This window comes from Camellia sinensis, chromosome 12 (genome assembly GCF_055761805.1).
Source record: "Camellia sinensis isolate YWXY chromosome 12, ASM5576180v1, whole genome shotgun sequence".
Taxonomy (NCBI): domain Eukaryota; kingdom Viridiplantae; phylum Streptophyta; class Magnoliopsida; order Ericales; family Theaceae; genus Camellia; species Camellia sinensis.
The window spans coordinates 70,256,983-70,376,831 of record NC_138972.1 but is presented as its reverse complement, the minus strand read 5'-3'; the positions used below and the strand labels follow the sequence as shown (position 1 = coordinate 70,376,831).

General features: G+C 38.0%; 3 protein-coding genes and 1 pseudogene across 7 annotated transcripts; 1 reads left to right on the top strand and 3 right to left on the bottom strand.

The window, feature by feature from the left end:
• Nucleotides 1–2,143: 2,143 nt before the first annotated feature.
• Nucleotides 2,144–26,025, bottom strand: EMB2775 (ATPase family associated with various cellular activities (AAA)). Its single transcript, XM_028246986.2, has 11 exons — nt 25,751–26,025; nt 25,533–25,643; nt 25,390–25,422; nt 24,179–24,347; nt 23,453–23,634; nt 22,957–23,093; nt 22,710–22,808; nt 5,722–5,791; nt 5,566–5,640; nt 3,426–3,471; nt 2,144–2,569 (listed from the first exon to the last, which is right to left on the bottom strand). The coding sequence occupies exons 1-11, from the start codon at nt 25,832–25,834 to the stop codon at nt 2,511–2,513; spliced, it is 1,065 nt and encodes a 354-aa protein (XP_028102787.2). The 5' UTR covers nt 25,835–26,025; the 3' UTR covers nt 2,144–2,510.
• Nucleotides 26,026–43,860: 17,835 nt separating this feature from the next.
• RIF10 (polyribonucleotide nucleotidyltransferase) lies at nt 43,861–110,364 on the bottom strand. Of its 5 annotated transcripts, none has more exons than XM_082898889.1 (25): nt 109,925–110,364; nt 105,428–105,496; nt 96,062–96,168; nt 95,922–95,964; nt 93,084–93,167; nt 73,264–73,328; nt 73,016–73,172; nt 71,161–71,217; nt 66,407–66,520; nt 63,139–63,402; nt 61,562–61,636; nt 60,928–61,041; nt 59,977–60,069; nt 58,131–58,309; nt 57,141–57,324; nt 56,918–56,965; nt 56,562–56,634; nt 54,311–54,384; nt 54,113–54,220; nt 53,930–54,024; nt 53,501–53,564; nt 47,264–47,317; nt 47,144–47,185; nt 45,278–45,760; nt 43,861–44,336 (listed from the first exon to the last, which is right to left on the bottom strand). In XM_082898889.1, the coding sequence occupies exons 1-24, from the start codon at nt 110,207–110,209 to the stop codon at nt 45,341–45,343; spliced, it is 2,868 nt and encodes a 955-aa protein (XP_082755015.1). In that variant the 5' UTR covers nt 110,210–110,364; the 3' UTR covers nt 43,861–44,336; nt 45,278–45,340. The 5 variants fall into 5 exon arrangements, with proteins under 5 accessions (XP_082755015.1, XP_082755016.1, XP_082755019.1 ...); XM_082898890.1 differs by having other exon boundaries at nt 43,861–44,332; XM_082898893.1 differs by lacking the exon at nt 45,278–45,760.
• LOC114295639 (WAT1-related protein At3g28050 pseudogene) lies at nt 76,491–77,375 on the top strand (annotated as a pseudogene).
• LOC145804552 (ethylene-responsive transcription factor RAP2-3-like) lies at nt 101,309–102,130 on the bottom strand. Its single transcript, XM_082898894.1, has one exon. It carries the CDS (start codon nt 102,113–102,115, stop codon nt 101,324–101,326), a length of 792 nt encoding a protein of 263 aa, XP_082755020.1. The 5' UTR covers nt 102,116–102,130; the 3' UTR covers nt 101,309–101,323.
• Nucleotides 110,365–119,849: the final 9,485 nt, after the last annotated feature.

Sequence of the window (119,849 nt, the reverse complement as noted above, 5' to 3'; positions counted from 1 at the left end):
TCATTTTCTTAACTCAAATAAAGTTAACCCAGAAATTAAAGTTAAGCTAGCCAAGCTCAACTCAGAAATTAAAGTTAATCACAAGATCACTTTTTCTTTTCTTTTTTTTCTCTTTTCTCTTCCACTAGCTCATAGCCAGTACCTCTTCTTTCAACTAAAAGAATAAACCCAAAAAGATTTTTCAATTTCAACACACATACCCACTGTCTCTATTTTGTAGATCATAATCAAAATATTTTTTCAAATTAAAGCCATGCACACACATACATATATATTAGTTAATATGTAAGTATATATCATATAAATGTATAATTGAAACTACCCATCAATTCTTTCTTTAGCTACATTAGCAACAGTCTCCGTTCTTTCCTTCTTTTCTTTTTCACTTCTTCTTTCTTCTTCTTCTTTTTTTACATAAAAACTATCATGGCTATCCCAGCCAAATTAGGCAAGAAAAAAACCCCACACAACTCACGAATATATAAACACATACATATATATATTCAACAACCATGGCAAAAAAGAAAGAAAAAAAATGAGAGAGAAGAGACAGTGGGTAGTGGGAAGAAGAAAGTAGGCAGTAGGTGTTGGTTGAGTGGAGGAGATGAGATGAGCTTGGTAGGTGTTTACAGTTATGTACTCTTTGTTTGGGTCTAAATTCTAAAGAGAGAGATATGAGTGTTTGTTTGGGTCTAAATTTTAGAGAGAGATGTATTTGATAATGGTATGAGAAGTGTGCAAGTTGCCATGGAATGAGAAAGAAGAAGAAGAAGAAAAGAATACAAAAAAAAAAAATTAAAGAAAAATGAGAGAGAATGTTCTGATTTGTAATGGCATTAAGAAAAAAATTAGAGAAAGAAATAAAGGTAATTTAGACTTTTTACTACTTCTGTTACGTCCGTTCGAAATTACACTTTGGTATAAAGTTCAGGGAATTAAGTAGTACAAATGCAATTACAGGGGGTTCGTAAAATATTTTCCATTGATTGCATTCTTGAATCTAGGTCTCGTTTGGGAACAAATTATTTTAATAATTTTTAATTTTATAACTAAAAAATGAAGTTTAAAAAATTAGTATATTTGAAATGATTTTTTAATTTTTACGAAAAGATGTGCAAAAAGTAGAGACAAAAGGAAATCTTTAACTGTATTTTCATCCCTTATTTTGAGAGTGTTGTTTATTTAGCGTTTTCAAAAATTAATTCTACACCTACTTTTAAAAACTCTTTCCAAGGCAGACAAATTGAACTAACCAATTGTCCTCCTAGACACCTAGCCGGTCACATCAAAAATCAATTGTAAGTTTTTGTATTAAATATCATGTCACATCAAAAAATTCCTATTCAATTTAAAACTCTTTTCAAAACTTATTCACTAAACAAATTTTTCACACTCAAATCATAATTTTAAAACTCACAAACTCAAAATACAATTCTATTCTCAAATCATATTTAGAAAATTCTACCAAACGCTACCTTTGACTTTTGATATAACTTGTTAATTTTTTTAATTTTGTAGTAACTTTTTAACTTTTAAACTAAAATATTAAATTGCTAAATGAGACATTTATGTACTTATGGTTGCATTAGTGACGGTAATAATAGTGGCGGTATGGTGGAAGTAAAAGTGAAGATGTTAGCAATGATAATAATAGTAATGGTGACAGTAACGGTGAGAATGTTGGGGGCTAGAGATGGCATTGCCTTACATAATGCACATCATATGCAAGTTCCGATGTAAATTAGTATTGATTACAAACTAAGTTATGGACCGCCATTGAGATGACAAGGGGCTATAAGTTGTCGAAACAAAGTCAGCTGCATCCCATTAAGCTATTTATGCACCTAATTTACTAAGAACACTTGAAAATCAAAATCTGGAGGAGTTAGGAAAATTTACTTATCTATTAAAAAAACAAAAAAAGAATGAACAAAAATATTGTTTGATCATATTTCAAACACACTGGAGATAATATTGAGAGACAAGGAGAAATTTTAAAATAGATGATCCCTTCAACATTCCTCAACTAGCACATACTATACCAAAGGATTCAAATCTTTCCAAATCATTCATGAAATAATCTCCGGTTTATGATCAATTGTTGCGAAAAATCCACATCAACACATCCTCATTTGAAATTAAATTTAAATCGTAAGAAAATAATTTTTAAACTTGAAATTAAAATGTTAGACAAAACCCCTTAAATTTTAAATTTCGATGATGTATTTTGCACCCTCAAATATGGTGAGGATCAAAATCCAGCTACAAAAGTATGCTCAAGAGTGACAACATGCAGAAGGACAACAATGTTAACCGGAAACATAATATAAAGACTTTTGCTCACTGCATCAATGCAGTGTCTTTACATAAACTAGCAACCACTCTACACTGCAGAATGGAAATTCATTTAAGACAAGGAATTGGCCAAGAGGACATCTTGTAAGCAGTCTAGTGCATCTGATGTGAAGCATAAGGCAACTCAGAAAGAGCAAACCCGTAGAGAATTCACTTCAACCAAATGTTGCAATCAAGAAACCCTTATAAATGCTCATGAACTTGGCTACAAATGCTGCAAAGTTGAACAGAGAAATATATACCATCATAAACTAGCCAATATAGCTCAAAAGGAAATGCCAGTTTTTGTCAGCAATCATATCAAACACAAATGGAATAATTTGCAAAGTGAGTGTACAAAGTCAAAGCAAGCAAAGAAATATGACATTATATGAGTGCAGCTAGCTATCCACTAATGATGAGTCAAATTTAAATTCGTAGTGTTGGAAATGTCGGGTGGGCCATGGGTGTACAAAGTTAAAGCAAGTGTTGAAAATGTCAAATGAGTGTCAAACACGGACACAGACACAGACATGGACATGCTGACTTCATAGAAGTGTTCATGCTTTTTAGTGCCTGACTGACCATTAATTACAGAAGCAAATACTCCGTAAGCAGATTACCAGCAAAATGTTCATTAAAAATACCCAGAAAGATATTTAACTGTTTAGGATGACAGAGTCACATGGAAACCAAGTTCTTCACAAGATAAGTGTTGATGAACTCCAGATTAACAAAAAGAAAAATCGTGATAAATGTGCTAAAAATGAAAACAATTGGCAAAACTTTTGAGTGATTCACAAGTACAAGTACAGATGAGAAGATTAAGAAGACACAGTGCAAGTCAACTGAGGTGATTTAAATTTTTTGCTCACAGATCAGCTTATATTGCAAACTCAATATAGTTTGGACAAAATCTCACTTTCTGTAAGTAACAATTTGAACAAATTCTCATGCATAATATCAATATATATTCCATAAAAAATCCGAAGAATTGCAAATCATAAAACAAACTGATCGACAAATCACTATGCACGTTTGTATGCAGGAAATTTAGTGCGACAAGATTACAGTAGGATTTTATAAGGTACCTTCAATGTGAAAGATAGCTTTCTGTCCAAGGCGCATCCTATGTTCCTGGGACAAAACAAGAAACTGCATGGTCAGACAAAATGGCTTCATCCTCAAAATTGCCAAGAATTCTTTACTTCCTGCCAATTTTAAAGAGAACTGACTAGTATAACAGACTTGTCATGCTAAATAATATCTGTATGCCTATCCTATATGGAATCAATGAGCAGTCTGTTATTCTTCCACACAAGTATAGTTACCAATTATGTAATATCAATAATAAATGAAGAAAATTAGTTTTTAACGCCTAATGACCAGAACATAAACACACATAGGATATCGACCTCATGATCTAAAAGGTCACGCCAAAAAATTTTACATGTTATGTGACCTTAGTCGGAAAGAAATATATATATATATATATATTTTCTCTTGTTTGGTTGACTTGGTAGGAGAGAAGAAAAGAAAGAGAAAAACCAATATTTTAAAAAATTACCTCATCCCGAAAAATCTTCACCACATACATGGAAGTTTGGAAAGGAAGTTTAAATTAAACTTACGTACAACAGACAGACAATGCTAAAGTACAATAAAACGCCATATTTTCCCCTTCACAACCAAACAACGGAAAATGACTAGTATAAAAGAATTGTTACTTCTCTCTTCATAAAACACCATATTTTCTCCTCTTGACATCTCTCTCTCCAACCAAACATAGCATAAAAGACTTCTTATTCATGAAAACGAAAAATTAGCTAACAGTGCTATTCAATTATTACAAAAGGCTATTTTTAAATCTTTACTATTTTATTTTTTTTTTTTTTTGGGGGGGGGAGGGGGGGGTTGGAAATATGGTTGTCATTTTTCCCATCCAAATCTAAATTTAGAAGTACCAATTTAAAAAAACTCAAGTACTAAAATTCAAAACTATTTCCAGTTACGTGCTGTTTCACTCCCATTGTTTCTGACAACATGACCCTTTGTATTACATTATCAACAAGACCAACCAAACAATTTTTTGTGTGTTCCTCTAAGCAGCGAAAGATGGCGATCTCTCCAGTCTCCACAGTACAACTGGGTATAGCTACATCTGTAAGCATTGCACCAACAAATCGGTGACCAAAGCAAGCTTATAGAAACTTAATTCAGAAGGGGCAATTTGGACAACCAATTTAGGTGACTGCAGAAGGTCTTTACCAGACATTCCATTGAGAGAAACTTCTGAAATTGAAGGTTATATTAGATGGAGATTTTTTAGAACTCCTGGGGAATTTCATAGAGTTAAAACTTACCATGACCTTCTCAAGCCAATATCAATCATTCCTTCTTGTGTTCATGTGTGTTATGGGGTTTTTTTTTTTTTTGTGTGCGTGTGTGGCTTTTCTTCCTTTTTCTTCTTTTTAACGTAAAGAATTTCATAGACCAGGTAATAGTTATCAAAATCAGATAAAACCCTAGCCACTGATACACCAGAACACACATTGAAAACCCTACACAATTTAATTCTACATCACAAAATTAACATTCGAGAGAACAACTCCTTTCTTCCATCCCTTCCCCCTTATGGAAAAGAAACAAGGAAAAAGTCATGGTGCATTAAGAGCTCATGTATAGAATACACTTAGTACTGTTGAATTTCGTGCTTTGTTCTAGTATAACAAATTTCCTCGTGAATTGGAATGTAGTGCACTTTATGATATTGTTTTCACCACGAATCATCTATAGCTAAATTCAATTCATTGCGATTGAACTGCCTATTGCATTCCAGATATGTCACAAGTACAAGACAACCTATATTGTACCACACTTTCGGAAAGTCTCAATTTCATACCACATTTTTGGGAATGTGTTGTTCCACATTCCTCTTCCAATTCTGTGCTACTACAACTGTCTCATTCAAGGTAACACTGAACAAGACAGACAAGTTTTACAATAGGATTTAATTTTAGACTAGTAAGATGAAGAGGGTTCTGCGCTGGGATCAAGGAATCCTAAATTACATGTGCTTAAACCATGCGAGCAGCACAAAGAGTTAGCAGAGATAACAGATGCCAATTTTAGATAGCTGGATCTAACCATAACGTGTACAACGCCACCACAGCATGAATAACCATTGGATGGGGACTTGGAGGCAAAATTAAAACATTGCAATGAACTTACATAATATGCAGCCCAATGACACACTTCATGCTTTAATTCAGCATCTAACTTCTTCAGTAGTTCAAAGAGCAACCTCTACAAATCAAGTACAAAGAGACACATCAAGTCCAAGCATAATTGAAATGGAAAACAAAAAAGGAAGGGTATTCTCCTGACCTTTAATACAATCTCTGGAGGAATGCAATTAATTAGTAGCTCATACAACTTCCCACGAACCTGAAAGAGCCTGCAGCATGATGGAGAGTGTTTACCATAAAGTCATCAGTGGAATGCACCTAAATTATGTATATGACTTTCAGGTTACTGGAAAAGAAATAAATGCTTAAAACATAGGCCATGAATCTATTTTACAATCAAGGCAAGCCAGAAGTACAACATCCGCTTTTTATGGGTACCGAATGTTTGACATCCATTTATCTCAAAACCTCAACAAAAAATAATAATAATAAATAAATAAATTTATTTTAGACAAGACAAATAGTAAGAACTACGGTATAATTCTTTTTGTTTAGAAAAAAAGTGAAGCATCTTCTAGTTAAAGTCTAATCGGCTCATAATATTGGGATTGGACACAAATCCCATATCCTTACCCCTCATAACAGGTGGAGCCAAGTACGGTAGGGGGAATTGAAGAGTTTAATTTTAGCATAACAGGATGAACTGATACACATGAAGTTATATCATTAGTTACATATGAAATAAACAAGACAATGGTGGTGAGATCTTTGAAACATCCATTGTTTTGTATTTGGTTAAATCCTATGAAGCAAGGGTACTTTTACAAGGGAATGTATCCGTATCAGTTATTGATACTCCTTGGATACTCGTAGATACATATCATCTATGAAGCACGGATACTTTTAAAAAGGCAATGTATCCGTATCAAATACTAATACTCCTTGAATACTAACTTATACGTATCGGATACTTCTTAATTAATTTCATTAATTTTGAAGTATCGAATACTTCAAGTCACGTATTATCTTTATGAATTTAGAATTGTATAGCATTATAATATAATATAATTGCAAGGATAAATACAAGTGACGCATTGCGCCTGCCTTCGGGTGTTTTGAAAAGTGAGCAAGGGGCGCCGCATTGACGCCTGGGCGCGTTGAAAAATGAACAAAGGTTTCCACGTTTTTCTAGACGAGTGTGGGTGAAGAAACTAGTCCAAGGCTACAGGTTTAGGGTAGCCACTTGGAATATAGGAATCCTAGCTGGTAAGACGATGGAATTGGTAGATGTTTTGATTGGGAAGAGAGTTAGTATAGCTTGCATACAGGAAACTAAGTGGACGGGTGAGAAAGCTAGGGAAATTGAGGATACCAGTTTTAAACTGTATTATAGTGGTAAGGATAGACGCAGAAATGGGATAGGAATCATAATTGCCAAGGGTCTTGTGAAGAACGTAGTGGTGGTCATTAGAAAAGGGGGTAGGATTATGTTAGTTAAACTAGTTATTAGAGGGAATATAGTGAACGTTATTAGTGCATACGCCCCTCAAGTAGGATTAAATGATCAGACTACGAGGGATTTTTGAAAGCACTTAGAAAATTTGAGGAAGAAGAACTCCGAAAATATGAGGAAGAAGGAATATATTTCTGTTATATTCAAAACTTCTTATCTTACAAGACCAAATGACACTCCTTATATAGGAGATATTACAAACATCATTATAACCCATTATATGCCACTTACATATTATATATTACCACTATCTACCACTATCATATTATATACATGCCACTATCTGCCACCAACACCACTATCATATTCTATACATGCCACTATCTGCCACTAACACCACTATCATATTATATACATGCCACTATCTTATTATATACACAAATTTCCAGCACTCCCCCTCAAGCTGGTTTGAAGATATCTTCCATAGCCAGCTTGCTAGTCAGCTTATCAAATTGCTTCTTGTGTAGTCCCTTCGTTAGCACATCAGCTAATTGTTCACCTGTTGGAAGGTAGGTCATACAGATTATGCCAACATTGATTTTCTCCTTGATGAAATGCTTATTGTTAGAATTTACCATAAACCTACCACCACTACCACCTCACCTACTCCACTAAACCTAACCCACTACACCACTACCACCTCCACTTCACCTACTCTCCACCTACTCCCAAACACACTCCTATATAATAGGAATCCTTGTAATTGTAATAGATACAACACATCAATACATCAATCAATCAATAATACAATTCTCTATTTCTCTTTATACATTAAATTTTCTACATTTATCCACTTCTATATGTTTTGTGCGATCATGTAGAACTGGATTATGAGCTATAGATATAGCTGTTTTGTTGTCACAATAGACCTTCATAGGTGTCGGGTGAGAAAGCTTTAATTCTTCAAGAATTCTTTTAATCCACATTACTTCACAGATTCCATGGGCAACAGCTCTGAACTCTGCTTCTGCACTACTTCTAGCTACCACATTCTGTTTTTTACTCCGCCATGTAACTAGGTTCCCACCTACAAAGGAGCAGTATCCGGATGTTGATCTCCTGTCTGTAACACTTCCTGCCCAGTCTGCATCTGTGTATACTTCAACTTGAAGATGTCTATGTTTCTTGAACAGTAAGCCTCTCCCTGGAGTTCCTTTCAAATATCTTAAGATCTTATAAACGGCCTCAAAGTGCTCTGCCCCTGGTGAGTGCATGAACTGACTTACCATGCTGACTGCAAAGGCAATATCAGGCCGCGTATGAGACAAGTAAATCAATTTCCCTACAAGTCGCTGATATTGTTCCCTCTCTTTGACTTCTTCAGCCTTAGCAGCTTGTAACTTCAAGTTAGGCTCGATCGGAGTCTCCACCATCTTACAACCAAGCATACATGTTTCTCCAAGGAGATCAAGAACATATTTTCTCTGATTAACGAATATACCTTCCTTGGATCTTGCAAATTCCATTCCGAGGAAATACTTGAGGGCTCCCAGATCCTTAATGTGAAATTCTTTTGCGAGTTTCTCTTTGAGGGCTGCTAACTCTGCTTCATCATTACCAGTTAAAATGATGTCATCAACATAAACAATCAAAATTGCAATTTTACTGTCTTTTGAATGTTTATAAAATATTGTGTGATCTGCTTGACTCTGCGAGAAGCCACAACTGATAACTGCCTTCCCAAAGCGTTCAAACCATGCTCTTGGTGATTGTTTGAGTCCGTATAATGACTTGTTCAATCTGCATACTCTGTCGCTTCCAAGTCTCTGCTCAAATCCCGGCGGTAGGCTCATGAACACCTCCTCTTCAAGATCACCATTGAGAAATGCATTTTTAATGTCAAGTTGATGTAGAGGCCAATCTGAATTTACTACAAAAGATAACAGTACTCTGATGGAATTTATTTTAGCAACAGGAGCAAACGTCTCCTGATAGTCGATCCCATAAGTTTGAGTGAAGCCTTTAGCCACCAGTCTCGCCTTGTATCTCTCAACGCTTCCATCTGCGTTACATTTTATCGTAAACACCCATTTACACCCAACTGTTTTCTTGTCTTTGGGTAGATCAACTATCTCCCAAGTACCACTTCTCCTTAAAGCATTCATCTCCTCCATGACTGCTAATTTCCAATTCGGATCATCCAATGCTTCCTGTATATTCCTTGGAACAAACAAGTGTGAAATCCTAGATGTGAAAGCTCTATGGTTTTTAGACAGTCTTTGATAGGAGAGGTAATTTGCAATAGGATGTTTAATGCAATTTCGGACACCTTTCCTAATTGCTATAGGAACATCAAGGTCGGAAATAGAAGGAATAGGATTACCTAAAATTTCGATGCCAGAACTTGGGTGGACATTCGGGTCATTAGGATGGACATTCGGGTCATTATTCCTCAGATGAAATCGCTTCCTAGTATAAACCTAAAGCTCAGAATTTAGATCATTTTGTAGTACTTCTCCCCCTAAACAATAATCTTCTTGACTAGGCACCATAGAACTTGGTTCTCCTAAGTGATCATTATCAGACAGATGTGATTTTTGTGTAGGATAAATGACATTGGGGAGCGGGATAGAAATATCCCAAAAATGATCTTCTACTCCACTTGTCTCCCCCTGAAGAGAAGTGTTGGGGAAATAGGATTTTGTTTCCGCAAATGACACATCCATACTCACATGAAATTTCTTGGTTTGAGGATCGAAACACTTATACCCCTTTTTGTTTGAGGAATAACCCAAAAAAACACATTTTATAGCACGGGGGTCAAGTTTTGAACGAAATTGATTGGGAACATGAACATAGGCAGTACATCCAAAAACTTTGGCGGGTAAATCAGAAAACAACCTCGTGTCAAGAAAAAAAGTTTTGAGACAATCAAAAGGTGTTTTGTATGTTAACACCTTTGTAGGCATCCTGTTTATCAAATAAGAGGCTTTTAAAATTGCTTCACCCCATAAATATTTAGGAACATGCATGTAAAACATTATAGCACGTGCTACTTCAAGTAAATGTTTATTTTTTCGTTCTGCAATGCCATTTTGTTGAGGGGTATCCCGACATGTAGATTGATGAAAAATCCCCTTTTTTCCAAAAACTCACCCAACTGCTCATTGAAATATTATGTTCCATTATCAGAATGTAAAATACCAATTTTGGTTTGAAATTGGTTTTCAATCATATTGTAAAAATTTGTGAATAAATTTTTCACGTCAGATTTTTTATTCATCAAATAAATCCAACATAAGCGGGTATGGTCATCAATAAATGTAACAAACCATCTTTTACCAGAAAGAGTAGTGATTTTAGAAGGGCCCCAAACATCACTATGAATCAAATAAAAAGGTTTGGAAGCCTGGTAAGGTTTTGACAAATAAGTAGAGCGATGAAATTTTGCAAAAATGCAACTTTCACAATGAAAAAAAGAACAATCAATCCCTTTAAATAATTCTGAAAATAAATGTTTCAGATAAAGAAAACTAGGATGTCCTAGCCTATAGTGCCATAGCATTATTTTTTCTCGAACAGAGATTGAACTAGTACTATTAAAGCTCTGAGCTTTTTTATTACTAACAGGTACTTCATCAAAGTAGTAAAGACCTTCAAGCATCCTAGCATGCCCAATCATCATCCCCGAGTTCTGGTCCTGAAATTCACAATGGGATTCAAAAAATGTAACACGACAATTAGAATCCTTAGATAGTTTACTGACAGACAAAAGGTTACAGGCTAAGTTGGGGACGTGAAGAACAGCATTGAGATTAATTTTCTCAGTTAGTTTAATAAATCATTTTCCTGCAATAGGTGAAAAACTACCATCGGCTATTATGATTTTGTCATGACCAGAACAAGGGAAATAGGTACTAAATAAATGGGAAAAACTAGTCATGTGATCGGAGGCACCGGAATCTATGATCCACGGAGAGAAGTTTAGGCAAGAGAAGGCTTTAGGATTTCTACCTGTTTGTGCCAACAAAACACTAGGAGTACCGGATGAGGAGTTGGATTTTATCAGATTTAAGAGTTGATCAATCTGCTCTTTGTTGAAGGGACCTGAATCGGCTTCATTAGCGGTAGGAAAGCCACGATTCTTCTCTCCTTGTTTGCTACTTTTCCAGTTGACAGGTTTGCCATGGATCTTCCAACACGTTTCGCGTGTATGGCGAGGCTTGTTGCAAAAATCACACCAGACCCGTGGTTTATCATCAAACCTGCGCTGGTAATTTGCAGCCTTGTTGGCCGCAGCATCGCTAATTAAAGCAGAAATTTCAATTGATTCACCAGTACCTTTTTTTTTAAGCATGACGCTCCTTCGACTCTCTTCCCTTCTGACTTCGGCAAATACTTCGCCAATGGATGGGAGAGGAGGTCTGCCAATAATTCTTCCTCGCACTTCATCGAACTCAATGTTGAGGCCGGCAAGAAACTTGTAAATACGGCTGTCTTCCACAGTTTTCTTGTGGTGGTTGCAGTCGTCAACCGATTTCCATTCGTATGTGTTGAAGATGTCAAGATCCTGCCACAACCTTTTCAACGAATTGAAATATTTGGTGACGGAATCATCTCCTTGACGAATCTCTCCCAACTTCAAAGTTAATTCGAAAACTTGAGATTGATTTCCTAGGTCAGAATACATCTGACTAACATTATCCCACAACTCTTGTGTTGTAGTATAGCACATGTAATTAGAGCTTATATCCTCCTCCATGGAATTGACCAACCATGTCATAACCATGGAGTTTTCAGCGTCCCAACTGTCGAACAGCGGATCATTAACAGCAGGAGCCTTCTTGTCACCAGTGATGTAACCGATCTTTCCTTGCCCACGGATATACATCCGAATAGATTGTGACCAGCGGAGAAAATTATCACCATTTAAGCGGATGGTGGTGATTTGGACAGAGTGAGAGTTGGACGTTTTCACCGGAATGGCAGCGGCAGGGGTTGAAGTGGTTTCGGACGTGACTTCCGACATGGCTATGACAGTTTTAGGGCTGCTGTGTTTTTTGTTGCTTTGATACCAACTTAGAAAATATGAGGAAGAAGAACTCCGAAAATATGAGGAAGAAGGAACATATTTTTGTTATATTCAAAACTTCTTATCTTACAAAACCAAATGACACTCCTTATATAGGAGATATTACAAACATCATTATAACCCATTATATGCCACTTACATATTATATATTACCACTATCTACCACTATCATATTATATACATGCCACTATCTGCCACCAACACCACTATCATATTCTATACATGCCACTATCTGCCACCAATACCACTATCATATTATATACATGCCACTATCTTATTATATACACAAATTTCCAGCAAAAGCAAATGGATGAGATCTTACAGGAGATACCCATAGGAGAGAACCTGATTATAGGTGGAGATTTTAGTGGCCATGTAGGCATAGATAAACTAGGCTATGAAAGAGTGCATGGTGGATACAGTTTTGGTGACAGAAATGACGCTGCAGAAAGTATCTTAGATTTTGCATTGGCTTTTGACCTGGTGGTGGCCAATACTATGTATAAGAAAAGGGAGGAGCATTTGATAACCTTTAAGAGTGAGTCAATTAAGAGCCAAATAGATTACTTCTTAGTGAGAAAAGTAGACCACCTAAAATGCAATGATTGTAAGGTGATTCCTGGAGAGAGCCTGGCCTCTCAGCACAGGATTTTGGTACTAGATTTATGTTTTAGAGGGCAATACCAAACTAGGAAGAACGGTGGGCGTCGTAGGACGAGATGGTGGAACCTAAACGGGGATAAACTAGAAATATTTATGAATAGAATGGATAATGAAAGCACTTGAGACTTGCAAGATGATGCTAACACTATGTAGAACTCGATAGCCAATTGTATGAGGAGAATCTCAAGGGAAGAGCTTGGAGAATCGAAAGGGACGGGACCCAGCTCTCGGGAAACTTAGTGGTGGAGGGACAAGGTTCAAGTGGTAGTTAAGGCAAAAAAAGAGTGCTTTAAAAAGTGACAGAAAGATAGAACTGAGGAAAACCTTAAGAGCTATAGATTGGCTAATAAAGAGATCAAAAAAGTAGCGAGAGAGGCTAAGTTGAAAGCTTATGATGACCTATATACTAGACTAGATAGTAAGGAGGGAGAGAAGAGAGTATACAAACTTGCTAAGATACGAGAAAGAAAAACAAGAGATTTTAATCAAGTTAAGTGCATCAAGAGTGAGAATTCTAAAGTATTGGTCAAGGAAGCACGGGTGCGGGTACGAGTACGGTACGGGTACGAGTGCGGGTACGCCGATTCGGCAAAACTCAAAAAAAGTACGATACGGGTACGGCTACGGTACGCCGATATTTTTTTATTTTTTTTAAATATAATTTTGATTAAAGGATCCAACCTACAAATTAAAATTAATTATCAAAACTAAAAAAAGAACTACTCATTTTCCTATAATTTAAAACCATTAAGCGTTAAAAATAATATTTGTGAAATCTCTCACTTTGATATGTTATGCACTGTGAATTTGTGATCATAATTTATTTTTAAAATCTTTCTTTTTGCTCATCAATTTGCTATTTTTATAGGGTGAGACCAAAGAAATAACAGGAGACCAAAGAAAGATTTAAAGTTAATTACCAACAATAAAGGAAAAAAAATTCTCAATTGGTGCAGGTTGTCAATTGCAATTTGCATAATACATAAAATTGCATCATTCCCAACAACTACTAATCAACTAATACAGTATCAATTTTTAATGTTTTGTGCATAAACTTTAAAAGTTTGTTATGATTAAAGATTTTATAAAGAAATTATAGGAGGATCTAAAGCAAAAGCATAATGCATAGTCATACACAGAACTACCCTTTATAGGCCTTGTTATTTTTTTTGGTTCAAATTGCTTTTTAAAAACATTAAAATCATTTGTTGATATGCTTCTACAATTTATACAGACAAACAGGACAACAGAGAAACATCAAAATTACTGATCTGCAAGGGCACCAAAAAAAATAAAATAAAAAAATAATAATTGCTAATTTGCAAGGGCAGAAAAAATAAATAAATAAATAAATAAATAAAAATAAAAAAAATTGGCCTTGGCGTACCCACGCCGTACCCATGGCGTACCCGTGGCGTACCCATGCCGTACCCGAATAAGCCAAACATACCGGACCCTCTTTTGCCGTACCCGGTACGCGTACCGCCGTACCGGTACGCGTACCCGCACCCGGTAAGTACCCGGTACTCGTACGGCACTATTTTTGGAGTACCCGTGCTTCATAGGTATTGGTGAAGAATGAAGAGATTAAGAAAAGATGGAAGAACTATTTTGAAAAACTATTAAATGAAGAACATGGAAGTACGGCAATAGGGAAAGAAATAGCCAATAATATGATAAACCAAGACTATAAGTTCTATCGCATGATTAATAACTTTGAAGTGGAGATTGCACTTAAGAAGATTAAATCAAATAAAGCTTTAGGACCCGATGATATCCCTATTGAAGCTTGGAAGTGTTTGGGTAAAAAAAAGGTTGCTTGGTTGACTAGGTTGTTTAGCAAAATTTTGTTGACTAGAAACATGCCAGATGAGTGGAGGAAGAGTATTTTAGTGCCAATTTATAAGAATAAAGGAGATATCCAAAAATGCAACAACTATAGAGGAATCAAGCTAATGTGTCATATAATGAAAGTGTGGGAGAGGGTGATGGAACGCCGATTGCGAGATAAAACAGAGGTGTCAGAGAATCAATTTGGGTTTATGCCTAGCAGGTCAACAATGCAAGCTACTTATCTTTTAAGGAGAGTAATAGAAAAATATAGAGAAAAGAAAAGAAAAGAAACATTCATATGGTGTTTATCAACCTTCAGAAAGCATATGATAGAATGCCCCGGAATATAATATGGTGGGTGTTAGAGAAGAAATGGGTGACAAAATGTTACATTGATGTGATTAGGGACATGTATGAAAGGGTAGTAACCACTATTAGATCGCCTACTGTAGAGACAAATGAATTTCCTATCACTGTAGGGTTACACCAAGGATCTACCTTAAGTCCTTATCTTTTTACTTTAGTTATGAATGAGTTGACGAGAAATATTCAAGATAACGTGCTATAGTGTATGCTTTTTGTAGACGATATTGTGTTAGTGGATGAGACTAAGAAGAAGTTAACACAAAGTCGGAGATTTTGAGAAAAACTCTTGAATCTAAAGGATTTCGAATAAACATAACTAAAACAGAGTACATGGAGTGTAAATTTAGTAACAGTAACAATGAAAACAGAAGAGAAATGAAGATTGAGAACCAAGAATTGCTTAAAAGTGAACATTTTCGTTATTTAAGGTTAACTGTCACAACAAAGGGGGAGATTGATGTGGATGTGGCCCATAGGATTAAGGCGGGATGGTGTAAGTGGAGAAGTACATCTGGGGTATTGTGCGATAAATGAATACCCACTAGACTAAAATGTAAGTTCTATAGAACGACTATTAGACCAGTGATGTTATATGGGACGGAATGTTGGACAACCAAGAAACAACATGTAGATAAGATGAATGTGGCTGAGATGAGGATGCTAAGGTAGATGTGTGGCAAAACTAGACAAGACAGAATTAGCATTGAGTGTATTTGAGAATGAGTAAGAGTAGCACCGATAGAAGATAAGTTGAGAGAGAATCGATTGAGATGGTTTGGTCACATTCAATAGAGACCAACAGAGACAATAATGAAGAGATGCGATGCTGTAACGGTAGACGAGAGTGTTAGGAGACAGGGTAGGCCTAGATTAACGTTAGTTAGCGTTGTAAATAGAGATATAGATTTACTTAATTTGATTAACGAAATGGCCTTTGATAGGGCCGTGTGGAGAAGAAGAATTCATGTAACCGACCTCATTTAATGGGACTTAAGACTTGGTTTGGTTTGGTTTGGTTAGCTTGGTTCTTTGATAAGAAGAACATAGTGAATTAAAGTAATATAATTTGCCAAATGGACTTATTCTTATTGTATCATGCACGTCTCTTATAACTACATAGAAAGTAAGAATTATAAAGTAAAATTAAATTAAATATCGTTGTTCTACTATTGTAATATAAACATATTAAGCTTGATATTAAAATGAAATATTTGTAAGACCTTGCTGGAAATTGTGTTCATGCATATAATATGATAGTGGTGTTGGTGGTAGATAGTGGCATGTATAGAATATGATAGTGGTGTTGGTGGTAGATAGTGGTATGTATAGAATATGATAGTGGTATTGGTTGTAGATAGTGGCATGTATAGAATATGATAGTGGTGTTGGTGGTAGATAGTGGCATGTATATAATATGATAGTGGTAGATAGTGGTAATATATAATATGTAAGTGGCATATAATGGGTTATGATGATGTTTGTAATATCTCCTATATAAGGAGTGTCATTTGGTCTTGTAAGATAAGAAGTTTTGAATATAACTGAAATATATTCCTTCTTCCTCATATTTTCGGAGTTCTTCTTCTTCATATTTTCTAAGTTGGTATCAGAGCAACAAAAAACACAGCAGCCCTAAAACCGTCATAGCCATGTCGGAAGTCACGTCCGGAACCACTTCAACCCCTGCCGCTGCCATTCCGGTGAAAACGTCCAACTCTCACTCTGTCCAAATCACCACCATCCGCCTAAATGGTGATAATTTTCTCCGCTGGTCACAATCTGTCCGGATGTATATCCGTGGGCAAGGAAAGATCGGTTACATCACTGGTGACAAGAAGGCTCCTGCTGTTAATGATCCGTTGTTCGACAATTGGGACGCTGAAAACTCCATGGTTATGACATGGTTGGTCAATTCCATGGAGGAGGATATAAGCTCTAATTACATGTGCTATACTACTGCACAAGAATTGTGGGATAATGTTAGTCAGATGTATTCTGACCTAGGAAATCAATCTCAAGTTTTCGAATTAACTTTGAAGTTGGGAGAGATTCGTCAAGGAGATGATTCCGTCACCAAATATTTCAATTCGTTGAAAAGGTTGTGGCAGGATCTTGACATCTTCAACACATACGAATGGAAATCGGTTGACGACTGCAACCACCACAAGAAAACTGTGGAAGACAGCCGTATTTACAAGTTTCTTGCCGGCCTCAACATTGAGTTCGATGAAGTGCGAGGAAGAATTATTGGCAGACCTCCTCTCCCATCCATTGGCGAAGTATTTGCTGAAGTCAGAAGGGAAGAGAGCCGAAGGAGCGTCATGCTTAAGAAAAAAGGTAATGGTGAATCAATTGAAATTTCTGCTTTAATTAGCGATGCTGCGGCCAACAAGGCTGCAAATTACCAGCGCAGGTTTGATGATAAGCCACGGGTCTGGTGTGATTTTTGCAACAAGCCTCGCCATACACGCGAAACGTGTTGGAAGATTCATGGCAAACCTGTCAACTGGAAAAGCAGCAAACAAGGAGAGAAGAATCGTGGCTTTCCTACCGCTAATGAAGCCGATTCAGGTCCCTTCAACAAAGAGCAGATTGATCAACTCTTAAAGCTGATAAAATCCAACTCCTCAACCGGTACTCCTAGTGTTTTGTTGGCACAAACAGGTAGAAATTCTAAAGCCTTCTCTTGCCTAAACTTCTCTCCGTGGATCATAGATTCCGGTGCCTCCGATCACATGACTAGTTTTTCCCATTTATTTAGTACCTATTTCCCTTGTTCTGGTCATGACAAAATCAGAATAGCCGATGGTAGTTTTTCACCTATTGCAGGAAAAGGATTTATTAAACTAACTGAGAAAATTAATCTCAATGCTGTTCTTCACGTCCCCAACTTAGCCTGTAACCTTTTGTCTGTCAGTAAACTATCTAAGGATTCTAATTGTCGTGTTACATTTTTTGAATCCCATTGTGAATTTCAGGACCAGAACTCGGGGATGATGATTGGGCGTGCTAGGATGCTTGAAGGTCTTTACTACTTTGATGAAGTACCTGTTAGTAATAAAAAAGCTCAGAGCTTTAATAGTACCAGTTCAATCTCTGTTCGAGAAAAAATAATGCTATGGCACTATAGGCTAGGACATCCTAGTTTTCTTTATCTGAAACATTTATTTCCAGAATTATTTAAAGGGATTGATTGTTCTTCTTTTCATTGTGAAAGTTGCATTTTTGCAAAATTTCATCGCTCTACTTATTTGCCAAAACCTTACCAGGCTTCAAAACCTTTTTATTTGATTCATAGTGATGTTTGGGGCCCTTCTAAAATCACTACTCTTTCTGGTAAAAGATGGTTTGTTACATTTATTGATGACCATACCCGCTTATGTTGGATTTATTTGATGAATAAAAAATCTGACGTGAAAAATTTATTCACAAATTTTTACAATATGATTGAAAACCAATTTCAAACCAAAATTGGTATTTTACATTCTGATAATGGAACAGAATATTTCAATGAGCAGTTGGGTGAGTTTTTGGAAAAAAATGGGATTTTTCATCAATCTACATGTCGGGATACCCCTCAACAAAATGGCATTGCAGAACGAAAAAATAAACATCTACTTGAAGTAGCACGTGCTATAATGTTTTACATGCATGTTCCTAAATATTTATGGGGTGAAGCAATTTTAACAGCCTCTTATTTGATAAACAGGATGCCTACAAAGGTGTTAACATACAAAACACCTTTTGATTGTCTCAAAACTTTTTTTCCTGACACGAGGTTGTTTTCTGATTTACCCGCCAAAGTTTTTGGATGTACTGCCTATGTTCATGTTCCCAGTCAATTTCGTTCAAAACTTGACCCCCGTGCTATAAAATGTGTTTTTTTGGGTTATTCCTCAAACAAAAAGGGGTATAAGTGCTTCGATCCTCAAAACAAGAAATTTCATGTGAGTATGGATGTGTCATTTGTGGAAACAAAATCCTATTTCCCCAACACTTCTCTTCAGGGGGAGACAAGTGGAGTAGAAGACCGTTTTTGGGATATTTCTATCCCACTCCCCAATGTCATTTATCCTACACAAAAATCACATCTGTCTGATAATGATCACTTAGGAGAACCAAGTTCTATGGTGCCTAGTCAAGAAGATTCTTGTTTAGGGGGAGAAGTACTACAAAATGATCTAAATCCTGAGCTTCAGGTTTATACTAGGAAGCGATTTCATCTGAGGAATAATGACCCGAATGTCCATCCTAATGACCCGAATGTCCACCCGAGTTCTGGCATCGAAATTTTAGGTAATCCTATTCCTTCTATTTCCGACCTTGATGTACCTATAGCAATTAGGAAAGGTGTCCGAAATTGCATTAAACATCCTATTGCAAATTACCTCTCCTATCAAAGACTGTCTAAAAACCATAGAGCTTTCACATCTAGGATTTCACACTTGTTTGTTCCAAGGAATATACAGGAAGCATTGGATGATCCGAATTGGAAATTAGCAGTCATGGAGGAGATGAATGCTTTAAGAAGAAGTGGTACTTGGGAGATAGTTGATCTACCCAAAGACAAGAAAACAGTTGGGTGTAAATGGGTGTTTACGATAAAATGTAACGCAGATGGAAGCGTTGAGAGATACAAGGCGAGACTGGTAGCTAAAGGCTTCACTCAAACTTATGGGATCGACTATCAGGAGACGTTTGCTCCTGTTGCTAAAATAAATTCCATCAGAGTACTGTTATCTCTTGCAGTAAATTCAGATTGGCCTCTACATCAACTTGACATTAAAAATGCATTTCTCAATGGTGATCTTGAAGAGGAGGTGTTCATGAGCCTACCGCCGGGATTTGAGCAGAGACTTGGAAGTGACAGAGTATGCAGATTGAACAAGTCATTATACGGACTCAAACAATCACCAAGAGCGTGGTTTGAACGCTTTGGGAAGGCAGTTATCAGTTGTGGCTTCTCGCAGAGTCAAGCAGATCACACAATATTTTATAAACATTCAAAAAACAGTAAAATTGCAATTTTGATTGTTTATGTTGATGACATCATTTTAACTGGTAATGATGAAGCAGAGTTAGCAGCCCTCAAAGAGAAACTCGCAAAAGAATTTCACATTAAGGATCTGGGAGCCCTCAAGTATTTCCTCGGAATGGAATTTGCAAGATCCAAGGAAGGTATATTCGTTAATCAGAGAAAATATGTTCTTGATCTCCTTGGAGAAACAGGTATGCTTGGTTGTAAGATGGCGGAGACTCCGATCGAGCCTAACTTGAAGTTACAAGCTGCTAAGGCTGAAGAAGTCAAAGAGAGAGAACAATATCAGCGACTTGTAGGGAAATTGATTTACTTGTCTCATACGCGGCCTGATATTGCCTTTGCAGTCAGCATGGTAAGTCAGTTCATGCACTCACCAGGGGCAGAGCACTTTGAGGCCGTTTATAAGATCTTAAGATATTTGAAAGGAACTCCAGGGAGAGGCTTACTATTCAAGAAACATGGACATCTTCAAGTTGAAATATACACAGATGCAGACTGGGCAGGAAGTGTTACAGACAGGAGATCAACATCCGGATACTGCTCCTTTGTAGGTGGGAACCTAGTTACTTGGCGGAGTAAAAAACAGAATGTGGTAGCTAGAAGTAGTGCAGAAGCAGAGTTCAGAGCTGTTGCCCATGGAATCTGTGAAGTAATGTGGATTAAAAGAATTCTTGAAGAATTAAAGCTTTCTCACCCGACACCTATGAAGGTCTATTGTGACAACAAAGCAGCTATATCTATAGCTCATAATCCAGTTCTACATGATCGCACCAAACATATAGAAGTGGATAAACATTTCATCAAGGAGAAAATCAATGCTGGCATAATCTGTATGACCTACCTTCCAACAGGTGAACAATTAGCTGATGTGCTAACGAAGGGACTACACAAGAAGCAATTTGATAAGCTGACTAGCAAGCTGGCTATGGAAGATATCTTCAAACCAGCTTGAGGGGGAGTGCTGGAAATTGTGTTCATGCATATAATATGATAGTGGTGTTGGTGGTAGATAGTGGCATGTATAGAATATGATAGTGGTGTTGGTGGTAGATAGTGGTATGTATAGAATATGATAGTGGTATTGGTTGTAGATAGTGGCATGTATAGAATATGATAGTGGTGTTGGTGGTAGATAGTGGCATGTATATAATATGATAGTGGTAGATAGTGGTAATATATAATATGTAAGTGGCATATAATGGGTTATGATGATGTTTGTAATATCTCCTATATAAGGAGTGTCATTTGGTCTTGTAAGATAAGAAGTTTTGAATATAACTGAAATATATTCCTTCTTCCTCATATTTTCGGAGTTCTTCTTCTTCATATTTTCTAAGTGACCTAATAAAAATTAAAAGAAGTAAACTAGTCACCGACTTAAATTAATACCAAATTCTTAAAGATTAGTTTTTTGCATTATAAAATTATAGTATAGTTTCTTAACATTCTTAAGCTCAAATGCAACTGACTAGTAATATTTTTTTTTTAAATATTTTTTTATAATGTATTCTAGCCGTACCCGTATCCTATTTTTTTAGATTTTGCCGTATCGCCATATCTGTATCGTATCATATCCATGCTTCCTAGCATATCATATAGTTCTTAAAAGTATCGGATATTTTTTAATTAATTTTTTATTAATTTTGAAGTATCGAATACTTAATTTGATGTATCAGATACTCCAAATCACATATTTTACAAAATTAAAATTGTATCATTTCTTGCATAGCATTATAATAATTGTGAGGATGAATACAAAAATATTTTTTTCAATACTTTGCTTAGTGCTTTGACAAGAACACAACGAATTAAAGTAATAGAATCTGTCAAATAGACATATAGACTTATTGTATCATGCATATCTTCTTTTCTTTTTTTTTCGATATATCTTATAATTGTAAATGTAAATATCAATAAATAAACAAATAAACTTACATACAATATTTTTTACTAGTGCAAAAGGGAAAAACATATGGAGAAGTTGTGAATTGTTTTAATATTGTAATATAAACATAGTAGACTTGATATTAAAATGAAATATTTGCAAAACATATTAAAAATTAAATTAAACTAGGTATTGGCTCAAAATAATTCCTAATTCTCATAGATTAGTATTTTACATTATGAAATTACAGTGTGATTTCTCAACATTCTTGAGCTTATGTGTAACTTACTGCTAATAATTTTTAAAAAAATATTTTTTTACAAATGTATCCTAGCCGTACACGTATCTTATTTTTTTAGGTTTTGTCGTATTGTTGTATCTCTATTGTATCATATACGTATCTTGTATCCGTATTCATGCTTCCCAAGTTAAATGTCAATTAAATAATGGTGGGGCTATATCCACAGTGTTCTTTCACAAGAGTGGGCCCCACCATGCGGAAGGAAAGGTTGTAGACATAGTCCCTAAAATAATTAGTGCCAATACTTTCCAATGGTTTGAATCGTTTGATAGACATTATCATTGCTTCTGATCCATGCTACTTTGTAAGTCTATTATTAGTTTCGAACCATCGAATGGCTCACATCCATTCAAATTTTACAACTAGAATGCCAGAATTTCTTCAAATTAAAATAAAACATATTTTATGCTTTCAAAGAATCATTCAACAGGAGTAAAAATAAGGGCTAGTTTAGAACTTAAATTCTGTATAAACATCCAATTCAAAGGGTTATAAAGGTAGAATGTTTCAACAAATTTTAAAGCATTTTCATGAAAATGCACTGGTAACAAACCTTTTAGGGCTCTGCTCTTTCATTATGTCTGATGCTATCTCAGAAACATATTCCTCCCAATCCATTGGAGGTATGGCTTGGTTACTTGTAAAAGGATACCTATAGCCACATTAACATTGTTAGAGAAGAGCACAGATATCAGGAACAATTTATGTGACCGAAATTACCTCAAACTAGAGAGAAGAATAAGAAGCCATAAATTTGATGAAACTACTAGACATCAATCAGAGTTATAATGGAGCTTAACTGTTGAACACGGCAAGTCTCAAATGCCAAAATAGCTCTCCTTAAACTCCGATTTGACTTTTCTGCTATACGGGCAGCAAATCCAGTTGGAACTTGCAGCCCTTCTTTCTTGCCAACAAACTCCAACACTTTTACAATCTGGCATGAATAATTTCCAGATAATTACTTGGATGGGGCATGAAAGAAAATGATATAGAATCACAATTAGCAGTTAAAACCCCTAAAGATGGTGCTTTGAAAGAATTTTGTTTTGCGTCTATGATTGATACATGCATACACTGCCCTGATATTTTTTTTTTTGGAATTTTAGCACTACCCTTAAGCAATGCAGTGGCAGCTTTCATGAGGAAAGAACAAGAAGTGTCAAAGTGTATCTGACAAATGTTATATGATAATCTATTAATGCTTCTTTTTTTTTTTTGGTTATGTATGGTGCTTTCATCTATACTAAGCTGATCAAGAGACAATCACTACTCAATTTATATAGATTTACAAACCTGTTCCTCTGTTGGTGCATTTATCCGCACATTCAGACAACGAGAACGGACTGCTTCAGTAACCTTTGAAGAACTATTACAACACAGAATCAGCCTGCATGAAGAACTGTATTTCTCCATTGTTCGTCGAAGAGAATGTTGAGCTTCTCTCGAGAGTTTATCAACCTCATTCAGCACCAATACTAAATAGCAGAGCACAACATATCATTAGCACAGAAAAGTTACGCGCATGCACAATAGCACATGCTCTAAAATGCGAAATGATAGGGACAGAAGCATATAGATTACACTATCATAATTTAGAGTACTTCTAGAGTAATTTTCTTCCAACAATTTGACATTCAAATAAAATTTAAGTTTTTGTTTTTTTCTTTTCAAATTAATTATATAATAACAACACATTTCTATGAACATTATGACCATTTTTTATGTTTTTATACTGCCAAAACCGCACTCTCCTCAGATTTTAGTCTATTATATTTTATTTTTTTCATTTTAAGGAAATATATTGGGAAAAAAAATTTGGGATCACTTTGGATCGCTTAAATTTACCATTTTGGGCACAAAAGTATACCATGTTTTGGAACATGCATTCCAAAACATAAATCACTACGTATTAGTATTTCTGATAACACTGATCTGTCCATATACTGATACCAATTAGATGAGTACAAAAACAAGAGCACACGACATAAGTTAGATGTAAAGAGCAATTGACAGAGTTACCTTTGAACCCTTTCTTCCCTTTCGTGTCTATTGGTCTGTTCTTTGCCATTTCTTTAATTATCTCTTGAACAATATATCTATCCTGAAACCCTGCATCACTGGGATTGAGTTCCACATGGTATGTGCTTGCTAATGTTGTAAGCTCTAAATCAATAGTTCTACTTCCAGCCTGAAAAGGAATTATAAAAGACAGCCATCAAGACGAACCCAAGTACTTGAGACAAGACTTTGTCAAGATGACTTGAGCCAATGAAGACGACAATAATATCAAACAGTCCAAGAATCCAGATACTGCTAATGCTAGATACAAGAAGAATCAAGACAATTGCGGTAACAGTTTTATTTTTTTCCCATACATAAACTTGATTAAAATGATGCACCAAAAAAACCTCTGAAGCATCTGGGTCCAAAAAAAGGGGTGGAAAAAAGTAACATTTGGTGTTCAAGTAACTCTACTCATATAAGAAATGATGGTAGCCTATTAATTAAAACATGAAAGCTTGTCATTCTTTTAATGACCCGTTTGGTTGCCAAGGAAATGCGGGTGAAGAAAATCAATTGGACTAATGGATCTTCAAAGAAAATACAGGCCTTCAGCCAACCAACCCTACTACAACAGTTAATGTTGGCAACAATTCAATAAAATGCAGAACAAACAACATTAACCAAAAGATACAATGTCATTATTTTTTCTTCCTTTCCTCATTTTCCTCAGACACCACATAAAAACAAAAGAAGGGGAAAATTAGATTTTTCAATTAACGTACATGCAAACACCCTATATTAAAAAAATTTAGACCTACAAATCCTAACAAAGAAGACTTCTTTTTGTTTTTTTCCCCTTAAACGGTCTCCAACTCTTACTCTTTTCTTTTATCAAATTTAAATTCGATGAAAAAAGTCCAATTTTGGCGCTCCAATGTTAACATCAAACCAGTGTCAAATTGAGGATGTCTTAAACTTTTCCTCAAATTGAGGATGTCAGGAGCACCAGCCAACCGGCCGGTTGTCCACTTCCTTGCAATTTACTGTAGAAAGTCTGTTTCAGAATTTGGGCAATTTACACTGGCTGGCCAACCAGCCAGATATCGCCGGTGGACCAATGCTTTGATGAAAATTCAAAATTCTCCATTGGAACACTCGATATCTTTTACTCAAAAAAAAAAAAAAAAAATTAGACACATGTACACAAAACGAAAAAAAAAACTTACATCGACTTTCCAGGTCTTATTCTCTACCTTAACCTGCACATAATGCAGTCAATAAAATCAATAAAAATAATATAAATATTCACAAAATTCCAAATTGATGATAAAATACAGAGAACAATAATAAACAAAAAACAATGAAGGACCTTCTCGGCACCGGGTCCGAACATCTGTCTGAGTAGGGCCATGATTAGGGTTTTCTTGCCTGAACCAGGAGGACCATAGAACAACAAATGGGGACAATCTTGCTCTGCTACCTACACAAGAACAATTCAACTGAAATCAAAACCGATATCCAAAAAAATTTAGCAACAAATCACCATATACATATACATGAGAAAAGGGTAAGAAGAAAAAAGTGTACCAATTTCTTGAGATTTTGGGCAACATCTTCGTGTACCAAGACCTTGTCTAGGGTTTTTGGGCGGTACTTGTCGACCCACAACATCTTGAAGCTTTGCAGAGGAGAGAGAGAGAGAGAGAGAGAGAGGAGAGTGAGAAAGTGGCGGGAAAGTAGCAGAGCGATGAGAGAGAGTGAGGACTGGTGGTTATTATGTAGGGAGAAAGGCTCGAGGGTGAGAGGCTAAAAGTTAAATTGCAGTATGCTACCTTGATTTTTTTGTGAAAATAACACTAGGTGCTTGATAATAGGTTTTTTTTTTTTTTTTTTTAATAAACTTTTTATGAAAAAATATGTAAAAAATTAGGTAAATTATCAATAGATCTATAGTTAAATTTAAGGGATTTTTTTTAAGGCCCCTAGTATTAAGATTTTATAGCATAAAGGATACTTAATATTTTCATAATATCTAAGGTCCCTCAACATCGATCCAGAGAAAATTCGATCTAGAGAATTTCTCTGAACAAATCACAGAGAAAATTTCAAATTTCTTTGGACACATCACAGAGAAAATTCCAAATTTCTCTGAACAACAATGAGGATTAATGCTCTGCTTTAGAGAAAATTGGATTGGTCCAGAGAAATTCTATGGTCTAGAGAAATTCTTTGGTTTTGAACTGGACCAGTGCTCTGCTTCAGAGAAAATTGGCCAGAGAAATTCTCTGGTTTTGGACTGGACTAGTGCTCTACTTCAAAGAAAATTGGGTTGGTCCAAAGAAATTCTCTAATTTGGATTCAATTTTATCTGGGTTGAACTCAATTTTCTCTGGATAGTAGTTTTGGTCATATTGATCGTTTTTTAGTTCTCAAATTATAATCAGGACACTTCATAATAAAATGTAGCATATTAAATAGGGGTTAAATATGATGATAGTGTTATTCATCGAACTTCCTATAATTGCTTAGTGGGATCTTTATGAAGTTAAATGGAGTAGGAAAAAACTAAAATACCGATTAACTGTTATACTGAGAAATGGAATACAATTAGTGGGTGAAAAATGAATACTTTTATATGATGTCAAACCTTTCTCACTTTATTATCTGCATTGTCAAAGTTGTATATGAACACATGTACAGACATTGTAATTAGAAATAATGCATTGCTATAAGGTTGAAGTTGTATCAGATGAGGGAATGAGTTTTTATTTATTTATTTCTGATGAGCAATATTCTAATTAAAGCCCAGGATATGAGGGGAAGGGAAAGAAGAGCAGAAATTATTTCTTTTATTTTTTAGATTCAAATCTAACAGTTCACACCTTTAAAATTCTATGCCATCATTAATTGCCATTGTGTTATGATGGTTGTGGTGTAAATTATGCATAGCTAACCATGGTAATAAGTAGATAGATGTATGTCATGTGTGCACAAATATACTTGTTTGTGATACTTACAGTAAATGAATTAAAAATTTTATTTTAGGCTTGGTAACTAAATTTGGGAAAGAAATGTAGTAACTTGAACATGGAATGTGGAATCACACTTCATTATGCACTTTTTTTTCTCCATACTAGGTGACCGCAGACTGTTGTTCCTAAATTCAAAATTATCACTTCTGAATGTTTGCAAAAGGTCCGAATTGGTGAACATATATCATTAGTGAGGTATGTTATACTTTATAATATTTTGCTTATCCAGAGAAAATTAGTTCCAGAGAATTTATCTGGACAAATCACAGAGAAAATTCCAAATTTCTCTAGACAACATTAAGGACTAGTGCTTTGCTTCAAAGAAAATTGGATTGGTCCAGAGAAATTCTCTGGTTTGGACTGAATTTTCTCTTGGTTGAATTTAATTTTCTCTAAGTTGGTCCAGAGAAATTCTTTGGTTTTGGAATGGACTAGTGCTCTGCTTCAGAGAAAATTGGGTTGGTCCAGATAAATTCTCTGGTTTGGATTGAATTTTCTGTGTTGAACTCAATTTTCTCTGGGTTGGTTCAGAGAAATTTTTTGGTTTGGTCTAGAGAAATTTTCTGATTTAGATTGAAACTTATCTGGATTAATTTGAGGAACCTTAGACATTCTCTCCTTGGCATTTCATTAAACACCTTCTTTGCTAAATCTATGTCCCAACTCTGTGCATATTTTGTATATTTTCAAAACAAGCTCGTGCAGAATCAGAATAAAGTATTTTCTTTGATGAAATATGATTATTTGTTCAAATTTGGAAAATAATATAACAAAATTATTTTGAGGGACCACAAGGACTGAGAGATTTGGAATTATTCATAAAGTGGTAAGAAAGCCCAAACCCTAGCTGGTTCTCGCTCCTCTTCGCGCTCTTCTTCTCTCACTATCGCTGTTGTCTCCTCTTTTCCTCCTCATCTTCTTTTGACGGCACCGGGAAAGAAGGTGAGAATAGTTTCAGATACTATCACAAAGTTTGGTTCTTTCATTTATGTGGTCTCTATTCTGGATTTGTTTGTATATTTTGTTGAAGATCAGAAAGAGAGAAAGAGAGAGAGTCAAATTTCACTGATCTGATATATGGGTATGTGTTTAAGGACCTTAGACATCAAAAAATAATATTGTGGACCCTTTCTATTACTAAAAATAGAATAAGGACATTAGACTAATTTTCCCTAAATTTAATTTTTATCAAATCCTATTAAAAATAAATCTTAGTAAAATTGTTACTAAAAATAATTTTTGTAACCATTTTTTGTATATGTTGCTAAAAATTAACAATAAGTAGTTTTTTGTCACAATTTTTATAAATTGTCATTAAAACTTACAATTAGTGATGTTTTTCTGTGACAAGAATTTTAAACTATTGATGAAAGTTAAAAATTAGTAGCTTTTTTGTAACGATTCTTTTAAAGTGACGTTAAAACTTATAATTAGTAATAGTTTTTGTGATAATTTTCAAACTATTACTGAAAATTAATAATTAGTGACATTTTTTAATAGTATTTGATGAAAAAAAACATTAATTATTGTAGACCTTATTGAACTTATGGTCCACTTATTAGGACTTGCACGTAAATCTCCCCAAAAAATTAGAGAGAGGGAAAAGAGTCTTATATTTGCACCTTAAAAAGTAAGTTGGGCATTGTACGAGCATAGAATAATCTTCTCGTATAATCCTGTTGACCAAGTTTGCACTCCTCCAAACGTCGTCGCTTTACTACCTGAAAACACAAACGTGAGCTAGCCGACGGGGGTGTGCCGGAAACCTCTCCGATGCCTAAGTCAGTGATTAGACAATAGACACAAAAAGCTCTGTGTAATTGAGAGTAAGAATTGCAATACATGTGCATAAGTCCCATCATGAGCTTTTATAGGTTATGCCTGACACAATCTTAATAAGACTCTAACTCTTCTTAGCAGAGTCCTCCTAAGAATCACACTCCCAAGGATAATGCCTATTCTGATAACACCTTACTCACTAAGCCAAGTGAGATGGCTTAGACCTTTTACCTCGGCTGATACTACATTCAACGGAGCTTCCTTGGCCCCACGCTACTCTGGGTAGAGTCGTGGTAATCATCACTGCAAGTGGGCCCAATGTCGAGCTATACTCATCTCGACCCTTTTACTTGTTATCACCTTGGTCTGCCTTGGGACTCAGCTCTAGATAGCGCGGTCAAGGCTCTGGAGACACTTCTAAGTGGCTTGGTGCCTGGATAGCCCAGGACGGGGCTATTGTAGCTCCTACCCCAGTCAATAGCTCGGCCCAAATGCTTAAGAATGGACTTAGATCGGCCCAATTTACTCACGTAAATTACCCTCTCAAACACCATATTACTTTGAGCGCCCCAATAATAAATTTTAAATTTTATTTATTTGTTTGAATACCCCAAATAATATCTACCATAATCCTAATAACCTTAAAACCTTGTACAAATCTCCTTTGTACACCCCATTACCTATAAACAGAGGAACAAAATTAAACCACATTTGGGGTCTCTGAAATTTCAATCGACGAAAAGAGATTCTAAGTTCATCCAAGACGAAGATCTTCCACTCAAGGAATCAAAATATATTTGTCTAGATATTTAATTCTAAACCTATGAAGTTTGTTTGGATACTCAGTGTTGAACGCAAGAAAATTGGTTCCAGTTGTTTCATATGGATACTTAGTGCCGAACAAAATATATTTTTCTAAATACTTAATTCCGAACTTATAAAGTTTGTTCGGATACTCAATGTTGAACATAAGAAAATTGGTTTCAACTGTTTCGTATGGATACTTAGTACCGAACAAAATATATTTGTCTGAATACTTAATTCCGAACCTATGAAGTTTGTTCAAATACTCAGTTTTGAATCAATTCGGAAAATCAACCTACAAAAAACAATGAACAACAATTAAAAACTTACTTTCTCTATAGAAAATTGCTTGAAAACATCTTATTTATTGTCCATTGTTGATTTCAGTATGAAATATAATGCAATAATGATGTATTAAAGTAAATAATGTTGGGTTAGGGTTGGGTATGAAGATGCAAAATAGAAGAGAAAAGAAAAAATGACGGGCTGATGATAAGTGGGGTGTTCAAAACACTTTTATGTACGCTTTTTCCAAAGTCAAGTACTTTTTAGTCATTTTAAATAAGGACTAAATACTAATAAAAAATATCATTAAATTGGGTGCCCAACCTACTTTTTAGAGTACAAATAGGAGGAATGTGATTAGGTGTTTTAGCTTGTTGACTATTTTAACCCCAACCTAACTTGCCAAACGGGACCTTCGAGGTAACAGCCATGTTTGGCAACTCCTCAATTTGAATGACAGGAAATGAGGGATAGTGAACTGAATAGAAAAATTGAATAAATCGCAAACAAAATCAAACTGTATAATTTGATTTTATTTTTTAACACACAGATCAATTTTGATTTTTAAAAATAGGTGAATCATACTTCATGATTATGTTCGTGATTCATAGTTATGGTTATGATTTGAAATTGAACTGGACTATTTAAATATATATATATATATATGTGTGTGTGTGTAATTTGTTATTTGTTGAAAACATTCGAATATCATAAGTTAAAAGACCTTTTTTTCTTACATATGTGTTACTGTATAATAACAAAATTAGTTTTAAATAATTATTGTTTGTAAAAAGGTGACATATTGAACTCAGGAAAAAAATCGAATAAATTGCAAATAGGACCTAATTGTATAATTTGTTTTGATTTTTTAATACATGATTCAATTTTGATTTTTAAAATAAGTGAACTGTACTTCACGATTCAGTTCGTGATTTATAGTTATTGTTATAATTAGAAACCGAACTGGACCTGATTATTTATATATATATATATATATATATAATTTGTTATTTATTGTAAACATTCGAATGTCCAATTACTATCTTAAATATTCATAAGTTGCTTAACCCCGTTTTTTTTTTTATATTTTTTACGTGCTTGTGCAATAACAGAATTAGTTTTAACTAATTATTGTTTGTAAAATGATGACATATTGTGATTATATTGTAAACAAAGACAAAGTTAATAAGGGTTCGTTTGGGAAGTGAGTTGGTTTTTTGGCTATTTTAGTCTGGGGCTAAAAAGTCTCGTTTGGGAAGGATTTTTTTGGTTTTTTTTACTTTTTATGAAATAAAGAATGTAATGATTATGAGTTGGATGTGATGTTTTGTCTTATTGAACTAAAAATATTATTTTGTTTTTATATGACTAAAATAGCTCCAATCCTTCTTCCCAAACGAAGCCTAAGAACTGTGGTTTTAAAGCCAGCTGTACTACATTTTCATGGTTCAATTTGATTTAATTCTAAGATTATTATGGTTTGATTTCAAATTCGAATCCAAATAGAATCTCATTCAAGTTTTTGATGAGAGTACTCGCTCCATAAATTTAATTTCAAATTTTGTTTGACTAGAAGTCTAGCTGCTCAAACACTTAAGTTTAGATAAAATGACCAATCTATGCTATATACAAACCAAACCTGGCCAGCAGCCCACAAACCGTCTCTCTCTCTTTTCTCCCTATTTTTCTGTCAACTCTCCGTCGATCGCCGCCGTCCACCTTTCACCCTCTGCCTCACCTGCGCCTCCATCTTCCCCACCGCCCCATCCTCCGCTGTGGTCAGTTGGCTCTCTTTCTCTTTCTCTCTCATCTTTCTCCGATCCCCAAAAGCTCAACTCTGCCACCATTGACGATGTCTTTCGGTTGATTGAGCGATACTTCAAGGAGCATCACCACCGTCTCGAAGCTCAGAGGGTTGCCATAAATCGAGCAATACTTCTTCCCTCTGATGTGTTAAAGTCGAACAACGAAGGTTTGGTGTGTTAGGATCAAGGCACTCTAGAAATCAATTACACATAAAAAAAAACACAAGAGATTTATGTGGTTCGATAATAGCCTACATCCACGAGAAAGATATCCATTATAGAATTTTTTCCCGAAAGGAGTTGTACAACACTTACATCTTACTCTTTCTATAGAACTCTCACCTCACAGATACATACACTCTGTGTTTTCTTTTTTTTTTTTTGTGTTATTCTTCTCTTCCTTTCAGCCTCTATTTATACATAGAAAAGAGGGAACAAAGTGAAGTGAAAGGAGTTATTGGGTTGCCAACTGCCAACTTCCTCTTCCTTCTTGACTTGGAGACCCAACCTCCAACCTCCAACTACTCTATGTGGGTTGGAGTTAACAATTCTCCCCCTCTACGCCCATATGGATAACTGACTTCTTACTTGAAGTCCATCCCGGTCAGATTCTTGTAAACTTCCAATTTGTCTTCGGTGACAACCTTGGTCATCATGTCAGAAGGATTCTTGTCCGTGTGAATCTTCACCAGCTTCATTAGTTGGTTTTCCATCACTTCTCATATCCACTGATACCGGACATCAATGTGTTTTGTACGAGAATGGTACATGGAATTCTTGCTCAGATCAATTGCACTTTGACTATCACAATGTACCTTGTACTCTTCCTGTTGTAGACCCAATTATTGGAGAAATCGCTTTAACTATAACATTTCCTTTCCAGTATCTACGGCAACAATGTACTATACATCCATTGTAGATAAAGTAACACACTTTTATAGTTTGGACTGTTATGAAACAGCTCCCCCTACAAAGGTAAATAAAAATCCTGATGTAAACTTTCTACCATCAAGATCACCCGCTATATCGGCATCTGTAAAACCCTCCAAAATTGGTTCAGCTCCGCCAAAACATAGACACATCTTTGAAGTTCCCTTCAAGTATCGAAGAATCCATTTGACAACCTCTCAATGCTCCTTTCCTGGATTGGTGAGGAATCTACTCACAATGCCAACTGCGTGAGCTATATCTGGCCGGGTATACACTATTGCATACATCAAACTCCCTATTATGGAAGAATAAGGGATTGCCTCCATTTCTTTCCTTTCAAAACTGGTCGTGGACACGAACGCTTTGTCACATTAAAATGGTTGGCCAGTGGTGTGCTGACTGGCTTGGCATCTTTCATGTTAAACCTTTCAATCACCCGTTTAACATATTTCTCATGTGACAGCCATATCTTCTTGGCTTTCTTGTCACGAACAATCTTCATGCCCAAAATCTGCTGTGCTGGGCCTAAATTCTTTATGTCAAAATACTGCGACAAGTTCTTTTTCAACTTGTTGATCATAACAATATCCTGTCCGATGATCAACATATTATTGACATACAATAGTAGGATGATGAAGTTTCTATCTGAAAAACTTCAGGAATATACACACTGGTCTGCTACCATTCTTGTGTACTCGTGATCTACCATGAATGAATCAAACTTCTTGTACCATTGTCTCAGTGCCTGTTTCAGGCTATAGAGACTCTTCTTCAGTTTGCAGACTAGATTCTGTTTCCCTTTAACTTCAAATCCTTCTGGTTGCTCCATATAGATCTCTTTCTCTAAATCACCATGGAGAAAGGCAGTCTTGACATCCATCTGTTCTACCTCCAGATTCAAGCGTGCTGCTAATCCTAAAGCTACTCAAATGGAAGTCATCTTCATAATTAGGGAGAAGATCTCATCAAAGTCAATTCCCTTCTTCGCCCAAAACCTTTGACCACCAAGCGAGCTTCATGCTGTAGTATTTTATCATTGCTATCTTTCTTCAATTTGTACATCTATTTGTTTTTCAATGCCTTCATGCCCTTTGGAAGTGAAACAAGCTTATAAGTGTGATTCTTCTGCAAAGAACTCATCTCCTCTTTCATGGCTTGCATCCAACAATCTTTCCTTGTATGACTCTTTACTTCCGAAAAACTCTCAGGCTCCCTTTCATCAGTAATCAGAATATACTGAGAAGCGGGATATTGGTTAATAGCATGACAGCTCTTCTAGATCTCCGCAATTGAGGCCCAGTTGCCTCTGGTTGAGGGAGTTGCTCACTCTGCTCAATACCCTCTTCATTCGGGTCTTCATTTCTTTCCTCTTGATCCTCAATTTCTGGTATAGGATCCTGTAACTCTGGCACTTCTTATTGCACATCATCACATCTAGCACTTTGTGATGGCTCGGGAAATGGGAACAAATCTGGAGTGATGACCTCTTTAGACTTTGCAGACTTCTCAAAATCTGCTACTGTCTGGTCTTCTTGAAACATAACGTCTTTACTCTTGAACATGTTCTTATTCACTAGGTCTCACAACTTGTACCCAAATGTTGCATCTGAATAGCCCACAAATATGCATGGAGTGGACTTGTTATCAAGCTTCTGTTTGTTTTCCTTAGAGATGTGTGTGAACGCCTTACACCCAAAGATTCTCAAGTGAGAATATGATACCTTTCTTCTGGACTAGACTTCCCCAGGTATTGCAAAATTCAATGGGACTGAAGGTGACTTGTTGATGAGATAACAAGTTGTACGAGCGGCTTCAGCCCAAAATGACTTTGGTAACTTTGCCATTCTGAGCATATATCTAACTCTTTCAACAATAGTGCGGTTCATCGTTTCTGCCACACTATTGTGTTGTGGGGTACCGGGAACTGTTGTCTCGTGTCGGATACCTCTGCTAGCATAATGTGCTTCAAAAGCATTGGAAGTGTACTTGCCACCATTGTTTGTGTGAAGACACTTCAACTTCTTCCTAGTCTTTCTTTCCACCATTGCATGGAACTCCTGAAAGTACTAGAATACCTCATCCTTCGTCTTCAGGAAATACACCCACAATTTCCTTGATGCATCATCAATGAAGGTCAGAAAATAATTGCAGCCGCCAAGTGACTCCACTTCGATTGGGCCACAAACATCCGAGTACACCATATTGAGCACTTCTATTTTTCTCTTGCTTGTTGAACTAAATGATACTCGATGCAGCTTGCCATAAAGACAATGATCACATGACTTCAAGGCACTCCCTTTGGATAAGGGTATCTTGGATTGCTTTGCTAATAGATACAATCCCTTCTCGCTCATGTGAGCTAGTCTTCTGTGCCATAAGTCTGGTGACTCCTTGTCTTCTACTGCATTAAGACTTCCTAGACAAATCTTCGTTTGAGTCTTGTACAGTGTTGAAGACATCTCTCCTCTGGCGATTGTCAAAACTCCTCCTGTCAGCTTCCAATGGCCATTTCCGAATGTACTTGTATAGCCCTGTCGGTCCAGGGCACTTCCGGAGATAAGATTGAGGCACAAATCTAGAACATGCCTCACATCTTTGAGAACCAACTTGTGTCTGACACTAGTCTGAATACTAATGTCTCTAATACCCACAATCTTCGAATAGCTAGAATCTCTCATTCGAACAGTGCCAAAATCTCTAGCGTTGTACAAGCTGAAAAGTTCTCTGTGGGAAGTGGTGTGATAGGATGCAACTATGTCTATCACCCACTCTGTACAGCTGTGGTCAACCACGTGAAGGCATTCCTCATCTTCACCAACTGCAAGAAGTATTTCATCAGTTGTTGTGGCTGTCATGTTCTCATCTCCTTTTGACTTACTGCTTTGGTCTTTATCTTTCTGGCTTGGGCAGTTCCTCTTTATGTGACCCTCATAGCCACAGTGAAAGCAAGTGAAGCTAGAGTTACCTTGACTTTTACTGTCTCTGGATTTACTCCTGCTGTTTCATCTGCTTCTACTCTTGTTTCTTCCTCTGCCTCTGTCTCTTCATTTGCCTTTGTCTCTACCTCTATCTTCTGTGACAAGAGCATGAGACTGATTACCTCCCATGTCTTTCCTCCTTGTCTTTTCATTGTACATGGCGTCTGTGACAATGCTCATGGTCAGCTTCCCCTCTAGTGCAAAGTTGCTGAGAGAAACCACCAATGTCTCCTAGCTATCCGGTAAAAAACTAAGCAGTAGTACGGCTTGCATTTCTTCATCCAAGGGCATCTTGATGGTTGCAAGCTGATTCACCAGATTCCTGAATTCACTGGTGTGCTCAGGAACAGACACACTATTCTTCAACTTTAGATTTACAAGCCTTCTCATTACCAAGTCTTTGTTCCGGGCGATTTTTGACTGGTACATTCCTTCTAACACTGTCTAGAGGACATATGCATCTGTTTCCTGGGCTTCATCTTTATCCAGTCTTCATCCTTCACTTCTTCCGGTTTAACCCCTTTTAGAGCAATATGGTCAAACAGGTCTTTATAATATAGGATGTCTTCCATTCGCGACTTCTAGATTGCATAATTGGAATGATTCAACTTGATAGAAACCACTATTAAATCGTCAAAATCAGACTTCAAATGGCTCAGATCTACCCAAAATATGTTTAACGGTTCAAATCTGGAGATGTACTGCAGCCGTGTAACACTAGATAACTCCTTCGCTTTTGGGTCGGGTCAACCCGTTAGGCAGAATCGACCAATTAGTGTTGTCGTGGTTGACACGTGGCGCTTACCTAGCGATGACGTGTCGATGACGTGGCTGACAGGTGTCTACCATGGCGTTGACTTGGCAAACACATGGCGTGCGTCTACTGGTTGTCTTCTGACACGTGGCGTGTCCTGGGTGCGACACCATGGCGTTGACTTGGCAAACACATGGCGTGCGTCTACTGGTTGTCTTCTGACAGGTGGCGTGTCCTGGGTGCGACACGTGGCGGATGACTTCACTTGATCTTGCAAAAATAAATTTGCTAATTTGTTGCTAGAGAGTTTCGAACTCTCAACTAGGGTTGGGCATAGGGTTATCCGACCCGCACAATCTTCCATACCCGACCCAAATCGAATCGCACATGTATGGGCGATTTCGTAAATTGAATAGGATAGGGTGCGGTTTGAAATATATAAGATTTTCGGGTTACAAGCGGGTTGCGGTTTTGAACCGCACCTATCACGACCTGTCCGTACTTAGCCAAATATAATTTATTTATTTATTTTATTGTTTAAAACATGGATCGTTCGTTCATCATCTAGATCTATCCATTTTATCATATCTATTTCTGTTTTGCCCAAACAAACAAAACAAAACCCTAATCCCACAGCTCACCTTTTATTCTTCCATCTCTCTCTCTCACTCTCTCTCCCCCCGATCGACCAGAACCAGCGCCGATCGACCAGAATTTGCGCCGAACCAGCGCCGATCGACTAGAACCAGTTCCGATCTGTCTCTATCTTCGTCTCCAATCCCCCTCTTGATTTATTCATTCTCTCTGTTTATTTTGGATCTTTTTTTTACAGACCCATGAGAAAATCCCTTGTTTTTCTCACTTTCTTGCCTCTGTTTGTCATTTATGTTCTTCAATTCCATGCTCATGCTACACCTGCAGGTGACAATTCTCTCTCTCTCTTTCTCTCTTTCGCTCTGTATATGTATTTGTTGTTTTATATACATTGATTCTAATTTTTCAGGACCCTTGATCAAACACTTGTCTTCTATTCTCAAATGGACTAGGTCAAGTCCAATAGCATTGACAAATTTATTAGATGGGTCAACATCCTTTTAGATGAGGGCTCACAATTTTGGACCTGGGTGCTCCCAATGTTTCGAAAATCCCATTAAGATTATTTTTGAATTATATAAATTCACCTCTTAAGATTTTTTTTAAGGAAATTTAATACTGTATCCTTTAGATTTTTTAATTTATTTATATAAATATTAAGTGGTATGGTAGGCTTTACTGTACTCAGTTTTTTTGTTTTTGTTTTTGTTTTTGTTTATGCATTTGCCCCCAGAAGATAGAATCATGCATCTATCCCTGCTTGTATATACAATTCTCTCATGTTTTGATGGTACATAGATGGAAATGTCCTTTAATTTGAGAATGGGTACCTAGTTAAAACTGTTGTGGACGAAAATGAGCTTGGAGTTGTGCCATACAAAATCCGTGTCCCAGAGGACAGTGAGCTCTACGCTGTCAATGAAGTTAATAACAACATTGTTCAGATTACTCCCCCATTGTTTCAATGTAAGCTTGTTCCTATCTCTTGCTATGTTCACCAATTGATAATTAGATGTTTCCACTATTGTCATAATACACCCAGTTTGATTGCCTAGAAAATTGAAAGAAAGGGTAAAGGTTCAAAAATGGGATTTTGTTGTTTTTAATTTTATAAGTTTTAATTCATTAATTATTAATGTTAGAGCATTTTAGAAAATTGAAAGAAAATGACTCGAAATAAATATTTACAAAATGGGAAAAAAACCTCAAAAGTTAATTTTTAAAGAAAAAAAAAATCTAAACCGCAAACCGCTCGCACATCCGCAAACCCTATCCGCACAAACCGCAAACCGCACTGCGGGCGGTTGCGGTTTGACTTTTCCCCAAACCGCATAGGTGTGGGCGGGTCAAAATCGAACCGCAAACACACAAACCGATCCGTGAGCACCCCTACTCTTAACTTCCAAAGGGAAAGCTTGAACTTTAACCACTCCACCACCTGAGTACTTGTGATATAATCTTTCACAAGTGAGTATTTATTACATCAGTCAGAGAATCACCTTCAACCTCTAACTTCGCCCGCCGGACTGAACTTCCTGGCAACCCTCCGACTAGTCTCCGGCTACGCATGTGAGGGCGCGTGGATAATCGTTTTGGCTTGATTTGTCTGGGTCTGGAATGCTCTCATCGAGACGGTCCTTCTAGTGTACTCAAAAGGTGATTTCAAGCAACTCGAAAATTTCAGTTTTGAAGAAAAACACTCTATTTTTTTGAAACTTGCTCACTTCGGCTCTGATACCACTTGTTAGGATCAAGGCACTCCAGAAATCAATCACACACAAAAAAACACAAGAGACAAGAGATTTACGTGGTTTGGTAATAGCCTACGTCCACGGGAGAGATATCCACTATAGAATTTTTTTTCCGGAGGGAGTTGTACAACACTCACACCTCACACTCTCTCTATAGCACTCTTACCTCACAGATACATACACTATGTGTTTTCTTATTTTTCTGTGTTATTCTTCTCTTCCTCGTAGCCTTTATTTATATATAGAAGAGAGGGAACAAAGTCAAGTAGAGGGAGTTATTGGGTTGCCAAACTGCTAACTGCCAACTTCCTTTTTCCTTCTTGACTTGGAAACCCAACCTCTAACTACTCCATGTGGGCTGGAGTTAACATGGTGGTCAAGAGGTCCGCGTCGGTGTCGCGGTGGTCAAGAGGTCACTGCTACCGTGGTGGTTTCACGGTGATTTTGACGCTTGTGAGCTCGTCGGGCTGGAGATTGGAGTTAGAAGATTGTGAGATCTGAGTTCTAAGTTCGTTGCCGCTGCCACATTTTCCACTACCATCCCTCCGACTTCGTCTTTGACCACTGAAGCCCAAAAACCTCTTGCAGATTTGAAAATCCTACCCCTAACATTTGTTTGGTGATAGAGAGGGGGTGTTTGGCAAAAACACTATAGTCTGGGAAACCAACACAACCTTTATTTCACTGTGAGATTGTTCTTTGTTGTATTTCTCTGAGATTCGAGAAATTGTTAATTTTTTTATTATTTTTTGTTATTCTTGTTGATGAAGATAATAAAGAAGCAGATTGCAACATATAAGGGGATCGGAGAGAGATTTGAACATATGTTTGAATTTTTTATATTTTTTTATTATTTGTTGCTGTTGTTGTTGATGATGATGAAAAAGAAACAAATTGCAACAAATAGGGAGAGAGAGGAGAGATCTAAACATATAGAGGAAAAAAAAATTTGAACAGCTAGGGTTTGGTTGAGCTTGGTATTGCAACATGTAGGGTTGGTTTGGCTTAACTGATATGCTTTTGTTTAGCTTCATATTTCAGCAGATAAAAAATATATATATAAAAAAATTGAATAGATAAAATTTAGGCAAATGAATTCAGATAAAAAATTAAACAGATAATAAAATTTAAACAAAATAAAAAATTAAACAGATAATAAAATTTAAACAAAATATTTCAACAGATATAGGGAAAAAAATTCAATAATAGTAAAAAAAATTAACAAATAGTTAAGAAATTTGAACAGACAAATGAAAATTTGAATAGATAGTTAAAAATTTGAACAAATAGATGAAAAATTTAAACAAATATAAAATAATTTGAACAGATAATAAAAAAAAGTCAACAGATAAAAAAAATCAACAGATAAATTAAGGGATAAAATTGAAAACAAAATACCTTTAAAAAAAATAAAAGGGCTTATCACAAAACTATTTCACAAATGGTGGACCTCACACTAATAAAAAAAATATCCATTAGACCTGATGCCTTATACCCTCTTTAACTTGAACTTTTTAACATATTTTTTTTAACAATTCAAAAATCTTATGGAGAAAAAAAAAAAATTATTACATTGCAGGGCCCTTTGATCTTTTTGAACATATGAATAAAAGGACTTCTAATTTACATTTTTTTTTTAAAATTTTAAAAAACACCCTTTTAACATATTTTTAATTTGCTTGTTGATTTTTAATTTTTATTTTTGATTTTTTTGATTTTTTTTTTTTTAATTTCTTAGTCCAGTGCGTGCTTAAAAATAATCAAGTGCACCCTAGAAAACACCACTTACATTAGTGTCTTTGTTAAGTTGTCTAGTTATGTCAAAATTTCACCTTTTAAAATATCATAATTTTTATTATATGTACCTTTTTTTATTTTTTATTTTTATAGAATTTATAATATTTTTGTTAAAAATTATCAAACAAGATCTATTGGAGATTAATTGATATTAACAAAAATTAAAATTTTCGTAATTTCTAAAACAAAGATACTACAAAAATTTGCGATTTCATCCCCAATTAGTTGTTCATCATTCTTTCTTGAACTTCATCTCCTCTTAATCAATGTTGCAACAGCTTAGAGCATGTAACTTTCTTGACTTCTCTTTTTAGATCTTTGACAGGGTGTTTGGGAAGTGAGTTTTTATGTTGGTTATTTTAGTTGTAGGATATTATTGGATAAAAAATTTTTAGTATTTGGGAAGATAGTTGGGTTTTTTTTGTGATTGGATGTGATGTTTGTGATTGAAAAAGTGAAATGATTATGAGGTTGGATGTGATATTTTGTTTGTATTTGTTTTTTTGGTTTTGCAAACCTTTTGTCTTTTAGTAGAAAAAATGAGAAAAAAATTTGGGAACCAAGTTCCCAAACACCACCTCGTCTAAAATATGCCAATGCTACAAGCTTTGATGTTATCATAATTCTTACGAGGGGCTTTTCCCAAACTAAGCTTCTTTTGCATCCTATTTCCCAAATTAGACCTAGTTTGAACGGATTTCCCAAACTAGGCTAAAGCGCTATTACAAATTGCACTTTCACTATTTGGAGCCTAAAATTTGATGAATAGTGAAAGCGTTATTCGAAATCGCGATTTTAATTAAGAAAACGCTATTTGAAATTGCACTTTTAACATAAATTTTTTTTCTGAAAAAAATGTGGTTACAATTTTTTTTTTTTTCCAAAAAACGCGATTACAAATCGCGCTTCTACTATTCAAATGCAAAATCGCGTTTCCAAATGGCGTTTTCAAATCACACCAAACCAACGCACACACTCTGACACACACCCCCCACAGCACTCATGCACACTCTGACGCACACACCCCCCATCACACAATATAATTGAAATAATTAAATATATATAATAATTTATAATAGTAAATAGTAATCAACTATATAATTTTTGTAAATATAAATTATTTTTATATAATTTTTATCTTTTGAGTGGTTAGAAATAATTTTTTACAAATTAAATTGAAATAACCCTACGTATGTATATAACCTGCCCAAAAATTAAAATGATAATTATTTTTTACCCTTAAATGATAATTATTTTTTGTTTTTTATTTCTCAATAAAAAAAATTTGTAACCACGTTTTTTTCAGAAAAAAATTTATGTTAAAAGCGCGATTTCAAATAGCGTTTTCTTAATTAAAATCGCGATTTCGAATAACGCTTTCACTATTCATCAAATTTTAGGCTCCAAACAGTGAAAGCGCGATTTATAATAGCGCTTTAGCCTAGTGTAAGAGGAGCTAATTTAAGCCCACTAAATTTTTTAGGCCCAATAGCCCAAGATTAGTGGGCCCGAATTTATCGCAAGTCCAAGATTGTTGGGCTTGGATTTATCGCCGTCAAACGGGTTGAATGGCTCGAAAGGGTTCGGATCCACGAACCTAGAGACTTACTCAAGCCCGGACTCGAAAGGGTATTAAGCAAGCCTAGAGATCCGAGGCACTCGGACTCGAAAGGGTTCGGATCCACGAACCTAGAGATCCGAAGCATCTGGCTTCGAACGGATTCAAACGCAATCTAGAAGTCGCTCCGTTACTGAGTCCCAGAACACTTGCGGGCTCGGAGCTTTCCGGGATTTACGCACCAGAACCATGGGCGTAATGGAGTTCGAACAAAGGACCCGATCCCGAGGACGGTGAGTGGAGACAAATTCACTCTTCGGTTAAACTAGCCTATACCCGGGTCGAGGTGGCACGACCCCGGGGGGTCCATGAGACTCGGCAATATTTTGCGGCAGGACGTCCTCTGGGACTACCCCTGACCCTTTGGGATGATTGGGGATCATTGGTTAGGTGTGGCTAAGAAAAAGGGTTCGCCGAGGGAGTGATCTCCTCTTCGGGGTTTTCTCATCCTCGGAGAAGTCACCTCCTCGGAGAGGTCACCTCCTCGGACAAGGTGGTTAGAGAGAATATCCCCCATGTGCCTTGCACATGGGCTCCATCCTACATCATGAGGTGCCTATAAATAGCACCCACCCATAGCTTTACAAGGGATGAATTTTGGAGATTTTTCAACTCTTGGGAAAGAACTAATTTCCCATCTCCATTATCAACCTTGAGAGTGAAAGTGGGAGATCCCTGGGAGAGCCTTGCCATTATTCTATTCTCTAGCCATTTTGCCTTCTTCTTCACCCAATCTCTTATCTCCATCATCTCATTTGTTGTTGTGTTCCTAAGTTGAGATTATTGAAGAATCTAAGCCTCTCACATTTCTTCTAGAGAATTCGAAGTTGTTCTTCAAGGATCTTCGAAGATCTTCGAATTTTCTAACTCTTTTCTTGAACCCTCTCCTATACCTAGTTTGAAAAATCCTTCCAAACTAGGCCTAATTTGAAAAATAAAATGCAAAAGAGGCTTAGTTTGGGAAAAGCCCCTTCTTACGAGTCTGTTGATAGGGATGGAAAAACAAAAGAGTCATTGCTTGAGTCATGTTTCCCAACTTGCTTTAGTGCAGAGCTTTTACTTTTCTAGTTAGAGACTAGCGTTTTGAGGCTAACGTAGGATCCGCTCAAGGACCTACCAATTTAGGTAAATATCTAACGTGTTTCCCGACTACAAAGTCAGTTCTGGAGTACAAGCTATGCATTTTTTGGGATTTGCATGCACTATGGTTGAAACCTCTAAGGGGTCTAAATAGGTTGGACTTGAGTAGGCTGGGAAAAAAAAAAAACAATTGCAATTGTCTGATTGTTTCATCTCAGTGGTTCAGGCAAGGAATTTAGAAAGGCTTGCATTAGGTTAACGTCATCGATTCCATTTCTGATTCCATAACCATGATGGACAGTACAGAGGAAATCTGTGTGTTTATGTATTGAGTTCATGTATTGAATTAGATCAACATGGAACAATCTACTCAGGGCTTCCCCTAACCACCAAGGAGAGTAGGAATTTTACTAGAGGGAAAGAGGCAATGAATTTGAACAAGTGTTAAATGATTTGATTACTGTGACTGACTTAGCTTGTAAATTAGATAGGAACAGAAAAACCTAGAAATGGATTAAGTTCATATCATATGCAACATGAATTTTGGGGTTAACCAATAGGTACAGTAATGTATGCTATTGTGCTTTCAAGTAAAGTAGCATACAATTGAGTGGGGAAAATATTAAAGAAAAATAAAAACCTCAAAAATTCTTAAGACTGTCAAAATAACCTATGAAACTACAATTTAAAAAACAAAAATCCTTGACAAAACAAAAGAAATTGTTACAGTTGCAGCAGTGGAGATAAGGCCTCAAACTCCCAAGTAATCTCAGGCAATATCGCTTATCTATCAAAGATGGAGGTTTCTGAATTCACACTACTCCGGCTGCCTGTGAATGTGATCCTCTTTCTCCACAAAAATAATCCTCAGGGGGACGACGTCTCGTTAGGTTCCTTCTGCTACTTGTGACTATTTAACACTTCATTACATGTGCAAGCTCTAAGGTGGATGTGCTGAAGAACTTCCTGCCCAATGCAGACACAATTATCAGCCATTATTGTAAACTTAGTCCATAGGTAATTAAAGAAATAAGATTTTTCATGTTCCTGTGCACTGGGGAAAAGAAAAAGAAAAGAAACATATATAAGAGTGAACCCATTAACTGAGGTTGTGGTCCATGCAGTTCCAAAAAAAGAAACAGAGGTCTGTGGTCTATTGGAAAAAATGAACTTTGAACAATGAGCAATCAGCATAAGCAAAGAATGCAAGGGATCATTATGGACACTCATGTTAGACTATTAAGTGTAAGATTGTACGGCAGTGCCTAGAGTGTCATAGAAACAAAAAATAAAAAAAATTAGTAGACAAGAATTTTCTTGAGAGCTATGAAGAAAGTATTATCATACATATACACTCAACACTCCTGGGAGATCTTCATTAATAAATAGAATTACTTTGATCTTAAATTACTCCATTATTTTCAGTGATGAAAAATTTGCTTGAAAATTTATAAAGTTTTCAGTGAAAATAAAACATTTCCACAAGAAAAAAACTCTTACAATGTAATTTAAGTAATAGGAAATATTCAAATCTTCTGTAACTAATAATTCATTAATATTATTAATTACTCCAAGAAAACATGTATGGTGGGCCATTTGGTCAAACACTTTATTGTATTTTATTTTTTAAATTTAAAAAATTGGGAAATTCATAATTATATCTCATGGAACAAAATTGGTTCCACAAATAATTATTAATCATTAAGGATTATGAAATTATAGACTATTAATTACTAGAGGGCCAACTATAAATAGATATTGCTTTCATGGTCAACAAATAGTGCCTAGTAACTGAGAATTTCAATGCTTCAACCAACTAAAGACCACCATCAGTAAAGAGTATAAATTTATTGTCTGTAATATAAAATTAGTATCGGCTTCAAAAACTGGAAGCAGGTGACTCGTACCTTTGCTCCTTTTTTATGCAGAGGATCGTCTATCTAAGAAGATGAAAACCAATCTAACTCTTACTATCCGACTTTGGCCTCTCCATTCACTAAGGTACTTTTGTTTTCACTGGAAACACTGCCAATAGCTTTACTGCTGCTCCTTTTTGGCGTCTCTTTGATGGTAGAGGCACCATCTTTGGCAGAACTATCTAATCTTTTGACAACCTTCTCTTTTGGTAGATTGTCCTCTTGTGAATGACTTCTAAGGGAGCCTGTGTGTTTCACAGTGCTACTTTTATCTGCAGACTGTTCAGTTTTCCCTCCTATTAAACCATCTTTGTGCATGTTCACAACTTTCTTGGGTGTACCCTTATCGGAAGCTTTCTGGGAAGCTGCATTTTCCTTGGTAAGGTCACCCGTACGGTGCTTCAAACTGGGTTTCTCTGGAGCATCTGGAAGTAGAGCACGGCGGCTTAGGCGAAGTTGTCCCTTTTCATTTATCTGTATTTCAAGCTCACAGTTATTAGAGATTGTTAACATTATTATTTTTTCTGCAAAAGTAGTTCCAATAGAAGAATATGCCAACTGAAAGAGTGAAACTTGGCAAAAAGGGTGGGTTAAGGAGATCAGAAGTATCAGCAATTACCAGCATTATTATTAATTTAATCTGTAAAAATTTGTCACAGAAAAACTTATGTTCATCACATCGACATTTTTTCATATTCTAATAAGATTTCAGAGGACATGCACATCTAAAAAAGTAATAATGATGCGAAATTATAGTATATAAGAGTCTAGGGGTGAATATCTGGTCAAAAAACAAGGTGTACAAATAAACATCACATCATTAGCCCCAGACCATGTAACATGGTATTAGAGCTTATGTTGGGGGATGTCTCTCTTTCTTTGCATTTTGCTGCTCTCTCTATATATGTTTGTTTGCATCTCCATTTTAAAAAGGGGTTGCACGTGAGGGAGGGTGTTGAATAATTTCATATACATTGTGGGGTCTATTTCCTAACAATTTATACTTTTGGAATAATTAGTGACTTGATGTGGTATCAGAGCTGAAATACCCAAGGATGGCAGGTTGTGTATCCCTGACTTGCACGAGGCAAATGCTACTGAGTGAGCATGCTGCATGTCAGAAAGGGTGTCAAGCCAAGTCTCACAGTGCCTAGGTATGAAATTAATATATAAATGTGAGGACCCCCTCACCTCAAAAGCTATCTTTTAAGGTTGAGTTCCACCTCAAAAGCCATCTCAAATGATTCTTGTTTGGGCTTAGGCATATATAGAATTAAACTGGAAACTTATTTCAGCCACCGAAGTTTCAATTTGTTTATAAATTATGTCATGCAATTTTAAAATTCTTGAAGTAAGCTAGTATTTTGGTTCTAGTAACAATTCTTTTGAAGTCATATTCTCTGAAGAAGAGCACAAGTTTATGAATATGACAGTTCAAATTCCATTTTAGGAAGACATGAAGACATGTAAAAGATGATTTGGACCAAGGGAATAATAAGATTGAAAGTGGGTTTAGCACCATCAAATCCAAGCCTAAGAATTCGAATGAAACCCACTTAGACAGACTTCAAACCCAAATCCAAGGCTCAAATTCCATGCTGACAAACACAGAATCAGTTCTATTACCTCATCTAGCAATTCTTCACACTGCTAATCACTTATGCGTGTCATATTAGGGAAACTTTTCATTCAGCGGTTGGAGAAAAAAAAAAGTTAAAAAAACAAGGAAGAAACAAAAAAGTAAGGTAAAGGACCTTTCAAGTTTCATGTTCAACACAGAAAAGGAAGGAAGCTATTTGTCATTTAAGCAAAAGCCTTGTTATAAGAAACAAATAGAAGGCATACGAAGTTCCTGACCTCAATAAGCTTGACATCAACACGATCTCCAATTTTGAATGCCTACAAGGACATAATTATGAAGAAGTTATTCTATCATCATTTCTATGCATTTATTTCAATAGCAAATAGTGTGCTTACATCTTCCGTCTTTTCCAGCCAATTTGCACTCAACTCGCTAATATGGCAAAGTCCCTGCAGCGAATTTGAAATATTGTGATTAATATGAAATTGTTTCTTTGTCCTTTCTTTACCAGCCTCTATGAGAGAACACTTCTGAAGATTAAAATTTTACATATAGATTTGAAGTACAATATGAGAATCATACATAGATAGAGGAAAGCAAAACCACCTTTTAAAAGTGTAGAGGTCTCCTATAGGAAGTATGAATATACATCCCAGAGTGGTGTATTTGCTTACCAACATGCATTGGACACACACTGACGTGTTGTACATGCATCTACTAGTCTCTATATCGTGCAACTTTTTATTTTTCAACTTTTTAAAAGAATTTTATATTCATTTATTTTTAAAATGGTCACACTTGGGACACAAGGGACATAGTGTCGATAACTTCAATATGGGTGAGACCTACGAAGCATGGACACTTCAAAATAATTGCCGTAACAGTGTTGGACGAGCATAGGACACAAACACGGCAGGGACGTGTGTCTGACATGCTACGTGGCGTGTCCATTTTTTTAATAATTTGAACTAGACAACGGCAAGTTACCACAAGGTTTTATTTATATTTTCCAAAGCTAATTTCGAAGGTCATGTTACAATATTTGGAAACATGATGGTTGAATTTAAAAAATATATATATATATATATAGAATTCATATCAAACCATTGACAACGTAACACAGATCTAACCATAGTTATGAAATTGAGAAATTGGCTTCTAATGATTCCTTGGGCCTTCACGCTGTAAGATTCCTGAAAGCTTTTCTGTATATTCAATTGCATCAATTACAATCAGACCTTAGAATATATATAGCCCTAACTCCTAAACCAAAAAAGAAATACAAATACAATACTATCATGACTCTAATACAATCATGTCTCTAATAGGACTCTAAGTTTCATTTGTAAGACCCACAATATATTCTCACACCCCCGCTCAAACTCAAGGTGTTTTAGCAGAAAACACGGAGAGTTTGCTAAGAAGAAACTGAAACCGAGTAGTAGTGTAAGTCTTGGTGAAGAAGTCTGCAAGTTGCAAAGCTGAAGGGATGAAAGGAAGCGAGATAGAGGCAGACTGCAGATGTTGGCGAACAAAGTGACAGTCAATCTCAATGTGTTTTGTCCGCTCATGGAAGACAGTATTGTGGGCAATCTGAACAGCACTGCGGTTGTCACAATAGAGAGAGGTAAGAGAAGACTGAGAAACACCCAAATCAGACAAAAGACAACAAAGCCAAACAATCTCAGCAGTGGCATGAGCCATAGCACGATACTCAGCTTCGGCAGTAGAGCGGGCAACGACTGATTATTTCTTACTTTTTCAAGAGATCAAGGAATCACCAAGAAACATACAGAAACCAGACGTAGACTTGCGATCAGTAACATCACCAGCCTAATCAGAGTCAACATAAGCCACCAGGTCCAAAGAGGAAGTAGAGGACAATAGTAAGCCTTGAAATACGGTACCCCTGAGATAACGAAGAATGCGAACCAAAGCAGCCCAATAGGTAGAGCGAGGAGCAGAAACGAACTAACTAACCACATGAACAGCATAAGCAAGATCAGGGCGAGTGACTGTCGGATAAACTAAATAACCCACAAGCTCGCGAAATAAAGTAGGATCATCCAGAGGGACACCATTAGTAGAATTAAGCTTCACATTAAGTTCAATAGGTGTATCAGAAATTTTAGCATCGGTAAGACCAGTACGGTGAATGACTTCATTAGCATACTTAGCCTGAGACAAAAAATAACCCTTTGGAGAAGAAGCAACCTCAATACCAAGAAAATACCGTAATGGACCCAGATCTTTCATTTCGAAGGTGCGGAAGAGATGCTGCTTGACCTCAGAGATAGCAGAAGAGTCAGAGCCAGTGATGATCATATCATCCACATAGAGTAAGAGAGCAACAAAACCAGCCGATGTATGTCTCAGAAATAAAGCAGAGTCGGAAGCTGAACAATAAAACCCAAGCTCGGTAACAGCAGTCTGAAAGCGATCATACCAGGCAGGAGGAGGCTGCTTCAGACCATACAGAGCACGCCGAAGACGACAAACTTGGCCAAAGGAATGGGAAAGACCAGGAGGAGGACGCATGTAAACCTCCTCAATGAGATGGCCATTAAGAAAAGCATTCTTAACATCCATCTGATAAAGAGGCCAAGAACGAATAGCAGCGATAGAGATCAAAGTACGAACAGTAGTCATCTTGGCAACAGGAGCAAATGTTTCCTCATAATCAATACCATACTCCTGAGAGAAACCTTTGGCAACTAGACGAGCTTTGTAGCGCTCAAGAGACCCATCAGAATGAGTCTTGACTTTGTAGACCCATTTGCAACCAACCAAGTTTTTATCAGCAGGCAAAGGAACCAGCTCCCAAGTACTAGTTTTCTGTAGAGCAGACAACTCATCGTCCACAGCGTGAACCCAATGAGGGTCCTGACATGCCTCTTTGTAAGACTGAGGTTCTAAAAAAGAGTGAATAGCAGACAAAAAAGTACGATAGGAAGCAGAAAAACATGTATTAGACTAACCTAACCTGTTTGGAGGATGACGCGCTCGAGTAGGATATCGGTGTGCAGCAGCATCAGAGTCGGCAGCAGCAAGAGGATCAGCAGTAGGGTAAGAGACAACAGGTGGGGGAGGAGCCTTGCGACGAGAATAAACTAACAACGGAAGAGGAAAACAAACTGAAAGATGAGAAGTAGCCAGAGGTGAAGCAGGAAGAGAAGATGAAACAAGCTCATAAGGAATTGTGGAGATGTACTCATCAGACGGTACCTCAGAAGGAAATGGGTCAATGTGAACCAAATCCTCTTTGAAAACTGGAGCAGTGACAGGAGGAAGCTGAAAGTAAGGCAGACGTTCGAGAAAAGAAACATGACGGGAAACATGGTCGTAACATCGATAGTCTTTCTGAGTAGGACTATAACCTAAAAAGACACAGAGGACAGACCGGACACTAAGTTTGGTCCTATCTTTGCGGGGAAGAAGGACAAAACAGGCAGACCCAAACACACGAAGGAGGGAGTAGTTAGGAAGTTGGGAGAACAAAGCCTCATAAGGAGACCGACCAGAAAGAATGGGAGTAGGCATGCGATTGAGAAGAAAAGCAGTAGTAAGAACTGCCTCCACCCCAGAATGGAGCCGGAACTGAGGCAGAGAGAAGAAGAGGCCTAGCTGTCTCAAGAAGATGATGGTGTTACGCTCAGCGCGACCATTTTGGGCAGGTGTATTTGTACAAGAAGTTTGGTGAATGGTACCCAAATTGGCCAAATACTCACAAAACTCAGTTTTAAAATATTCCCCACCCAAGTCAGACCGTAACACTTTAATAGTAGACCCAAACTGTGTAGTAATCATAGACTGAAAGGTACGGTATATCTGATAGAAATCGGACTTATGAGTCATAAGATAAACCCAAGTGTAACGGGTGTAGTCATCAACAAATGACACATAGTATGCAGAACCCCCTTTGGTGAGAACAGGAGAAGGGCCCCAAACATCAGTATGAACTAAAGAAAATGGTATATCGGATATAGAAGTGCTTTTACGAAAAGGTAAGGCTGTCATCTTGGCGAGTTTACACCCCCGACATTCAGTAAGTTCACTAGAAGAAACTTTTCCCAAGATACCTGATTGAGCCAAAGACCGTAAGCGGTCAGCAGACAAATGCCCTAATCTAGAATGCCACAAGTAGAAAGGACTGGACAGAGAATCTAACTGAAAAGAGGAAAAGGCAGTCGGAGAGGTTGTTAAAGGTAGATGCAAGCTCTCTACCATATAGAGGTCCCCAACTCTACGACCAATCCCAATCTGCTGTTTAGACATCCGATCCTGCACAGAACAGATAGAAGAGGAAAAGATAACATTAAAACCAGAGGCGTCAAGTTGACTGATAGATAATAAACTGACAGATGATTGAGGAACATAAAGAACAGATGGAATAGAGACAGCAGACATAGCAGATGGTAGGACAGACCTAACAGATATAACAGGCATACCAGACATACCAAACCCATTAGCAGCATTGACAGTAATAGGAAAAGGAGGAGGAGTGCAATTTTGAAGTAAGGAGAGATGTAGAGTCATATGATGAGAGGCACCAGAGTCAAAAAGCTAGACAGACGAAGAAATATCTGAAGAAGACCCAAGCAAGCCTGAATGAAGAGGGGAAACAATGGAGGCAGACATAGATGGCTAGGAGGTACACAATGTATGTTGAAACTGACTAATCTGAGCAGTCAAGGAAGCTAAGTCAGGATCAGGAGCCGGAGCAGATATAGTAGAATCGGTGGAAGGCCGAACGGTACTCAGAGGAGGAGCGCAGAACTTAATCGGCAATTGCTGAGAAGACGAGACAAATACAGACAAAGCAGACAAACATCCCTGCTTGGGACAATGATACTTCCAATGACCTCTTTGATGGTAGTAGGCACATTCATCCGAAGCCAGAGACATCATAATAACTAGAAAACTAAGGGGTTCAAGTGTAATAAACCCTATATTTAACAAAATAGCCAAACCAGGGGTTGAAGGGTAATACACAGAAATCTGATGAGGGTAAAGCCAATAAATCCAAAATCATAGTGTAATAATCAGAAGAGTGTTAGGTCTGAATGTAAGATACAATTTTTTTTTTTTTTTACCCTGACCCACAAATATTAACTAGAGTTTTGAAGCCGAAAGAACTAGTCTGAAGCCGAGAGAACCAAATCAGAGAAGAGAGAGAGAGATTGAAGCCGAAGTCAAGGAGGAGGGAGGTCGCGTCAACGAGAGGAGTTGCGAACCAGATGGGTTGTGATTCCAGCCCTGAATGGTCGCGATTCCGGCGATAACAGTTCTGGTACAATGAGAACTCGAACGAAGGTCATGCAAGAGCCAAGAGAACTTCGATCGATCAGAGAACTTTGATCAGAAAGCTTCGAACTTGGTGAACACGACCAGAGAGGGAGAGAACTTCGCGAATACCAATCGCGATTCTAGTGCTCTAAAATCTGCGACTCAAGTGTCATGAACACCCAGCAAAACTTCGAGAACCAGATTTGATCAAGGGAGAAGATGACCCACAACTCACACAGAGATTGAAGAGGAAGACAATTTCTAGGGTTCTGGTGGTGGCTCTGATACCATGTAAGATTCCTGAAAGCTTTTCTGTATATTCAATTGTATTGATTACAATCAAACCTTGGAATATATATAGCCCTAACTCCTAAACCAAAAAGGAAATACAAATACAATACTATCATGACTCTAATACAATCATGTCTCTAATAGGACTCTAAGTTTCATTTGTAAGACTCACAATATATTTCACAATATATTCTCACAAACGCAACACAAATCAAGTCTTTAGCTGATTCAAATTTAGTGTCTTTTCACGTTAAATTAATGTTGATTTTCATTAATTTTGGTTGTTAATGGATGTAATATTTATGTACATAGAAAATAAAAATATATAAAAATATTTTTTTACTGCATCCCCGCCGTGTTCATGTCTCAATATATATTTATATACATTTTTTAAATCGCACTGTCCATGAGGGGAGAATTAGACCAAAAGGAGCCTCTCCTCCAACTTGTCTCAAAACATAAAAAGAACTTGATGAGACCACTTTAAATAACTAAGTCGAGAGTATGCCGAAACCACCTAATTTCTCTCTCTCAATTCTATAGAGATCTTTCCACTTAGAGTCAGCAAAGCAAATGTCTTATATGTGTAATAACTTTTCTACCAAACGAGAAATTTTCTCAGCCCAGTTCTTGCCTCAAATTTTAAACAACTATATATTAAGTTCCTCAGAATTTTTACTATTGAAAACCCTAAACTCTAACAAGTTCTTTGTTTTCATGTTAGTACTTGAGGCTTTTAAAATGGACAAGGGGGCCTTCTGCTCCAACATCTTTTACAACATGTAAATGTAAAAAAATGAACAATTACTTCTGATTTTATGTGCGCACACACACATATGTATATATATGTCTCTACGTCCCCTCCTTGTCCACATGACCCTATAGTGTCGCATCTACGTCCATGGTCCTTTACAATGTGTCTTAGGGTCTCGTCATGTTAAAGTTTAACAATTGAAATCTTAACTGCAGAAAATTCTCAAGAAATCACAAAAATATATAGAAAAACAAATATATTAAGGATTTCGACATAGTGCAATTGGGATGAAGTTATATACCTCACGTCCAGGTGCTATCTCAACAAAAACTCCGTAAGGAGCTAGTGATTTGATCTCACAGTTCCTGATTTAAAAGACATCAAAGAGATAAGTTACACATCTTAACTTAGAAGATCAAAATGCAACTAGTACATCAAAATAACATATAGTACATAGGGAAAAGATGTTGATAAGAATCAGTAAAGAGTCTCGTAAATCTAATTACAAACCACTTCTGGGGGCAACAAAAAATGTCAGTCTATCTTTAGATTCAGCATGCATAGTAATAGTTCTTTTCCTGATGGACACAAGAATTTGGTATAAAAATGCTCAAGAGAAATTGGCACACTCTTTTTTAGACGGGGATTCATCAAGGACAGCAATTTGAGCCAATATTTTTCTTTGTTGATACACATCAAAACAAGAGAAAAGGGGAGAGGGAGTGAGGACCTATAGGTATCACCAACAGTTGGAACCATTGTCAGACCGCTGATAATGGATTTAGATTTCTCTAGGCTTAATAGATCCCTTGCAGTAATTTTCACCTGAAAAACCCACAGATGTATAAAATCACAGTAATGATACAGTCACATCAAACAAAAAATTGAAGATGAGCTCCTCATCTTTTCTTACTATTCCATCATCCTGTGTGTCAATAGCTTCTACCCCAGTTTCTTCGATAATACTCTTCACCTTCTTTCCACCAGAACCAATAATAAGGTTGATTTTCTCTGGCTTGACCTATAAATGACCAATGCAAAGGCAACAAGCAAATAATTATCAACTGTAACATGTGACACAATGAAGTGGGTATCTGGAAGCTTAACAAACCTTCATAACATGAATCAGTGGAGCATATTTAGAAAGACTTTTTGAAGGAGCAGGTGAGCAGTTTGACATCTCACCTGAATTAATAAAAAGGAGAGAAGAGTAAGCAATTTACTCTTATATTGGAATGACCAAATAAAACATAATACAATTCCTTGACATAAAATGATATCTGAATCTCCCCTCATATCATGGATTCCATGGTATCCTAAATGCCAGGGAAGGGACTAACACAATGCACAAGACGATTTGACTATATTCATAGATGTATGAGTACGCATGAACAAGAGCATAGAAGTGCATCAATGCTGACCAGCCAAAATCTAAAAACAAAAATCATTAAAACAATACCAGAAATATAAATATCAAATATTACATAAAGGTCAGAAAGTGAAAATTTGGGTATCAGAGAAGAAAAGTTGACCCACTATTTCACTGATAGTCCAAATAACACTAGAAACATACGTGTATTCTGCAGTGTAACAATGATCAAAACAATGCCGAAAGTAATATCTTCATAGTAAAACATAAATAAAGATGAACCGGCAGTATGGATGCAATTCCAGGGGTTTGGTTAGGCTAGGAGTCTGTCCAAGCCTAGGCCAAGTTGGACAGCAGTTTGCACAAGCCTACCAGACCTGACTCACAAGCCTGAGCTAGCCAGCCCAAACTAATTGAGTTTGGGTTTTGCTCAAGTTGCCTCAAATGATCAAGCTTGGTTGGATTTTTTCGAGCTTTGTTCAGGTTTTTCTTAAATGCATTTGTTCAGGTGTTGCTTAAATGCATTTGTTCAGCCCAGGTGTAAGGTCATTTATAGTGCCATAAAGTCCATTTGTCATTTTCAAATATCTGTTCAACATAACATTTTCTTTGTGTTGATGAACATCTATAATGCTTAAGCCAACCAAAAAAGAAAAAGAAGGAGAAGAAGAAGAAGAAGAAGAAGAAGAAGAAGAAGAAGAAGAAGAAGAAGAAGATATCTACATTGCCAAGAATGGAAAAGAAGAAGAAGAGGAAGGAATCAAAAGATTATACAAAACCCAGTACCAAAAACTAAAAGGTTTAATCTGCTATATGTGAACCCAGTGGATGAAGGGGAAGCTACTTTCTATAGACAACAAGAAAAAGAAAAAAAAAACAGAAACTTCGAATGATGATTGCAAATAACAACCTGCTATTACAGGTACACTGAAATTTTTAAAAGAAGACCAGTAGCGTGATTTGTAAGCCCATTTAGCCAAAACTTCAAAATGCCATTCTTAAAAAAATATATATTGCAGGGATTAGATTCCTTTTGAACTTTTTCATTTTTTATTCTTTTCATTTTTGTTCTTCATTTTTAGACTTATATCCACATTTTGGATATAGACACATGCAATGAAAGACCAGTTCACACACAGACAAATATAGACCTATTTTTATATATTTGTGTTTATATTTGTTATCAGAGGGTTCAGATCGCATGCTCTTGGCACAAGCATAGGATGAGTGCTATGGGAACAAAGAAATTGCCGCTGAGCTGTGGTGGTGATTGGAGGTTTCAGGCAAGTAGACAACTGAAAGAGATGATGAGGACAAGAACTGCTCGCGCGCGCGCACACACATGCACAGGGGTAACGCTAGAGTTGACACCTAGGGTTGTGATTAGAATCTTCATATTTAATCTCATTGGTATTGGTAAAATATAATGAGTTGGTAAAGAATACCAAACTTTTGCTTCTGTTAATCCAATGACTCAAAATATAAGTTACAAATTATTTTATAATATCTAAATACATCAAATACCCAAAAACAGAAAAAGAAAAAGAAAGTCAAGCTCTAGTCCAGGCCCAACCCAACCTTAACTCGTTCTGAACAAAAGCAGCCCAGGCCTGGAACAAGGACAAAAACCATGCCCATGCCAAAAATAAAAAGTAAAAAAATCTCAGGTTGTTCTAGTTCAACCAGCCCAACATGCAGCCATACCCAACGGCATAATACCATAAATAATATTTATTCAACCTAGAGAACCACCATACGAAAGAAAATGTTTACATCGCACAAAACACAATGTATGCCCTACAAGCACCACACTTTGAACTTTTATACACATGTAGAGCGTTATATATCTAAATAACCGAACCATGGCCATTATCATAAAAAAGAAAATCACTCTAATTATTTCTTTGAAGCACACCAATACTTCTGAAGTGTTATACAAACAAGGTTGTCCCCATGAATGTTGATCATAAATTATGGTACTGATGTATTTTACCAAGAACGTGCTTTCGGCCATCTTTTGCTTGTAGGAGCGCCTGCTTCATAATTGGCAAAGTAATTCCTACTACCTGTCATTGAAGAATGTGTTACATTGAGTGTAGTTACCCATTGTATATCTGACCGATGGCCAAGAAACACTACATAGTACACTGCCTTCAATGAAACCATGAAAGTCATTGTGGAAGTTATGAATAGCAGACCAGTGGCCAAGAAACACAAAACAGTAAACTGTCTTCAATGAAAACAACGCAGTCATTTTGGAGAAAAGAAAGACAAGAAGATGAGAGCACACACACACACATTACTCATATTAAAGGAACTCATACTACTGAAATGTAAGTGATGTATGACCTTTATGTCCATTTGAAACGCGGTTATACCATCTTCATTTCCAGCAACCTGCACCATTAAAATCACTAATCTAATTATTTACCATGCCTTCGGATTCTACATTATGGCATACTTGTACTTGTGTAGCTCCTCGAGATTTTTTCACATGTAACAAGAAAATTAAATTGAAAACCAACTGAACACATTGTAATGGTAAATATAAAAGAAATTCAAAAGGCAATACCTTAAAATCCATGTCCCCAGATGCATCTTCAGATCCAGTTATGTCAGAAAGAATAAGTGGGGTTCCATCCCCCCCAAATTCCTGAGTGTCCAAAACCAAACCCATTGCTATACCAGCAATAGAGCACTTCACTGGGACCCCAGCATCTTGCAAGGCTAAGCATGCACCACAAACAGAGGCCATACTGACAGACAATACTACTTGATGTTAAGATGTAAAAGATCAAAACTAAATGACTTGATAGAAGTTCTTAAGAAAATAATATTGTGATCCGAAAGATAACAATGATCATGAACATTGTTTCCAACTTTTCTAAGGTATTCAAGAACAAATTCTTAAAAGATTAACAGCAGAATGTTGTGAGGCTAAGCCTCTCCGACAAACAAAGATTTGTACCACTACACAATAATACTCAATGTTAAGATGCAAATTGTTTCGTTTGGCGGATTTGGAGTGGGTGGCTCCTTCCTTTAGGATATAGGTGTTGATGAACTTTAGGGGCTTTGGACCTAATAAGAAAGTTCGAGCTCTTTGGGTTTGTACTAGTTTTGTTATATTTTGAAAAATTTGTTGGAAAGGAAAGCAAGGATTTTATGAAATAGTTAGGGATTTAGAGGAATTATGGGAGAAGATTTGACATTTATCTTCCTTTTGGGCTTCAATATCTTTTCCTTTTAATAGGATTCCTCTCTTCTTGATTAATAGGGATTGGAGGGCTGTGTGTGAGTTGTAATTTGTTTTTTTTACCTTCTTTTTTGTATGTTTGTAGTATTTCTTGTCCTCCATCTCCTCTTGTACTTCCTTTTTTAATTTATAAATTGTTACTTTTGTTGCTTATCTAAAACAAAAAGATAGAAAGAAAAAGTATTGCATGCAGAAGGATTTACAATAGGTAAATGATGAACATGCTTTAAGTTTTGCATTTTGTTCATGAACACAAAATTAATGGAAATCCTTTTCCTTTGTATTCATTAAAGATAACCTCCTCACCTCGAAGAGCCATTGCTTTCAGTGATGGTACTCTCAACACGTATAGTGTAAGGGAAATCGTCCTCAGAAGGAAAAATAGGTTCAAGAGCTCTCTCCGCAAGCATTCCATGACCAATTTCTCTTCTACTGGGTGCTCCCATTCGCCCAACTTCCCCAACACATGATGGAGGAAATGTGTACTGAAAAATTAAACCAGAGTGGCTCAAGCAGTTAGGTACTTTCTGAAAGCTTCCAGGAATAAGCTAAAATATCAAATTTGTAAATAAGATATGGATCTATAGTTAGAAGAGTCATGAAATAGGGAATCAGATTATCTGAATAGTTTCCAATCAAGTTATTGCAATTCACTCACTCATAAAAATGACAAATACACTCAGATGAGAGTGTAAAGAATGGTATCACTGTACAGGGCTAGATTGGTAACACACTTGCAAGTGTACTTGTAAATCTAGTTAGTAAGCATAGCATAAAAACTGACAATGAAGCACATAAAATACTTTTCCTGAAAACAGCCAAAAAAGAGTTGCAGTCCCAACACTCCCTAACAAATCAAAGCTCAAATTACAAGTATGTATACTAATGTTTCTATTTAGGGGTGGACATTTTTTGTTGAGCCTTTTTGTGTTTGTTATCCAACCTAATTTATGCCAAAAAAAAAAAAAAATTGCGTTTCATATATGGAAACAGGAAATTCAGTAGTTCAAATTTATAAATAAGGCTCTTGAAGTGTGGGTACTTTAACAAACATGTTGTACCCATACTAGGTACTGGTACTTTGCATGGTTGATTCAGAACATGCGTTCAGACATGGAGATTTTTATTTACTATTAAAATTTTATGTCATTAGTATTTTATTTGTTTTCTTTCAAATTTTAATTAGGAGTTTTAGAAGGGATATTTAGTGACAGATCCCTTGCAATAAAGTTTTCATGCGTAAAGGACATGAGTGATTAAATAAGGTAGCACTTTTGGGATCAACAGGAGGAGGAGAACAAGATGGTGAAAGAAGAGACCAAGAAGGATCTAAACATCCATGCTTCCACCTTTGCAAGGATTAAGCACCATCACATAAACACAAACTCAAAGTTCTCACAACTCATCTTTATCCATCAGATAGCTATTTATAGGCTGTTATAGTTACCTAAACCCACTAGGCTAAGACCACAAAAGTTAGAAACTTTTGCTCTGTAACTACTAAGATTATCCTAAGCCTAGTAAAAACATACAATAACCCAATCAGATGACCTAGAATAAGCCATGGACCCATTCTACAATCTATGTCCAACAAATCTTGTAATTACCAACATTTCCTTAGCCTAAACCCTAAACCCTAGTTCAAATTATGCTCCATGTGAAATTTTAAATTTTCCCCTTAACTTGAAATCATGCTCTTTATTAGTCTGCGAGAAACAATCCCATGGCCCAATCTGAACTGGATGCAACAGGCTTTTTGAAGGGCAAGGGTATCCATCCAGTAGCACATGATCCATTAACCCTACTCCTAACTCACCAAACATTCTAGTTATGCAAATCAAAGTTAACATGTATGACTACAGTTTCAACTCAGAATATCATTTTGTAGATTCTCCTAACCAAAATTTGTCCAACAGTGCCAAAATGTAGCATCGGCGTTACAATTAATTAATCATAAGTTATATAGCCTTGCAACCATTTCCACACAAATAAATTCTAACAGGGGGCGAATTAGTTGCTGAAAGAGAAGGCACTGTTATGATGTTATGATAATATAAACAGTTCACAAAATAAGTGTACTTAAATAATTGCAAATTCACTCAAAAAATTATTACCAAGCATAATATATTAGTAAGCACATAATTGCAAGCACCTGAAGATAAAATCTCTTAAATTCATCTGCACCTTCAAGGTTGTCTATTCTTTGTGCCATTTGTTTATCCCCAAGTGTAACAACTGCAAGTGACTGGAAAACAGAAAATTCGGAAAAACAGAAGTACAGAAATGGTCAATAACATTTCATATGCATTCAAACTGAACTTCTGGACATTAAACTGAATACACAGGCTTAAAACCAAAACAAAACAGGAGATCAGCCACACAAGTGTTTTTGGGTCAATTATTTCTCTTTTAATCATTATCCCTAGTGAACTCATATCTGGGTGCTGTCCTTTTGCGTATTACTAAAACAAGCGAAGAGGTAGACATCCAAACTGTTGACACCCAGCATCATTACAGTTGTTGTCCAAATGAAAATAGACATAACTAAGACATTCCACAAATATACACAAAGATCTATGACAGTAGTTATGATTGATCACCAAGAGATAATTAAAGAAAAACCTTGAGAGTTGCAATGTAGTTATTATGGAGGGAAGGAAACCAAGTGACTCCCATGGGACTAAAGTTAATCCATAAGGCTATCATGTGCCACTGAAACAGTTTAGTGACAAACACAGTAGTGAATGCTTGAAATTGAACATACAAGTACTACAGACTAGTTTAATAGATTAAAACATTGGGCAGTCAAGAACGATCACAAGATTGGAGGAAGGAAACCATCAAAGGATGCTGAAGTGTATGGTTGGGAACCAAGGTAAAAGAAAAATCCAATGGAAGCCCGAAAAAGATACTGAAATAACCCAGGTATGAAAATAGAGTCACTTTAGATAGTCTAAGCCAAATGATATTTGCAATTGGAGTGAAGCAATTAAGAATGCATGCTCAAATATTTTCAAGGAAAATATGATAGAGAGATCACTAGCTGATTATGAAAAGAGGTGAAAGGCATATGTTTTATACAGTAAATTACACTTTAACAAACCTGAGTTTCCCCACGCGTGAAAAGAGCACTTCCATGTGCTCTAGGAAGTAATCCACACTGTGAGTTAATCAAGCGTATATCAAATGGGGTTCGCCCATCACTTCTTTTGCCTCCCTGAACAACCACAACAGAAATAAAATATAAGAATCACCATGCTTACATCATCATATCATTAAGGTTTTTTCTGGCAGATGGACCTCAAAACCAAGAAATCCACCCATGTAATTAGGCATATCTTTGCTAACTAACCTTGATGATTAATCAAGCTATGCAGTTGCATATAATAAATCAGGAGTAATCTTAATTAGGCTTGCAGAAAGTTATGACTGTAAGAAATCTTATTAGTTAACTGTTCAGAAGTGAGGAACCCACATACACAACACTCTCTCATACATTTTAATACCGAAATACAGAGACTGAATCATAGCAGTTAACAAGGAAACTTTCCTGTTAAATTCCACAAAGTATAGGAACACTTGCATATGCTTAACAGTGAGATTTAAAAAGTAAGGAAGTATCACTGAATGGCATTTGAGGACCATAAATAACTGAGAATGATATTTTTTCAAAATCATAAACATATGTGTATATAGAGATGTGATATAACTATTTCCCAATTAATGAACATCCATACCTCCACAATACGTTTGCGCAGGAATTTAGATGTAACTTCTTTGAACACCAGCTTCACATCTACCTCGGAGAATAGCTAGATGAGGAAAACAGTAGATGAGTCAAGGGTCTGACTCATGATTTTTAAACCATAAATCATCAATGAAATAACTTAGAATTTGAGCCTTAGGTCTTTAACTCATCAATCCAGAAAAACAAAATCAAATAAAATATATGCTTACTCAATGAAATGGAAACGAATCGATAATCAGCAACATATAGCTGACTCTTAATCCAATCAAGCACGTGTAATTGTATAAACATGAATGTAAATAGACAAGATGTGATTAGACAATGGTTCTGCAATCAGCAGAACATGGTTTCTGAATATTTAAGTGTGCAAGATGTATCCCAGCTTTGAAATGAATTTCACAAATTATTAATTGCAGAGAGAGAGAGAGAGAGGATACACATTCACTTCAAAAATCATTATAATTGATGATTTTTTTTTTTTAAAAAAAACCCTGATATTCTTAAATTATACATAAAATTAACTACATAGACATCAATTGTAGTCCACAATTACCAATGTTGGTCTGAGCTCAGCATATGGTTAGCTCTAAGGAAAACTAAACCGTATTAAAAGTTATACTCAACCATTCATTTCCAGGAGCATATTTCTCATGTTTGTCAAAGCCTCCACCTCATTACAAATGGTTTCATCAATCTGTGTTTTGAGGATCTAAAAAAACATGATTTTAGAAAAAAAGACTCGATGAAGCTTTTCCAACAAACTAAACTAATGACAATTTTATTTTCTAACTCTGGAAATATTTGTACAAGATGAAACTCTTCTCTTGGAACACACGTGCACATTAATGGAATGAAGGTGAAGCCTAAAAGAATGATGGTAAGTTGGTTCGAAACAAACTGACGCTGGAGACCCAATAGAAGATGTGGGCCTCCATAGAGCTAAATGGTCCAAAAAGGATTCATGCAGCTAAGACCAAGTAGTCATGAATCTAAGCCATTTATTAGTTGAGGTCAGCCATGTCCAAAAAATTGTCATATCTAACATGCAATGGCCAAACATAGTATGAATAGCTCAGTACATCCCACAATTTATATTGTCCAGTGGAATGGAGGTGAATCCTTGACTTAAATCATTCAGAGAAAGAGACGATGTGCTTATTAAACAATAGAGAGGGAGAAAGAAGAAAATCTGAAGCTGCACACAAGCTCCACTTTCAATCATATTCTGATACAATTAGTCAAATTTATGAATCTTGTAGTCGCATAAAGACCAATGTGACCTATAGGGGCCCTCAAACACATTTCAATGTTCCCAAAGAAAGAAATAACCACCCGCATGGAACCAGTCTCAACTAAATGCAGCTTTCATGCATTAGAGGTTATCAAAATTTGCAAAAACCACAAAATTAAATAACCTAGCAGAGCAGATTCGAAGAATAGAAAGGAGCATGTTAGTGATCACAGGCGTAAGAAAAAGGAGAAGAACATATTCAGCTGTCCTAGATGCAAATGCATGTATAAGCACATATCAGTGCAAATATATGACAAAAAAGAGTTGAACTTTACCAAGGGAGTAGATTTTCGTGAAACTGGTTTTATGTGAACATCGCCTTCATCCACTTCACCATCCACAACCACTTCTTCATCCTCTTCATCATCCTCAAACAAGTCTGGTACGGTATCAGGAGCCCCAAAAGCCTCATCCTTACTAACATAACCTTTCTCAGTAAATATAGTTAAAACTCTCTCTTCCAATGATGAGAGAGCCTTTCTTCTTGGTATTTTGTTCTTAATTTGTAGTACTTCAACTAATTCATCACCAGCAATTTCCTGTATATGATAAATAGTTTATATACGAAGAGATATAGAGATTGTGATTATATGAATAGGTAACAATTTTCATAGTATGCAATGTATATTGAAATAGTTAAAATGAGTATACACAGCTTGAATCGTAGGATATGCCATAAAATTTTGACGAATGGCTTATTGCAAAGACATAAAGGTCATGACCCAAAACGATGAAAAGTGCAACCCCTCCCAGCTTTATGGCTCGTCTTTGACTCACAGGAATCAGTCTCTCCACACAAAAAGTTGGGGGAAGGCCGTCTACCCATTACCTCTCCCGGAACATGCTGTAAGTGGAAATCTTGAGCACTAGGTATGACCTTTACTTATAGCTTAGACATCATAAACTACATTCTTGACTTAAATCCTTCTAATTGTTTGTACAGATCCATGTTACATGGACCCAGGTACGACTATTGGCTGTGGGTGAGTATCTAGAAGTCGGATCCATCAAACCTCAAATTTAAGAGTATGTGGACTTGACAAAAAGGGTCATATGTTCATATATTTAATTTATTATCTTAGATAAAATAGTGTTATACGTAACGTATAGTGTGAAACAAGCACTTTACTTATTTTATAGCAATTATAGAACAATATATGCATATCATGATAGTTTTTAGGGCCAGCCCCTAGGGGAGCCAAGAAGGCGACTGGCTTGGGCCCCGAATTTTGACAAAATTTAGGCCCCCCAAATAATTTTAGTCCTTATAGTATTAGTATATCCGAAAATAAGACTTAATCCAACTTATCTAACTCCACAATCCAAATCAAAAAGCAATTTATTTATTTTTTTTGTTTGGATAGTCCAACCACAATAAAAATACATATCTAATAATCCAACAACCAACCCAACAAATAACTTCATAATGGAAAGAAATCAATAACACAACAACCTAATAACCAACATAACAAAGAGCCCCCATATTAGTAGACAAGGAGTGATCCCTAACCTTCTAGTTAAGAGTATACAAAAGTCGCTAACTAATTACCAAAAAGCAAATTGAAGTAGTAAATTATTTGAAAGAAATGGAAGTTTCTTTTCCAAATGCATAGATTGTATATAGAATATTGTTAACTATGCTAGTTATAGATGCTTTAGCATTTTTTTTTTTTGGGCTTAAGTTAAAGTTGGTTAAATCTTACTTCAATCAACCAGGTTACAAAAAAGCACCATTTAAAAAAAAAAAAAAAAAAAAAATGTTACAAAAAAGATTAAACATATTAGTTATATTATCTATTGAAAATGATATAGTAGATAAGCTAGATTATGCAACCTTAATTAGTAATTTTACATAAAGTAATATTCAAACTAATACCGTTGGTTCAATACTTCGTATCATGTTAAAAATATTTTATTTGACATTATAACTTAAAATTTTGTTTAATATTTTTTTCTTGTTGTAAATTGGATTTTACTAAACTATAAAACAGCACCACAAATGTTTTCATCTTTTCGAGGTTTTTGTAATAATTTTATGTCTTGATGTTTGTAACTAAATTTTATTCTATCAATTTAGTGATTATACATACAAATAGACTTTGTATGGGTACTAGCAAATATATCCACAATTTTTGTTGTTGTTGTGATTATGCATGAAGGGGCCCATTTTAATTGTTTGTCTAGGGCCTCATCACTAAATCTTTCTGCCATTTTGTGAATAAAAATTTTGTTGTTCTACACATTAATATGACAATTAATTTTTTTGCTAAGAACCTAGTTTGTGTACTCCAAAATTCATCCATATACACATTTAAACATCTACAAACAAAATACACGAGGGTTCCAAACATATGACTATATGTATGTGTGTATTTATTTTACATGTACATATTATTGATTTATGTATAAACAAGGACTTAACAACAGAAACACACGTAAGTACTTTGACCTAGGACACGAGCATGTATTTACACACATACCATGACCTGATCAAGTGCAATACAGGCTTAGGCCCCGTTTGTCTCCAAAAGAAAATAAAAAAAAATCACCTGAGAACATTATGACCTTTTATAAGGAATAGTACTCAGTACAACAAGAAAATAAAAGAAAAAAAAGTAAAAAAAAAAAAGATGGTGCCACAAATATTATTCTAGATGAAAACACTAACAGTGTGAAAGTAATGGCCAGGCTGTATAAATTTGAAATAGCATTTTCTAGGTACAACAGTAAGCCTGCAAAATAAATAAAAAAAACAAAGAAAAAGAAAATGGAAAAAACAAAAAGAAAAAGAAAATGGAGTAAGCCTGCAAAATAACCAAGAACAAAGAAAAAAGAAAAGGAAGTGAAATAGTAATTCATAACTAATGCCAATTGGATTAATCAACGCTGTCTACTAAGGTGCATCAGTAAACGTGAATCAGACTAAGTTTGTCTCAGACACAAAATTTCAATATCCCACTCCAATGTCACAAATAGGATTATTTGGATGCTAACATACAAGAGTATAGAAGCACATGACATAATAATATGCCTTTTGACTGTATGCATTGCATTGTCAGGGAAACAAGTTGATGAAGGAAGCAATCCCCAGATGCACAAAGTAATGTATGTCCCACCAACTGGTCCCAATGTAGAAGCAGCCTGGTGATGGTAGGAGACCAGTATTCCAAGTATCCAGTGTTTTGTCACTGGTTTTTCCAAATACTTCCCTTAATTGGGATTAGTTGAGTGTTATTTAGACTTTGGAAGGTGTTTGCTAGGAATTTGTAAATCTGGAACTGGAAGGTTTGGTTGTGGTTAACTTTAACTTGGTTGTAGCTTTTAAATCTTGCAGTTAACAGTTAACTCACAGTATTCATAGTTATAAGCATTACAGGTTGCATCAGACAGCTTAAATTCTAATCTGATTTAATGATTACATAAAAATGAAAACAAGGGTTTAGATTTCCAAGAGAGAATACAATTGATTGAAGTTTGAAGAAAATAAAATCAAAACAAAGATTTATTAATTTTGTTCAATATAATTGAAGAAAGAATACATACTTCAACATGCCTATAGAGCTCAGGTGGCGGTAATTTGATTGCATCAACCATTTTTGGTTTCCCACAGCTCTTTACCAAAGCATCCACTTCATTACATATTGCCCGTACCGCATCCTGGTAATTATTGAAGACAGAAGTTACACACCCACGAAGATTTCTTGCTCTTTACATGGATATTTGCAAGAACAATTGTGAATCAAAACACTGCCTTTCCAAGTATGGCTACGCATGTTGGAAAATATTATAATTCAAAACACCAAAAATTCCTCTAACAGAATTATGACTGGTGAATCATGAGAGGGACTATATTTTTGTATCCAAATGAGCATCTATTCTTCAGAATTCTCACTCCTAACAATTACATAACAAACAAAGATAAAAGAAAATAATATAAATTCCAAAGAATAATGCATTCAATCACTGATATTTTACATCAGAGGAGGAAATTAATAAAATGATTGACCAAATCATCAATGATAAATAAACATAACAGCACAACCGTACCAGTTAAAAAATGATTTTTTTGGCCAATAAAATCAGCCTGTATTGTTTTTGACGTGCAACACAGAAATATCCTTTTGAAATAATGTATTAATGAGCTGATTTATTCACACGCATGCACATGAAGAACAAGATTACAAACCATGTAAAGCACTGGCAAACTATACAATCGACCTCCCCAAAAATATAACTATTGCATTCAAATAAAATAATGAAAAATTAAACAAGAGATCCCAAAATGAATCAAGGTGATCTCAGGTCAAACAGTTAAGTAAATGACTTTGTTAAAACCATATAATATCACTCAAAAACAAGATACTTCAACAGGATATAGTCTACACTCGACATGTAAATTTTAAATAGTTGGTGACTATGACATGTTGCATATCAACCTGAACCGGAAAAGGCACCAGATGACAGTCCAAGACTCCAACTATCAGTCTGCCTCAGTAAAAATGATAAAAGCATACCAATTATATGCATATATATACACATAGAAAGGCTTTTAAATGAATAATATCTCATAAAATCAAGGTCAAACAAGTTTATGGTTAGACTTATATTTTTAACTAAGGTAATTCATGTAAATTTCCTAAACAAATTGCATTAGGTAAAAATTAAGGTGGTCTGAGTGTAATAACTGAACACTTTTGTTGGAGGTAGGCAAATTCTTGATTAGAATGCCCTGCATCATGGCATTAGATATTTCAACTAAAAATTAATACATTTGACTATTTTAATTCATTACACATTCACCATGAAGCAACACATTCCACATGAAGATAAACCAAAAAAAAATTCTAAATTCCCAAGAGCAATCCTTACACCTAATGCCTTGTGTTGTGTTTGATAGTTGCTACATGCTAAGTTTTTTTCAAGGATTTTGTTGACGCATGCCCTTAGGGCACAACATATTAAGAAGCTTAAAATCATTGTGCACTTTGCATGAAAGTGCATGTAATAAAAAATGTATAATATTTTAAAGCATTCTTAACATGTTCCCTAAGGGCACACGTTAACCAAACCCTTTTTTTAATAAATTGTATTTTTTTTTAAAAGGCACAAAGACGGTGCCAGTAGTCTACAAAGCAGGAAAACTAAACAAAACAATTCACCTATACATCAAATCTACTAACAAATCTCTACAAAAGTCTAAATTGGTTCAAATCAAAGAGGGATTAGTTCCACCTAAGAAACAACTAACCAAATAACCAAAAATTCCACTATTAAACTAAAAATAGGAGTGCCTAAGCCATCAAAAGTCCTATTACCTTCTCTCCAAATAATCCGCATCAATGTCAAAGGCTCCATGCACCAATCTTCTTCTTTCTCTTACCTGCTCTAGCTTCACTTCAAGAATGCATAAACTCTAACACGCTTGATGGGAAGACCCAATCTATTCCAATGAATGAGTAGATGGTCCACTATTTACCCATCTTACCATGTGTTGCTGTCCAAACAAATTCATGCAGCATTTGTTTCCCAATAACACATTTACCCGTTTTCATCATTTTCAAACTTAGATTGCTACAAAATGTATGATAGAAACAATGACCTTTCAGTTAAATAATCTAGGGATGCTCTCCAAGATCTCAAGTGATGGAGGTTGAGTATTCAAAACAGGGATCAAAGGAGCTAGGAGTAGTTCTACTGAACCCCAAAAAGCCTTATTATATCATGATGTGTGTTTTTATTGCAGTCAATTCCTTAATAAATACTAAGGCCCCTCCTAACATTGCTTTTTTTTTTTTGCATGGACAACACACTTGAGGCTATTTTGACTATTGACAATCTCTGGAGGAGAGAAGTGATTATTATTGATTGGTGTTGCATGTGTAATTAGTCTGGGGAATCAGTGCACCATCTCCTTCTCCATTGCTCAGTGGCTAGAGAGGTGTGAAATTTTTTGTTATCGACTTTTGGTGTATCTTAGGTTATGCCTGAGTCAGTGAAGGATCTTTCTGTCTCTTGGAGTGCCGGTGGTCCCATGAAGCCATTGAGAAAGGCATGGCAAACAGCGACATTATATGTTAAGTGCAAGGTGCAGAGGGAGCGCAATAGGAGATCGTTCGATGGGGTTGAGATCCCGATAAGAACTTTAAAAGGATTTGTAATCTTCTAATGCTTTTTTGGATGTGACTTTGCTATTGATTCTTTTGTTCAGTTTATTGGTGATCTTTAAATGCCTCTAGCTGTAAAGTTTTTTTCTATTTGTATAGGGTTTGCCCCCTTTATGGCCGTTTTGATTAATTAAACAACTTACCAAAAATATATATATATATATATATATAAACAAACCAATATTTCATGCAAATATGCATATATAGACTTGTGCAATACGGAGTCACATACATGAATGCCTACTAGTGTTGTAGTAAAGTGATGTAGCACTAGTAGTGAACCTAAAACTAATGTTCAGCAGCAGTCAAAGCAGACTTTGTTGGATGATTTTTAATTGATCTTTGTGGCTGAAAGGTTGATAAAAATATAGGGAATTTAAGGTTTGCATGTGGTATGTGGTAACAAAAGGGTAGAGTTTGGAGAATGAAAAAACAAGTTTATAGGGGCTGTTTGGGGGCTGTTACGGGCACCGTATTAAAAGTAATTTTGTTGGTGTAGTGTTTTTTTGGGTGCAAAATAGGGTGTTATTGTTAAGGAACTGTGATGTTATAGATTTGGTTTTGTGGTTTTGGAGGCTACAAGTGTAGAACAGTTTATAATTGAAAAAAAAGGGAGAAGAAGAAAAAATCTAGGCATCGCACCAAGATTCCATCACACTCTCAAAGAAGCTTTAAAAGCTCTAAAAATTGTTTAAGACATATTCTCCATTGAATTAGAAACATCAAATTGCGCTTTATATAGACTTGAGAAACCTATGTGCCAATAGAATTTGCCCTTCTACATGGAAACTATGATTTCTGACTTCTAAAACCTATATAAACCAAAAGAAGACTCATAAATACAAATGCAATTACCCATATGCCGACTCATAGGCAACCCTTACTGCCTACGTCCAAAAATCCTACAAATTACCAAAATACCCCTAACTAGTAAAAGAAATTTGTTAGAAACTAACCAGTAGTATATTTAACCCAAAACAAACAAAAATAGGACTCTACTAAGATTAGAAACTTGACTGTGCATAGTTCCTACAGGTCTCACAATGAAATCATGCCAATTTTCAAGAGTTATTATGTCTTTAAATTTAATTTTCATTGGGCTTCTTATTACATTTTCCTAATGTCATTAATTTATTTTGAAAACTTCAATTAAGCTCTCAAACAAGAATGAAAATAAATTCTTTTATGTCAGAGCTTTTCCATGGGGAAAAAAATCTAGCATACAAGAGGAACAATTTTTTTTTAGTAATATCAAACTTCTCTAAAGATAGAAAAGCATCAAGGCATCAGCCATGTGCCTCAGAAGTTCCATAATCCATCAGGCTTCTTGTAACTAAATAAAAATGTAAGCTTTGATTCCAAATTTGCCTATTTCTCTCCAAAATTATTGGGGGTGAAAAGTAAAAATAAAAATAAAACTCAAGAAAACTAAGTATGGTCAAACTGCTCAAAGATGGACAGTAGGAAAGACATCCTTACATTAAACATATTGAAGGATGCTTTCCTTGAAGCACACAGGACCAATATCCTTAGTTATGATACCTTATGCCTGAAAAGTGACACTCAGATCCTCCATGATCATTTTAACATATCAACCTTCATCGAACTACTCTCAGCCCATATTATTTTTTTTTTGGATAAGTTACTCTCAGCCCATATTATGTCTAGCAAAACATAGGACGTGTATGTGTTTGTGTAGCGGGAGAAAGAGAGAGACCTTCTCTTGCCCTCAGGCCTCTGCCAACTTGCATTTCTCTATAAAACAAAACATCACTATTTGTAACTCATTACTGGCACAAAATCAAACAATGGATCAAAATAAGATAAAATTGAAGGGAAAAAAATGCAAGAACAAGATGAACCCAGTACACATTTATCAAAATACCCTACAGACAACTGACTATAGAACAAGAGATTGACAATATATTTGGAGGAATGTACTGGTTTGATTAAGGGTGAATAATAATATAAAGATTGAAGCAAAACATCCATTGCCAAGTAAATTTAAGAATCCACATGAATACAGCAAAGAGAAACAGGTACTACAGAACTTGGCTTCAAATAAAAACAACATTAAAAATCAAAATAGTAACACTGCAATAGCAACAAAAGCAACATACTTAGATAAACAACCTGACCAACTTCTACTGCTTGCAGCAACTTTTCTTCGGGGAGGAAATTACAATAACCCTGTGGTGGACAAGTCATACAAATCAGTGAGATGATAGAGATTGTAACATGTTCTGTATCAGTTTTGGTGTACTCTGCATCATATCTTTTGTAAACAGGTTCAATAGAAGAAACAATTGAATATTTAATTTCAACAAAGAATGAAGTGAAAGAATTTAGGATTGTTAAAAGAAGAATTAAGTGCAACAAATTCCTATCATATTTAAGTATCTAAGAGCATCCTCATCAAACTAGCTTTAATTGTTTTTTAGCTAATAAACTTCAAAAAATTAAGTCCATCAAACTCCCTTACAACTCGTCAAAATTTACGATGGCTACAATAACTCATTACAACAAGTGAGGCACTGTTCATCGTTACTTGTGTGTTACCGGATGTCTGCCCGGAAGCCCAGCCGGTCAACGGCATATTTTTATTTTTTTTACATTTCTTCCAATTTTACCTTTACAAAGGAACATAAGAATTGTTTGGCTGGCAGTTCATCAATTTAATTAAAAAAAGAATAACAAATATTTTAATAGGATTGAATTAGAATAGAGAGTTTGATGCAGTGGGGTGATTAGCTAAAATAGAAAAATGGCTTTTTTAGTTATAATTTAACTAAAAATTTAAAAAGATTGGTGTGGATGCTCTAACACTTGAAGTCCCCCCCCCCCCCCCCCCAAAAAAAAAAAAAAAAAAAAAAAAAAGAACATGAAAGCCAAAAGTTAACATCCACCAGAAAAAGTGCAACCAGGAAAAAAAGAAAAAGAAAATGTAAAAGCATACAAGATTTACCACATTGAGTCTTGAATAGACAAAATTCATAACAAATAACATCATTTTCTTTCAACTTCTACCATCAAGAAGGATCCAATGCGGAACAGAAAAGTTAGATGAGGATAAAGATTAAGATTTTTATTTATTTCGGAATTTTATTTACTTGGGAAGTCAAGGTTGTTTAGGATTAGTTTAATTTGTCTATACATATGGACATCATGTGATGGATTTAGTAGACGATATGATTTGAATTTTGATTCATTGAGATATTTGATAACAGATTGTAATCCCCTGTTTATTCTTCTCTCCTTCTTCAATCTTCTTCTTGCTACTGGTGCTACATCAGAAAACACAACCACAAACTATTTTAAATCAAAATATATCATTTAAGTTTCGACATCTAACTTCTAATTTGGTTCAAAATGTCACCATTAAATGTAAAACATTGCCCCAGGAAGTTGAAAATCAATCAATGCCAAGTTCGATAGATACAAAATTATTAGTTAGAACAGACAAGCTGGACTAACATACCCTGCCTAGAATGGTTCCCACATTAAATATGGATCTTTTTAGAAGATTTTTTGTCCAATGAAGTGCATTGCTTCAGCATTTAATTCAAACAATGGCATTGCGTAGAAATAGCATAGAAGTGAAAAGCTAAGACTGATCATAAATTTGTAATATCAATAAATCAATCTATAAGAGGACAAAAACTTCATGCCACCATTTGAACCCTGCGTAAATATTTGGGGGCATGAAGAAAATGCTACAAAAGGGATTACAGTCACACCAATAGCATAGTGAAAGAAGAAAGAAGATATGACTTAATTTACAATTCTATGCTCATGACAAAGTTGAGCATATGAGATTCAATTCAAACCCAAATTTACCCTTGAGACCAAGTTCCAGATAAATCTCTACAACCAACAAATCTGCTCATGCTTTGAGGAATGAGTAAGCTAGTGTTTGCACGTGTGCCTATCAAGATCAATTAGCTTCCAATGGATATAAAAAAAAAAAAAAAAGTGGAGCACCACTGACCTCTATCATCAAAATTGCACTGTCTGTACCAGCTAGCAACAAATCTAACTCAGAGTCTTCCATCTCCTTCATTGTTGGATTCACTATAAACTTATCATTAACCAGGCCAACTCGAACTCCTGCAATAGTTTTCGAATGTGGCACTTCTGAAAGTGCCCTGTGATATTCACATAATTAGAAAAATGTTTAATATTAAATGAGGTTTAAAAGCCCAAAAGCCATTTGGGAAAAAGAAAAATCAAACTTACACTGCAATTCCAGCTGCTGTGACCGCCAAGGAATCAGGAGGGTGCAAACCATCATAGCTCAAAACCTGCAAGTACATTGAGGGCTGTTAGAGCACCAATTGTCCTAAAAGCTTGGACTTCTAAGAAAGGGGCCCAACAATGCATATCAAGCTCTCCAACAAGGGCAGCAGTTCTTTTTTTTTTCCCCTTTTAACATGGTAACAATTCTTGTGGAGAAGAATAATGAAGTGAGAAAGGAGACAATGCAGTAATTATAAAACTAAAGAGCCAGCAACTTTGTCATCCAATCTTAAAATTGGAAAGCGATACTTGATAGTAATCTTGTCAATAGTTCTACTATCAACAGATATGCTATGAACCATCTTTATGAGGCGTAAAAAGAGCCAACACACCACAAAGTCTAAGACTTGGCCTTATGTATCACTTTCCTAAAAGCTGTTCAACTTGCTTTTGAAATTCTTCCCTCTCTTTTGAATGCATCCTATAGGTTGGTTGGTTTGCAAGCACCAAACCGGGCACCAAATCAATACAATGTTGGATATCCTGCATAGGAAACAACTTAGAAGGAAGTTCTTGTGGAAACACGTCAAAATATTGCTCCAAAAGTGTGCGAACAGTTGTATTACCTCTATTTCAGCTGTATGTAGCAACAGAACCAACACCAAAAAATGACCCCTCATTCCCTACTCTCTTCCAATAACCTCTTAGTAGCAAGCAAAGTGTTCGAAGGTGACTTTGTGGTGACTTTTGCCCCCATGGGCAGAAATGTGAAGTGCTTCTCTTCCATAAGAATGATGTAGGTATTATGCTTGCCATCATGCAAGTTCAACTATCATACTGTCATGGTCACCCAAGTAGGATATAGCAAGCATCCATTGGCACGACATCACACCAAACCTCATCAAAATACTTCTTTCAGATAGAAAATGCTATCAAACACCTCTTATTAACCTTGATTTCATTACCCTTCTTAAACCAAGATAGTGTGTAATGATGAGGGTGGTTTTCCACTTTGAAGCTCAACTTATTAACCACCTTTTGAAAAACCACATTCTCACAACTTCCACTATCAATTATCATGTTCCAAACATGGCCACCAATGTTGCAAGTAGTGTAGAAAATGTTGGTGCGCAATCAATCCTCTTGACTTTCTTGCTTAAGCGTAAGAACAGTTTATTGATCATGGGAGCAAGTCCTCCTTCCTCAACATCCCCTCCATTTTCCTTATTGGAACGTCATCATCACAACTTTGTTCCATTACTTCATCAAGAAGTGCCTTATTTTGGTTGTTGCCTAAAGCCTTTTAACAATCCGAAGACTTGTGACCCGCTTGTCCACACCTGAAGCACTTAAAACCACCACTTTGGGGCTGCTTCTGGCTTCCCCAAAGCACCATTAGTGTGATGATTTTGTAACAAGGCATATCTACACTCTTCATTGAAGGACTAGCCTTGGCAAAACTAGGAGTGGATTGGCACAGCCTAAAACCACCTTGGAATGATTGTCTGTCCTATAAACACCTCAGCTTTGTTGCTTCTCAACCGCCAAATCCCTATTGTAAGCCTCCGCAACGGACCACAAAGTGTGAAGAACAAGTACATTTTGGATGGAAAGCTTCAAGCCACTTATGTACCTGTGGTAGCCGAATAAAAGCAGACTCAGTTAGGCAGTGTATATTTTCCCAATCGGTGTAAAGTATGCACTCGGCCCCGCCCCTGACGTTTCAGATGCTGAATAAGTTGAGCAGGGGGCCGATTAAAAGTTGGAATACGGCATAATGGGGGGGCCGAGTGCATAAGTACATGACAGATCAAGAGCGGGCCCTGCCTAAAAGACCAGGAGCGTATATAAATAGAAGAACGACGAACAAGAAGAGGTATGTGAAAATTAGTACGCTTAACTTAAGACACACGCAATCTAGAGAGCATACACTGACTTATCCGTCGGAGTGCTAATTCCGGCACCCCCGACCGGAGTGTTCATTCTTTTTTAGGCTACCAGCTGAGGATCTCGAGCGTCCCATTGGATTCAAAGAGTATTTCCAAACTACCTTCCCCACAATTGGCGCCGTCTGTGGGAATACTCAACTACATCCATGGCGGGCGCAACGGAAGATCCTCCGATAATCGTTGACGAAACTACACCGAGAGATGATCTCACCCCAACAAACATGCTGGGACCAGAGACTATCGTCGCAAGACGCGCCTTGAACTTCGACTCATCCTCGACTTCAGTGTATGAGACAATGCAAGCGATCATGGAACAAGCAAAGCAAAACGAACAGAGGTTAGAGAACATGATCGCTGAGAACGAATGTCTCCGTCAGGATTTGGCCTTGGAAGTGGCGAAGTCCAAACAAGCTGCACGCCAAGATCCGGAACGACCTCTGAGGGCAGGTGGTCGATGACCTTGAGCCCGACAACAAGACACTGACAGTGACTCTGACTCATTATCCCCGGAGCCTAAGAAGAAGGGACGACCCGAAACTATCAGTTCCTCTTAAGAGAGCCCACGTACAAGGCATAAGCGAAGACAAAATGGTTCAGACGAAGAGGACCAGCACGATCCCTTTGTGCGACGGATCGCAAAGGCAGTACTACCCAAGAAGTTCAAAGCCCCGTCGTTCACCTTGTACGACGGGAAATCGGATCCCACGGATCATATCCGTCACTATAAGCAAGCCATGACGTTGCATGCAGACGACGAAGCTCTCATATGCAGAATATTTCCGAGCAGTTTGGGACCGTTGGCAGTCAGATGGTATTATAAGTTGGAGCCGGCGTCGATTAAGAGTTTCCATCAATTACAAAAATCCTTCAGGGCAAGATTCATCACCAACGAGGTCCAGCCGAAACAAGCCGACTCTCTCTAGGCAATGCAGATCCAGCCTGGAGAAACACTAAGAGCGTATTCGGCGCGCTATTGGGAGTGCTTCAATCTTGTTAATGACGCTTGCAACGACTCCATGGCTATCACCGCCTTTAAAATGGGTTTTGTTAGAATTTATCATCACCTACCACCAATTTACCATCACCTACCACCACCTACTCCTCACCTACTCCTCACCTACTACACTCACCCTCTCCTATATAATGAGCCACTCACCATTTGTAATATATATCAATCAAACATCAATCAATAATACATACAAGTCATTCTCTCTATCAATTTATTTTTACATGGTATCAGAGCAAGGTTAAGAATTTAGTATTTTTTCGCGTCACCGGCGGGCGGCAAACTCGCCTTAGCCGCTCGCCGGACCTCAATCTAGTCCACTAGAATTTTCTACACATACCTTGAAATTTCTTCCAGTCCACCACCTTCAATAAACCCAATTGGCTCTATCAAAAGACACAGATGGCATAAACACACACACAATGGAAAGGGAAAAGTATTGTTACAGGGATGTGCTGCCATTTACAGCAATGGTGACGATGGAGTGCATCAACGTCGGTCTCAACACCTTATTCAAAGCAGCCACCGTCCATGGCATGAGCCGTCACGTCTTTGTCGTCTACGCTTATGCTGTCGCTGCTCTTGTCCTCCTCCCTTCCCCTTTCTTCTCTCGCAGATCAACAGAGCTGCCTCCTCTCAACTCCTCCATCGCATGTAAAATCTTCCTTCTCGGGCTGATCGGGTGTACGTCTCAGATATTGAGATATACAGGGATCAATTACAGCTCTCCCACACTTGCTTCAGCCATCAGCAACCTCGTCCCTGCTTTCACTTTTATACTTGCCCTCATTTTCAGGATGGAAAAGCTAGCACTGAGAAGCTCGCGCAGTCAAGCTAAAATCATAGGCACCGTAGTATCAATTTCAGGAGCATTTTTAGTAACTCTCTACAAAGGCACACCTATTGTGTTGAATCCATCACCTGCAGGTATGAGCATGCCTATTGCACATGTGGAAGAAAGTTGGCAAATGGCTGAATTCTACATCAACAAGATTCTTGTAGAGTACAAAAATAAAGACCTGAATCACATGGCTTCTTCCCCCTCCATCTCGTCGGCAGACCTATGCACATGGGCACACACTCAACACACTGCCCCATACACACACATGACATCCCACTCTCTCTCTCATCTTTTCACACTTTCAAACCCACTTTAATCATATCTCTCATTTCTCTTAATTTATTCCACTCACGTTATTTCACACTTTTCTTCTTTTATTTTAATATATATATATCTATATTTTTTTATTATAATATATTTTTTCTTATCCCTACTTTTATTTTATTTTATTTTATTATCTTTTTCCATTATTTTATTATTATTTTTTATATTCCACAAAAAAAAAAAAAAAAAAAAAACCTTTTTTGGACAAACCCACACAGCACGCCATTTACTTTTCTTCAGCTTTTACTTTTCTTTTCTCTCCCACCAACACATCTTTTCCATCCATTCCCACCACACTTTTCTTTGTTTTTAATATTTCCACCTGCTTCTCTTCTTTTCTTTTTATTTATTTATTTATTTATTCATCTGTCCCAGCAAAAAAAAAAAAAAAAAAAAAAAAAAAAAACCACAAAATACACACTCTTTTATTCATGTGGGGTTCACCCCGCTCCAAATTTTACACAACCACACAACAACATTACAAAACATAAAAATAAAAAAATAAAAAAAAAAAACAAAACAAAACAAAAAAAATAAATAAATAAAAACAAAAACAAAAAATAAAAATACAACAAAACACATCCACAGGCGGGATTTTTCTTCTCTACTCTGCCGCCGGTCTCTTCTTCTTGCCTCCGTCCTGGGTGGCCCTTGACAGTGTTGCCTCCGTGTTTCCCACTCCACTGGGCATGATCACTACTCCCTGCTCCTCCACTGCAGCATATGGCGGCCCTCCAAATCGGAACATAACGGTGGCCTTCCGCTTCAGCTCCTTGTTTTCCGCCTTTAGCACACTTATCTCTGCTCGCGCATCCTTATACATGCGTTGGAGCAGAGCCAGTTGGGCGTTTAACTGCTGCACCTCATTTGTCCTACTCTGCAGCCGGTTCGACAAATTTGTAACCGCAGTCATGGTTTCCACACATGACTTCAATGTATACTGATTGGCCTCCACATCCGACTGCACTGCCATTCTTTGCTCCACAGACCGCATAGGAAAGTTCAACGGAGCAAACTCCGGGGCGCTTGGTTGAGTTTCCAGTGCCACCGCACCAGTTATCTCTCTTGTTGACTCGTTGAGGTCGGGAAAAAGAGTGAGCAGACCACAGGACGAAGAGGCCATATTCTGGGTAGCTGAACGGGAAGACGAGGCCATGTTATGGGTTGCTGAGTGTTTCAGAGAAGGGTTGGTTATAGAATGGCAACAGAGTGTTCCAGAATCTCTTTCTCAGAAACGGAAGAGTTTTTTTCAAAGGATTTTCAGAGGTTTCAGACTGGTTTGATTTCCACATGTTCTCTCAGCCTCCGCATTGATTTATATAGAACATGACGAAGAGGCCGACACGCGCACTGTCGATCACGTGCATCGCCGCGTGTCTGGCGCGCCTTTTGATGGCTCGTCTTTTATGGATTGGGCATGCCTTTTGATGGCACGCCTTTTTATGGATTGGGCACGCCTTTTGATGGCACGCCTTTTGAAAGATTGGGCACACCTTTTGAGGGTGCGACTTTTTAAGGGTCCGACAAGACTCTGTAAACTGTCCCGACATTGATTCCGGTTAACTCCTTTATGGGTCCGACAAGACTCTGTAAACTGTCCCGACATTGATTCCGGTTAACTCCTTTATGGGTCCGACAAGACTCTGTAAACTGTCCCGACATTGATTCCGGTTAGCTCCTTCAAGGGTCCGACAAGACTCTGTAAACTGTCCCGACATTGATTCCGGTTAGTTTCTACAAGGGTCCAGCAAGACTCTGTAAACTGTCACAACAGTGTCTGCTACAACGGTCCGACATGACCCCGTAAACTGTCTGCTACAACGGTCCGACATGACCCCGTAAACTGTCCTGCTACAACGTTATGACAACCCCATACAGTGTCCTCTACAACGTTATGACACCACCATTCAGTGTCTTCACCAATGGTCTGACATGACCATACAGTGTCTCCTATCTTTTTTTATTTTTATGTATTTTCTTGTTTTACTCCTCTCTCCAAACTCAAGTTGGTTAGTTTCTATCCTCCTTGAGTTTGCGGGGGGCTGTTAGAATTTACCATCACCTACCACCAATTTACCATCACCTACCACCACCTACTCCTCACCTACTCCTCACCTACTACACTCACCCTCTCCTATATAATGAGCCACTCACCATTTGTAATATATATCAATCAAACATCAATCAATAATACATACAAGTCATTCTCTCTATCAATTTATTTTTACAGGTTTGCATCCTGACAGTGCTCTCCGTAGTTCCTTGACTAGAAGGCCCCCCAAAACAGTCTGGTCGTTGATGAAGAAAGTTGAGGAATACAGCAAAATGGAAGACGACGCCTTGCGGGTTAAAGCAGGGAACAAGGCCGACAAGACGGCCCATCCTGAAATTGTTCAGCCGGTAAACTTTGTGTCACCTCGGAGTCCCGAACCACGACATCGGGCTAAACGAGAAAAGAGACGGGATTCATGCCGATCAAACGACCAATGTTCCCACCGAGCTAGCGAACAACTTCAAGTAGATAGCAGGCGCACAAGGCGCGCGGACAAGAAGTATACGGAGTTGTCGGAGCCGATCATCGTGGTTATGTCTAAAGTCCAACACCTTCCATTCTTCAAATTGCCACCCAAAATGGTGGGGCCTCCCGACACGAGACGACGAGATAGGCGGTGCGAGTATCACAAAGACCACGGTCATGATACTGAGAGTTGTTATGCATTGAAGGATCACTTGGAGGAATTGGTACAAGATGGTTGGCTACAACAGTACGTCTGAAAAGGCAACTCAACCAAAGCAATAGCCTTAAGGCAGGATTCACCTCCACTCGGCGTGATCCACATGATATACAGTCTACTAGCGGCATTCGCGGTGCATATGATTTAGTCGCGTCCCGACCCTCAAAATCAACTTATCCTGGCTAAACGGCCCCATGAAGCTGCGAGCATTGCCTTCGATGATTCAGATTTGGTCAGAGTGACACTTCCTCACATCGATCCTTTGGTAATCGAGTTACGCGTAAACTGATTCACCGTTGAGCGCGTACTCATTGATCCTGGGAGCACATCGGAAGTTATGTATTACAAGACATTCACCAAACTCGGCTTCACAAAATCGGATCTTTCTCCAGCTCCTTATCCGTTATTCGGCTTCAACGCCAATCCAGAGTATCCGTTAGGCAAAGTCACGCTACCAGTTCGAGCAGGCTCGCGAACAGTGGATGTGAAATTCTTGGTCGTCAAGCTGCCCTCGCCATATAACCTCATCATGGGCCGAACTTGGCTGCACAATATGCAAGCCGTGCCAAGCACCTATCATCAATTGCTCCGTTTCCCTACTGAACGAGGCATTGAACAAATCCGTGGTTCATAGAAATCGGCACAAACATGTTATCTCCTTACCGCGAAAACACCAAGAGAGCTGGAAGTGAATTCTATTGAGGTGCCGAATCGAGAGAGCCTTGACAATGTTGGACGGCTTCCAAGCGAAAAGGCCACGGAAACCCTGGATCGAGTTGAAATTGTCGGGAATCCTGACAGGTTCTTCATGATCGGTGCCTCCCTGAACGAAGTCGATAGACAGCAGCTAATTACTTTCTTACTCGGCAACCTTGACGTATTTGCCTGGTCGCCGTATGAGATGCCGGGGGTAGATCCATCTGTCTCTCAGCATCGTTTGAATGTCGACCCCAAATGTAAGCCAATTATACAGAAAAGCCGGCGGTTAGCCGCAGAGCACACTGCCGCCGTTGCTGAAGAGGTTGACCGGTTGCTTGACGCCAGAGCTATCAGGGAAGCGACCTACCCTACATGGCTCTCGAACACTGTGGTTGTGAAGAAGAAAAATGGGACTTGGCGTGTCTGCGTTGATTTCACCAACCTAAACAAAGCTTGCCCCAATGATTGTTTTCCCCTACCCAAAATTGACCAACTTGTAGATACTACGGCACGTCACCAGCGTATGAGCTTCCTTGATGCCTACAGAGACTACCATCGAATTGCCATGCATCCGGAGGACCAAGACAAAACTGCATTTCTCACCCCAAGAGGAACCTATTGCTATAAGGTTATGCCTTTTGGGTTGAAGAATGCAAGGGCAACTTACCAAAGGCTAGTTACTACCATGTTCAAGGAGCAACTCGGCCACACTATGGAAGTTTACATTGACGATATGGTAGTCAAGTCCAAAGAAGAGCAAACTCATCTAGCCGATTTGGAAGAGACATTCGGCATTCTACGCAAATACAAAATGAAGCTGAACACTTCCAAATGTGCGTTTGGGATCGGCTCTGGCAAATTCTTGGGTTACATTGTCAACCACCGAGGAATCGAAGCCAATCCGAGGCAAATCACCACAATCCTAGAACTCGGCTCCCCTCGATCGGTCAAAGAGGTTCAGAAGTTGATGGGGATGGCCGCTACAATCAACAGGTTCATCAGTCGTTCCACGGACCACTGCCGACAATTCTTTCAGACACTACGGCAGGGTAAAGCTTTTGAATGGACCACCGAGTGCGAAGCCGCTTTTAACGGTCTGAAGGCTTATCTCCGATCTGTTCCACTTTTGACAACACCATTGGCAGGCGACCCGCTCATTTTATATCTGGTCGTCTCCGATCGGGCTGTCAGCGCCGTATTGTTGAAGGAAGAGCTTGGAGAGCAGCGACTAGTGTATTATGTGAGCAACGCAATGATTGACGCCGAAACCCGTTACCTTCCACTGGAAAAAATCATCCTAGCCCTAGTCATGGCGGCAAGAAAACTGATGCATTACTTCCAGGGCCATAGCATCGGGGTACTAACAAATTACCCCCTCTGATCAGTACTACGTAGTGCAGAAGCATCAGGACGCGTTTCGAAATGGGCCCTCGAACTCGGCCAGTACGATATTCAATTTCTGCCTAGAACCTCAATCAAGGGGCAAGTGCTTGCTGATTTTGTAGCCGAATTCACGAGGGGTGTTGCCGACTTCAAGACCGATCAAACTTAACCCAAGCCGAATTGGAGAATTTATGTGGGGGACATTTGGCAGCTGTATTGTGACGGGTCATCTAATCAACGGGGCAGTGGAGCCGGAATAGTAATCATGGCTCCCGACGGCGCAATAATTGAGCAGGCCGTCAAACTCGGCTTCGAAGCATCAAATAACGAGGCCGAATACGAAGCTCTTCTAACCGGTTTGCGGAATGCACATCTTCTGAGTGCTCGGCGTTTGCTTGTATTTTGCGATTCAAAACTGGTGATCAATCAGCTAAAGGGGGAGTATGCGGCCAAAAATGACCGTATGGCGGCTTACATGAAAACGGCTAACTCCTTGCTGGCAAAATTTGACTATCATGAATTGAATCAAATAACACGTGATCAGAACACACATGCAGATGCCCTGGCTTGCCTAGCCTCCACCATTAATTCAGAGATTAAATGGACCATCGAAGTAGGTTTCATCCCGGAGCCGAGCATTGGCCCTTCGGAGGAAGTCCAGGTCAATGTCATAGAGTCAGGACCGAGTTGGATGGACCCCATTGCTGCATTCCTGTCTTCTGAACAGCTCCCAGCGGACAAAAAAGAAGCGTACAAGCTACGAAACAAAGCCCTGCGATACTACTTGGATCCGTAAGGAAAGCTTTATAAAAAATCCCTTTCTGGTCCATACCTGGAATGCGTGCATCCGGACAAAGTCGAAGAGCTTCTGACTGAAATACATGAAGGCAGTTGTGGCGTACATTCTGGCGGGCGCTCTTTGGCTCATCGAGCTGTGACACAAGGGTATTACTGGCCGATAATGAGAGCCGATGCCGAGTATTACGTGAAAAAGTGCGAACAGTGCCAGAAGTTCTCTCCTCTGATTCACCTGCTTGCTGAAGAGTTAAGCTCCATAACCAGCCCTTGGCCGTTCGCTCAATGGGGGTTTGACATCGTCGAACCGCTGCCTCGTGCCCCGGGTAACAAGCGATTTCTGATCGTCGCGACTGATTATTTCACAAAATGGGTAGAAGCGGAGGCACTAACGCACATCCGAGATACTGACGTAAAGCGTTTTGTATGGAGAAATATCATAACGCGGTTCGGCATTCCCAGAGCACTTATATCAGACAATGGCAACCAGCTTGATTGCGGAGTCTACCGGGAGCTTTGCAGCAAGTATGGTATTCGGCCCTAGTTCTCCACCTCGGCTTATCCACAGAGTAATGACCAAGCTAAAGCCTCCAATAAAACCATTTTAGACGGCATCAAAAAGAGGCTAGAGAAGGCGAAAGGCCGATGGGTTGAAGAACTGCCGAGTGTATTATGGGCTCATCGCACAACATCGAGACGGTCCACCGGGGAAACGCTGTTCGCTTTGTGCTTCGGAACACAGGCAATTATCCCCTTGGAGATTGGCCTCCCAACCTTGAAATCAAAAGTTTTTGATATAGGCCGAAACGATATGATGCTGGCTTTGGATTTGACTCTGATTGAAGAATGAAGAGACTGTGCCCTTGCCGCCATAGCACAGTACCAGCAGCAGCTTGCTAAGTTGTATGACCAACGCGTTTAGCTACGCCGTTATGTACCAGGCGAATTGGTCCTAAAGAATGTGCTTCAAGCTACCAGGAAGCCGGCTGACGGAAAGTTAGGTCCTAACTGGGACGACTCCTACCAGATCGACTCAGTCGCGGGAACGGGGGCTTATCGGCTCAAAGACATGTTTGGCAAGAGTCTGCCACGCCTTTGGAACTCCTCGCATTTGCGTAAATTCTATCATTAGACCCGACGTGTGGGGCATATATTTATTTTGAATGATCCGCCATGTACAGATTTCACTTTTGCAATGCAAAGTTTTGTTCTCTCTCATTGTGTAACTCAGTTCAAGTCCTCCGATTAAAGCCTCCGAATTCGAAGCCCTATCCGTGCAGGTCACGTTTGGGCCGAATAAGACTCCGGATTCAGAGCGCCCTTCATGCATGTCGCGATTGGCTAAGACAAAAAGCCTCTGAATTCGGAGCCCCATCCGTACAGGCCACGTTTGGGCCGAATAAGACTCCGGATTCGGAGCGCCCTTCGTGCATCGCGATTGGTTAAGATTAAAAGCCTCCGAATTCGGAGCCCCATCCGTGTAGGTCACGTTTGGGCCGAATAAGACTCTGGATTCGGAGCGCCCTTCGTGCATGTCGCGATTGGCCAAGACAAAAAGCCTCCGAATTCGAAGCCCCATCAGTGCAGGTCACGTTTGGGCCAAATAAGACTCTGGATTCGGAACGCCCTTCGTGCATGTCACGATTGGCCAAGACTAAAAGCCTCCGAATTCGGAGCCCCATCCATACAGGTCACGTTTGGGCCGAATAAGACTCCGGATTCGGAGCGCCTTCGTGCATCGCGATTGACCAAGACTAAAAGCCTCCGAATTCGAAGCCCCATCCGCGCAGGTCACGTTTGGGCCGAATAAGACTTCGGATTCGGAGCGCCCTTCGTGCATGTCGCGATTGGCCAAGACAAAAAGCCTCCGAATTCAGAGCCCTATCCGTGCAGGTCACGTTTGGGCCGAATAAGACTCCAGATTCGAAGCGCCCTTCGTGTATGTCACGATTGGCCAAGACTTAAAGCCTCCGAATTCGGAGCCCCATCCGTGCAAGTCACGTTTGGATCGAATAAGACTCCGGATTCGGAGCGCCCTTCGTGCATGTCACGATTGGCCAAGACAAAAAGCCTCCAAATTCGGAGCCCCATCCGTGCAGGTCACGTTTAGGCCGAGTAAGACTCCGGATTCGGAGCGCCCTTCGTGCATGTCGTGATTGGCCAAGACAAAAAGCCTCCGAATTCAAAGCCCCATCCGTGCAGGTCATGTTTGGGCCGAATAAGACTCCGGATTCAGAGCGCCCTTCGTGGATATCCCGATTGGCCAAGACAAGCCTCCGAATACGGAGCCCCGTCCGTGCAGGTCACGTTTGGACCGAATAAGACTCTGGATTCGGAGCGCCTTCGTGCATGTCATGATTGGCCAAGACAAAAAGCCTCCGAATTCAAAGCCCCATTCGTACAGGTCACGTTTGGGCCGAATAAGGCTCTGGATTCGGAGCGCCCTTCGTGCATGTCGCAATTGGCCAAGACAAAAAGCCTCCGAATTTGGAGCCCCATTCGTGCAGGTCACGTTTGGGCCGAATAAGGCTCTGGATTCGGAGCGCCCTTCGTGCATGTCGCAATTGGCCAAGACAAAAAGCCTCCGAATTTGGAGCCCCATCCGTGCAGGTCACGTTTGGGCCGAATAAAAACTCCGGATTTGGAGCGCCTCGCAAGCTGTTACAACACGCGGTGACAATTGAAACATTCAAGCATTTAGAAATGTTTCATTAAATTGATTTCAAGCATTCAGAAATTTCATTAAATTGATCAACTGGCATAAGCCGTATAAACATAAGTTGGCACATGCAAGCATTCAAAACGAAGTGAGTTCTTAAATCGATTGATTCGCACAAAGTGTATTAATACAAGTTGAAATACGCTAACATTTGAAACAGAGCGTCTTATTAATTTAGAAAATAAATACATAATTCGCACTCAATCTACATATGATCATTACAAGATCTGCTTTTATTCGGCGGCTCCCTCATCATCACTCTTCTCAACTTTGAAAGCGGAAAAGGGGAAATCATCTCGCTGGTACAGTGGCGACGCTGAATTCACACTTGTTGCCTAGAGAGCCTCAGCTTCCTGAAGAGTTTTGATCCAACCGTGCTTAAATCCACAATTTTCACATTGGCAAACTTCCTCGGCGAGTTTCTCCTTGGTCTTCTCTATTCCGACCTTTCGGCCGTCATGAAAGCCTTTTTCATAGGCCCTAGACTTCGCAGTCTCAATCGCAAATATGCTAGCCGTGTCCCGATCGGCAGTGGCAAGACTTATTAGCCTCTGGGTCACCCTCTCTTCCACAACCGGGTTAGGATGGCTGGCCGATTGAGACTCGGCAGACTTGATTTTCCTTAGTTCACGCTCGGCCTTCTCCGCGCGAGCTTCTAAGTTCCGCATGCGTTCATCTCTTTGTTTTATATCCCGCCGAGTGGTGCAAAGACGCATGCCGATTTCATAAGCGGTGTACAGCCCCTTCACCGCCCCATGAACGCCTTCACGAAACACTTCGAAATCCTGCCGACCTACCATCGACTGCTGGACTTCTGGTGGAAAAATCTGTCGAGCGACCTCAATTGCCACATTTGGATCACGAACGATTGAATCTGCTTCTGTCATCGGTCTATTCTCCACGAAGACCGCAAAACTCAATGGGCGCGGTGTCGCATCGGATCCCCTTCCAGAACGGGGTTGAGGAGATCTGCCCCGTGGCTGCTTATCCCTCTTGGGCGACCTACTTCAACGATGAGGAGATTGGCGTCTCTCCTGGTCCCTCGAAGTTCTACTTCCCGTGCGCATATGTTCGCCATTTCGATTCATTTCTCCTTCCAGCTCAGCTAATGTTCTCGCCTCTTCTCTGCTATTGAAGAAAAGTCTATTTGACATTCGCACTTGTTTAACCTTCCTCAACGAACTGGACTGAATTACTGACTTTGAGCATATAAATAGGACCTTCATGCACGAAGTACACGCCGCATTTATTCCCTACTGGGGCAGCACCTTCAAGATGATCTCATTAATACTAAAACCTCAATAGCCCTGTACCGATTGAGTCATATGCCCCAACCATCCCATGAATCTCCGTTATTCGGCGTTCTAGTTCATGAACCAGCTGGGGCAAGGGCAGATTCATCAATCTAGTCGGCTTAAGTGCCCCAGCCGCTCCATGAATCGATTTATCAGTACAACATTCATGAGTTCATTTTATTCGACGTTCTAGTTCATGAACCAGCTGGGGCAAGAGCAGATTCATCAATCTAGTCGGCTTAAGTGCCCTAGCTGCTCCATGAATCAATTTATCAGTACAATATTCATGAGTTCATTTTATTCGGCTTTCCAGTTCATGAACCAGCTGGGCAAGGGCAAATTCGTCAATCTAATCGGCGTATTTGCCCCAGCCGCCCCATGAACCTCCGTTATTCGGCGTTCTAGTTCATGAACCAGCTGGGGCAAGGGCAGATTCATCAATCTAGTCGGCTTAAGTGCCCCAGCCGCTCCATGAATCGATTTATCAGTACAACATTCATGAATGCATTTTATTCGGCGTTCTAGTTCATGAACCAACTGAGGCAAGGGCAGATTCATCAATCTAGCCGGCTTAAGTGCCCCAGCCGCTCCATGAATCAATTTATCAGTACAACATTCATGAGTTCATTTTATTCGGCTTTCCAGTTCATGAACCAGCTGGGCAAGGGCAGATTCGTCAATCTAATCGGCGTATTTGCCCCAGCCGCCCCATGAACCTCCGTTATTCGGCGTTCTAGTTCATGAACCAGCTGGGGCAAGGACAGATTCATCAATCTAGTCGGCTTAAGTGCCCCAGCCGCTTCATGAATCGATTTATCAGTACAACATTCATGAGTTCATTTTATTCGACGTTCTAGTTCATAAACTAGCTGGGGTAAGGGCAGATTCATCAATCTAGTCGGCTTAAGTGCCCCAGCCGCTCCATGAATTGATTTATCAGTACAACACTCATGAATTCATTTTATTCAGATTCATCAATCAAATTCATTAATATAATCGGCTAATAAGTTTGCCGTCTCATGTAGTCTTGACATTTTGTTCTAACTGCTGACTCTTTTAATTATGTACTCATATAACAAACAGTATAAGCAATAACTTGAGAGTATAGAAAATTTTCATTTATAAATTGGGCGCTAACAGCAGACATTTTACACATGAAAATCGGTTGACATCCAAAAAAGATGAAAATTTACTAACAAAAAACTATGCATCTAAGATGCCTACCAAAAACGAAAATATGCCTTGATCATTCCTCAGGGTTAGACGCCAGCGGGTCAACGTCCACCTGCTCGTATAGAATCGGTTGTGTCAATGTCACATTCGCAACAACGAGGGCTTTGACCCAGCCGTGTTTGAAGCCCCGATTCTCAAATTTTGGCACTTCATCTGCGTAGCTTTCCAAGGCGGCCTCTTGCCTAGCTTGGAACGCTTTGGAAATCTCGGAGTCGGCCTTTTCCCTTGCCTTCTTCGATTACTCTAAGTCGGCTTCCAGCTTGGCGATTGCCTCCTGGGCTAACTTAAGCGCCTCCTCGCTGGCCTTTGCCTTTTCCTCGACGGTAAGCCTTAACTAATCGAAATTTCTAGCTTGCTCGGCCTCCGAGTTAGCCCTGGCGCGTTCCATCGCCGCTTGTGATGCCTCATAATCGGCCCTTTGAGAGACCGCCACAACCTTGTTCTGTTCATTTTCAATTTCAGCTTTCAATAGACCGATCTGTTCTATGGCGTCGTGTTGACGGCGACTGATCTCGGCTATCCTGCTCACCGCCTACAAAACAAAGAAACAGCAAACAAATAATTAGAAAAATATTTACAAACGTGCATACATGAAGACAGAAGATTGCAGATAAGACAAGCAGCGTACCGATAGGGCCGACTGAGCGGCCAAAGCAATTAGCATCAGATCTGGCTCCGCTCGAAATACGGCTCTGTCGACCGACAGGGATATCGAGGAGGCCATGCTCAAGGCCACAGCTGGGTCCCTCAAAGCCAGGGAGTCTGAAGAAATCGGCATATTTCTAACCCTTGGTTGAATCGTGAATGGAAGGACCAAATCTAACTCCTCAACTTGAGGCCGTTTATCGCTTTGGTCCTCTTCGCACTCGGCTTCTCAATCGGCGGGGCGCTTTTTGCCCCTTTGTTCACCTTCGTTGGCCTGCCCCACCTGCTCCATCTCGGCCGTTTCAGGGTAAGTCGTCTCTTCGGCAATAACCGGAGGAGTAGACTTAGCGACCATGGTCGGTGTAGACTCAGCGATTGCAGCGGGTGGAGTTTTCGATCGGACGACCTTGGCCCTCCGCCTGGCGGCCATCCTCTTGGCATTCTTCTTCCGCGCAAGTTGCGAAAGTGATTCCCCAGCCATATCCTTTGGATAAGCATCGGGGAAGATCTCCTAAGTTTGTAAAAATATCTTCAAAGATGTCCCCTTGGCCGGACGTGGATGGAGGGTCCGACAAATTCAGTCCAGCCTCCTCAAACGCCAAATTGAGGGCTTCGTCTACCTCGGTTCCCAATTGGTCCGGGTCCTCGGCGATCTGATCGGTTACTTGTTCTTTTGCGTGTTTCGAATCGGAGGCTTCTAAACCGATCTCCTTCAGACTTTTAAAGTTGGGGAAGATGAGGGCTGTAAGATGATCTTCGCCTCTTGGAACTGGAATATGATTTGCTGCCGAAAACGTTGCGTAGGACGGCGCGTAGCGCAAGAGAATATGAGCAGCCCTTCCTTGCTTCTGAAGATTTGGACGACCAACGAATTGCAGAGCGATTTTAATATTTGCAAGTACAATGTCGTCGGCCGAAACCAACACTTTCTTCAACTCGTTGCCTGCGCAAACAAAACGGTAAGTACATAAAAAGAGAGCCGAATAAACATGCAAAAATATAAGCAACTAGAATGAGCTATACGGCCACCTGGATTGCCTTTTCGCCTTGGCACGGGATCTAGGCGATCTTCACCCTCGCCGAATTCCCAGTTGCCTTGAACAACGACCATCACGTTGTCAACACGTTTGCCAGAGCTGGCAAGCATGGTCACTAAATGATGATTGGTGTCCTTGGCCCTAAGAAAATAGCGTCCTAGACGGCCAGTGGACTTGGCTAAGACACAGCAATGCCGAATCGCAGGAATGCCTAGGTTAATCCTAAGACGACGGTTTAACTTTATGATCCCCATTATGATGCGAAAAAAATTCACGTTAGGCTGGGAAGGGATTAGGCCCCAATGTCGAAAGACGGCTCTCAAAAACGGATGAAGGGGAAAACGGACGCCGCCTTCAACAATCGATAGGAGAGGAAAGATGATTGTGCTCTCGTCGATCCTCTGCATATCGGTGGTGTTGTCTTCCATGAGTGACAGATAAACGTCATCAGGGATGGAACAATGGCGTCGGAAGCCGAAAATCCGATCCGCAGAAAGGAGTGCTTTCAAATTTTTTGCCATCGTAGCCGGCCTAAGGATTTTGCAAAATTAATAGTAAACAAGAAAATGGTATTGGGGGTGAAAGAGAAGAGAACTTACAGGGAGCGGAAGGGATAATGAGAGACAGAAGAGAGTTGCAGAGGTCGCGAGGTGGAGGAGTTGTACTAGAAGGCGAACCAAAAAATCTTGAGTATTCAAAGTATACATTCGAAGAGACAAAGTTTTAAACCACATTAAATGGAGGAAGCGTACGAAGAGGCGGGAACTTGTAATGATGACTAGAAAACGTGTGCGTTCTGACATGTTTTGGAATGAGGTTAACTGCCGAATTTTTGACTTTTCAAGATCGAAACCAAACACGCCTACTAAACAGAGTTAGTGGGGTGTTCGGTCGGGGGGCAATTGTGGTAGCCGAATAAAAGCAGACGCAGATAGGCAGTGTATATTTTCCCAATCGGTGTAAAGTATGCACTCGGCCCCGCCCTTGACGTTTCAGATGCCGAATAAGTTGAGCAGGGGGCCGATTAAAAGTTGGAATACGGCAGAATAGGGGGGCCGAGTGTATAAGTACATGATAGATCAAGAGCGGACCTTGCCTGGAAGATCAGGAGCGTATATAAATAGAAAAACGACGAACAAGAAGAGGTATGTGAGAATTAGTACGCTTAACTTAAGACACACGCAATCTAGAGAGCATACACTGACTTATCCGTCGGAGTGCTAATTCTGGCACCCCCGACCGGAGTGTTCATTCTTTTTCAGGCTACCAGCTGAGGATCTCGAGCGTCCCATTGGATCCAAAGAGTATTTCCAAACTACCTTCCCCACAGTACCTTGCAACCATTTGCTCCACTCTCATGGAGATCAACTCTTGCAACAAGTTGACAAAACACTTCCGTATGCTCCTTAACACTCCCAAATTGCTAGAAGTTATGGAAGTTCTTGTACAAAGTGTGCACATAGTTGAAAGGCAAGAATTATTCTCTAAGTTTCTTTTTCATTTTCTCCCAAACTCATATATTGTCATTGCCTCTTCATCATTACTCACATGCAATCGTTCCCACTAAGCAAAAGTTCTCCCCTTGAGGCGTATAGACACCAATTTCACCCCTTTTATCTTCCAAAACATTACAATATTCAAACACTTGTTCAATAGTGTTCAACCAATCAACAAACTCATCCGAACTTAGACTTTCAAGAAATTTGGGAAGCTCAACCTTGATGTTCGCTCGACGCCCTTGCGAAGCACCAAAAGGGTTCTCAAAATGAGCTTATCCTTGGAAGCATCATTACCATTGGTAGGAGCTTGCAAATGTTGCACCATCTCGATTAATGCAGTAAGTTAACTTCTCAACTCTTCAATCTCATCTCTTTGATGTTGATTACCATTGTTCCTTCCAAATGGAGGATTCATCTTGGCTATGTCTCCCAAATTCATGGCAAAATCCCTACATAGGCTACCTCTTCTACCTCTAACTCGTTAAGCCATCAATTTGAAGTTAGAATTGGTCAAAACACTGCCTCACAACACACCTCAGTCCCAACCAAAACAACATTATGAAAAGGCCAATTTCAACAAAGAAAACAAATTCGCCATTTTAGACTCCATTCCAAAAGAGAGAAAAATGCTATCATCTACAAATTGTAAATGGGATACAAAAACACAATCTCTGCCCACCACAAAACCATCCACTAAACCCACCTCTTTAGCATTATACACCAGATGACTCAACACATCCACTACCAATGTAAACGAAAAGGGGACAATGGATTTCCTTGTCTAAGATCCCTAATAGCTTTAAAACTAGCCCCTTGCTTTTCAAATAATAACTACTGATATATTAGATAAAAAAGACACCCATGAATCCATTTCCTCCACCTATTGCCAAATTCTTTCTTCTCCAAAACAAAATCCAAAAACCCCCATTCAACGTGGTCATAAGCTGTCTCAAAGTCTGCCTTACCCATTATTCTCCTAAATTATATAGTCCTCCACAACCTCATTAACCATCGATACTAAATATAGAATATTACCTCCCTCAATGAAAGTCCTCCAAATAGTAGAAATGGTATTACTCAAAACAACTCTCAACCTTCTAGTCAACACTTTAACCAAAATTATATACAAAGATGTTACCTCGTTTGGGAATAGGCTTTTTTAGTAACTTTTTGACTTTTTTAGCTAAAATATGATGTAAAAAAAACTAGTATGTTTGGGATGACTTTTTGGTTTTTTATGAAAAAATGTGCAAAAAGTAGAGAGAAAAGGGAATCTTTGACTTTTTGGCATAGGTTGTTGACTTTTTAGTTTTTTTAGTAACTTTTTGGCTTTTTGATTAAAAAAGTCACTTGCCAAACGAGGCCCTGGATCTATACTCTCTAATTTTCAAGGAGTCATTCTTGTTAGGAATCAAGCAAATGAGAGTAGCATTTATGCAAGCATTAATAATTTCCTTCTAAAAAAAATTCATTTATATTGAACTTCAATCAATGGCAACGAATGATAATACAAGATTACCCCAATATAAGTACATGCAATAAAAGGCTACAAGTAGATGGCATGTTATATGTATAATGTGTGACAAAACAATTAGCCAAAGTAACAAGAAAAGAAGTTGAACCAATGAAATACTTCAAGGGAAATGCATGAAGACTATACCCAAGATAGTACTTGAGTTTCATGGTAGAAGCCCTTAAGCATGGTCGGACGCAGAGGCCTATCAATCAATCTACAAATAAGAACCTACACACAATAAAGAGATTTTCTTTAGACATGTAGGTAGGGGATTAAGCAATCATAACTATGTCAAGTACAAAGCCCCACTTTGTATTTATCGAAGTAATAAATGCTAGCTGATTTGGATTCCTAATGAAAGCAACGCCTTTCACATCCAAATCATAATACCAATAAAATTTAAAACATTAAATAATTACTAACAAATAATTTATCCTGTCAAATGTTCAAATGAGAAAGAAGTAGAATCAAAGGATGCAATGGATATCAAAATCCTTTCAAAAGGGGCATCTCATGATGAACTTCAGAGTTAGGAGAGAGAGATCTGCTAAAAAGATGCTAGCTCAAATGAAAATATCATGCATCAAATGCCTATATGGCCAAGCACAAAAACCATTTCTTCTCAATTCTATTTAGTACCAAGCATCACCAACAGGAAGAAAGTTATCGGGTCAGATTGAACTAGCCTACTATCACCCTCCTAAAAAGCCAATATCTCCACTTGAAAGAAACCGCCTATGAACTAGCATAGAATAATACTGAATAACAATGCATTGGTCCCCAACTAACTTAGGATGCCTAAGGAGAAACCATCAAAATTAGCTTCAACATTTCCCTTGAGGGAGATTTCCAAAGAAAGCAGACCAAATTTTAGCTTCAATATTTCCCTTTTTTATCGGTTCAATATAAATTTTTTTATATGTAAATGTGTCTCACAAAACAAAACAAAAAAAAATGACTTAAGGTGGTGAACCCTGTAGGAAGTGACCTCCAACTGGTATCTCAAGGCAAAACTGAACTGCAGCCACTCATGATGAAACCCAAATTGAACCTTCACATCCTTAGTCAACAAAAATCCGAAGGATGAAAAACAAAACTCAATCCATAACACTGCCTTAACCAATTTATTCATCATAAAAGGCATGGGTCTGTTTGGTATCATTTTTGTTTTCTTCATTTTCATTTTCCATGTTTTCAAGGACAAAAATAATGAGAAGTTTGAAAACACCAGTCATTTTCATATTGTTTTCATTTTGGTGCAAAAATAGTTTCCAATGATTTGAAAACAACTTTTTGGTGTTTCTTAAAAGTGGGTGGTTTTCAAAAAAAAATAAAAAATCTCAAAAACAAAAATAATACCAAACAAGCCCTTAAGTACATTTTTCTTACAGCATAAATCTATTAGGATACCTAATATCTCACATGATCATAGTAACTTGCATTTCTCCCCTCTACGATAGATACCGGGAAAAGTTCTGCAAACACACGGAAGGAAAAATAGGGCAGTTCAAACAAATTCTGTCGATGCCCACCTTTTCATGATGTAACATGTCCTAATAAAAAGTTTCTTTAGGTCTTCTTACTTAACATTAACAAAGCTAAATCCATACTTCTTGTTTTTTAAGGGGTGTGGAACAGAACTTCAACTTCTCAAAGTCTATTAGTCAGTAGGACGCTAGACCTAGGAGTGGCAATTTTGGGGTAATATTATGCAAATTAGTTATTGAGAAGGCATAGGATCATGTGAACTAGGACATTATGCTATATGGTCTAGTATGGATAAATTTTGGGACAAAATGTAGAGGTTGCATTAAATTATGCATTTCCACTGTTTTAAGGGTTTTTGCATAGATGAACAGGCTTAATAGAAGGCTTATTCCCAAGTTTGAAGGGGGTCTTATTATTCCATCTGCATAGAAAGCTTATTCTCAAGTTTGAGGGGCATTATTATTCAATCTGCATAGAAAGATAGACAGGTAGACAAATCAACGCCATTGTTTCCATTAGATTTCGAATAATACACTCTATTTAGAGAGAGAGAGAGAGAGAGAGATCTGATACATGCATGCGTGCACTTATGCAATAATTGGCATACATAATTGCTAAAATAAATGATAAAGAAGGAAAAGGATGATGATGAGGATGAGGAGGAGGAGAAGGTGCAATTATACTTTTAGTTAAGATTTTCCCCTTTCAGAATTTTGATTACAGATAAATCAAGATGATGTTTCTCATTAAATTATTGAGTAGATCCCTCTATTTGGATGGAGGAAAATTACTAAGAACAGCAATTAAAATTAACATCGAACAAATAAATAAAAAGCTCATCAAACCAAGCTTATCTTCAATATACATAGCATTTTAAAGACAACAAACAGATGGTAAATCTGTATCCTAATCCTTGTACACAAGGCTTAAACATATCTCATAAAACTTCTAATAAACCCTAATAAGTCAAGCACTACCACTTGTTTGTGTGTCCCTTACGCACACACATATTTGTGAATTAGAGAAAGCTAGACACTAAGTAGTATGATCAACATAGTCTACCAGCGTCTTGAAACTTGTGCTTGTCTAACTTAGCTTTTTAGTTTCTTAAATAGTTGGCATATGTTAGAAAAGAATAGTGTTATACGAAGAAAAAAAAAACTTACAAACTGATGTAGCACCAATCATGTTAGTTTACTAGATCCCATTTCACATTCTAAAGTTTTATTATTGCATGCCACATCAGTTTGTAAGAAAGTTTTGTTAAAAAAAAAAAGAAGGTTTGTTTGTATTGTATGGCATTTTCCGTTAGAAAATCAAAAAACTTTATACCTCGCAATCTAACCAACATAAGCTTATTATTTCCAAGGACCAAACTCATCTAAATCAAATGGGAAATAGTAGCCACATACAAACAATATGTCAGATAAAATCAATAAATTCTCCATCTACAAGGACTAAGTTTCTTCATACTCAAATAGCAGTGACTCATACCTCGTGATCTTTTGTCCTTCCTTCTCGTTTGAAAAAACCCCCACTGAAACAATGGCAGAGCAACAGCAAAAAAATAATAAGCTTCCTTCATTACAGTTTAGTAAACCAAATTATAGAAGATGAAAAAAGTTCAGTCTTACCTTGTTCGACCAGCTGCTGAAAAACGTTCTTGATAATGTACGGAAAGAGGGAAAAAATCAGAAGGCTCGCTCGGAACATCGGCCAAACAAACAGATGTATAGACAATCTAGAAGAAGAAACACAAATCCATTATTTTTTTATGAGCTGCATACAGACCCAGTGCAATTCATGCCTCAACAGCTCAAAATTCAAGATGTCATTCAATGAAGCAATACAGGTTGGTCGATGCAAACAAATAACTAGTATAGGGAACCTGCTGGAAATTTGTGTTAATGTATATAATAAGATAGTGGCATGTATATAATATGATAGTGGTGTTGGTGGCAGATAGTGGCATGTATAGAATATGATAGTGGTGTTGGTGGCAGATAGTGGCATGTATATAATATGATAGTGGTAGATAGTGATAATATATAATATGTAAGTGGCATATAATGGGTTATAATGATGTTTGTAATATCTCCTATATAAGGAGTGTCATTTGGTCTTGTAAGATAAGAAATTTTGAATATAACAGAAATATATTCCTTCTTCCTCATATTTTCGGAGTTCTTCTTCCTCATATTTTCTAAGTTGGTATCAGAGCAACAAAAAACACAGCAGCCCTAAAACCGTCATAGCCATGTCGGAAGTCACGTCCGAAACCACTTCAACCCCTGCCGCTGCCATTCCGGTGAAAACGTCCAACTCTCACTCTGTCCAAATCACCACCATCCGCCTAAATGGTGATAATTTTCTCCGCTGGTCACAATCTGTCCGGATGTATATCCGTGGGCAAGGAAAGATCGGTTACATCATTGGTGACAAGAAGGCTCCTGCTGTTAATGATCCGCTGTTCGACAGTTGGGACGCTGAAAACTCCATGGTTATGACATGGTTGGTCAATTCCATGGAGGAGGATATAAGCTCTAATTACATGTGCTATACTACTGCACAAGAATTGTGGGATAATGTTAGTCAGATGTATTCTGACCTAGGAAATCAATCTCAAGTTTTCGAATTAACTTTGAAGTTGGGAGAGATTTGTCAAGGAGATGATTCCGTCACCAAATATTTCAATTCGTTGAAAAGGTTGTGGCAGGATCTTGACATCTTCAACACATACGAATGGAAATCGGTTGACGACTGCAACCACCACAAGAAAACTGTGGAAGACAGCCGTATTTACAAGTTTCTTGCCGGCCTCAACATTGAGTTCGATGAAGTGCGAGGAAGAATTATTGGCAGACCTCCTCTCCCATCCATTGGCGAAGTATTTGCCGAAGTCAGAAGGGAAGAGAGCCAAAGGAGCGTCATGCTTAAGAAAAAAGGTACTGGTGAATCAATTGAAATTTCTGCTTTAATTAGCGATGTTGCGGCCAACAAGGCTGCAAATTACCAGCGCAGGTTTGATGATAAGCCACGGGTCTGGTGTGATTTTTGCAACAAGCCTCGCCATACACGCGAAACGTGTTGGAAGATCCATGGCAAACCTGTCAACTGGAAAAGCAGCAAACAAGAAGAGAAGAATCGTGGCTTTCCTACCGCTAATGAAGCCGATTCAGGTCCCTTCAACAAAGAGCAGATTGATCAACTCTTAAAGCTGATAAAATCCAACTCCTCATCCGGTACTCCTAGTGTTTTGTTGGCATAAACAGGTAGAAATCCTAAAGCCTTCTCTTGCCTAAACTTCTCTCCGTGGATCATAGATTCCGGTGCCTCCGATCACATGACTAGTTTTTCACATTTATTTAGTACCTATTTCCCTTGTTCTGGTCATGACAAAATCAGAATAGCCGATGGTAGTTTTTCACCTATTGCAAGAAAAGGATTTATTAAACTAACTGAGAAAATTAATCTCAATGCTGTTCTTCACGTCCCCAACTTAGTCTGTAACCTTTTGTCTGTCAGTAAACTATCTAAGGATTCTAATTGTCGTGTTACATTTTTTGAATCCCATTGTGAATTTCAGGACCAGAACTCGGGGATGATGATTGGGCGTGCTAGGATGCTTGAAGGTCTTTACTACTTTGATGAAGTACCTGTTAGTAATAAAAAAGCTCAAACCTTTAATAGTACTAGTTCAATCTCTGTTCGAGAAAAAATAATGCTATGGCACTATAGGCTAGGACATCCTAGTTTTCTTTATCTGAAACATTTATTTCCAGAATTATTTAAAGGGTTTGATTGTTCTTCTTTTCATTGTGAAAGTTGCATTTTTGCAAAATTTCATCGCTCTACTTATTTGCCAAAAACTTACCAGGCTTCCAAACCTTTTTATTTGATTCATAGTGATGTTTGGGGCCCTTCTAAAATCACTACTCTTTCTGGTAAAAGATGGTTTGTTACATTTATTGATGACCATACCCGCTTATGTTGGATTTATTTGATGAATAAAAAATCTGACGTGAAAAATTTATTCACAAATTTTTACAATATGATTGAAAACCAATTTCAAACCAAAATTGGTATTTTACATTCTGATAATGGAACAGAATATTTCAATGAGCAGTTGGGTGAGTTTTTGGAAAAAAAGAGGATTTTTCATCAATCTACATGTCGGGATACCCCTCAACAAAATGGCATTGCAGAACGAAAAAATAAACATCTACTTGAAGTAGCACGTGCTATAATGTTTTACATGCATGTTCCTAAATATTTATGGGGTGAAGCAATTTTAACAGCCTCTTATTTGATAAACAGGATGCCTACAAAGGTGTTAACATACAAAACACCTTTTGATTGTCTCAAAACTTTTTTTCCTGACACGAGGTTGTTTTCTGATTTACCCGCCAAAGTTTTTGGATGTACTGCCTATGTTCATGTTCCCAGTCAATTTCGTTCAAAACTTGACCCCCGTGCTATAAAATGTGTTTTTTTGGGTTATTCCTCAAACAAAAAGGGGTATAAGTGTTTCGATCCTCAAACCAAGAAATTTCATGTGAGTATGGATGTGTCATTTGTGGAAACAAAATCCTATTTCCCCAACACTTCTCTTCAGGGGGAGACAAGTGGAGTAGAAGACCGTTTTTGAGATATTTCTATCCCGCTCCCCAATGTCATTTATTGAAAAAATATATGTATTATTGATTGATTAATGTTGATACATATATTACAAATGGTGAGTGGCTCATTATATAGGAGAGGGTCAGTGTAGTAGGTGAGGAGTAGGTGAGGAGTAGGTGGTGGTAGGTGATGGTAAATTGGTGATAGGTGATGGTAAATTCTAACAGCCCCCCGCAAACTCAAGGAGGATAGAAACTAACCAACTTGAGTTTGAAGAGAGGAACAAAACAAGAAAATACATAAAAATAAAAAAGGATAGGAGACACTGTATGGTCGTGTCAGACCATTGGTGAAGACACGGAATGGTGGTGTCATAACGTTGTAGAGGACACTGTATGGGGGTGTCAGACCGATGTAGAAGACAGTTTATGGGGTCATGTCGGACCGTTGTAGAAGACAGTTTATGGGGTCATGTCGGACCGTTGTAGAAGACAGTTTATGGGGTCATGTCGGACCGTTGTAGCAGACAATGTTGTGACAGTTGTTGTGACAGTTTACGGAGTCTTGCTGGACTCTTGTAGAAACTAACCGGAATCAATGTCGGGACAGTTTACAGAGTCTTGTCGGACCCTTGTAGAAACTAACCGGAATCTATGTCGGGACAGTTTACAGAGTCTTGTCGGACCCATAAAGGAGCTAACCGGAATCAATGTCGGAACAGTTTACAGAGTCTTGTCGGACCCATAAAGGAGCTAACCGTAATCAATGTCGGGACAGTTTACAGAGTCTTGTCGGACCCTTGAAAAAGTTGCACCCTCAAAAGGTGTGCCTAATTTTGTCGAAAGGCGTGCCATCAAAAGGCGTGCCCAATTCATCAAAAGGTGTGCCGGACATGATGGCGAGGCACGTGGGCGCCTTGGCTTGCGTGCCCGTTTGTCGGCTGGTGGCAAGAGGCGCGCGATGCGCGTGGCTGCCTTGGCTATTTAACCAAGGTTGATGCTGAGGCTGAGGCAGAGAAAAGCTGCGAAAAACCTCTGAAAAAAACTTCGTTGTGCTGAGAGAGAAAGTCTGAAAAACTCTTCGTTGTGCTGAGAGAGAGAGTCTGTAACACTCTGTGGCGAGAGATATTCTGTAACACTCTGTTGCCCAGAAAATGGCCTCGTCTTCCCGCGGGCTGCTCACCCTCTTTCCCGACCTCAACGAGTCAACGAGAGAGAGAACTGGTGCGGTGGCACTGGAAACTCAACCAAGTGCCCCGGAGTTTGCTCCGTTGAACTTTCCGATGCGGTCTGTGGAGCAAAGAATGGCAGTACAGTCGGATGTGGAGGCCAATCAGTATACACTGAAGTCATGTGTGGAAACCATGACGGCGGTCACAAACCTGTCGAACCGGCTACAGAGTAGGACAAATGAGGTGCAGCAGTTAACCTCCCAGCTGGCTCTGCTCCAACGCATGTATAAAGATGCGCGAGCAGAGATAAGTGTGCTAAAGGCGGAAAATAAGGAGCTGAAGCGGAAGGCCACCGTGATGTTCCGATTCGGGGGTCCGCCATATGCTGCAGTGGAGGAGTATGGAGGAGGCAACTTGCTTGGTGGTCTAGGAAGCATGGAGGCTGGGCAGTCACGGGACAACCAAGGGAAAAGTAAGAAGAAGAGACCTGCAGCAGAATAGAGAAGAAAAATCCCACTGTGGGTGTGGTTGTTGTTTTGTGTGTTTGTTTGTTTGTTTGTTTGTTTGTTTTTTTTTTTTTTTTTTTTTTTTGCTGTAAAAATGGGATCGGGGTTGATCCTAGTGTAAAAAATGTGATCGGACCGAGATGGTGAATGGATTGTGGAATTTTATTTTATTTTATTTTATTTATTTATTATTATTTATTATTATTTATTTTTTTATTTTTTGTTTTATTTTTTAAAAATATATATATATATATATATATGAAAACAAAAAAAAAATAAATAAATAAATAAAGATGGGGATAAGAGAAGAAAAAGAAAAGAACTTGTCAAAAAACAGAAGGACATGGCACGTGGGTGGAGGAAAAAGTAAAGTGAGAGAGAGATGTCGTGCATGTGTATGCCATGTGTGAGATTCTATATGTTCTTCTTTCTGATTGTTTTATTTTTTTTTTTTTTTATTTTATTATTATTATTATTATTTTTTTATTTGGTGATTTCAAGATGAGAACCTCATGAACATGTATAGAAAGGTTTTCAAAGCAGAGTTGGAATTTCCGCCATGGATTTCCTCTGAAGCTCGGAGGTTAAGTTCGAAACTCCTAATAGGGTTGTTGGGGTTGGAACCCAAACTCCATGAATTGATTCTTAATCTGAGTCGACTCGGGGTTGACGCACTGCCTCTTAGCCGGTGGCGGCAGTGGTGGCGGTGATTGAGCAAAGTTGAGCTTGGCCTTATCACCGCGGATACGTTTGGCGGCCTCGTCGTAGGCTCTGGCTGCTTCCTCAGCCGTGTTGTAGGTTCCGAGCCAGACTCGGACGCCTTTATGAGGATCGCGAATCTCAGCCGCCCACTTCCCCCATGGCCTTTGCCTGATTCCTCTGTACGCGTTCTTTCGAGTCCTCTGAGTCTCACTTTTCGTCCGCGCAGCTTTCTCGCTCGTCCCTTTGTTGAGTTGCTTCGGCTTGCGAGATTTGGTCTTCTTCTCAGACTGATTTGAACTTGAAAGGTCCAGACCGAAGTGATCGGAGAACGGATCGAGCTCCGACCAGAGATCGTCCGTCATCAGTTTCCGGCCGCAGTGGGCTGGGACGAAGTCGGAGATGATAGCACCGCCGCACATCTTCTTGGCGTTACTTCTGTAGAGAGAGAGAGTTTTAGAAGAAGAAGAGGTTTGATTGAAGAGGTTGATGGTGAGTATGGAGATTGGGGTTATGATAGCAACTAGAGAGAGAACCAAAGAGAGAGATTTGCAGAGAGAGAGTTTTCTCTTGGGAGAGTCTAGCAATGGTTGGTTAGCAAAGTTCGATTCGTGGCCTGTTTTCTTCCGGCGAGAATGGAGTCGGAACTGGCCGTTCTTGGTCGGTTTCTTCGTAACCGGTACTGTCAACATATGTGACGAAGAAAGAAAGAAGAGGGCTAATAGCAGAGTTCTTCAATAGTGAGGAGAGGAAGATGAAGTTACAGCGGAGTGAGGGTATGTGTAGAGGTCCGGCGGGCGGCCAAGGCGAGGCTGCCGCCCGCCGGTGAAGCAGAATGATCAGGTTCTTAACCTTGCTCTGATACCATGAAAAAATATATGTATTATTGATTGATTAATGTTGATACATATATTACAAATGGTGAGTGGCTCATTATATAGGAGAGGGTGAGTGTAGTAGGTGAGGAGTAGGTGAGGAGTAGGTGGTGGTAGGTGATGGTAAATTGGTGATAGGTGATGGTAAATTCTAACATTTATCCTACACAAAAACCACATCTGTCTGATAATGATCACTTAGGAGAACCAAGTTCTATGGTGCCTAGTCAAGAAGATTCTTGTTTAGAGGGAGAAGTACTACAAAATTATCTAAATCCTGAGCTTCAGGTTTATACTAGGAAGCGATTTCATCTGAGGAATAATGACCCGAATGTCCATCCTAATGACCCGAATGTCCACCCGAGTTCTGGCATCGAAATTTTAGGTAATCCTATTCCTTCTATTTCCGACCTTGATGTTCCTATAGCAATTAGGAAAGGTGTCCGAAATTGCATTAAACATCCTATTGCAAATTACCTCTCCTATCAAAGACTGTCTAAAAACCATAGAGCTTTCACATTTAGGATTTCACACTTGTTTGTTCCAAGGAATATACAGGAAGCATTGGATGATCCGAATTGGAAATTAGCAGTCATGGAGGAGATGAATGCTTTAAGAAGAAGTGGTACTTGGGAGATAGTTGATCTACCCAAAGACAAGAAAACAGTTGGGTGTAAATGGGTGTTTACGATAAAATGTAACGCAGATGGAAGCGTTGAGAGATACAAGGCGAGACTGGTGGCTAAAGGCTTCACTCAAACTTATGGGATCGACTATCAGGAGATGTTTGCTCCTGTTGCTAAAATAAATTCCATCAGAGTACTGCTATCTCTTGCAGTAAATTCAGATTGGCCTCTACATCAACTTGACATTAAAAATGCATTTCTCAATGGTGATCTTGAAGAGGAGGTGTTCATGAGCCTACCGCCGGGATTTGAGCAGAGACTTGGAAGCGACAGAGTATGCAGATTGAACAAGTCATTATACGGACTCAAACAATCACCAAGAGCGTGGTTTGAACGCTTTGGGAAGGCAGTTATCAGTTGTGGCTTCTCGCAGAGTCAAGCAGATCACACAATATTTTATAAACATTCAAAAAACAGTAAAATTGCAATTTTGATTGTTTATGTTGATGACATCATTTTAACTGGTAATGATGAAGCAGAGTTAGCAGCCCTCAAAGAGAAACTCGCAAAAGAATTTCACATTAAGGATCTGGGAGCCCTCAAGTATTTCCTCGGAATGGAATTTGCAAGATCCAAGGAAGGTATATTCGTTAATCAGAGAAAATATGTTCTTGATCTCCTTGGAGAAACAGGTATGCTTGGTTGTAAGATGGTGGAGACTCCGATCGAGCATAACTTGAAATTACAAGCTGCTAAGGCTGAAGAAGTCAAAGAGAGGGAACAATATTAGCGACTTGTAGGGAAATTGATTTACTTGTCTCATACGCGGCCTGATATTGCCTTTGCAGTCAGCATGGTAAGTCAGTTCATGCACTCACTAGGGGCAGAGCACTTTGAGGCCGTTTATAAGATCTTAAGATATTTGAAAGGAACTCCAGGGAGAGGCTTACTGTTCAAGAAACATGGACATCTTCAAGTTGAAGTATACACAGATGCAGAATGGGCAGGAAGTGTTACAGACAGGAGATCAACATCCGGATACTGCTCCTTTGTAGGTGGGAACCTAGTTACATGGCGGAGTAAAAAACAGAATGTGATAGCTAGAAGTAGTGCAGAAGCAGAGTTCAGATCTGTTGCCCATGGAGTCTGTGAAGTAATGTGGATTAAAAGAATTCTTGAAGAATTAAAGCTTTCTCACCCGACACCTATGAAGGTCTATTGTGACAACAAAGCAGCTATATCTATAGCTCATAATCCAGTTCTACATGATCGCACAAAACATATAGAAGTGGATAAACATTTCATCAAGGAGAAAATCAATGCTGGCATAATCTGTATGACCTACCTTCCAACAGGTGAACAATTAGCTGATGTGCTAACGAAGGGACTACACAAGAAACAATTTGATAAGCTGACTAGCAAGCTGGCTATGGAAGATATCTTCAAACCAGCTTGATGGGGAGTGCTGGAAATTTGTGTTAATGTATATAATAAGATAGTGGCATGTATATAATATGATAGTGGTGTTGGTGGCAGGTAGTGGCATGTATAGAATATGATAGTGGTGTTGGTGGCAGATAGTGGCGTTGGTGGCAGATAGTGGCATGTATATAATATGATAGTGGTAGTTAGTGGTAATATATAATATGTAAGTGGCATATAATGGGTTATAATGATGTTTGTAATATCTCCTATATAAGGAGTGTCATTTGGTCTTGTAAGATAAGAAGTTTTGAATATAACAGAATCATATTTTCGGAATATGATTCTAATAAAGTCCAAACAACAAAAAAAATGATAAAGCAATTAGTAGAGCAGCAGTAGGAGCAAACATCTTCAGCACATAAAGTTTTAATGACACATCCGGCTGTAAGCCTCCAGAGAGCAAAGAAGTGCAATCTTGCAGCATAGAACAGTAGTTCAAATCAAGATTAAGGCACTAAAATATGATTCTGTTGAATAGCTTGATATACATTATTTGGATCCATCATTTATTATGACACCCAAATGAATTTAGTACCACTTGCTAGGCCTAATATAAGAGAGTGGCCCAAGTCCAGGAAGAGGGCCTTGCAAGTTCCATAGATAGAACTTCAAACCTTCACCTACTAGTTAAGATATGAAACTTCACCAGGCAAACTCCGATTTAATAGCTTGCAATAACCAGACACTATATTGTGTCACTTGAGGAATTCATTTCAATTGAAGACTTGCATGTATGCACTATTTGCCTATAAAACTAAAATAAGCAGCTGTGTGCAGGTCTAAACATGATAACTAAGATAATGACATCACAATGAACCCTTGTCAGATCTAACTAATTAAAAGGAAACTTCTAGTTCAGCAATCAAACTAAAGCCCAGATCCAGAACGATATTAATATGTTTTGACTTTTGAGAATATTAAAATTTGAAACAGGCATAGATATGCACTTACAAACATATATGCAGATGTATATGGAGAGAGAGAGAGAGAGAGAGAGAGAGAGAGAGCCATATCATACAGTTTCTCCATCTGTTACTGTAACAGCAGCACTAGCTTGTCTCCCCATGTGACCTGTCTCAACCAATATCTGTGAAAAGCAACAAAATCACATATTTATACAAAGAAGCATAGTTAAAAATGTTATTTCCTTCCTTTTAGTATTGATGAGTGAGTGTATATGCACAAGTCTTACGCAATCAATTGGATCATATAGGTAACCCTTCAATACAACATAGGTCCTCTAAAGGGCCTCAATAAACAGGTAAAGGCAAAAAGGACAGAGAATGGATTCCTTGGAGAGTGCACATCCACTCTACTGAGCTTAAAATCACGGAACAACATTCGATGCAGGAATTTTCATGAGTTACTAAGAAGGAAGATGAGACTCTTAACAAAATCAATTCCAAAGAAAAGAAAATGGTCTATCCATACTCGTATAAAAAATCAAGATTATGCACAACAATTTTCAATAAAAAACTCAGTATCACTTATTTGTAGCAATGTTGATGCAGATAACACAAGGCCCAAGGAAGAGTAAAATTAAAGAAGAGCTTAACTTTCAAAATTGGCATGATTTCATACTGCGGCTGCAGGGGCTATTAAAATTATAATTATTATAGCTTTTGGCTTAGTACAGTCTTATTTAATGATTATCAAGGACAATTTTGAACCTGGTTAGCTTTTCATATGTTTTACTCGGTTTCATTTGTCGGGGAGGTTGGAAACTTTCATTATGGGCTGTAGAGTGGGCAAGATCCAATAGGCTTTTCTCTGTGGGATTACTTATTTAAGTCTGGATCTGGTTTGGTAGGATTTAGAAGTTCAAATCCAGCCCAACTTTTGGCTTTTGTGTGGTCATCAAGTTGTTGAAATCCCTTATGTGATGTACTAGCTTATTGGGGCAATAAAATGAAGACATCTTATACAACCTATTATTTTTGGATATGTTGTCGTTGTGAAGTGAAGCCCCATATAGCCTAAATACAAAAGAAATGTGCAGTATGTAAGCGTGATGGCACCCTCATTTTAATAACTAGCTTTTGGGTTGAGTTCTACCCCAAAACGTGTAAAATGGTATAAGAGCCGAAAGTACTTAGGGATGGGTAAGGTGTGTGTCCCTGGCCTGCACCCTGCCAAGTGAACATGTTGCGAGTGAGGGAGCGTGCGAGGCAAAGTCCTACATCGTCTAAATACAAAAGTAATGTGCAGTATATAAGCATGAAGGCATCCTCATCTTAATAACTAGCTTTTGGGATTGAGTGCTACCCAAAACTGTGTACCAAATGTATCTCACCTTAGGTACAAATGCCTAAAAGAATAGATCTGATTGCGTAAGCTTCCTTAAAAAAAAAAAATAGGAAAGAATAAACGAAAGAAAGAAGAATAAGTCAGCACTAAACAGCCAAGTATTGATCTCTGCTACTATACACAGCATCCTAAACAGCCCCAAATTCCTATAAAGCCCTCCAATTGCAATCCCTCATTAATTTCAGACACAATATTTGTAGGAGTGTGTTTCTGCATGCATCCTACATCGATCTTCTCACTGGTAACATGATTTTTAAGAAATGATGGACCGAACAACTCCATAACATGTTAAATGCGGCTTCCCTCCCGTAGCAAAGGGGGATATAGTGAGCTATCTTAAAGAGTTGTATCTTCACAATGAATTCTCATTATCAAATGCTCTATGATTTTTGTGGCCCCTCTATTCTTGAAAAAATGCAAAGGGCTAACGTGCCTTTAGAGATTGCGGGTATGTTTGGTTTGAGTTTGGGAGATGAGTTTTAGAGATAAAAAGTACGAAAAGTTGTTTGGTTTGGTTTTTTTCAAAAGATGTTTTGGAAAATTATTTTGAGAGAGAGTTTTGAAAAAAGTGATTGATTTGATGTGTATGAGAGAGAGATTTGTTTGGAAAACTTGTAAACCAAACAAGTTTTGAAAAAAAAATTTGGGAAAATTTGTTTGGTTTGATTACTTTTGAAAACTTATTTGTAGAGAATTTTTCCCAAAAATTTTTCGGAAACACAAACCAAACAAGGCCTGCATTTTAGGGTAAATTACACTTTGCCCCCCCCTAAAGTTTCACCGATTTTCCACTTTAGCCCTTTAAGTTTGATTTTTCCCATTTTGGCCCTTCATGTTTACAATCCTTCCCAATTTACTCCTAGATTAATTTCTATCCAAAAAACTAATAGAATCTGCCACATCACCAACACATCAGCTCCACGTGTGATGTAAATAATTCACTAAAGATGCAAAAAATGAAAAATTGTAATTCTTTTTTAGTCTTTAGTGAACTTTTTTTCAAATTTATTCATAAACATTATTACATTATAGATGCATCTAGCTTAGATACACCTAAAAAAATAAAAATAAATTTAACTAAAAGAAAGAAAAAAAAATTCACTAAAGACGGAAAGAAAAAAAAAACGATAGTAAACTTTTCATTTCAGAATTGACGATACAGGTATTTGAGTAAGTATATATATATTTTTTGTCTTTAGTAAACTTTTTTCTTTTTTTAGTTAAATTTGTTTTTATTTTTTTAGGTGCATCTAATCTAGATGCATCTATAATGTAATAATGTTTATGAATATATTTGAAAGAAAAAGGTTACTAAAAAAAAAAATTCAATTTTTTTGTTTTCTATTTTTCATTTTTTGCATATTTAGTAAATTTTTTAAATCACACATGGAGCTGATGTGTTGGTGATGATGTGACAGATTCTGTTAGTTTTTTGGATGAAAGTCAGTCTAAGACTAAAGTGGGAAGGATTGCAAACATGAAGGGCCAAAGTGGGAAGGATCGCAAACATGAATGGCCAAAGTGGGAAAAATCATACTTAAAGGGCCAACGTGGAAAATGGGTGAAACTTTAGAGGGGCAAAGTGTAATTTACCCTACATTTTTTGTGTGTACTGCACCTTGGGTGAAAATTCTGACAATTGATAACTTTATTTGGGGAGAGAACAGGATTACTTGAATGTGCAAAGTACAAGAAAAATACAACACTCATCTTCTTTTGAATTGGCTGGGAGCGTGGAATATTTGGCATGTCTTGCTCTCTTTATTTGGGGTTCAATGGGTCTCTAGAGATGGTGAAAGACACATAGGGCAGGTACCCAGTTAGAAGTGTCAGACCTGCCTGAAACATGGCCGATTAGCCCCTTCTAGTTTACTTGAGAGAAGAAAGAGGAGCTCATTTGAGAATAAGGAGCCACCAATAGTCAAGATGAAGAGTTGTTTATGAGCTCCTTGTATTCTTGGTATTCGTGGCGGTGATCATTTTCCATGATGTTTTGTGGAAATGTAATTTGAAGGAATAGATGCTTTGTTATTGCATTTAGTTTGAGCTTTGTTTTGTTGGTGAGTGTGCAGTCCAGTAAGCCTTCGATGCATTTTGGTTACGCCCTTCTAGCCACTTTCATTAAAATAAAATAAAAAATTGACACTGAACCAAACGCAAAATTAATCCATTGAGGGTATGCTATTGTTCCAGTAGAAAAACAGAAATGCTTACTCAAATGAAATTGACAACACTGTTCTTAGTAAGAAAAAATGCAATGTCTTAAGAGTGAGACAAGATTTCTCCCTTGTCAACATGAATTTCATTTATCAGGTCATTTGTTAGACAGAAGACCTCCTTGTTGATAAGAAGGTGACCATACACTAGAATTCAAGCAGAAATTAAATGGAAGCCAAGGTTGGAAACCCAACAATAAGACCATCTGTAGTGGATGTGTTAAGCAGCTGTTTGTTAGCTTGGTAACTCACTTTCACTTTTTTTGCTCCAATGGAGCCATCAGCTATGCTGCTAATGGTGTCAAGTGTTAGAGAGTAAGTTAACCGTGTAGAGTGATTTAGTAGGTAGAGGAGGAGAGAGGAGAGAGAAGGTAGAGAGAGTTATACATATTTTATTCATTTTATTGTTTATATACACATTTATACACACTCAAGTAAACCTACACTTCCCTAAAACATATTTTAACATCTCCATTGCACCGCTCATTCAAACACTTAAACACACAAATATGGATCCCACTTTTACTATCTACAACCCCATTTTTTAGACCCACTCTCTAGAACCACTGATGAATCCCACCCACTTTCTAGAAGTAAGATGATTGGTTGATAATTATAAAAAACATGAGAGTGACTGTTTGGTTGGTCATTAGGCTTGAAAAGTGGGTCTAATTTTTGGGTTAAAATAACACTAATCTTTACTTATTTGAACAGTTTAACACACTATTTTAGCCATTTCACTGTGGATGCTCTAAGTACCCAAATTAAACTAAGTCCTGTGCCCCAAGAAGTTCAGTACGCTACATTTTTTCTTTTTTTTTTGGGTGTCATTCCAATCTATCAAGAACCATATGCTCAGTTAAATTGATTATATGCTCAGCTAAATTCATACCCTTTTTCGCCAACCCAACAATAAGTAGAACAAAAAAATACAAGAGAAACTTAAAACCCAATCACTATATAAAAATCCAAGCTTGACACAATTCACTTACATGCCTATCGCCGAATGGAATTTTGACAGAGTAAGGCTGAGTATACTGTGCTGCAATGCTCGCCGATTCTGAAACTTGCGATTCGACCGAGGCTTTAATACGAAATCGAGGAGGCCTCTTTGATGACGGAAAGAGAGAGAAAGAAGAAGGCAAGAGCAGAGTCTTTTGGGGGTGAAGATGGCAAGGGCAAAGAGAAGGGGAGAGAGAGAGTCTGTATCGATTGGAGTGAGTGAATTGAGGGAGTGAATGATGAGAAACGCCATGGAAGCTAGGTTTTGCTAACATTTTTGGTTCAGAGAAGAGTGTAATTGACACTGGTTGGTAAGCATGAGAGAGCTCAAATGCCAGTGAAAGAGAGACTTATCCGTTTGTTTCTCTCTCTAGAAAGAGAGGAGTTGATTTTCCAGCGGTTATTTATGCGCGGCGTGTCTTCGGTTCTTGACCTACCCTAGACATTTTGTTCAAATTTCAATAAAAAATTTATTTTTAATATAAAACACCCTAATAAATTTATGAGAAAATTGTTGAAAAATCTATTATAATAATTATTTAAGGTATTAGATTTAGTAAAAAAAAAAATTATTATTGGTGAGAGATTTATTATTTGTGAAATACTTTGGTGAAGTCATTTTATTTCCCTTATTTATTTAAATATTTGTCGAAATAAAATTTTATCTGTCCAAATTTTTTTGACTATTTGTTTAATTTTTTCCCCTTATTTATTCAAAAATCTGACCAAATTTGATTATTTATTCAAATCTTTCTTCTCTCTCTCTGTACCTGTTGCAATTTCTTTCATTATCAACAAACAACAACAACAAAAAATCAACAACAGCAGCCACAAAAAATCAACAGCGTATCACGACCCAACCTCAGGGGCTTAGGGATAGAATCGAAACTTACTAATTCATTCTAATCTTAATAAATTAAATGGCGTAAGCAGAGGTAGACTAGAAGTAAAAAGATAATCAAACAGAAAATTTACTTTGTTAATGATCGAAAATACATCCATGGAACTTTTATTATTTTATTATGCAGTGACAAACTTTTAGAAAAGAGAAAAAAAGAAAAGAAAAACAAAGGGTAACAGTTTGACATCAATTCCGTGCGAGTTCCACTATACGGGGTTACAGTTCTTCCTTACATCTCATCACCTGAAAGGATAACAGCTATAAGTACACAACAGAGTGAGAAATATTATGCCAAGAGTATATGGGACACAAAATAATCATGGATAGTCATTTAAGCTAAAACATTAACATAACTTAATTTGAATAAACAAATTATTCAAAGTGACAGAAATTGAAATACAGAAATTATGTAAATAAATAACCATAACCATGGTACAGAATAGAACAGAATAGAGGTCACTGGAGTGACAGTCAGAACAGAGGTCAACGGATCCATGACAAATAGAGGGCCACAAGGTAACCAATTAGAAGCCAATGGTTTATTTAAGTCCTCCAAGGTATGAGACTCTCGTGGTGGTACTTACAAAAAATAATTGCTTATAAAATTATTGTCAAATAATTTCTAAAATTTAAACAAACATATCCATGGGTTTCAATTTAAGAAAATAGAGTTTAGAAAATAATCAACGTAATTAAAACATTAATAGAATTTATAAAACACAAACTGCGTAAACTAAATTATGGTAATTCAAAACATACGTAAAATATATTATGGTGACTCAAGGTATAATATAACTCACCTTTATATTGATTCCTTACTGTTACTTCGCCGCTCACCGAAATTTCCCTTTTTACGGACTGATTACATCTCCCGTACCCCTTACTTCTACCCGAAGCATCCTTTATATAGGTGCTTCCTGGGCATCTCTTTTTCATTCATTTACCTTCTCCCCCAAGGAACCACGTGGTATCGCCACGTGGGCCTCTTTTTGCTGGCATGCTTATCTGTGCTGATTCTTTTTTTATTATTATTTTTTATTTATCTACAATAACTATTGCCTTAATTTACATTGACCATAGGTCATACAATAATTGCACAATAACTCCTAATTTAAAATTAAAATACATTTTCGCATATACATTTATAAATTCAAAATTTTATTTACTTTAATTCAGCATTTGGGGTGCCACATTTCTCTCCTCTTAGATGGAAGTTTGTCCCAAAACTTAATGTACCTTGATTTTTGAAAAGGTGTGGGTATGTAGTCCGCATTTGACTCTCTGTTTCCCACGTAGCTTCTTCAACTCGATGATTTCTCCACAAGACTTTTACAAAGAGGTATAGTCTTGTTTCGAAGAACCTGATCACGACGATCGAGAATCTACATTGGTTGTTCTTCATAAGAGAGATCTTTTTGAACTTCCAAGTTCTCATAATCAACAATATGTTCTGGATCTCGAAGATACTGTCGAAGCATCGAAACATGAAACACATTGTGGACATTGGACAGTTTAGGTGGTAGTGCAATGCGATATGCCACAGGACCAAGCCTTTCTAGTATCTCGAATGGTCTGATGTAACGTAGGTTTAATTTTCCTCGCTTTCCAAATTGGATAACCCTTCTTGTTGGTGAGATCTTTAAGAATACGTGATCTCCTATTGGGAATTCCAAGTTTCATCTCTGTGTATCTGCATAGCTTTTCTGGCGACTCTAAGCAGTGCAAATTCACTTTTGGATGAGTTAGATTTTATCACTTGTGATTTGCACGATCTCGGGGCCTAATAGTTTCCTGTCTCCAACTTCCGTCTAACACAGAGGTGATCGACATCTCCTTCTATACATGCTTTGTGCGGTGCCATTCCAATGCTTTCTTGGTAATTGTTATTATAGGCAAATTTCACTAAAGGTAGATGTTCATCCCAATTACCTTTGAGGTCTAACACGCACAGACTTAACATATCCTCCAAAGTCTATATTATTTTTTTAGATTGCCCATCAGTTTGCGGGTGATAAGCAGTGCGAAACTTCAATGTAGTCCCCAAAGCCTCTTGCAATTTGTTCTAGAAGTGAGACACGAAGCGAGGGTCTTGGTCAGATACGATTGAAATTGAGGTGCCATGCAAACGAATGATTTCCTTGTGGCAAACTTACGAAGGGAGTATGTGATTTTAATTAGTAGAAAATGGGCTGACGTTGTCAATCGGTCTACTATAACCCATATTGCATCATTCTTCAAGATTGACTATGGCAGCCTGACCACGAAATCCATAGTAATGTGTTTTCATTTCCATTTAGGAATAGGGAGTGGTTGCAGCATTCTCGCAAGTCTCTGATGTTCTACTTTAACTCGTTGACAATGAAAGTATTTGGAGACGTGGCTTGCTATGTCTATCTTCATTCCTGTCCACCAGTAATGTTCTTTCAGATCATGGTACATATTTGTATTGCCAGGGTGGATTGCAAACCTCGAGCTATGACCTTCTACCAGTATCTTCTTCTTGAGCTCTAGAATATTGGGTACACAAATTCTTAAGCTTTGGAATGTCGGGTACTCAAATTGGGAGTTATAATACCGGGAGCGGGGTACTAACAACTTAATCGGCTTTACCGAGATTGGAGCCAGAGAGGTGAAATATGTGTAAACCTAGAGCTGCAAGCAGAAAAAGATGGATGAAGTAAATAAGCAAATAAATAAGAAATACAAAGCAAAGATGAGCAGGAAATGTAAAATTGAACAGAATATAAAGCTGAACAGAAAAAGTAAATATGAGGTGTACCTCATAAACTCTCCAGTAGTCGCCGATTGAATTCGCCTTGCGGCGGGATACGGAGCTCATATAACAGTATAAGGTGACCAGGCCGGTGCCACCCTAGTCATACTCTGTCACCTATGATAGGTGCACCAGTGTCCCCAGAAGATATAACCCCACAGTATTTTTCCTGTTTGCAAATAGGGTAGTATCGAAGAGATACATAAGAAAGCTGCGGTTGTATTGGGCGACCTCATCTAGAGTAGCGGGTTGGGACTTAGAGAAATGATCAAAGAACCAACTATACCTTATCATTCCGTGACTGGTGATGTCTGGGATCGTTCCAAGAAGTTGACACTGTGTAGCTCTCTACTGCGTTATATTAGGATCGAATAGGATCGAACTGCCAACCCCAACCCGTAGGCCAGTGAGCATCGAGAAATCGTATGGAGTCAAAGTTAGCTCCCCGATCGATGAGAAGTGGAATGAGTCCGTAGTGTCCCACCATCTCTCTACTAGAGCCTCGTATAGCAGCGACTCAGCCTTATCTGTATGAGCTCTGAGCAGAAGGGCCAACGCTGGCAGTATCAACCAGTGCAAGAACCTCTGTGGGCAGTCTCTCATACCAACACCGGAGGCTGAATATGGATCCATAGCCACCAATCCTCCTAGCTATCACCTGTAAAATAGGGAGTATATGAAGCATTAACTAGTGGTCTACTTGTGAGATTTAACAATGTATCGAAACAAAAGAAGATTGCTTACCATGGAAGCATCGGCGAATAAGTGCTCTACGGGCTCTCACAGCAAGATGTCCTCATTTATCCCGGGGATGAGGTCCTCAAATCTCAAAATACTGCCTGGAGGCGGAGCATGTGTGCGTGGTCGGTAGGTGGCCGCATCAAATGACCTATCAACGAGGGGAGGCAACGCGAGAGCGTCCTCGGCCTCCATATCTATGCCTAAGATGGCCCCAATTCCAATGGCAGGGTCCGGGATGGGAACCTCGTCACTAGCCATGGAGAAAAGTAGAGAAAAGTGAAGAAAAAGTAAAGGGGATGAGTGAAAATAGGTAGAAATCCCAAATTTCAAACCCTAGGAGAGAGAAAGTGAAGAAATTGTGGAAAATCAAAGGGGAAAGAAGGAAAGTGTGGGCAAATATGAGAAAAACCAAGGGAAAAGCTCAAACTCCACCAAATCAAGTTTTGTTTGGCTTAAAATATAGAGGAGGGAAAGGGTTTCAAAGAAAATTTTGTGAGGATTTTTGGGTACTTCAAGGAAAGGGGAAATCTAGAGAGGGAGGGAGGTTAGAGAGAGAGGAGAGGGAGTTTCGGATGAGAGGGTGTGATAAAATAAGGGTTTGAGTTTGTTTAAAGCATGCTTGGCCCGTGGAATATCCGAAACTGCCCCTGCCGCTATCGAAGTCCGGCTGACTATTTTGAAGCCCGGCCGTGCTTTATTAAGGCCTAGTCGACTCTCAGTGTAAACTCAATTCATTTTTTTCCTTTATTTTATTTCTTGTATTATGGAGCTTTACTCTAAAAAGGAGAAGCAATAAAAAAAAAAAAACACAGTGAAGAAAAATAGTTAAAAAAGAGAGAAAAGAAAGAGAAGAAGAAAAACAATGAAAAAAAAAAAACAAAGGAACAAAGGAAAATAAAGGAAAAGAAAAATGAGTGGTTATAAAAGAAGAATTTTAGAAAAGAAAAGAGAGGAATTTTGTTCATTTTATTTGTTTCTTGATTTAATTGTGTAAACTTAGTTATTTAACTCATAGTTTAACTTATGGTTTGATTTGATTTGTTTAAAACTTTTAATTAGTTTGAACTTTTAATTGTTTTGCCTGAATCGTAGTTCGTTCCATTATTTCGTAAACAAACGATATTTTATGTACAGTTCATTCAGAGGAGTTTCAGAAAAAATCATTCGTGCCACAGTAAAATCATTATCCATTTTACAACCAAATTGAAATGTGGTGCGTTGTGTTCATTGTTTCAACACATGGGCAAATTGGCTTTCACTTTACTACATCGCATTGATTGCTTTGATTTTACATGTCTTTGTGCAAAATTTGTGTTTGCTTCTAATTCACCTTTATGCGTTGTGTCTTGATTTGAATTATCTCCATGGACTGTGTTTTCTGAGGCCTTCTTGGGAAGGGGGGAGTTAGTTTCGTTTTACCAAATTCTGAAATTTGTTTGTTCTTTCATCAATCAATATTTCCTCTTTCATGTGCGACGCGTTAGGATTGTTTACCTCTGTTAAAAACAGCAGGTGTGCTCGTTGTTCACACCATCTTTCCTGCTCTCGCATACGACGTATTAGGATTGCTTCCTTCAGTTAAAAATGGTAGGTATGCCTATTTGTCACACCATCTCTCCTCCTATTGCGTGCGACGCATTAGGATTGTTTCCATTTGGTTAAAAACATTGGGTGTGTCCCGGTGTTCACACCAGCTTTCCTTCTCTCGCGTACGATACGTTAGGATTGTTTACCTCGGTTAAAAACAGCAGGTGCGCTTGTTTGTTCACACCACATTTCCTCCTCTTGTGTGCGACGCGTTAGGATTGTTTACCTCGGTTAAAAACAGTAGGTGCGCCTGTTTGTTCACACCACATTTCCTCCTCTCGCGTGCGACGTGTTAGGATTGTTTACCTTGGTTAAAAATAGTAAGTGCGCCTTTTTGTTCACACTACCTTTCCTCTCGCGTGTGACGCGTTAGGATTGTTTACCTCGGTTAAAAACAACAGGTGCGCCTATTTGGTCACACCACATTTCCTCCTCTTACGTGTGACGCATTAGGATTGTTTACCCTCGGTTAAAAACATCAGGTGTGCCTGTTTGTTCACAACACCCTTTCTCCTATCGCGTGAGACGCGTTAGGATCTCGGTTGAGACCTCGAGTGCGCTCGATGGTTACGTCGCCCTTCACCCTTCCTACATCCTCGAGTGCGCTCGTAGTTTGGTTTGCATTTTCTTACATCCTTTCTACGTGAGATGTAGGTTGTTTTGTGCTTTCTTTGTCTTTTTCATGTGAGACGTGTCTGTTTATTCACTTTTTTTCGTGTGAGACACGGCGGGATTTATTTTGCTTTGATTTGTATTTTCATTCAAATGTTGCATTCTTGTTTAGATTATAACATTGTTTCATTGCTTCATTTACATTATGTTTCATTGCATTATTTCATTGCATGATCATAAGTTATTTGCTGCATTTCATATTGCATTTTGCCCTCGAGTTCAATCTTTGCATTTATGTCTTAATTTTTTGCCTGAGCTTTGCGGCCTTGTCAAATGGGTCATCTCTGGGTTTTGACATTCACTCACGTCACTTTATGACTTCGAGCTCTGTCAAAAAGGGGCAACTGTAGACACCCCATTTTTGACCGCTTGCAAGGCTCGAGCGCTTTGACCGGTACACTCGATAATGAAAGTGGTGTTGTGCATGGTTCAACGTCTCAACGAAGGGGCCATGTTTAAGCTTCGAAACAATGCCAAACCTACTATATTCCCACTGATTATACCCTAGAAATCCATTTTTACACATTGTACCACCCTGTGTTTTGTTTGAAACAGGAAAACAGGGGAACACATTGAGGCCCGACCGTGCCTTATTGTGGCACGGCCGGCCATCAATGTTTAGTCAGCAGTATGTCTTGCAGAAAACAGAGGGCAGTGACTAAAGGTAAAACAGAGCAGACCTAGGCAGACAAAGCTGTTCTTAGACATTCTGTATGCAACTCTTGTGCATCCTTGCTTACATCATTATTGTCAATTAATGCTCCGAGTATTGTCGTAATTAATTTATTTATTATTGTTATAATTAGTCTTATTAGTGTTATAATTATCATTATTGTTTATTTGTAATTGTTATAGCTAATTAACTTAGATAGTTAGTTTATTTCTCATGATTATCCTTGTTGTAATAGAGTAGTTAGCTAGTTAATTCTTTGCTTATTCATTCATTTGGTTTTGTAATAATTAGTTTAATTTGGACTTTCAGACTTTGATTTGCACCCTCTTGCACGAGAGCAAACATGTAATAAGTTGTATATCTTCCAACCCCACGTCTTTCTCCTTTTTACTTACTTGCTTCCGATGGTTAGAATAGAACATCATTTTTCAAATTAGCATTCTTATACGTTGCATCCATTGTCTTGCATGCATCCAAGGTTTGGCTCATCATACCAACCCAATATCAATGTTCAAATTCATTACTTGAATATGTGCTTTATCGTATATCTTGAATGAAATCATATGCCATGCTCATAGCCAGGCTTATAAAATACATAATGTGTGCATTGTATTTAGTCATATTGCATTAATTAGGAGCATGCATATTTTTCTAATTATTTTGCTTTGTTTTGCCTCGGAGTACTAGGTGAGTAATTTTGTGTTTTAGCATCTTGCATCAAATGTTTCTGTTACCATGTCAAAGCATACTTCTATGAGACTAATTGCTTAAATGATATAACTGTTTGAATACCTGTGGATGAAGGCCAGTTGCTTGAATTGGCATAGTTTGATTAATGTCCATTTTAAGCCCACTTTTTCGAGTGACAAATTCACAAAAAAATTTCAAATGAAATACGAAATCAAATGTTCAAATTCTTGCAAATTAGTCTATATTTGTGTGTGCGTTACATAGTAAAAAAATAGCTAATAAATCAAAACAAGAGCATATAACGTAAATAAAAATCACATCATGATTAGTAGAGGCCGATCTTTGATCGGGCAAGTGGGGTGCTCAATTCATGACCTTCCCCTCTCGTACCTAAGTTCCCGAGCTGAGACACTTTGGTGATGACAGACTAATGGCCTTTGGCACGAGTCACGGGTTTCCTAAATTATTCAAAAATATTTAGGTGACGACTCTATAATGTGGTAAAGCAGTTCATTTTTGGCATTTGATTCAAACATCAATTTTCTAAAAAGAATTGCAGGAGTTGGATTCTTTTGTGTTTTCACTGTTTCACATTGCACTTTTTGAAATCAGATTCAAAACCATGAAAGTCCAAACTATGGGGCTATTCGTATCCGAAAGGAGCATGAAAAGTCAAGCCACAGGTACTCGCTTGAGCGTAGCTTCTTTCGTTCGAGCGGAGGTTCAAAAATGTAAGTGGTTGCTCGAGCGCAACTTCCTTCACTCAAGTGGTCTGTAAACTCTACAAAAGTACTGGTTGTGTGAATTCTCCGCTCGATGGTCGCTCGAGCGCGAGACTGAAGTCTTCGCTCGAGCGCAACTCTTATCACTTGAGTGGTTTGCAACATTTGTAAACTTCTGGGAGCATGAACTTTACGCTCGAGCCAACTTTTGGTTGCTCGAGTGAGAGTGCAAAATACAGAGTGGTCGCTCGAGCACAGGTTCTGTCGCTCGAGCGGTGAGGCAGAATTCTGAAATTTTCAAATTGCTCTCAAGTTTCAAAATCCAATTCCAAACCAACAAAACACATTCTCTTGGGCTCAAAACTTGAGGAAACACATGCAAACTTGTAAAATATTAAGAATTAAAGATCATTTCATGAAATCAAGGCCCAAAAGCTTGCCAATTGTTCAAAATTCAACTTGAAACTTAAGAATATGATATGAACATGACATGCATGAATTGTTATGAACTTAAACTTTCCAAAACATGATTAATTAAGGTCAAATGGTAAGAAATGTGATGAATTCTTAAAACAAAATCAAGATAGACACATGAATGTGAGATTTGTTTGAAATTCAAACTCAAAATGTGATGAAAATACATGCATGCATGAATCATGCTCAATTCTATCATCTAAGTTTAATTCTTGTATTTAATCTTTTAACTCTCTTGAATTCACATGTTACTAACTCAATGTCACAAGTCTAGATTTGAATTCTTATCTAAAATTTTCAATTCCTTTGAATTTTAGCAAGTCTAGCTTGGTTCCTCTAATTTCTCCGCAATTAGCTTGTAATTCCCCTTTCTTTTGTTGATCTCAAGTCTCTCTCTTGGTCTCTCTTTCTCATACATTTTTGTAGGCTCTAAAGATGAGGAAATGAATGTGTATCTACTATCCTAGAGTCAGTTATTGGCCTTACATAGGCTTGATTAGGGGATTTATTAATTAGGCTTAATTGAGCATTATTTATTCTAATTATTTCATTCTGAATCAAATTTCAATTGAACCTACCATAATGTTCTAAAAGTTCCAAATAACACATAAACCAAGTCAATTTCGTGATCAGATGCCGATACGGCATTCAATTCGCAGAACAAAACAAAAATACAAACAGA

What these genes read in the sequence shown, in the direction of transcription:
- RIF10 (XM_082898889.1), bottom strand. Translation starts at nt 110,209, where the DNA reads ATGTTAGCAAAACCTAGCTTCCATGGCGTTTCTCATCATTCACTCCCT. An exon ending in ACAGCAGCTGGAATTGCAGT is followed by an intron (nt 73,173 to 73,263) that starts GTAAGTTTGATT and finishes TGAATATCACAG; the next exon opens with GGCACTTTCAGAAGTGCCAC. An exon ending in CGTTTCAAATGGACATAAAG is followed by an intron (nt 56,635 to 56,917) that starts GTCATACATCAC and finishes CTTCAATGACAG; the next exon opens with GTAGTAGGAATTACTTTGCC.
- LOC145804552 (XM_082898894.1), bottom strand. Translation starts at nt 102,115, where the DNA reads ATGTTGACAGTACCGGTTACGAAGAAACCGACCAAGAACGGCCAGTTC.
- EMB2775 (XM_028246986.2), bottom strand. Translation starts at nt 25,834, where the DNA reads ATGTTGTGGGTCGACAAGTACCGCCCAAAAACCCTAGACAAGGTCTTG. An exon ending in AGGGAAGAAAGGGTTCAAAG is followed by an intron (nt 23,635 to 24,178) that starts GTAACTCTGTCA and finishes TCTGCTATTTAG; the next exon opens with TATTGGTGCTGAATGAGGTT. An exon ending in AAAGAGCAGAGCCCTAAAAG is followed by an intron (nt 5,792 to 22,709) that starts GTTTGTTACCAG and finishes ATCATGCTGCAG; the next exon opens with GCTCTTTCAGGTTCGTGGGA.